Source organism: Pongo abelii, chromosome 2 (genome assembly GCF_028885655.2).
Source record: "Pongo abelii isolate AG06213 chromosome 2, NHGRI_mPonAbe1-v2.0_pri, whole genome shotgun sequence".
NCBI lineage: Eukaryota > Metazoa > Chordata > Mammalia > Primates > Hominidae > Pongo > Pongo abelii.
The window spans coordinates 8,451,585-8,566,584 of record NC_085928.1 but is presented as its reverse complement, the minus strand read 5'-3'; the positions used below and the strand labels follow the sequence as shown (position 1 = coordinate 8,566,584).

At 46.4% G+C, this 115,000-nt stretch overlaps 3 protein-coding genes across 4 annotated transcripts; 2 read left to right on the top strand and 1 right to left on the bottom strand.

Annotated features, from left to right (window-relative positions):
* The first annotated feature begins 52,671 nt into the window (after positions 1 to 52,671).
* COPG1 (COPI coat complex subunit gamma 1) lies at positions 52,672 to 80,414 on the top strand. Of its 2 annotated transcripts, none has more exons than XM_009238412.4 (24): positions 52,672 to 52,851; positions 53,784 to 53,836; positions 54,599 to 54,679; positions 54,941 to 55,012; positions 55,194 to 55,273; positions 57,025 to 57,100; positions 57,344 to 57,436; positions 58,430 to 58,516; positions 59,828 to 59,985; positions 60,085 to 60,218; positions 62,699 to 62,766; positions 62,985 to 63,173; positions 66,544 to 66,639; positions 68,191 to 68,434; positions 69,686 to 69,761; positions 70,601 to 70,704; positions 71,159 to 71,284; positions 71,596 to 71,664; positions 74,431 to 74,573; positions 74,908 to 75,079; positions 75,469 to 75,566; positions 77,490 to 77,628; positions 77,846 to 77,944; positions 79,931 to 80,414. In XM_009238412.4, exons 1-24 carry the CDS (start codon positions 52,815 to 52,817, stop codon positions 80,059 to 80,061), a joined length of 2,625 nt encoding a protein of 874 aa, XP_009236687.1. In that variant the 5' UTR covers positions 52,672 to 52,814; the 3' UTR covers positions 80,062 to 80,414.
* Positions 80,161 to 82,202, bottom strand: LOC129058224 (uncharacterized). Its single transcript, XM_054550514.2, has 3 exons — positions 82,195 to 82,202; positions 80,962 to 81,987; positions 80,161 to 80,826 (listed from the first exon to the last, which is right to left on the bottom strand). Exons 1-2 carry the CDS (start codon positions 82,200 to 82,202, stop codon positions 81,000 to 81,002), a joined length of 996 nt encoding a protein of 331 aa, XP_054406489.2. The 3' UTR covers positions 80,161 to 80,826; positions 80,962 to 80,999.
* On the top strand, positions 81,451 to 107,423 carry HMCES (5-hydroxymethylcytosine binding, ES cell specific; the record flags this gene model as incomplete). Its single annotated transcript, NM_001133598.1, is given in 7 exon segments — positions 81,451 to 81,545; positions 82,356 to 82,562; positions 90,167 to 90,310; positions 91,978 to 92,103; positions 99,638 to 99,819; positions 103,228 to 103,420; positions 105,865 to 107,423. Coding segments are annotated over 6 exon segments (1,065 nt in total). The 3' UTR covers positions 106,102 to 107,423.
* Between the last annotated feature and the right edge of the window lie 7,577 nt (positions 107,424 to 115,000).

Genomic DNA, 115,000 nt, shown 5'->3' with positions numbered 1-115,000 from the left:
AGATTCTCAAGAAATACACTATTGCCATTAAAAGTAAAACACAAGATTGTTTCCTCCCTTGAATATAGCAAGAACTCTGTAGAGTAATCAATGCTTTGGCGAGATATCCTTGAGAATTAATGTTTTTTTAGATTGCAGGGAGAAGAAAAGAGGACAGAAACAAGTTTCTGTTTCATATTCCTTCTGTGTGGGGTTAGAGCAGAAGAACCCTAGGGAGTGCAGGGCTGGGGCTTGGGACATGTGAATGTCTGCACATTGGCAGTTCAGCAAGCTTTTCCTGTTGGCCTGCTATTCCCAGGAGACTGTCTATAGGGCTGCTTGGCAGCGGGTGAGGAAGGTGTGCATGTCTGAAAAATTCAGGATAGACACAGGCAACATCCCAAGTTTTGAACAACAATCCAACTGTGTGTGTGTGTGTGTGTACGCACCCACATGTTCACAGCTGCACACAGCACCTTGCACTTCCTTTATTAATGGAAAACTGGAAGAATAATACAGCAGGATTAAGCCCCAGGGTATTGACTGGGACTCGGGGAGACCTAAGGCACAACTAAAGTGTGGAATTTTTCTTTAATTTCTGTCTCTTTTTTCACATCTCCCTTTCCCCTTCCTTCCTGTTACCTTTCCAGTACTCATAGGTTGTGGTCTCAGCTGAATAAGAACCAGTAAATAACTTCCCATTGAGAAGTTAGGGGACATTGGCCAAGGTCTTAGCATTTCCGGGGTTTCTTCCAAGGGTCTTTCTTGAAGGCCGCATTAAATCTCTTGTGGTAGATTTCCCAGAGAAGCCAAGGAGCAGTCTCCTTGAGTTTCTTCACATCAGATCTGCAGACCCTTACTCACTTTCTCCTAATACCTACTTTGATATATTTCTTTTTTTCTTTTTTCTTTTTGAGACAGGGTCTCACTTTATCACCCAGGCTGGAGTGGTACAGTGGCACGATCTTGACTCACTGCAACCTCCATCTCCTGGGTTTAAGTAATTCTCCTGCCTCAGCCTCCCAAGTAGCTGGAATTACAGGCACCCACCACCATGCCCAGCTAATTTTGTTGTTGTTGTTGTTGTTGTTTTGTTGTTGTTTTGAGATAGAGTTTCGCTCTGTCGCCCAGGCTGGAATGCAGTGGCGCGATCACAGCTCACTGCAACCTCTGCCTCCCAGGTTCAAGTGATTCTCCTGCCTCAGCCTCCTGAGTAGCTGGGACTACAGGTGCCCGCCACCACACCCAGCTAATTTTTGTACTTTTAGTAGAGGCAGGGTTTCACCATGTTGGCCAGGCTGGTCTCGAACTCCTGACCTCAAGTGATCCGCCCGCCTCGGCCTCCCAGAGTGCTGGGATTACAGGAGTGAGCCCCTGTGCCAAGCAATATATTTCTATGTGAAGGATAATACACTGGGTTGTTACACAGGGGCATAAAAGGTGAAATTATATCTTAGGATTCACAGTAGAGAGGAAAAAAAGCTAACTCTGCCAACTACAATCATAGAAGGTCTTGAAAACAAATCTCATCATTTCATTATATGTTTCTAAATTGCAGGCTGGGTGCAGTGGCTCACACCTGTAATCCCAGCACTTTGGGAGGCTGAGGTGAGATCACTTGAGGCCAGGAGTTTTGAGACCAGACTGGGCAACAAAGTGAGACCCCTGTCTCTACAAAAAAATTAAAAAATAAAAATTAGCCGAGTGTGGTGGCACATACCTAGAGTACTCTAGCCTGGGTGACAGAGCAAGACTCTGTCCCTAAAATAAAATAAATTAAGAACAGACTCTACAGGCCCAGGGTAGGCAAGGTCCTGGTATCTAACAGTGTACTTGGCACATGGGCCTTCAATGAACTATTTTTTTTTTTTTTTTTTTGAGACGGAGTCTCGCTCTGTTGCCCAGGCTGGAGCGCAGTGGTGTGATCTCGGCTCACTAAAAGCTCCGCCTCCCGGGTTCACGCCATTCTTCTGCCTCAGCCTCCCGAGTAGCTGGGACTACAGTCACCCGCTACCATGCCTGGCTAATTTTTTTTTTTTTCAGTGGAGACGGCGTTTCACCGTGTTAGCCAGGATGGTTTGGATTTCCTGACCTCGTGATCCGCCCACCTTGGCCTCCCAAAGTGCTGGGATTACAGACGTGAGCCACCTTGCCCAGCCAATGAACTATTATTGAATGAATACCTCATTTTCCCTCTTGGCATCACACCTGAGATTGCCCGATTTATATGTTGTCCTCAGAGCCAGCATTTATTACATTGCATTTGAGAGTCGCTAAGACAAGGCATTTTCCACAGGCTTTTCCTGTTTTTTAAGTACCTTCCAACCTCAATTTGCTGATAACAGCAGTTGGCTTGTGTTTTATGCTGGCCTTTGCAATAATACAGCAAATGGAATCTGGAATCTCCAGAACTGATGTCAATATGAATAGTTTCTAAATGGAACTGCCATACAATGAGGAAGTTATCACTTACCCACATGAGGTCTGTGAGTTTGGAATCAAGTATATATAAGTAGTACTTTTTACACTGTAATATGCTACTCAAATGTTTTGTTGTTATTATTATATCAGAAAACAACCCATAGGACCTTATAAGTAATAATGATTCCAGTCACGTTCATCCTATGTGACAAAGCAATGGTTCTCAACATTTTTGGTCAGTTAATCACTTTGGCAAAATATCTCAAAACTTCGTATTTCAATTACCCATACTACTCAGTCCAAGAGTTTTGCCAGAATAAATAGGAAGAGTAGAGCTACTTTTAATTTCTCGTTTCCATTAGCCTTCTGCTGGGAAAGAGAAAAGGGATAGAGTAGAAAAGAGTTTCAAGTACAAGGGTCCATGACCTCCAAAGTCAACTATGTTGAGATTCTTGATGGTGAAGCAACAAGACAAGAAGCCAGGCTAAACATTGGCGACCCAGAAAAGGAGATAGAAAGGCCAGAGAATGCGAGCCCTGCCACCCCATGCCTGCTTTCACCTCCTCATCTGTACTTGCTGGTGTTTCTTTTTTTTCTTTTTTTTTTTTTTTTGAGGCGAAGTCTCATACTGTCGCCCAGGCTGAAGTGCACTGGTGTGATCTCAGCTCACTGCAAGCTCTGCCTCCCGGGTTCACGCCATTCTCCTGCCTCAGCCTCCCAAGTAGCTGGGACTACAGGCATGAGCCACCACGCCTGGCTTATTTTTTGTATTTTTAGTAGAGACAAGGTTTCACCGTGTTAGCCAGGATGGTCTCGATCTCCTGACCTCATGATCCGCCCGCCTTGGCCTCCCAAAGTGCTGGGATTACAGGCATGAGCCACCGTTCCCAGCCACTTGCTGGTGATTCTGAAGGATCTGTCCTTTGCGGTGTCCCTCCTTGCTCTCCGGAATCTTCGTTTCAACTCCCATCTAAGATGAAAGGAGCCAACTAAGCTCACTTCAGGGCAGCTGGTCATTGCCTTTAGGGAACACGAGATTAGCGTTGCCAGATATCTGACTTTTTGGCAGAAGTTAAAATTCTTGATATTTTTGAGAATCTTCTAATTTTCAACTGTTGACAAATTATTTAAAAGATTGTTCTGGCCAAATGAAACCCATTAGCAGGATAGATTTTGCCCACAGACCGCTGGTGACTGATGACACATTTTCAAGCTTTACCCCTCACGTCTTTCTCTCTCGCTCCCTTTTTTTTTTTTTTTTTCAGATGGAGTTTCACTCTTGTTGCTCAGGCTGGAGTGCAATGGCACAATCTCAGGTCACTGCAACCTCCGCCTCCCAGGATCAAGCAATTCTCCTGCCTCAGCCTCCCAAATAGCTGGGATTACAGGCAAGCGCCACCACACCCAGCTAATTTTTTTTTTTTTTTTTTTAGTAGAGATGGGGTTTCACCATGTTGGCCAAGCTGGTTTCTAACCCCTGACCTAAGATAATCCACCTGCTTCGGCCTCCCAAAGTGCTGGGATTATAGGTGTGAGCCACCACGCCCAGCCCTCACCTCCTTTTTGAGTTTGGGACTTGTATCTTTACTTAAAATTTGGATAGATTAAGCCAGGCATTTCCACACACTGCTCAAATACAACTCATTTAAACTACAATGTACTTTACCAAACACACAAACAAGCAAACAAAACCAGCTTATCATTTTAAAGTCTCTGTTGGCCACCATTCATCTGTTAGTCCAGATTAGAAGCCTTGGAGTCATCTGTGGTCCTTCTCTCTACTTTGTCTCTCACCTGCAATTCCTTCCTTAAGCACCAAATGCCAGGTATTATTCTAAACACTGGGGATACAAAGCTTAGCCGGTGGTGGTGGTGGGTGCTTGTACTCCCAGCTTACTTAGGAGGCCAAGGCAGGAGGATTGCTTGAGCCCAACAGGTCAAGTCTGCAGTGACCCATGATCGTGCCACTGTACTCCAGCCTGGACAATAGAGTGAAACCCTGTCTCTAAAAAGTAAAATATAAAAATAAAACTAAAGTTGAAAAGACAGCCCAGGCCAGGCTCTGCAGGTGTTAATGTCTATGGGTAGAAGGCAACAAGTATTTACGAAACAATATTTACCAACTATTATAACAGACATATATAAAATGCCACATGATCTTATTTAATCCACACAATAATCTTGTGAAATAGTGTCTTTTTAATAACCGCTTTATTGAGATATAATTGACATACCATAAAAGCCACCCTTTTAAAATGTACAATTCAGTAGGTTTTAGTACAGTCACAGTGCCATGACATCAAATTAGTTGTTATCACTAATTCCAGAACATTGGGTTATTAAAAAATTTTGATAGAGATGAGGTTTCACCATGTTGCTCAGGCTGGTCTCAAACTCCTGAGCTCAAGTGATGCAAAGTGCCTCAGCCTCCCAAAGTGCTGAGATTACAGGTGTGAGCCATGGTGCCTAGCCCAGAACATTGTTTTGAGCAGTTTTAAGTTCATAGCAAAATTGAGTAGAAAGTACAGAGTTCCCATTCATCCCCTGCCCCCACACATGCATAAACAAGGATCAGCATCTCCACTAGAGTGATAGATTTGTTACAATCAATGAACTTTCACTGATTCATCATTACCCCCCAAAGTTCATAATTTACATTAGGGTTCACTCTTGGTGCCATACATTATATGGGTTTGGACAAAAGTATAACAATATGTATCTACCTTTGTATCATACAGAGTGGTTGTCACTGCCCCCAAAATCTCTGTGCTCTGCTTATTCGTCACTCTCTCCTAATCCTTGGCAACCTGAACTTCTCCGTATTTTTGCCTTTCCAGACTGTTATGTACAGTATTTGGAATCACACAGTATGTAGCCTTTTCAGATTGGCATCTTTCGCTTAGTGATACGCATTTATGGGTACTCCATGTCTTTTCATGGCTTGATAGTTCATTTTTTAGTGCTGAATGCTATTCCATTGTCTGAATGTGCTACACCCGCTGAAGGACATCTTGGTGGCTTCCAAGTTTTGACAATCATGAGTAAAGCTGGTATAAGCATCTGTGTGCAGGTTTTTTGTGGACGTATTTTCAGTTCATTTGGTTAAATAACCACAGAGCAAATTGCTGGTTCATATGGTAAGAGCATATTTAATTTTTGTAAGAAACTGCCAAATTGTCTTCCAAAGTGTCTGTACCATTTGGCCTTCCCCTGAGCAATGAATGAGAGTTCCTGTTGCTCAACATCCTTGTCAGCATTTGATATTGTCAGTGTTTTAGATTTTGGCCATTCTAATAGATGTGTAATAGTATCTCATTTTTGTTTTAATTTGCAATTCCCTAAGGGCATACGATATATAGTTTGGATATTTGTCCCCACTCAAATCTCATGTTGAAATGTAATCTCTAATGTTGGAGGTGGGGCCTGTTGGGAGGGGTTTGGATCATGGGGCAGATCCCTCATGGCTTGGTGCTGTCCTTGCAATGGTGAGTGAGTTATCATTAGACTGGTTGTTTAAGTGTGTGGCACCTTCCCCCTACACTCTCTTGCTCCTGCCTTCACCATGTGATGATGTGCCTGCTCCTGCTTCACCTTCCATCATGAGTGAAAGCTCCCTGAGGCCTCCCCAGAAGCTGATCAGATGTTGGTGCCATGCTTGTACAGCCTACAGAACTGTGAGAAATTAAACCCCTTTTCTTAATAAAATACCCAGTCTCAGGTATTTCTTTTTTTTTTTTTTTTTTTTTTGAGATGGAGTCTCACTCTGTTGCCCAGGCTGGAGTGTGGTGATGCAATATTGGCTCACTGCAACCTCCACCTCCCAGGGTCAAGTGATTCTCTTGCCTCAGCCTCCCAAGTAGCTGAGATTACAGGTGCATGCCACCATGCCCAGCTAATTTTTGTATTATTAGTAAAGACGGGGTTTCACCATGTTGGCCAGGCTGGTTTTGAACTTCTGGCCTCAAGTGATCCTCCTGTGTTGACCTCCCAAACTGCTGGGATTATAGGTGTGAGCCACCATGCCCAGCCTGGCTACTTTTAAGTTTCCGTTTCTCTACAGCAATAACTAATCTTTTCATTCATTATGTCTGTTGTAACCTTTAACATATTGATAATAGTTGCTTTATATTTAAATTTTTGTTAATTTATTTAGAGATGGGATCTTGCTCTGTTGCCCAGGCTGGAATGCAGTGGTACAGTCATGGCTCACTACAGCCTTAAACTCCAGGAGTCAGGTAATCTTCCTGACTCAGCCTCCTGAGTAGTTGGGACTACAGGCAGGAGCCACTGTGCCCAGAGTGTCCTCATACCTTAAATACACAATTTCTGTTGCTTACAGTCCAATAACCGTTACTGAGTGCTATAGAAATACCAAAAAAGCATACATTTTGAAAATAGTCAGAACAGGGTTTGAATCAGGACTTTATCTTGGAGCAAGTCCTTCAACCTCTGTGAGCTCAGTTTTCTTGTCTCCAAAACATAGATCATCTTCACATGACTTTGTGAGGCTTAAATGAAATGAGATCACATATGTAAAAGTGCCCAGCTCGAGCCTAGTATTTACTGGCCACTGAATAATTATTAGTTTCATTCCCCCGTACCTATATTATACAAAAAACAAAAGAGGCATTAAAATAGACATCATATTTCTTCATGTGAAAAGCTGTTTTATATGGTTTTATACACAGTTTGAATAGGTAGGAATAATCAATATACAAATTCTGATCAAAATCATAAAATAAAGCTAGGAAATTTTAATTAGTTGAAACTTTAGAAAAACTATGTAATTAAATAAACTAAATAACTGAATAAATTTAGAATTAAAAAGTAGATATTACCCGAATTTTGGTATGTAAATAAATGTAAAAAACATATAGCCCAAATCACATTAGCAAAAATTCTGTTTCTGCATCAGCCCTGAACCTGCATTTGCTTATAAGTAACATGGTAATTTAACAGGATTTATTTAATTCTTGGCTCCTACTAAAGAGACACTGTCCCTGCCCAGAGGCTACACTCCAGTAGAGAAGAATACAGAATCAAATGCAGTAGAACTCTGGCAAATGATTCAATAATTCATTCTTCAGTTAATAGGGTTGCAAAAAAAAAAAGTACACTCAGCAAACATTTATTGAGAACCTACTGTGTGACAGGCATGTTCCAGGCACTGCAGATGACACAGAGGATCATCTGGCTTATGGAGTTGTTATTGTTGTTGTTTTTGACACAGGGTGTCTCTCTGTTGCCCAGACTGGAGTGCAGTGGCATGATCTCGGCTCACTGCAACCTCCGCCTCCCAAGCTCAAATGATCCTCCCACCTCAGCCTCCCCAGTAGCTGGGACCACCTAATAATATACCAGCTAATTTCTGTATTTTTTGTAAAGATAGGGTCTCCCTATGTTGCCCAGGCTGATCTCGAACTCCTGGCTTCAAGCAATCCACCCACCTTGGCCTCCCAAAATGCTGGGATGATAGGTGTGAGCCACTGTGCCCAGCCTTATGGCGTTTACCAGGGCTGTGTTTAGAGAGAGCTTTGCCAAAACATAAATACACAAACACTGCCAACGGGAGAATGCCACGTAGTGAGGTAAGCAAACAATAGCAACAACAAAGTTCTCCCACTCTCAGCCAAGAAAAGCCCAACTCTATGCCTTAGCAGAATGACCAAGTAACACTGTCCTGGGCCTTCAGGGTCACCAGAGAACAGGCCAAACTAAGACTGCTTCAGCCTACAAATGACAAGAGCCTACCATACAAGCAGAGTATCCTATGACGCCAGGACACGCTAAAGCCACGTGGGCCTCTGTGGTCTAGGTTTGCCTCTCCCTGCAGCCACACGGGCTGTGGAGAGTTTTCAGGAGTTTCCTGCCTTCATGCCCTGCACATACTCTGCCTGGACCACTCTTGTGCTTGCCCTTCCTGCCAACTCCCAGGTGAACCACGCATCCCTGGGTCACGGTCTTTGCAGGCAGTGGCCCACACACCCTCAGGAGGAGATGCCCTGGCAGAGACCCGCCCCCACTCCATCAGGTATGCTATGGACTGGGCTGAAAGGGTCTACACATGGGGGCTTCCCCACCAGGATGGCTGCTTCTAGGACAGGACTGGGTCACAGTATTTTTCTGTCTCCCCAGTGCTGGCCTAGAGTAGGTGCTTACAGCCATTTGTTAAATTGAAAGGGACAAGTGTACAAAGGCAGGCTGATCCCCTCATCAGCCTGGCTACATTGTGTACGTGGCAGAATGATGGCCCTGGATACTGACCCCCTGCGCCCACTGCATCTGACACCGAGTCTGACTTAGAACTTTAATCTGGAAGGATTTTTTTTTTTTAATTTCTAAGTCTCCACCTCAACACTTTTTTTTTTTTTTTGAGACCAAGTCTCACTTTGTTGCCCAGGCTGGAGTGCAGTGGCATGATCTCAGCTCACTTCAACCTCCACCTCCTGGGTTCAAGCAATTCTCCTGCCTCAGCCTCCAGAGTAGCTGGGACTACAGGCATGTAGTCCATGCCCGACTAATTTTTGTGTTTTTGTAGAGAAGGGGTTTCACCATGTTGGCCAGGCTTGTCTTAAACTCCTGACCTCAAGTGATCCCCCAGCCTCAGCCTCCCTAAGTGCTAGGATTACAGACGTGAGCCACTGCGCCCTGCCCACCTCACTACATTTTAAGTTGATTTTTTTAAAAGGGTCAGTGTTCATTAAAGGAAGACTAAACAGATTTCTGGTTGTTTTTGTTGTTGTTGTTTTAGAAACAGGGTCTCCCTCTGTTGCCCAGGCTGGAGTGCAGTGGCACAATCCTAGCTCACTGCAACCTTGAACTCTTGGGTTCAAGCGATTCTCCCATCTCAGCTTCCCAAGTGGCTAGGACTACAGGTATATACCACCATGCTTGGTTAGCAGATTTCTGTTTTACAAGCCAAGGCCTTCTGCAGCTTTGGAGTGGATTCTCTATCTGAATGTTTTATTGTGGTAAAATATACATAATGGCCGGGCGCGGTGGCTCACGCTTGTAATCCCAGCACTTTGGGAGGCCGAGGCAGGCGGATCACAAGGTCAGGAAATCGAGACCATGGTGAAACCCCGTCTCTACTGAAAATACAAAAAAAATTAGCTGGGCATGGTGACAGGCACCTGTAGTCCCAGCTACTCGGAGAGGCTGAGGCAGGAGAATGGCGTGAACCTGGGAGGTGGAGCTTGCAGTGAGCAGAGATCGTGCCAATGTACTCCAGCCTGGGCGACAGAGTGAGACTCCATCTCAAAAAAAAAAAAAAAAAAAATATATATATATATATATATATATATATATACACACACACACACATATATACACATATATATGTATATATATATACACATATATATATACATATATATGTGTATATATATATACACATAACATAAAATTTACCACTTTAAGTGAAGAGTCCAGTGGCACTAAGTACATTCACATTGTTGGGCAACCATCACCACCATCCATCTCAGAACTTTTTTGTCTTCCTCAACTGAAACTCTGTCCCCATGAAACACTAACTCCCCATTTTCCCTCCCCCACCCCCTAGCAACTGTCATTCTGCCTTCTGTCTTTATGAATTTGACTACTCTAGGGCCCTCATGTAAGTAGAACCATACAGTATTTTCCTTTTGTGACTGGCTTATTCACTTAGCATGATGTCCTCAAGGTTCACCCATGTTGTAGCTCATGCTCAGAATTTATTTCCTTTTTAAGTCTCTAGTTGAATTCTTATCCCTTCATTTCGCTTCAAATTAAAACAACACAAGTCAGCCCTGATTTTGCAAACAAATGTGCCAAAGCGACATAAAGGCACGATGCAGCCTGAGAGGCCTGTCCACGCTGGCTGCCAGCCACTGTCTCCAGAGGCTGCCTTTGCAAGGATGGTCACTTGGACAAGGGGCTTGAAGCTCTCCCTATTGATGGTGGCTGAGAAGTAGCAGAACATTAAGTTGTCTTTGCCAAAACAGAATCTAAATTGTGCTGAATCAGAGCAACTATAAACATTGTTTGCTTTTAAATATTTTACTTTATCCAGCAGGCTTTCAGATAATCAGCCCGTGTTCTGGAACTGTCTTTCTGAGAAATAAACACAAATGAGTTGGCAGAGTCCACGTACAAAATATCTCAGGCTGTCCCAGCCTAGGACAAGCCAAGTAAATATAAATCACGGATTTTATAGCATTATATAAATCTTTATAAAAGGAATGCATTAATTGATTCAAGGACATTTGTAGTCTATATGAAACTAGCAATACATAAAATATTTTATGTTTTGTTCTTATACTTTAATATTCTACTATATATTATATATATTTATATATATATATATATATATATTTTTTTTTTTTTTTGAGATGGAGTCTCGTTCTGTTGCCCAGGCTGGATGGAGTGCAGTGGCGTGATCTCGGCTCACTGCAACCTCCGCCTTCTGGGTTCAGGCAATTATCCTGCCTCAGTCTCCCAAGTAGTTGGGACTGAAGGCGTCTGTCACCACGCTTAGCTAATTTTTTTTTTTTTTTTTGAGACGGAATCTCGCTCTGTCACCCAGGCTGGAGTGCAGTGGCGTGACCTCGGCTCACTGCAACCTCCACCTCCCGGGTCCAAGCGATTCTCCTGCCTCAGCCTCCCGAGTAGCTGGGACTACAGGCGCATGCCACCACGCCCGGCCAATTTTTGTATTTTTAGTAGAGACAAGGTTCCTCCATGTTGGCCAGGCTGGTCTCAAACTGCTGACCTCAGGTGATCTGCCCGCCTTGGCCTCCCAAAATGTTGGGATTACAGGTGTGAGCCACCGCGCCTGGTCAGCTAATTTTTGTTTTTATTTTATTTTATTTATTATTATTATTATTATTTTTTGAGATGGAGTCTCACTGTGTTGCCAGGCTGGAGTGCAGTGGCACGATCTCAGCTCACTGCAACCTCTGCCTCCCGGTTCAAGCAATTCTCCTGCCTCAGCCTCCTGAGTAGGTGGGACTACAGGCGCACGCCACCATGCCTGGCTAATTTTATTTTTTAATTTTTTTATTTTAGTAGAAACAGGGTTTCACCATGTTGCCCAGGCTGATCTCGAACTCCTGAAATCAGGCAATCTGCCCACCTCGGCCTCCCAAAATGTTAAGATTACAGGCGTGAGCCACTGTGCCCAGCCTATTTTATTTTCTTTGAGATGGAATTTCACTCTTGTCACCCAGCCTGGAGTGCATTGGCGAGATCTCTGCTCACTGCAACCTCTGCCTCCCGGGTTCAGGCAATTCTCCTGCCTCAGCCTCCCAAATAGCTGGTACTACAGGCATCCGCCACCATACCTAGCTAAGTTTTGTTTTTATTTTTATTTTATTTTATTTTATTTTGAGACAGAATTTCACTCTTGTCACCCAGGCTGGAGTGCAATGGCATGATCTCCGCTCACTGCAACCTCTGCTTCCTGGGTTCAAGCTATTCTCTTGCCTCAGCTTCCTGAGTAGCTGGGATTACAGGCACCTGTCATCACGTCTGGCTAATTTTTGTATTTTTAGTAGAGACAGGGTTTCACCACATTGTCCAGGCTGGTCTTGAACTCCTGACCTCAAATGATTGCCCACCTCAGCCTCCCAAAGTACTGGGATTACAGGTGTGAACCACCACGCCCAGCCCTCTTATATATATATATTTCATATAATATTTTCTAAGTACAGTAATTTTATCACCTCTTTTAGTCGTTAATCAAACCGAAGTCAAAGAAATAACTGCTGGTGTCTCTAGAAAACAATCCAACCAGGCCAGGCGCAGTGGCTAACTCCTGTAATCCCAACACATTGGGAGGCCGAGGCGGGTGGATCACTTGAGGTCAGGAGTTTGAGACCAGCCTGGCCAATATGGTGAAACCCCGTCTCTACTAAAATTACAAAAGTTAGCTGGGCATGGTGGTGGGTGCCTGTAATCCCAGCTACTCAAGAGGCTGAGGCAGGAGAATCGCTTGAACCTGGGAGGCAGAGGTTGCAGTAAGCCGAGATCATACCACTGCACTCCAGCCTGGGCGACAGAGCGAGACTCTCTCTCAAAAACAAAACAAAACAAAACAAAAAGTTAAACATAGACTTACCATATGACCCAGCAATTCTACTCCTAGGTGTATACCCCAAAGAATTAAACACAGGGACACAAACACCAGTGGTCATTGAAGCATTAGCATTGTTCACAACAGCCAAAAGGCAGAAACAACTCATGTTCATCAATAGATGAACAGGTACACAAAACACGGTATATACTCTTCAATGGAAGATTACTTGGCCTTAAAATGGAATGAAAATAGGAAATAACAAGTGGTGGCAAGAATGTGGAAGAATTGGAACCCTCATGCATTGCTGGTAGGTCTCTCTGGAAAACAGTTTGATGAGTCCTTAAAAATTTAAACCAAACCACCATATGATCCAGCAATTTCATTTCTAGGTATATATTGCAAGGAATCAAAAGCAAGGATTTTAACAGTTTTGTGTATACCAGTCATCATACCAGCATCATTTACAATAGCTGAAAGGCAGAAGTAGCCCAAACATCCAACAATGGATTAATGGATAAACAAAATGCAGAATGGAGTATTATTGCACACACAATGAGATATTATCCAGCCTTGAAAAGGAATGAGATTCTGACACATGCTGCAACAGGGGTAAACTTTGAGAAATGTGTGCTAAGTGAAATAAACCAACTACATATGGACAAATGAGATCCCACTTATATGAGGTATGCAGAATAGTCTAATTCCTTGAGACAGAAAGTACTGGTTGCCAGTGGCTGGGGTGAGAAAGAATGGGGAGTTAGTATTTAATGAGTACAGAGTATCAGTTTGGGAAGATGAAAAATTCCAGAAATGGAGAGTTGTGATGGCTCACAACAATGTGAATGCACTTAATGCCACTGAATTTTACATGTAAAAATGGTTAAAATGATAAATTCTAAGTTATGTATGTTTTACCACAATAAAAACAAACAAAAGCATGATATTGGCTGGCTGTGGTGGCTCACGCTTGTAATCCCAGCACTTTGGAAGGCCAAGGTGGGCGGATCAGGAGGTCAGGAGAACAAGACCATCCTGGCCAACATGGTGAAACCCCATCTCTACTAAAAATACAAAAATTAGCCGAGAGTGGTGGCACATGCCTATAGTCCCAGCTACTTCAGAGGCTGAGGCAGGAGAATCACTTGAACCCAGGAGGTAGAGGCTGCAGTGAGCCCAGATCGCGCCACTGCACTCCAGCCTGGGCGACAGAGCGAGACTCTGTCTCAAAAAAAAAAAAAAAGAAAAAAGCATGATATATTCAGCCCCACCAAAAACCAAAAGGAACGAAATTCTGATACATGGTAGGTACAACATGGATGAATCTTTTGTTTTGGCTGGAGTGCAGCAGCACAATCTCGGCTCACTGCACGCTCCGCCTGCCGGGTTCACGCCATTCTCCTGCCTTAGCCTCCCGAGTAGCTGGGACTACAGGTGCCCACCACCATGCCCGGCTAATTTTTTTGTATTTTTAGTAGAGACAGGGTTTCACCGTGTTAGCCGGGATGGTCTCGATCTCCTGAGCTTGTGATCCGCCCGCCTCAGCCTCCCAAAGTGCTGGGATTACAGGCGTGAGCCACCGCACCCAGCCAACACGGATGAATCTTAAAAACATTTCTAGGTTAAATGTGCCAGGCACAAAAGGACAAATAATGTATGATTCCAGTTATAAGAAACATCTGTAATAGGCAAAATCCAGGGAATTTGAGGCTGCAGTGAGCTATGATGGCACCACTGCATTCCAGCCTGGGTAGTCGACTAAGCAAGACCCTGTTAAAAAGATAAATAAAAGGGGACAAATTCATAGAGACAGAAAGTGGGAGTTATTGCTTAATGGGTACGGAGTTTCTATTTGTGGTGATGGAAAAGTTTTGGAAATAGTTATCAGTAATAATTGCACAATAATATAATTAATGTCACTGAATCGCTACCTAAAAATGATTAAAATGGCAAATTTTGTTATATACATTTGGCCACCAAAATAAGAAAGAAAACAAACCAACCAGCCCTTCAGTGGCTCTGTAGCTTTGCAGAATGAAAACTCCACAGCCCCATGACTGGCAGGGAGGCCCCATGCTGGCTCCACTCAGCCTCTGCAGCCCTCTCTTCCCACCAGTTGCCTCCTCAGATCCTTCCTGTGCAGCTTCTAGGCTGCTCTTGGCCTGATTCCAAAGCTGACTGGCCCTGCTCCATGAAGTCTTCCCAGGTTCCCAGTCTAAGAGCCTTTCTCCCTCTTGTGAGTAACCAGGCACTCCTGCACCACCCACTACCCCACCCTGACCCTCCTAACCCTCAGCTCTGAGTCACCTGGGCTTGCCCAGGGCTTTCTGCTCAGTCATCATAAGGACCAGGAGAGGAAGCCAAGCAGGTGGAGGCAGGGCTGGCCATGGCCAGGCCTTAGGACTCGAGTTGCACTAGTCAGGAAGGTGGTTGAGCTTAGCGTCTCTGCCTCCAGTTCATTGGTGGCCCTGGAAGAGTCCCTGTCTCCCTCTGAGTCTGCTTTCTCTTCTGCAAAATGAGAGACTGGACTGGGATTGCAAGGATGTTTTTCACTCCAGGTTTTTTTTTGTTTGTTTGTTTTTGAGACAGATTCTCGCTCTGTCGCCCAGGCTGGAGTGCAGTGGCAAGATCTTGGCTCACTGCAACCTCCATCTCCCTGGTTCAAACAATTCCCCTGCCTCAGCCTCCTGAGTAGCTGGGATTACAGGTGCATGCCACCACGCCCGGCTAATTTTTTTGTATTTTTAGTAGAGATGAGGTTTCACCATGTTGGCCAAACTGGTCTCAAACTCCTGACCTCAGGCAATCCGCCCTCCTCGGCTCCCAAAGTGCTGGGATTACAGGCGTGAGCCACCGCGCTCGGCCCGTTCCAGGGTTTTGTGACTAAAATTGGGTAGCAAAGAACTGCAGGGTAGAGGTAACCTTCTTCAGAGGAGAAAGCCTTCCTGAAATATTCAGTTGACGATTTTATTCTTATTGGGGCAGTCTTTAAAGTTTCTTGAGAGAAAAATGGAAACAAAACCTTTTTTTTTTTTTTTTTTTTTGAGACACTATGAGTCACCCAGGCTGCAGTGCAAATGGCATGATCATGGCTTATTGCTGCCTCAACCTCCCAGGAAGACCAGATCTTCTAGCTTCAGCTACCTGAGTAGCTGGGACCACAGGTGTGCACCACCACTCCTGGGTTTTTTTTTTTTTTTTCTTTTTGATAGGGGGCAGTCTCACTATGTTGCCCAGGCTAGTCTGAACTCCTGGATTCAAGGAATCCTCCTGCCTTGGCTTCCCAAAGTGCTGGGATTATAGACGTGAGCCACTGCATTCAGCTGAAAAAAATCTTTAACTCACCAAAATTAAGAGTTTCGATATTGACTTAGTCAAGAATTTTAGTGTTCGTTACATTATTAGGATTTCCACAAAATAAATTACCCAAAGGAAAATGATAGTTATTCTTGTTGGCCTTAGCTCATCAATTTAAGTCTAGGACTTTTGGTGGAATCTGGATATTAGCAACACATAGTTAAATGCAGAAGCAACTGCTGGGCTGGTGGCATGCACCTATAGTCCCAGCTACTTGGAAGGCTGAGGCATGAGGATCACTTGAGCCCAGGACTTTGAATCTGTCCTGGGCAATGTAGCGAAACTACATGTCAATTTTAATAAATTTTGTAAGCAACTAAAAGGAGGTGGTGAAACAGGTAGGGTCATGGAACGCTATACAGCAGGGAAAACAAACTAAGCACAACTGCCTGCAACAACATGAATGAATCTCACAATCATACACGCTATATGACTCCCTTTATAAAACATTTAGAAATGGGTAAATATAATCAATGATGTTTTTCCTGATTTCAATTTGGGTTAACACTTTAGTTTTTTGTTTTGTTTTGTTTTTTGAGACGACGTCTCGCTCAGTCCCCCAGGCTGGAGTGCAGTGGTGTGATCTCGGCTCACTGCAACCTCCACCTCCCAGGTTCAGGTGATTCTCCTGCCTCAGCCTCCTGAGTAGCTAGGATTACAGGCACATGCCACAATGCCCTGCTAATTTTTGTATTTTTAGTAGAGACGGGGTTTCACCATGTTGGCCAGGCTGGTCTCAAACTTCTGAGCTCAGGTGATCCACCCACCTTGGCCTCCCAAAGTGCTGGGATTACAGGCAGGAGCCACCACACCTGGCCAACACTTTGGTATTTAAAATAAAATATGAAGCTGGGCACAGTGGCTCACACCTGTAATCTCAGCACTTTGGGAGGCCGAGGTGGAAAGATCGTTTGAGCCCAGGAGGTGGAGGCTGCAATGAGCTATGATTGCACCACTATATTCCAGTCTGGATTATACAACTGAGACCCTGTCTCTAAAAAAAATAATAAAATGAAATATAATATATAACTGGGCAAATATTTAAGATATAATTTTATTTATTTATTTATTTTGAGATGTGTTCTGGTTGTGTTGCCCAGGCTGGGGTATAGTGGTGTGACCATAGCGCAGTGCAGCCTCGAGCTCCTGGGCTCAAGCTATCTTCCCACCTAGGCCTCTTGAGTAGCTGGGACTACAGGTGCAAACCACTACACCCAGCTATTTTTTTTTTTAATTTTATTGTTTTGTGGAGATAAAAACATATGTTGCCCAGGCTGGCCTCAAATTCCTGGCCTCACGTGATCCACCTGCCTTGGCCTCCCAAAGTGTTGAGATTACAGGTGTGAGCCACTGTGCCTGGCCTGGATTTTTTAATCATCTTTAAAAAGAACAAACAACCTAAATGTTTAAAGGTAAGGAATTGGTGTGTGTGTGTGTATATTTATATAAAAACTATATAATGTATATGAAATCTTGATTAATACATATATCAGTATATAAATATATCAATACATATGTCAGATATATATAAGTAATATATAACATAAATAATATTTAAACACATTTATAGTACATAAATGTATGTTTATTTATACATATGCCAGTATATCAGAACAATGAAATGCTCTACAGCCATTTAAAACTTTGGAGAAAAATATTTAAAAATACTTAATTTACTAGACCTGTATTAAGCGCTTTATAGACATTATTTTATTTAATCCTGACAATACTCCTTGTGATTAAGATACTTGTAGTTTTGGCTGGGCATGGTGGCTCACGCCTGTAATCCCAGCACTTTGGGAGGCTGAGGTGGGCGGATTGCTGGAGGTCAAGAGTTTGAGACCAGTCTGGCCAACGTGGTGAAACCCCATCTCTACTAAAAAAAATACAAAAAAAATTAGCCGGGCATGGTGGAGTGCACCTGTAATCCTAGCTACTTGGGAGGCTGAGGCAGGGGAATTGCTTGAACCAGGGAGGTGGAGGTTGCAGTGAGCCGAGATCTCGCCACTGCACTCAAGCCTGGGAGACAGAGCGAAGACTCCATCTCAAAAAAAGATACTTATATTTTTATCTTTGTAGATGATAACACTGAAGCATGGGGAAAGTAACCTACTTGAGACCACCTAATTAATCATTTCTGGGAAAACTCAGAAATATGTCCACTAATATGTGTTTATGTGAAAAATAAGGTATGCGACAGTATGCATAGTATTATCTCAATTTTATTGCTGTATTTCTTGTTTTAATTTTTTCTTTTTTCTTGAGATGAAGTCTCATTCTGTGGCCCAGGCTGGAGTGCAGTGGCACGATCTCAGCTCAATGCAACCTCCGCCTCCCAGGCTTAAGCGATTCTTCTGCCTCAGCCTCCCAAGTAGCTGGGATTACAGGCGCCTGCCACCACGCCCAGCTAATTTTTGTATTTTTAGTAGAGAAGGGGTTTCACCATGTTGCCCAGGCTGGTCTCGAACTCCTGACCTCTTGTGATCCGCCTGCCTCAGCCTCCCAAAGTGCTGGGATCACAGGCGTAAGCCCCTGCGCCTGGCCTGTTGTGATGTTTTATATGCACAGATACATATTTTGAAAAAGTTAAAACAGGCCAGGTGCGGTGGCTCACGCCTGTAATCCGAGCACTTTGGGAGGCCAAGACGGGCGAATCACCTGAGGTCAGGAGTTTGAGACCAGCCTGACCAACATTGAGAAACTTCGTCTCTACTAAAAATACAAAATTAGCTGGGTGTGGGGGCACATGCCTGTAATCCCAGCTACTCAGGTGGCTGAGGCAGGAGAATCGCTTGAACCTGGGAACCAGAGGTTGCGGTGAGCAGAGATCATGCCATTGCACGCCAACCTGGGCAACAGGCGAAACTGTGTCTAAAAAAACCAAAAAAACAGACAAAAAAATCACAACAAATGCATGAATACATAGATGTGCGTAACCTCAAAAAACTGTTAGCTAGTGGGATTATGAGAAATTACGATTTTCTTCCTGTTCATTTATGCATGTAGAGTGGGTTGTTATATGAACTATGACCCTAGGTCTCAGTTCTGGGCACATTATCAATTCCAACATATGGGGGCTGCCCTACGTGACCCAGTAAAGGTCAACATATCTTTTATCACTATCAATATACTAGGACTGCCTACTTACATATTCATAAAATCTACATCAGAGCAAGGGGTGCACTTGTCATATCTGGGACTGGCATATTAGGGTTTACTAATTTGCAGGCAGTCCATCAGAGCAGCTTATGCGAGGCAAGACCCCCAAGGAAATCAATCTTGGAAAGCCATTCCCCACTCCAGAGTGCAAGAGCCCTGAGCTGAGGGGCTGGGTGCGGTGGCTCACGCCTGTAATCCCAGCACTTTGGGAGGCGGAGGTGGGCAGACCATGAAGTCAGGAGATCGAGACCATCCTGGCTAACATGGTGAAACCCCGTCTCTACTAAAAATACAAAAAATTAGCCTGGCGTGGTGACGGGCGCCTGTAGTCCTAGCTACTCAGGAGGCTGAGGCAGGAGAATGGCGTGAACCTGGGAGACAGAGCTTGCAGTGAGCCGAGATCATGCCACTGCACTCCAGCCTGGACGACAGAGTGAGACTCTGTCTCAAAAAAAAAAAAAAAAAAAAAAGCCCTGAGCTTGCAGAGCTTGGTGGCATTTGTGCCCACCACAGCAGGAGTGGTATGCAGTCTCTCCATTATCCTAACCCTTGAAGGTGGAGAGTCTCTGGCTGAGGGTTCTGGCCCTCCCGTGATGACGGAGCTGTTGTTCTGGATCCACTCCACAGGAAGGGAGCGCCTCAGTAGCCGCAGAGAGGGAGCATCCCTAATGCGACACCCACCTAGAAGTGAAGGGACTGTCTGGCCCTACCCTGCAGCGATATGCCTGTGTGTGCTGTTGTTTTCATAGGAAACTTGTCTAGATCAGATACTTTTATATTGAACAATGTTTTGTTATGTTGAATAATTTTATAAACAATGTAAGTAGTTGTTAAAGTTGCCTCTGTTTCCACATCATTAGATCAAAGCCAGTGGAGTGACTGTAACTCACCACACTAAATAACTTTGACAATGTCTACCTTTTTCTTTTTAATTAAGAGATTGGGGTATTGGCCAGGCATGGTGGCCCACGCCTGTAATCCCAGCACTTTGGAAGGCCGAGGCGGGCGGATCACAAGGTCAGGAGATTGAGACCATCCTGACTAACGCGGTGAAACCCCGTCTCTACTAAAAATACAAAAAAATTATCCGGGCGTGGTGGCGGGTGTAGTCCCAGCTACTCTGGAGGTTGAGGCAGGAAGATAGTGTGAACCCAGGAGGTGGAGCTTGCAGTGAGCCGAGATGGCGCCACTGCATGCCAGCCTGGGTGGCAGAACGAGACTCCGTCTCAAAAAAAAAAAAGAGAGAGAGATGGGGGTCTCAGCCAGGCTTGGTGGCTCATGCCTGTAATACCAGCACTTTGGGAGGCCAAGGTGGGTGGATTGCTTGAGGCCAGGAGTTTGAGACCAGCCTAGCCAACATGGTGAAACCCTGTCTCTACTAAAAATACAAAAATTAGCTGGTGTGGTGGTATGAACCTGTAGTCCCAGCTACTCTGGAGGCTGAGGCAGGAGAATTGCTTGAACCCAGGAGGCAGTTGAACCCAGGTGGTTGCAGTGAGCCCAGATTGCGCCACTGAACTCCAGCCTGGGTGACAAAGCCAGACTCTGTCTCAAAAAAACAAAAAGAGAGAGAGAGATGGGGGTCTCACCATATTGCCCAGGCTGGAATGGTTATCTATAGGTGCTATCATGGCTCACTGCAGCCTCAAACTCCTGGGCTCGAGCCATCCTCCTGCCTCAGCTTCCCAAGTAGCTGGGACTACAGGCATGTGCCACCACACCCAGGCATGACTTATAAAGTTCTTTTTTTTTCAAATCCAAAATATGTTCACTTAGTTTGTGTCCCATGCACCTCAACTTGGGGCTCTTCTAGTGCTGCTTCCATCTGAAGGAGCATCCTTCCAGGAGCCTCACTTTCCCTCCTGTGGGCTGGCAGACAACAGTGGAGCAGCCAACACACAAAACTACAACTGGTGCATGGCCAGAGGCCGTAGTGGCTTTCCAGCATCCTGGCGTTTCACATCTATGAGGGAGGAATTGGGACTCTGCGCTAGGGACTTCTTGTGTTTCCTTATCTTTTTCCGCAGAAGGATGAGGGAGCTCCTTTTCAAGAGTCATTTTCTCCTGGGCAGGTCGTCAGTGCCAGAAAGTCTGACTTGTAAAGTTTTTTGTTTGTTTGTTTTGTTTTATTTGAGACAGAGTTTCGTTCTTGTTGCCCAGGCTGGAATGCAATGGCACAATCTCGGCTCACTGCAACCTCCGCCTCCCGGGTTCAAACGATTCTCCTGCCTCAGCCTCCTGAATAGCTGAGATTACACGCATGCGCCACAAAGCCCGGCTAATTTTTGTAGTTTTAGTAGAGACGGGATTTCTCGATGTTGGTCAGGCTGGGCTGACCCATCTCGGCCTCCCGAAATGCTAGGATTACAGGCGTGAGCCACTGCGCCCAGCCCTGACTTGTAAAGTTTTTAAGGGAGAAATCAGTCCTGAATAGCCGCAGACACCACAGTGGCCAAAAATTGTTTCAAAACCTGATGTTTCTCTGAGATCCAGACGCATCCTTTTCTTCCATCCTAGCCGCCTCTGCTAGGAACCCAGTTTCTTTTCTACCCTGAGCCAGGGGCAGCAGTGGGTTGGTTCTTTCTCTCTCTCTTTCTTCCTTCCTTCCTTTCTTCCTTTCCCTTTCTTTCTTTCCCTTTCTTCCTTTCCCTTTCTTTCTTTCCCTTTCTTTCTTTCCTTTCCTTTCCTTTCCTTTTTTTTTTTTTGAGTCTCCTTCTGTCGCCCATGCTGGAGTGCAGTGGCATGATCTCCACTCTCGGCAGCCTCCATCTCCCGGGTTCAAGCAATTCTCCATGCCTCAGCCTCCGAGTAGCTGGGATTACAGGCACCCACCACCATGCCCAGCTGATTTTTAAGTCTTTGTTTGTTTGTTTGTCAAGAGCTTTTGTATCCAGGTTGGAGTGCAATGGCACGGTCTTGGCTCACTGCAACCTCCGCCTCTTGGATTCAAGCGATTCTCCTGCCTCAACCTCTCAAGTAGCTGGGATTACAGGTGCCTGCCACCACACCCAGCTAATTTTTGTATTTTTAATAGAGACGGGGTTTTGTCAGGCCTCTGAGCCCAAGCTAAGCCATCATATCCCCAGTGACCTGCACGTATACATCCAGATGGCCTGAAGCAACTGAAGATCCACAGAAGTGAAAATAGCTTAACCGATGACACTCCACCATTGCGATGTTTCTGCCCCACCCTAACTGATCAATGTTCTTTATAATCTCCCCCACCCTTAAGAAGTTTCTTTGTAATTCTCCCCACCTTTGAGAATGCACTTTGTGGGATCCACCCCCTGCTCCCAAAACATTGCTCTTAACTCCACCACCTATCCCAAAACCTATAAGAATTAATGATAATTCCACCGCCCTGTGCTGACTCCTTTTTCGGACTCAGCCCACCTGCACCCAGGTGAAATAAACAGCCATGTTGCTCACACAAAGCCTGTTTGGTGGTCTCTTCACCTGGACATGTGAGACAGGTTTCACCATGTTGGCCAGGCTGGTCTCGAACTCCTGACAGGTGATCTGCCCACCTTGGCCTCCCAAAGTGTTGAGATTACAGGTGTGAGCCACTGCACCTGGCCTAATTTTTGTGTTTTTTATTAGAGACGGGATTTCGCCAAGTTGGCCAGGTGGGTCTTGAACTCCTGACCTCAGGCAATACACCCGCCTTGGCCTCCCAAAATGCTGGGATTACAGGCGTGAGCCACCGTACCCAGCCAGCAGTGGGTTCTAAGCACACTTGGGGTTGATGTGGTCAACCCTTGAAACTCTAGGTCTATTATAAATGTCATTTTATACTGAACTATGAAATCTTTGCTGATGTTAGGCTGGTATTTCTTTACATTACTGTCTTTAAATTACTTGTCTATTCAAAACCCAGGGCCTTACTCCTGGGAAATTATTGAAAGTAATTAATTGAATAAGTAGAAAAAGGCATGTGCACAAAGATGTTTCAATTAAAAATGAAAAATAGGCCAGGTGCGGTGGCTCACACCTGTAATCCCAGCACTTGGGGAGGCCGAAGTGGGTGGATCACAAGGTCAGGAAATTGAGACCATCCTGGCTAACATGGTGGAAACCCCGCCTCCACCAAAAATACAAAAATTAGCTGGGCGTGGTGGCCCATGCCTGTAATCCCAGCCACTGGATTACACTGGAACCCGGGAGGTGGAGGGTACAGTGAGCCGAGATTGCACCACTGCACTCCAGCCTGGGTGACAGAGCGAGACTCCATCTCAAAAAAAAAAAAAAAAAAATAGAACAACCTAAATATACAAGAGAAGACTACTTTTAATTAATTTATGGGCCACCCACTGGATGGGATATTATGTAGCCATTAAAACTTATAATTTTGGCCGGGCGCGGTGGCTCACGCCTGTAATCCCAGCACTTTGGGAGGCCGAGGCGGGCAGATCACGAGGTCAGGAGATCGAGACCATCCTGGCTAACACGGTGAAACCCCGTCTCTACTAAAAATGCAAACAAAATTAGCCGGGTGTGGTGGCGGTCGGCGCCTGTAGTCCCAGCTACTCGGGAGGCTGAGGCAGGAGAATGGCGTGAACCCGAAAGGTGGAGCTTGCAGTGAGCCGAGATCGCACCACTGTACTCCAGCCTGGGCGACAGAGCGAGACTCTGTCTCAAAACAAAAACAAAAACAAAAACAAACAAACAAACAAAAAACATAATTTTGAGAATTGCAACAAATGGGAAATATTTACATCTTACTTTTTTTTGAGACAGGGTCTCACTCTGTCATCCAGACGGGAGTGTGGTGGTATGACCATAGCTTACTGCAACCTTGAACTCCTGGGCTCCCACAACCCTCTCACCTCAGCCTCCTGAGTATCTGGGACTATAGGTACAAGCAACAAGGCCTACCTTTTTTTTTTTTTTTTTTTTTTTTGAGACAGTCTCGCTGTGTCTCCCAGGCTTGAGTGCAGTGGCGCCATCTCAGCTCACTGCAACCTCCACCTCCCGGGTTCACGCCATTCTCCTGCCTCAGCCTCCTGAGCGACTGGGACTACAGGCGTCCGCCACCATGCCCAGCTAATTTTTTTTGTATTTTTAGTAGAGATGGGGTTTCACCGTGTTAGCCAAGATGGTCTTGATCTCCTGACCTTGTGATCTGCCCACCTTGGCCTCCCAAAGTGCTGGGGTTACAGGTGTGAGCCACTGCACCCGGCCTTTTTTTTTTTTTGGAGACAGGGTCTCACTTGAGCCCAAGCTAGTCTTGAAGTCCTGGGCTGAAGTGATCCTCTGGCCCTCAGCCTCCCAAAGCACTGGGATTACAGGCGTGAGCCACTGCACCTGGCCACTTATACCTTAAAAGAAAAAACAACACAAAAGAAATAAAATGTGTGATGCTTTTCAAGGAATCCAGAAGCTATGGAAGCAAGCAAAGATATTCATATTTGACTACTTAAAATGTTTAAAGTTTTGTGACAAAAGATACTATGAAGTCAAACGAACAAAGCATAGAGCAGAAAAAAAGTTGGCCAGGCATGGTGGCTCACGCCTGTAATCCCAGCACTTTGGGAGGCCAACGCGGGTGGATCACAAGGTCAGGAGATCGAGACCACCCTGGCTAACAGGGTGAAACCCCGTCTCTACTAAAAATACAAAAAAATTAGCTGGGCGTGGTGGTGGGCGCCCGTAGTCTCAGCTGCTCAGGAGGCTGAGGCAGGAGAATGGCGTGAACCCGGAAGGTGGAGCTTGCAGTGAGCTGAGATGGCGCCACTGCACTCCAGCCTGGGCGACAGGGCAAGACTCTGTCTCAAAAAAAAAAAAGTTATAATACCTACAATAAATGTTAATATTGTTAGCATACCAAGAATTTCTACAAATTAAAATCCAATAGAAAAATGGGTAAATAATATGTGCAGATAATTCATAAAAGGAAATCCAAGAAACACAACCTCAGTCATCAAGGAAATGCAAATTCAGGTAATAATGAGATGGTAATATTCTTTCATGAGATTGGCATAAACTAAAAAGCGAAATAAAATCCAGTACTTGCAAAGATTCAGGGAAAAAAACCCAGCACTTTGAGAGGCTTAGGCAGGCGGATTACCTGAGGTCAGGAGTTTGAGACCAGCCTGGACAACATGGTGAAACCCCCTGTTTCTACTAAAAATACAAAAAAATTAGCCGGGCGTGGTGGCTTGTGCGTGTAATCCCAGCTACTCAGGAGGCTTACTCTGAGACTCCATTTCAAAAAAAAAAAAAAAGATTCAGAGAAAATGAAAGTCCCATCCATTGCTGGTAGGAATGTGACTTGCTATAACCTTTTGTGTGCGTGTGCTGGAGTCACCTGGCTCACTTTCTGTATTTTTGGTAGAGATGGGGTTTCACCATGTTGGCCAGGATGGTCTCGATCTCCTGACCTCGTGATCTGCCCACGTCGGCCTCCCAAAGTGCTGGCATTACAGGTGTGAGCCACCACGCCTGGCCTTTTTTGTTTTTTGTTTTTGTTTATGTTTTTAAAGCAAGTTGCCAAGAAATGTACATAGTCCATAGTTTTCTTTTTTTTTGGAGACAAGAGTGTTGCTCTGTCGCCTAGGCTGGAATGCAGTGGCACAATCTTGACTCACTGCAACCTCTGCCTCCTGGGTTCAACTGATCTCCTGCCTAAGCCTCCTGAGTAGCTGGGATTACTGGCGCACACTACCATCCCCAGATAATTTTTGTATTTTTTAGTAGAGAGGGGGTTTCGCTATGTTGGTCAGGCTAGTCTCAAACTCCTGACCTAGAGCAATCCACCTGCCTCAGCCTCCCAAAGTGCTGGGATTACAGGCCTGAGCCACAGCTCCCAGTCCCAGTTTTGTTTTAAGAAAAGGGTTTGTAGGCCACATGTAGTGGCTCATGCCTGTGATTCCAACACTCGTGGAGGCCAAGGTGGGCAGATTACTTGAGCTCAGGAGCTTGAGACCAACCTGGGCAACATGACGAAACACCGATTCCACAAAAAAATACAAAAAGTAGCCGGGTATGGTGGTGCACACCTATAGTCCCAGCTACTTGGGAGCCTGAGGTTGGAGGATCGCTTGAGTCCAGGTAGAGGCTATGCCAGAGTATAGCCTCTTTAGCTTAGGCACCAGAGTGAGAACCTGTCTCAAAAAAATGGGCAAGTTTGGATATTGTTCATATAGGAAAGATGGAGAAAAAAAAGATTTGGGATTATACACTTCATGTTGTTAATATTTATTACTTTAGGGGATGAAATTAGGATAAGGTGGGGCAGATATAATTTTTCTTTCACCTAATGTTGGATTTTGTGTATAACAAATAAGCATAAATCACTTTTGTAATTCTTTCAATTCTTAAAGAAAGTTTAAGGAAAAAATGACAAAGACTATAAGGAAATGCTAATTTTTTATAATATAAAATGACAACAAAAATATTAAATTGAATTCCTGCTTTATTCACAACTGTAAAAATAAAATATGCATGTGAATAGGACTGGTAAGGAGAACTTAAAAGTTTTTTAGGGTTTTTTAGAGTGCTAGGAAGTATGTAATCTTTTTTATTTTAGTTTTTTTCTGTACTACTTACAAGCTAGGATATAGTCTTTTTAAAATAAATACTTGTGAATACTTGTGGAGAATAACCATAATAGTTCTATTATGTAAAAGATGCAAACTATGGATGCAGTGGACAAAGTGTAGATACAAAATGCAAAAATTAGGCCGGGCAAGGTGGCTCACACTTGTAATCCCAGCATTTTGGGAGGCCAAGGTGGGCAGATCACAAGGTCAAGAGACAGAGACCATCCTGGCCAACATGGTGAAATGCCGTCTCTACTAAAAATACAAAAATTAGCTGGACGTGGTGGTACACACCTGTAGTCCCAGCTACTCAGGAGGCTGAGGCAGGAGAATCCGGGAAGCAGAGGTTGCAGTGAGCCGAGATCGTGCCATTGCCCTCCAGCCTGGTGGCAGAGTGAGACTCCGTCTCAAAAAAAAAAAAAAAGAATAAAAGAAAATGCAAAAATTGGCTGAGCATGGTGGCTCACGCCTATAATCCCAGCACTTTGGAGACTGAGGGGGATGGATTGCTTGAGCTCATGAGTTGGACACCAGCTTGGGCAACATGGCAAAACCCCATCTCTACAAAAAAAAAAAAAAAAAACAACAAAAAATTAGCTGGGCATGGTGGCAGGTGCCTGTAGTCCCAGCTACTCAGGAGGTTGAGGTGGGAGGATGACTTGAGGCCAGGAGGCGGAGGTTGCAGTGAGCTGAGATCAACCACTGCACTTCAGCCTGGGCAATAGATCCAAACCTTGTTTCAAAAACAAACAAACAAACAAACAAAAATGCTGTTAAGTAAGGATGACAGGCTTATGAATAATTTTTTTTTCAATTTCCTCAAACTTTATGTAATATTGCACTGCCTTTAGAATAAAAAGTAACTCCTACCCCATAAAAAGCTAGGTTTCCTTTTTGGAATTTATTACAGGAGAGAAGACAGAACAGAAATTTGTATCCTGCTACAATTACAGTGTTATCAAACTATAGTCCTATATGGATGAGGACTGAAGGAGGAATGCTGAGACTGTTGAGGGTTTTGAAATTTTTATTTCCTTTCCTGTTATATTCCAAAAAGACACACATCGAGAATGGGAGGGACGAACTTTTAATTTGTTTTCTCGGTTTCCGGATGCTCTATCTTCTTTTTCAAATTATAAAAATTCTCTTTTTTAAATACAAGCTGACTGGGGCGTCCCTGAAACACATTAGCTCAAGCTTCTGACCTTTGGAAAGCAAATCAGAGACTATGTTGCGAAAGAATTGTAATCAGCCTCGGTGACTGTGAGAGTTATTTAGGACACAGCCTCTTGCTCAGTTACAGCTCCAGCCTAGGGCCAGCAGGGCACTGGGACATGCTGGCAGCCACTGCATACTGGGCACCGGAAGGAGGATCTGCAGCAAGCTGGGACGTGGAAGGAAGCCACAGGACTTCCTCTACAAGCTCTGCCAAGCCAAACGAGTATTATCTGCCCTAGAGTTTGTTTTTGCCATGGCTAAACATGGACTGCAAGTTGAACGTAATCCAAACAGATCACTTCCCTGCAATTTTAAAAAGCAACGTAAATCCTAGACTTGACATGGTTCAAATCATCTGGAGCGGGGCATCTCAGGGGGTGAGAGAGACTTGGGCTACTTCTAATTTTGTTTATTGAATATGAAGAAATAGTAAATACAACTTAAAAATTTTGGTATGCCGTATTTTATTTATGAATTGTTTTTAGAGACAGGGTCTCAGTCTGTCTCCTGGGCTGGAGTGCAGTGGCACAATCATAGCTCACTGCAGCCTTGAACTTCTGGGCTCAAGCAATCCTCCTTCAGCCTCTCAAAGTGCTGGGATTATAGGTGTGAGCCACCGTGCCTGGCCAGGTAAGCTTATTTTAAAACAGTAATATACATTTTTTTAAACCTTTAGTCACCTTTTCAAGTAAAGCACCTCTACATTTAAAACAATGGAATTAGCCTGTCATGGTGGCTCATGTCTATAATAGCAATTTTAGGTAGGCTGAGGCAGGAGGATCAGTTGAAGCCAGGAGTTCAAGACCAGCCTTGGCAACAAAGTGATACCCCATTTCTACAAAAATTGTTTTTTTAAAAAAGTTAGCTAGGCACAGCGGTATATGTCTGTAGTCCCAGCTACTGGGGAGGCTGAGGTAGGGGGATCACTTGAGCCTATGAGCAGAGATCACACTACTGCACTCCAGTCTAGGTGACAAAATGAGACCCTCTCTTTTTTTTTTTTGAGACGGGATCTCGCTCTGTTGCCAGGCTGGAGTGCAGTGGCACAGTCTTGGCTCACTGCAACCTCTGCCTCCTGGGTTCAAGTGATTCTCCTGCCTCAGCCTCCCAAGTAGCTAGGATTACAGGCACGTGCCACCATGCCCGGCTAATTTTTGTATTTTTAGTAGAGATAGGGTTTCACCATGTTGGCCAGTCTGGTCTTGAACTCCTGACCTCGTGATCCGCCCGCCTCGGCCTCCCAAAGTGCTGGGATTACAGGCATGAGCCACCGCGCCCAGCCTGAGACCTTGTGTTAAAAATAACAACAACAAAAACCCCACAAAATACAATGGAGTCCATTGTTAATTTGAAAAAGTATAGTGAACACACAGAAACATTTTATATATATCCTATCTACGCATAGTGTATTTCAGATGTTATGGTTGGATAAAGAAAGACAAATTCAAGGTAACATGATAAGCATCTTCTTTTAATCCTGCCAGCATGTCTCTGACTCATGCACACCCTTGTATGGAGAGGAAGCTCTTGGAGAGTGCGCAGCCTGGCCACCCGCCCATGACATGCCCTGCTGTGGGAAAGCCAGAGCAGGGAGTGGATAGAGCCTGTGACTTGGAATCAAAAGACTCAGGGCAGAATTGCAGCTCTGCCATTTCTTGTGTCAACTCTGAGCCTATACCATCCATTGTAAGATGGGGATAGTAATGAAACCTTCTTCACAGAGTTATGGGGAAGATTCACCAAGATAACACATAGTTTAAAGCCCACAGCACACTTTAGCATGTAGGTTGCCCAAATGTTTGCTCCCTTTGACTGTCTCTTCCTGGCTGGATGTGAGGATTATGTTGGATGGCGTACGTGAAAACAAATGTTAGTTATACTTAGAAATGGGTAACAGGGTCCTGAATCTAATTCAAGACACCACATCTGATTGTGTGTATGTTGTGTCAGAGTGTCTACAACAGGATGTTAGTCCTCCAATGCTATAATATTTTTTAACCTCCTTCTGAGCCCCTCCCTGTCTGGCAGTCCTCAGACCTAGCTAGCTTCTCAGAATAGGTTCTGGAAATGCAGAGGAGAACATTCAGGAGGCAGGCTTACGGCCTGAAAAACAAGGGTCGCAGCTCCTGACTCAACTAATGCTTCAAGGCAGTGTCCAAAGGTCCAACAAGACCACTCACTGCATGCTCCCTCACACGTTGTCCGCAGGCTGGAGTGCAGTGGTGCGATTTCCGCTCACTGCAAGCTCTGCCTCCTGGGTTCACGCTATTCTCCTGCCTCAGCCTCCCGAGCAGCTGGGACTACAGGCGCCTGCCACCACGCCCAGCTAATTTTTGTATTTTTAGTAGAGAGGTTTCACCATGTTAGCCAGGATGGTCTCGATCTCCTGACCTCATGATTCGCCCACCTCAGCCTCCCAAAGTGCTGGGACTACAGGCATGAGCCACTGCGCCTGGCCTTTCCTCAAAGATTCGGAGATAATTTCAATTCTCCTACATCACCACCATAGCATTGTCACACCGAGGAAAATTAACTATATTTAGACAGAATCTTTGAACAAGGGTTTTGGGGAAGGAGATAACTGAGATATCTGAAATCACAAGAAACTCAGCCAGGGTGCTAGGCCAAATGTAGGGTGTGGGAAAGAAAGGGCTTTGTGCTTCTTGAAGGCCAGGACAAATGCTTGAAGTTAGCATCATTCAAAGGTGTGCTTAAAGCCATCTGTGGGAGACCTCAGCTGCCTGGATCTTGAGCATGTGTGATTAACTGCCTTGTGTATTAGCAACCCCTGGGAAGACCCCACTGATGAACAGGGTGAAATGACATGAAAAACAGACGCGAATCAGCCTTTGAGAGATGAAACAAACTATACCCACAAGTCATCCTAGCAAGCAAGGGGAAAAAGACAGAAAAGTTTCAGTGCAGACAATTTCTGCTGTGAATGAACCCAGGTCTTCCCAGGCGGAGAAATGGGTGGGGGCGATTTGATTGAGGAAGGAAATGAAGCTCCAGGGAGGAGGAAATTCTTTTTTTTTTTTTTTTTGAGACAGTCTTGCTCTCTGTCATCCAGGCTGGAGTACAATGGCTCGATCTGGGCACACTGCAACCTCCGCCTCCTGGGTTCAAGCAATTCTTCTGCCTCAGCCTGCCGAGTAGCTGGGACTACAGGCATGCAACACCACGCCCGGTGAATTTTTGTATTTTTGGTAGAGACAGAGTTTCACTATATTGGCCAGGCTGGTCTCAAACTCCTGACCTTGTGATCTGCCCACCTCGGCCTCCCAAAGTGCTGGGATTAGGTGTGAGCCACTGCGCCTGGTCTAATTTTTGTATTTTTAGTAGAGACAGGGTTTCCCCATGTTGGCTAGGCTGGTCTCGAACTCCTGACCTCAAGTGATCCACCCAGCTTCATCTCCCAAAGTGCTGGGATTACAGGCGTGAGCCACCGCGCTGCTGGCAAGAGAAAATCCTTTACTGTGTTAAGTTAGTAAAGAATGTGCTTCATGAATACCCTACTCTTCCCACCTGTAGCTCTGGCTACAGGGGATCCTTCCTGCCCTGGAAGGTTTTCACAGGACATTCTGTGCATTCTATGACTGAGTGAAGCCCACAGCTCTCCTTCTTTTCCTCCAGCCCTCTTGCTCCATTTCCATTCCCAACAGACTGTTTTTCTTTATCAGAGTCCCTAAATTTCCTCACCCATAAAACTGAGATGGTGGTGTCTGCTTGTAGGGCAGTTCTCATACAGGACTGTGTGGAATGGCAATGGTGGATGTGCCTGGCACGGTGTCAGGCACAGTGGAAAAGGCCCTAAGTGAATGTTGTGTGATAATTTCCTAGGAGTCCTCACTCTTGTGGACACTGCATTCCCAGGCTCCCTTGCCAATTGTTTTAGGCCGGGTCCAGCCGCTGGGAGATGCATGTGGGAGACTGGTGGCTTGGGGGAGGGAGAAACCAGGGTATTTCTCCCTTTCTCCCTCTGCCTGGGGTGGGATGGCAACTAATTCTCCTCTGAATACTGGTTCCCAGTAGGACAGCCCCTGTCTCTGTGGCTGCAGTGCCCACCAGGTGGCCCCCATCACGACCTTGGTTCCCACAGATGGCTCCAGCCCCTGGGCTCCACTTCCACCTGTACCTTAGAGGCAGGAGAGGCTCCCTGTCCTTCCTGTTGCTGATCTCCCAGTTCCCTCACCGCTTCCTGCTTGGTTTCTCAGCTCCTCCATTCCTGTGTAATAATTCCTTGTACTGAATTCTGTCTGCTTCTGCCTGGGCTGTGGCTGATACACACGGTAATTGTTCAGACTAAGCTATGCAGTAAAGAGGTGACTCAGCAGGCTTGCGATGCTCAAACCCTGCACATCCCAAAGACCGGCTCCTGGAAGATAACCTATAAACAGTTGAAATATTCTGCCTGATGGAGTGGCTTTGCATACCTGGGGCCTTGGGCCCTGCCAGATACTTGTGCTAAAAATGTGCTTTAGGGTGAATGTCCGTTTCTGTTTGCTTGGGGTCTTGGGCCACACTGAGTTTGACATGGTTGCAGGGTCATGCTGGAGACTAAGATCAAGCAGGTTGGTGCTCCATGGCCGTGTGACTGACCCTCAATAAAAAACCTGCACACTGAAGCTTGGGTGAGCTTCCCTGTTGTCAACACTCCCTGCATGCTGCCACACATCCTTACGGGAGAATGAAGCACGGTCCCTACAACTCTTCCGGTAAGGCCACATGGAAACTCGCACCTGCTCTCTCCCGGATTCTGCCCTAAACACGTTTTCCTGTGCTGATTTTAATCTGTATCCTTTTGCTGTAATAAACTATAACCATGAGCATAGCAGCTTTTCTGAGTTCTATGAGTCCCCCTAGCAAATCACTGAACCTGGGACCCCCACACACCAGTTAAAAAGGACACTTTTTGGGCCGGGCGCGGTGGCTCATGCCTGTAATCCCAGCACTCTGGGAGGCCGAGGTGGGCGGATCACAAGGTCAGGAGATGGATACCATCCTGGCCAATACAGTGAAACCCCGTCTCTACTAAAAATACAAAAAATAAGCTGGGCGTGGTGGCGGGTGCCTGTAGTCCCAGCTACTTGGGAGGCTGAGGCAGGAGAGTGGCGTGAACCCGGGAGGTGGAACTTGCAGTGAGTCGAGATTGTGCCACTGCACTCCAGCCTGGGTGACAGAGCAAGACTCTGTCTCAAAAAAAAAAAAGGACACTTTTTCTTTTACAGACAAAATGTCGAGAGTCCCCGGAACTTAAGTAACTTTCCTGTACTGAATGCAGGTTCTTGACTTTAAAGCCCTGTCTCTTGCTGCCCTGCCCACTGACTCTCACAAGGATAGGGTAGGCAATGAGAATGTGGAAGCAGAAAGACCACATGACTGACAGTTTAAAGTATAGTCATGTGTCACTTAATGGTGGGGATATGTTCCAAGAAATGCCTCCTTAGGCAATTCTGTTGTGTGCACATTACAGAGTACACTTACACAAACCTAGATGGAAGAGCCTACTGCACACCTAGGCTGTATGGGACCAGCCTGGCCAACATGTTGAAACCTCAACTCTACTAAAAATACAAAAATTAGCCAGGCTTGGTGGCGTGTGCCTGTAATCTCAGCTACTTGGGAGGCTGAGGCAGGAGAATCACTTGAACCTGGGCGGTGGAGCTTGCAGTGAGCCGAGATCGCGCCACTGCACTCCAGCCTGGGCGACAGAGCGAGACTGACTCAATTAAAAAAAAAAAAAAGATAAAAATGGTGCATCTCTATAGGGCACTTACCATGCCTGGAACTTGTGGGACTGAGTTGCTCTGGTGAGTCATTGAGTGAGTGGTGAGTGAATATGAAGGTCGAGGGCATGACTATGCCCTATGGCAGACTTCATAAACGTTGTATACTTAGGCTGCACAAATTTATAAAAGATATTTTTCTTTCTTCAATAGCAAATTATGCTTAGCTTATTATAACTTTTTTACTTTATAAACTTTTAAATGTTTTTAATTTTTTGACTCTTTAGACACTTAGCTTAAGACAAACACATTGTACAGCTGCACAAAATTATTTTATTTTCCTTCTTTTTTTTGTAGACATGGGGTCTCCCTATGTTGCCCAATTTATTTATGTCTTTTTTTTTTTTTTGAGACAGAGTCTCGCTCTGTCGCCCAGGCTGGAGTGCAGTGGCTCAATCTCGGCTCACTGCAATCTCTGCCTCCTGGGTTCACACCATTCTCCTGCCTCAGCCTCCCGAGTAGCTGGGACTACAGGCACCCGCCACCACGCCCGGCTAATTTTTGTATTTTTAGTAGAGACGGGGTTTCACCTTGTTAGCCAGGATGGTCTCGATCGCCTAACGTCGTGATCTGCCCACGTTGCCCTCCCAATGTGCTGGGATTACAGGCGTGAGCCACTGCACCCGGCTTTTATGTCCTTATTCTATAAGCCTTTTTCCATTAATTTTTTCCTTTTTAAACTTTTTTGTTAAAAACTAAGTTGCAACACACACAATAGCTGAGACCCACACAGTGTCAGGATCATCAATACCTCTGTCTTCCACCTTCACATCTTGTCTGACTGGAAGGTCTTCCGAGGCAGGAAGCATGGAGCTGTCCTCTCCTGTGATAACAATGCCTTCTTCTGAACACCTCCTGAAGAACCCGCCTGAGGCTGTTTTATAGTTAACTTTTGTTTTTAGTAAGTAGAAGGAAGCCAGGCATGGTGGTGCATGCCTGTAATCGCAGCATTTTGGGAGGCTGAGGCAGGCAGATCACTTGAGGCCAGAAGTTCACAACCAGGCTGAGCAACATGGCGAAACTTCATCTCTACAAAAATTACAAAAATTAGCTAGGCATGGTGGCGCGTGCCTGTAATCCCAGCTACTTAGGTGGCTGAGCCATGAGAATCGCTTGAACTCAGAAGACAGAGGTTGCAGTGAGCCAAGATCACGCCACTGTACTCCAGCCTGGGTGACAGAGTGAGACGGTCTCAAAAAAAAAAAAAAGTATGGTATTGACTGGGCATAACGGCTCATACCTGCAATCGCAGCACTTTGGGAAGATGAGGTGGGAGGATCGCTTGAGTCCAGGAGTTCAAGACCAACCTGGGCCACATATTGAGACCCCATCTTTATTATTATTATTATTAATTATTATTACTATTATTTTTGAGATGGAGTCTCACTCTGCCTCCTAGGCTGGAGTGCAGTGGCGCAATCTTGGCTTACTGCAGCCTCCGCCTCCCATGTTCAAGTGATTCTCCTGCCTCAGCCTCCTGAGTAGCTGGGATTACAGGCATGCACCACCACACCCAGCTAATTTTTGTATTTTTTTTTAGTAGAGACGGGATTTTACCATGTTGGCCTATGGTATGAGGCTACCACTTCTCCTGTTGTCCTTCTCAGTTTCTCCCCAAGCTCCCCTTTTCCCTAGTTTATAAGACAGGAGAAAAGGGAGAAAGCAAAAAGTTGGAAAGAAACAGAAGTAAGATAAATAGCTAGACGAACTTGGCACCACCACCTGTCCCTGGTGGCTAAAATAATGATAATATTAACCCCTGAGCAAAACTACTGGTGTTATCTGTAAATTCCAGACATTGTATGAGAAAGCACTGTAAAACTTTTTGTTCTGTTAGCTGATGTATGTAGCCCCCAGTCACGTTCCTCACACTTACTTAATCTATTATGACTTTTTCACGTAGACTTGTAAGCCCTTAAAAGGGCTAGGAGTTTCTTTTTCGGGGAGCTCGGCTCTTAAGACATGAGTCTGCCGACGCTCCCGGCTGAATAAAAAACCTCTTCCTTCTTTAATCTGGTGTCTGAGGAGTTTTGTCTGCGACTCATCCTGCTACAGGCCAGGCTGGTCTCCATCTCCTGACCTCGTCATCCGCCCACCTCGGCCTCCCAAAGTTCTGGGATTACAGGCATAAGCCACTGTGCCCGGCTTATATGCCCAGCTAATTTTTGTATTTTAAGTAGAGACAGAGTTTCACCATGTTGGCCAGGCTGGTCTTGAACTGCTGACCTCAGGTTATCCACCCACCTTGGCCTCCCAAAGTGTGAGACCCCATCTTTATTTTTTACATATAAAAAAGTATAGTATAGTAAATACAGGCTGGGCATGGTGGCTCATGCCTATAATCCCAGCACTTTCGGAGGCTGAGGTGGGTGGATGACTTGAGGTCTGGAGTTCAAGACCAGCCTGGCCAACATGGTGAAAACTGTCTCTACTAAAAATACAAAAATTAGCCAGCCATGGTGGTGCATGCCTGTAATCTCAGCTACTCAGGAGGCTGAGGCAGGAGAATCACTTGAACCCGGGAGGCAGAGGTTGCAGTGAGCCAAAATTGAGCCACTGCACTCCAGCCTGGGCAACTCCGTCTTAAAAACAACAAAAAAAGTAAATACATAAACCAGTAACAGTTGTTTATTGTCACTATCAAGTATTATGTACTGTACTTTTCTATGACTGGCAGCACAGTAGGTGTGTTTACACTAGTATCACCACAAAAACATGAGTAATGCATTGCACTATGACTTTAAGACAGCTACAGAATCACTAGGTAACGGGAATTTTTCAGCGCCATTGTAATCTTGTGGGCCACTGTTGCATATGCGATCCATCATTGACCAAAATGTTGTTACATGGCTCATGACTGTAGGTGGCTATTAAGGCTCCTTCTGGCTGCAACAGCCTATAAACCTGGCGGTCAATAAGCACTTGTTGAACTCTTAGACTGAGCAATTAATTGCTCACCAGGGGTGCCTGGAGGTTTGTGTGCACAAGGCCATCCTGGCTGCAGAGTGGAGGGAAGACTGGAGAGGGGTAGATGGGGTGGAGGCTGCTTCAGGAGCCCAGGGACGCACACTGGGACCAGGGTAGCACAGGGAGGGAGGGTCAGGGTGGATCCTAGTGACCGTGCAGGAAATGGGCTACGGAACACCTCTCCTGGGAAGCTTGTTCCCCCAACCTGGTGCTGTCTGAGGTTTATCCATTTCAATCAATGATGTTGGCTTATTAAAGCCAGGAACAGAGGTGTCACCTTGGATCCCTCCCACTGTCTTGCTTTACCCACCCATGTCAATTCTACTTCCAGATATATCTGACAAGGGTCCTGTTTCCTCCCTCTCCACCTGCTCCACCTTAGTCCAGACCATTTGCCACCTTTCATCTTTGCACTGGTCGATCTCCCCGCCTTCTCATTCGTCAGGTTTCATCTGCTATGTGGCCTCCTAAGAGAAGGCTTCTCTGCCCATCCCCATGACAGGAGGTCCTCTTTTGATCTCTGTCACAGCTTCCTCTTTTACCCCTTATGAGTTTGCTTACTTTCTCTAATAATAACAACTAGCATTTATTGAGCACCTACTGTGTGCCAGATGCGGTTCTAAGCACATTGCATTATAGTAACCCATTTAGTGCTCATTTACCCAACTCTGTTGTCCTATTTAAAAAAAAAATTTCTTTTTTTGAGATGGAGCCTTGCTCTGTTGCCCAGGCTGGAGTGCAGTGGCACGATCTTGGCTCACTAAAAGCTCTGCCTCCCAGGTTCACACCATTCTCCTGCCTCAGCCTCCCAAGTAGCTGGGACCACAGGCACCCGCCACCACGCCGGGCTATTTTTTTTGCGTTTTTAGTAGAGACAGTTTCACTGTGTTAGCCAGGATGGTCTTGATCTCCTGACCTCGTGATCCACCCGCCTCGGCTTCCCAAAGTGCTGGGATTACAGGCTTGAGCCACCGTGACTGGCCTCCCTATTTAAAAATTTTAAAAATTCCTCTATTTAAAGTTAATTCCAAAGCTAAGGAAACTGGTTTAAAACTATCACCTCAGCTAAACTGTGGCCATTATGCGGGTAGAGATTTTGCCTGACTTGTTTATTTTTGTTTTTTATATATATATATATATATATATATATATTTTTTTTTTTTTTTTTTTTTAAGAAGGCGTCTCACTCTGTTGCTCAGGCTGGAGTGCAGTGGCACGATCTCGGCTCAACTGCAACCTCTGCCTCCTGAGTTCAAGCAATTTTCCTGTCTCAGCCTCCCAAGTAGCCAGGACTACAGGCACACGCCACTATGCATGGCTAATTTTTGTATTTTTAGTAGAGATGGGGTTGTGCCATGTTGGCCAGGCTGGTCTCGAACTCCTGACCTCAGGTAATCCACCCACCTCAACCTCCCAAAATGCTGGGATTACAGGCGTGAGGCTCTGCACCCAGGCTTGTTTCTGTTTTTATTTTTGTTTAATTTTTTTAAAGGAATCACTTCCTGGCTGGGAATTGAACCCAGACTGCTGCAGTGAAAGAGCATAATGTTGGCTACTGGCCCACAGCATGAGACTCCCGGTCCTGTTTGTTGCTCATCCCCAGACACGCAGCCTGGTCTACAGGAAGAATTCTATGTATATTTGCTGAAGAGACAAAGAAGGATGTGGATGAATTGGATGTGGAGAATGAGAGGAAAGAAAATGTCAAGGATGGCTCTAGGTTTCTGGCTTATGCAACTGAGTGGTGCCATTGAGAGAGGTGAGCTGGTCTGCAGGGACTTGGAACAGGTTGAAGAGTCTGGTTAGGGAAACGTGGAGTTAGGAAGGGTCTTTGTCACCCAGGCTGGAGTGCAGTGGGGTGATGACGGCTCACTGTACTCTCGACCTCCCAGACTCAGGTGATCGTCCTACCTCAGCCTCTCAAAAAGCGTATTTCTTAATGAATATGAATAATATTTCTATATTTTACTCATTTGCCTTCTCTGCTTAAGATAGTTTTTTTTTAAAGCTTATAAATAGCACAAATTTATTTCTCACGGTTCTAGTGGTTGGAAGTCCGGCAGATTCAGTGTCTGGTGAGGGCCTGTTTCCTGGTTTGTAGATGGTATCTTCTTGCTGGGTCCTCACATGGTGGAAAGGCTGAGAGATTTCCAGTGATCTCTGCCTCCTAGGGTTTATGGCCTGTGTCAACTCCTCCCTTTGAAAGTGAGCTGGACCCAGTGACTTTATTCTACCCAATAGACTATGACTAAAGGTGATGGGATGCTCCTCTGTAATAAGGTTACCAAAAATTATTACTTCCCTCTGCCAGCAGACTCTCTCTCTTGCCTTCTTGGTTGGCACACTGGGGAGAAGCAAGCTGCAGCGTTGGAGAGGCCCATGTGGCAAGGGACTGAGAGCAGCCACTGGCCAACAGCCGGTAAGCAACCAGTGAGCAACCGAGGCCCTCAGTCCCACAGCACGTGAGGAACTGAGTCCTGCCAATGATCATGTGATATTGAAGGAGGGTCTTTCTTCAGCTGATCCTACAGATGAGACTCCAGCCCTTGTGCTGCCCCATGAGAGACCCTGGAGCAGAGGCCCCAGCTGAGCTATGCCTGGATTCCTACCCACAGAAACTGGAAGACAATAAAAGTGGCGTTTATGTTTTTTTTTATTCTGGTAAAAATAATATAACATGAAATTTTTCCATTCTAACCATTAAAAACATGTCTTCTTGTGTGTACGAGACAGGGTTTCGTTCTGTCACCCAGGCTAGAGTGCAGTGGTGCACTCCTACCACCTGGTCAGCCTCCCAAGTAGCTGGGACTACAGGCACGCACCACCACGCCCAGCTAATTTTTGTTTGTATTTGTAGTAGATATGGGGTTTTGCCATTTTGCCTAGGCTGGTCTCAAATTCCTGGGCTCAAGCGATCCACCCTCAAAGTGCTGGGATTACAGGCATGAGCCACTGTGCCCAGCCTTATTTTTAAAATTTTTAAAAATTTTTTTATAGAGAAGGGTCTCAATATGTTGCCCAAGCTGGTCTCAAACTCCTGGCCTCAAGCCATGTTCCCAGTCTGGCTTCCTAAAGTGCTGGGCTGTAATGGTGTGAGCCACCATGCCTGACCATTTCTTTCTTTTTTTTTTTTTTTTTTTGAGACGGAGTCTCGCTCTGTCGCCCAGGCTGGAGTGCAGTGGCGCGATCTCGGCTTACTGCAAGCTCCGCCTCCCAGGTTCAGGCCATTCTCCTGCCTCAGCCTCCTTAGTAGCTGGGACTACAGGCGCCCACCACCATGCCCGGCTAATTTTTTGTATTTTTAGTAGAGACGGGGTTTCACCGTGTTAGCCAGGATGGTCTCGATCTCCTGACCTCGTGATCCGCCTGCCTCAGCCTCCCAAAGTGCTGGGATTACAGGCGTGAGCCACTGCGCCTGGCCCATACCTGGCCATTTCTAACCATTTCTTTTTGTTTATTTGAGACAGCATCTCACTCTGTCACCCAGGCTGGAGTGCAATGGCAATATATCGGCTCACTGCAACCTCCACCTCCTGGGTTCAAGCGATTCTCCTGCCTCAGCCTCCTGAGTAGCTGGGACTACAGGCGCATGCCACCATGCCTGGCTAATGTTTTGTATTTTTAGTAGAGATGGGTTTCACCGTGTTAGCCAGGATGGTCTTGATCTCCTGACCTCGTGATCTGCTGCCTCGGCCTCCCAAAGTGCTGGGATTACAGGCGTAAGCAACTGTGCCTGGCCCATTTCTAACCATTTCTAAGAGTACAGTTAGGCCACACATGGGGGCTCATGCCTGTAATCCCAGCACTTTGGGAGGCCAAAGCAGATGGATTGCTTGAGCCCAGGAGTTCAAGACCAGACTGGGCAATATAGCAAAACCGTTTCTACAAAAAAAAAATATAAGAAAATTAGCTTCACATGGCGACCCAAACCTATAGTCCCAGCTACTCGGGAGGCTGAGGTGGAAGGATCACTTAGGCCTAGAGGCGGAGGTTGCAGTGAGCCGAGATCATGCCACTGCACTCCAACCTGGGTGACCAGAGTGAGCTTTGTCTCAAAAAAAAAAAAAAAAAGAAAAAAGTACCCTTCAGCAGCATTAGCTATGTTCACATTGTGGTATAAGAGATCTTCAGAACTTTTTCATCTTTCAAACTGAAAGTATATACTCATTGTTCAACAATTTCCATTTCCCTCCCCAAGCCCCTGGCAACTACCATTCTGCTGTTTCTTTGAGTGTGACTACTTTAGGTACTCAAATAAATGCAATCATACAGTATTTGTCTTTTTCTTTTTTTTTAGATGGAGTCTCGCTCTGTCGCCCAGGCTGGAGTGCAGTGGCACGGTCTTGGCTCACTGGACTCCGCCTCCCGGATTCATGGCATTCTCCTGCCTCAGCCTCCCGAGTAGCTGGGACTACAGGCGCCTGCCACGACGCATGGCTAATTTTTGTATTTTTTTTTTTTAGTAGAGATGGGGTTTTACCGTGTTAGCCAGGATGGTCTCGATCTCCTGACCTTGTGATCCGCCCACCTCGGCCTCCCAAAGTGCTGGGATTACAGGCATGAGCCACTGTGCCTGCCCGTATTTGTCTTTTTATGGCTGGCTTATTTACTTAACATCCTCAAGGTTCATCCATATTGTAGTATGTGAATGATTTCCTTCTTTTTAAGGCTGAATAATATTCCATCATATGCCGTATTTTTCTTATCCGTGTATCCTTCAATGGACACTTGTGTTGCTTCCACATTTTGGCTATTGTGAATAATGTAGCAATGAATGTGAGTATGCAAATATTATCACTGACATCCTGCTTTCCATTCTTTTGGGTATATATCCAGAAGTGGGATTGCTGCATTACATGATAATCCAATGTTTAATTTTTTTAGGAGCTGCCCTACAATTTTCCACAGCAGTTGTACCATTTTATATACCCTTCAACAGTGTAAAGGGAAGGCCAGGTATGGTGGCTCACACCTGTAATCCCAGCACTTTGGGAGGCCGAGGCAGGTGGATCACCTGAGGTCAGGAGTTCAAGACCAGCTTGGCCAACATGGTGAAACACCGCCTCTACTAAAATACAAAAAATTAGTCAGGCATGGTGGTGGGCACCTGTAATCCCAGCTACTCAGGAGGTTGAGGCACGAGAACCGCTTGAACCCAGGAGGTGGAGGTTGCAGTAAGCTGAGATTTCACCATTGCACTCCAGCCTGGGCAACAGAGTGAGACTCTGTCTCAAACAAAACAAAACAAAGCAAAACAAAACAAAACAGTGTAAAGGGTTCCAATGTCTCTACATCCTCACTAACAATTGCTATCTTCTGTTTTTTTGGTAGTGGCCATCCTAATGGGCACAAGGTAGCATCTCATTAAATGTGCAGGGATTTTTGTAGGGTTTGTGTGTGTGTTTTTTTTGAGGCAGGGTCTCTCTGTCTCCCAGGCTGGAGTGCAGTTGTACAATCATAGCTCACTGCAGTCTCTACCTTCTGTGCTCAAGCAGTCCTCCTGCCTCAGCTTCTCAAGTAGTTGGGACCACAGGCGTGCACCACACTGCTCAGTAATTTTTTACATTTTTTTTGTATAGATAGGGTCTCACTATGTTACCCAGCCTGCTCTCAAACTCCTGGGGTCAAGCGATTCTCCCTCTCATCTTGTCCCCACAAGCGCTGGGATTACAGGCCTGAGCAACCACACCCAGCCCCAGCTTTCTCTTTGTGATGACTCCGGTGGAACTTTGTTTCACTTCTCTTGCTCAACCTTTCAGCAACATTTGAAACCAATGACCACTCCCTTCTTGGAATTCACCAAAGGAAATGGTATGTTACTTATCTATTGCTACTTAAAAATGATCTCAAAGCTTAGCTGCTTAAAACAACACATGGTTGGGCACAGTGGCTCATGTCTGTAATCCCAGCATTTTCAGGGGCCAAGGTGGGAGGATCAATTGAGCCCAGGAATTTGTGACCAGCCTGGGCAACATAGCAAGACCCCATCTCTACAAAAAATACAAAAATTAGCCGGGTATGGTGGTGTGTGCCTGTGGTCCCAGCTACTCAGAAGGCTGGGGTGGGAGAGTGGCTTGAGCCTAGGAGTTCGAGGTTGCAGTGAAATGTGATTGAGTCACTGCACTCCAGCCTGGGTGACAGATCCAGACCTTGTCTCAGTAAATAAATAAATAAGACAAAATAAAAAAGAGAACGCTGGGGACATTGGGCAGAGCAGATCCTAGTGGAGAAGTGGGGATAGTGGCTGGCGTAGAGGAGAAGAGGCAGAGACAGGGAGTGAGCAAGGGCCACATTTTTTTAAGGAGCCATCTCTAGATTTTTATGGGTTGTCTATATTCTTTCCTGTGAAGGAGAGAGAAATGAGGAGTAGGAGATGGTGAGAGAGAGGGTTTTGTTTTCTTTTTATTTTTATGATGGGAAAGCAACACCTCTGGCAGGGCACGGACCACAGCCCAGGCTGGATGGCTCCGGAGCTTCCACGTTACCCAGGATGCACTGCTGGCTTGCCTAGTTCTGAAGCAAAATAATGACTAATATAAACCAGCAATATCCTGATATTTTTTCCTGATGACTACTTTGAGTCTTTTTTTGGGAGCAAATATCAAATATTTAATTATTTCAGGTATTCTCCCTCCCTTCCTTGCTCTCTCGTCTTGGTGCCCCTGCTTGACTGGGGTGCAAATACTTGTTTACTGCGTCTCTTGCGCAATCCAGCTCTGTGCTCTTCCTCCCCTACCCACCAACTCCTGTTTAGGGCTCTTCCAGCCAAGCTCACATATAGTAGGTCTCCAGTGACATGTTTTGCACGAGAAAACAGTCACCCAATGGCTGCACTTCCTGGGGACTTCTAAGCTCAAGGCCCTTCCCAAATTGCTCTATAAACACCCTTTAGGGAGCTGATGGAATGGGATCGGGGCAAGGCGTAGCGAAGTGGGCAGTCCTTGCACAACAAATGCACATTGCTTTATTCACACAAAGTGATTTGTGTACACTCCATGATATCAGGCAGATTTTAGCTATTATGGAAAGGCAGACTTGTTCCGGGAGATTTTGACTACAAAATGTTATGGACCCAGGTACAACCCAATGTTTACTGTGCCCATGTATGATGGTTTGAACAAGGAAGTGCCACTGATGGGTTGGGGTGGGGGGTGTAAGCCTGGAAGACCTCATCATAGACGCTCCCTTTTGCTTTTTGGACTGTCATTATTCTCAGTCTGCTGGTGGGTGGAGATGTTCCAAACCCTTCCTATTCATTGTCACCAGCTCCTGGTGAGTCACTAATAGCTATTCCACCACACCAGCCCTCCAGTCCTCCTGGAGGGTGGGGAGAGCTTGCAGACGGCTGCTTTTCCTACTCTACAGTGGCAGGAAAGCTGGCTCTTAGGAACCTGGAAGCTTTGCTACAGGCCTCTTCAGCTTACAGTCACACACTCAGAAGAGCAGGATGGTGTTAATTTCGTTGCTTCAGAACTTAGGATCCATAAGAAGCAGGGTAGGTAGAGTGCCCTCAGATCCCCAGACCAGGGCTCTTTCAACTTTATCACATGAAAAGAAACTCAACCATTTGCACACAGATATTGATTAGACTTTAGATGTTATATTATGTTTTTCTTCTTAGTAAACCTTAAGTGATCAATGTAAAGTGATCTGGGTTTTTTTTTCTTAGAAACAGGGTCTTATTTTGTTATTCAGGTTGGAGTGCAGCAGCAGGATCACAGTTTACTGCATGCTTGAATTCCTGGGCTCAAGTGGTCCTCCCACCTCAGCCTCCCAAGTAGGTGGGACTACAGGCACATGCCACCACACTTGGCTAATTTTTAAAATTTTTGTATGAATGGGTTCTTGCCATCTTGCCTAGGCTGGTCTTGAACTCCTGGGCTCAAGCGATCCTCCTGCCTTGGCCCCCCAAAGTGCTGGGATTATAGGCGTGAGGCACTGCAACCAGCCTGGAATTTTTCTTTCTTTTTGAGATGGAGTCTCGCTCTGTTGCCCAGGCTGGAGTGCAGTGGCGCGATCTCGGCTCACTGCAAGCTCTGCCTCCTGGGTTCACGCCATTCTCCTGCCTCAGTCTCCTGAGTAGCTGGGACTACAGGCACCCGCCACCATGCCCAGCTAATTTTTTTGTATTTTTAGTAGAGACGGGGTTTCACCGTGTTAGCCAGGATGGTCTCCATCTCTTGACCTCGTGATCTGCCCGCTTCGGCCTCCCAAAGTGCTGGGATTACAGGTGTGAGCCACCATGCCCGGCCCCAGCCTGGAATTTCTTATTGCAGAAAAAGAATAAACCTGGAGTTGCTCAGACTGGGGGGCTGGAATCTTGGTTCTGGTATTCATTCATTTAACTGATATGTACTGAGTACCTATTTTGTGCCATGCCCTGTGGATATGGCAGACAAGGAACTTACATTCCAAAGGTAAACAGAAGATGATAAAAAACAAACGCTGACTTTGGGAGGACAAGGCGGGTGGATCGCCTGAGGTCGGGAGTTTGAGACCAGCCTGACCAACATGGAGAAACCCCATCTCTACTAAAATTAGCTGGGCATGGTGGTGGCGCATGCCTGTAATCCCAGCTACTTGGGAAGCTGAGGCAGAATTGCTTCAACCTGGGAGGCGGAGGTTGTGGTGAGCTGAGATCGCACCATTGCACTCCAGCCTGGGCAACAAGAGAGAAACTCTGACTCAAAATAATAATAATAATAATAATAATAATTAGCGGAGCATGATGGAGCATGCTTGTAATCCTGGGGAGGCTGAGGCATGAGAATCTCTTGAACCCGGGAGGTAGAGGTTGCAGTGAGCCGAGACTGGGCCACTGCACTCCAGCCTGGGCGACAGAATGAGACACCATCTCAAAAACAAACAAACAAACAAAAAACAAGTGCAGTTAATTTTATGTGTCAACTTGACTGGGAGTCAGATGCCTAGGTATTTGATCAAACATTATTCAGGGCAGGGCATGGTGGCTCATGCCTGTAATCCCAGTGTTTTGGGATGCCAAGGCAGGAGGATGGCTTGAGGCCAGGAGTTCAAGACCATCCTGGACAACATAATGAAATCCTGTCTTTACAAAAAAATGGAAGAAAAAAACATTAGCCAGGTGTGGTGGCATGCAACTGTGGTCCTAGCTACTTTGGAGGCTGAGGTGTGAGGATTGCCTGAGCCCAGGAAGTTGAAGTTGCAGTGAGCCATGATCCTGCCACATGGACGGCACTTTAGCCTGGGCAACAGAACTAGACCCTGTCTGTAAACACACACACACACACACACACACACACACGCACAATGACAACAAAACCACACACACATTATTCTGGATATTTGTGTGAGGGTGTTTTTGGATAAGACAAACATTGAAATCAGTGGACTGAGTAAAGCAAACTGGACTTCTGTAACATGGGTGGGCTTCATCCAGTCAGTTTCAGAGAAGTATCATGATTGTCCAATAAACAGATAAAAGATTTTCAGCTTCTGGAAAAGCAAATTAGGCCCTAGTGAGATACCATTTAGATCCACTAGATTGGCAAAAAGTGAGTTCAATCATACCAAATTGGAGTGGATGTGGATCCATGGTGGGAGTATGATTGACAGAAACACTTTGGAAAACAATTGTTCATCTTGTAAAGTTGAACAGCCTAGGCATTTCCCCTCCTTGGTGTGTATCCAAGGGGCAATCCTGCATATATGCATCAGAACACAGGCACAAGAACATTCATAACAGCATTTTTTTTAGTAATAAAAAAACTAGAAACCATGTAAATGCTCAGCAATAAGAAAATTGGTAAGAACATTGTGGTATATTCACCTTAGAATATTATATAGTAGTGAAAAAGATAATGGTGATTACATCAAGTCCTAGAATACTACCTATGGTATGATACCATTTTTATAAAGCTCAGAAACTACTAAACTCATTGTTTAAGTGTGTCTATATATGTATTTTTTTTTTTCCAAAAGGGAGGGAGACAATAAGTTAAAATTTCAAGATGGTAGAGTTACCTCTGGGGTGGGCAGGGCATGATGGCATAGGGGAGAAGCTCTGGTTATTGGTAACATTCCGGATTGGCATTTGGGAGGTGAGTTCATGGGTGTTCATGGCATCATTATGGTCTAAAACTTACACATGTTGACATATATTCCTTCATTTGAATGAAGTATAAATAAAAAACGTACAAAGGAAAAAAGAATGTCTGATTTTCTGCTTGTTACTTTGCTGCATGTTCCTAAAGCTCCCTCCCCCCAAAATATGTTTTTTTTCTGATAAGAGAAAAATGAAATATATTAAGTAATCTCTTTTTTTTTTTTTTTTTTTTTTGAGACTGAGTCTCGCTATGTCACCTAGGCTGGAGTGCAATGGCGTGATCTTGGCTCACTGCAACTTCTGCCTCCCAGGTTCTAGCAATTCTCCTGCCTCAGCCTCCTGAGTAGCTGGGACTATAGGCGTGCGCCACCACGGCCAGTTAATTTTTGTATTTTTAGTAGAGACGGGGTTTCACTATGTTGCCCAGGCTGGTCTCGAACTCCTGACTGCAGGTGACTTCTTGCCTCGGCCTCTCAAAGTGCTGGGATTACAGGTGTGAGCCACTGCACCTGGCCTACATTAAGTAATCTTGGAAATGCCTCTTGCTAAATTCAGGAATCATTACCAGTAGAATTGTGTTAGCATGTTCAGAGAAATGGTGTAATAGGTTGGGCTTGGTGGCTCATGCCTGTAATTCCAACATTTTGGGAGGCTGAGCCGGGAGGATCATGTGAGCCCAGGAGTTTGATACCAGCCTGGGCAACATGGTGAGACCCTGTCTCTATTTTATTATTTTGATTTCTTTTCTTTCTTTTTTTTTTTGAGACGGAGTTTCTCTCTTGTCACCCAGGCTGGAGTGCAATGGCACAATCTCCACTCACTGCAACCTCTACCTCCCGGGTTCAAGCGATTCTCCTGCCTCAGCCCCCCGAGTAGCTGAGATCACAGGCGCTCACCACCATGCCTGGCTAATTTTTGTATTTTTAGTAGAGACAGGGTTTTACCATGTTGGCCAGGCTGGTCTGAAACTCCTGACCTCATGTGATCCACCTGCCTCGGCCTCCCGAAGTGCTGGGATACAGATGTGAGCCACCGTGCCCGGCCTGTTTCCATTTTTTTTTTGAGACAGAGTCTCACTCTGTCTCCCAGGTTGGAGTGCAGTGGTGCGATCTCCACTAACTGCAACCTCCGCCTCCTGGGTTGAAGTGATTCTCCGGTCTCAGCCTCCCGAGTAGCTGGGATTACAGGCGTGCACCACCATGCCCAGCTAATTTTTGTATTTTTAGTAGAGATGGGGTTTCACCATGTTGGTCAGGCTGGTCTCGAACTCCTAACCTCAGGTGATCCGCCTGCCCTGGTCTACCAAAGTGCTGGGATTACAGGTGTGAGCCACTGCACCCAGGCCCCTGTCTCTATTTTTAAAAATAAATAAATAAGGCTGGAAGTGGTGGCTGACACCTGTAATCCCAGCACTTTCAGAGTCAGAGGCGGGCAGATCATAACGTCAGGAGGTCAAGACCATCCTGGCCAACCAACATGGTGAAACCCTGTCTCTACTAAAAATACAAAAATCAGCTGGGTATAGTGGTGCACGCCTGTAGTCCCAGCTACTCGGGAGGCTGAGGCAGGAGAATCGCTTGAACCCAGGAAGGCGGAGGTTGCAGTGAGCCGAGATCGTGGCACTGCACTCCAGCCTGGGCGACAGAGCAAGACTCCGTCTTAAATATAACATAATAAAAATAAATAAATACATACATACATAAAAGGGGAAAAAAGAAAAATGGTGTAATGAAAACATGTTTATGAAGCTGATGGGACCCCCCAGGTTGTCTAATAACCATGTGTCCAGGTCAAACCTTGATTTCACCCCCGAGCTCTCCTTTTAGTTGATGGCTTGTGATTCAGGGTAAGTAGCAGTCTGTGGAAACCCAGGAAACTGGTTTGATTCCCAGCTGTGTCATTCAGTTGGCATGTGTCCTTTATCAATGTACATAATGTCTGAGATTCAGGTTTGTGCCAGTGAAGTCAGCATGATGTTTACTTTGAACTTTCATTAGGTGGGCTCAGGATAAAATACATGAAGTGCTTCTCGCCTGGTGAGTCCTCGATAAATGCTAGCACTTGTATTGTGGTCCTCCTGCCCCAATAATGATCACACCTTAGCACAATGTTGCCCTTCACAGTTTGCAAAGGCGGGGGCGCTTATATTCATGATCTCATCCTAAAAAAGTCTAATTTTTGTTAACAACAGCTCATATGTATAGAGTACTTGCTATTTTTACAAGTATTATGTAACAGTGGGTGCTCAACAAACGCCAAATGAGTGAGGGCATGGTTTCAAAAGTGGGTGTGGGTGGACAAGAAAACAGGTGACTTACTGGAAAACTCATTTTATGAGGCTGGAAGCTGCCTCTAAAGCAAGGGTAGTCCTGAGTCTCCCTGTTATATTGAAGGGATGCTCAGGTTAGTCCCCGGACTCTGAAACTGCCCTGGGTCACTCTAGTGGACAGACAGGGCCTGGCATGGGGGCTTCAAGCCTCTTCCAGCGGTGCCGTCGCTAAAAAACTAGAGGTAAAATTAGAGAGTTGGTGCCACCTAGAGGGCAAGAGAGTGCATCTCAGAAGAGGGCTGGGGAAATCCTTAGAATATGGAAGGCGGTGGTGGTTAGAAAGTATCATAAAAATAATCTGTATTGGCCTGGCACGGTGGCTCATGCCTGTAATCCCAACACTTTGGGAGGCCGAGGCGGGAGGGTCACTTGAGGTCAGAAGTTTGAGACCAGCCTGGCCAACATGGTGAAACCCCGTCTCCACCAAAAATACAAAAATTAGCTGAGTCTGGTGGCACACGCCTGTAGTCCCAGCTACTAGGGAGGCTGAGGCATGAGAATCGCTTGAACCTGGGAAGCAGAGGTTGCAGTGAGCTAAGATTGCACCACTGCACTCCAGCCTGGGTGACAGAGCTACACTCTGTCTAAAAAAAAAAAAAAAAAGAAGGGGTCTAGACTTAAATAACTCATACAACTCTAATAAAAAGATTAAATAATTTTAAAACGAGCAAGGGATATGAAGATATTTTTTCAAAGAAGATGTACAAATGACCAATAAGCACATGAAAAGATGCTCAACATCAGTAGCCATCAGGAAAGTGCAAATTGAAACCTCTTCACACCCACTAGCATGGCTATAATAAAAAAGACAGTAACAAGTGTTGACAAGGATGTGAAGAAATTGAAACCTGCATACACTGCTGGTGGGAATGTAAAATGGTGCAGCTGCTTTGGAAAAGCAGTTAGGCAGTTCTCAAAAAGTTAAACATAGTTACCATATGACCTAGTAATACCACTCTTAGGTATAGACCCAAGAGAAGTTAAAACATAGGGTTGCACAAAAGCTTGTACATTAATGTTCACAGCATTCACAGCTTTGTTCACAAGAGCTAGACTGGAAACAACCCAAATGTCCATCAACTGATTAACAAACAAAATATGGTAAATCCATAAAATGGAATATTATCCAGCTACAAAAGGAATGAAGTACTGATTCATGCTATAACATGTCTTGAAAACATGCTAAAGAAGCAAAACGCACAAAAGACTACATAGCATATGATTCTGTTTATATGAAATATCCAGAATATGCAAATCTATAGACAGAAAGTAGATTAGTGGTTGCCAGGGGCTGGGCAGATGGGCAAATGGGAAGTGACTGCTAATGAATAGGTTTCTTTTGGGATGATGAAAATGTTCTTCAATTAGTGCAGACAGGTGCATAAACTTTTTTTTAATATACTAAAACCCACTGAATTGTACACCTATATATATATGCATATATGTGTGTGTGTGTGTATATATATATATATATATTTTTTTTTTTTTTTTTTGAGACAGAGTCTTGCCCGTCACCCAGGCTGGAGTGCAATGGCACGATCTTGGCTCAGGGCAACCTCCACCTCCAGGGTTCAAGCAATTCTCCTGCCTCAGCCTCCCGAGTAGCTGGGATTACAGGTGTCTGCCACCATGCCCAGTGAATTTTTATATTTTTAGTAGAGACGGGGTTTCACCATGTTGGTGAGGTTGGTCTCAAACTCTTGACCTCAGGTGATTCACCCTCCTCAGCCTCCCGAGTGCTGGGATTACACGTGTGAGCCACCGCGCCTGGCCACCCCTGTGTATTTTTTGAGACAGGGTCTTGCTCTGTTGTCCACGCTGGAAGTACAGTGGCATGATCATGGCTCACTGAAGCCTTGACCTCCCAGGCTTAAGCAATCCTCCCATCTCAGACTCCTGGAGTAGCTGAGACAAGATAAAAATCAGAGTTTAGTCCTCAGATGTACCATAACTTCCTTAATCATCCCTTTATTGATAGACATTTAGGGTGTTTACAATTATTTTGCTGCAAACTGCTGCAGCAGGCAACTTCATTTTCTTTTTTCTTTTTTTTTTTTTTTGAGACAGAGTTTCGCTTTTGTTGCCCAGACTCCAGGCTGGAGTGCAATGGCGTGATCTCAGCTCACTGCAACCTCCGCCTCCCAGGTTCAAACGATTCTCCTGCCTCAGCCTCCCAAGTAGCTGGGATTACAGGTATGCACCACCACACCAGGCTAATTTTTTTTTTTTTTTGTATTTAGTAGAGACGGGGTTTCACCATGTTGGTCAGGCTGCTCTCAAACTCCTGACCTCAGGTGATCCACCTGCCTCAGCCTTCCAAAGTGCTGGGATTACAGGCTCGAGCCACTGCGCCCGGCCTCATTTTCTTCTTTTGAACAATTCCCTCCTGATTAGGGGTGGGGTTACTGATCAGACATTTTGAACATCTTTCTGACTATTGACAATTTTACATCTCACAAGATCTGTTGTCCTTGGCCTTAGCCTCTGCAAAGCCAGACCCTAAGGGCTGGCCCCTCTGACATCTCCCCTCCTCCAGCTTTGCGGTCACCCTTTTCACCTGGGGCGTCTGCCTCAGTCCCCTGCCTCTCCTCTCCACAGCCCACTCCTTCTCCTGCCCACAGGGCTGCGGGCTTCCCCTCCCCAGGCAAGCTGGGGCCGTGTCGCAGCGCCTGGCCATCACGACTTTGCCGTTGCCAATGCAGTCTGGCTCGTTGGCATGCACTGTGCTTACCTTAGCCTCAGGGTGTCCTGCATAGGTCCCCAGGAAGATAAACCCTGGGTGATGTGTCATTTTCCCCTTTCCGTTTCTTCCCACGTCCTTCCCCCCAACCTCCCTGCGTAGGCAGCGCATCTAGTTGGCACTCCATAAATATCCGAAGTATTTACAAAATAACGTTGAAGTTCTGTGCTGTTTAGTTAGATCTCTTAAGGTTGATAATGTACAAGGCAATTTGCATCAGGAGCAGAGATAGGGCCCGGCAGATATAAATTAAAAATGCAATTGCACGCATTCATTCAACGAGAACTCACTGAGCAACTACTATGTGATCACTGCAGTGAATAAAAGACAAACAAACAAACAAACAAAAAACAAAAGAGCAAGAAGGTGGCCGGTTGCGGTGGCTCACCGCTGTAATCCCCAGCACTTTGGAAGGTCGAGAAAGGAGGATCGCTTGAGCCCACGAGTTCAAGACCAGACTGGGCAACATCATAGTGAGACCTCGTCTCTACAAAAATTAAAAAATTAGTCGGGGGTGGTGCGAGGTGGGAGGATCGCTTGAGCCCGGGAACCGTAGGCTGCAGTGAGCCGGGATCGCACAACTGCACCACAGCCTGGGCAGCAGAACGAGAAATAAATAAATAAATAAAAGCCAGAAAGTAAAAATAAAGTGTTAGATGGCGATTCGAGTTGAGGAGGAAATCAGGCAGGGGAAAAAAACTGAAAGCGAGGAGTGAGTGGCTGGCAAGGCTCCTTCGGAAGGTGGCAATAACAGTCATAGACCGGTCACATCAATTGGGTGTTTACTGCGGGCCAGTGTGTGCCACCAACCTCACACCCGAAAGCCACAAAGACTCACGCCACAACGCAACGAGGCAGGGGCTCCTCCTCCTCCCTTGGTGCAAGGAAAGAAGCGTAGGGAGCAGAGTTGGGATGCTAGTCAGTACCCCCCGGCACCTAGCCCTTGCCCCTCAGTCTGGCTTTCCCCACTCCCGCTCCGGCGGAGGCAAGGTTAACATTAGACGAGGCTGTGGCAACCGGAAAGAGCGCAGGCGCAGAGCGCGGAATGCGCCTGCGCAGAGCGCAGGGCGACGTGGCCAGCCGGGGCCCGGAAGTGGTCCCTGTAGAACCACTGTGGCACCGCTACTCCGTGCCGCGCCCGTCGAGCATTGCGTTGCTGCATTGCGCCCCACCGACTCCACTATGTTGAAGAAATTCGACAAGAAGGATGAGGAGTCAGGTGAGGGGGCCAGGCCTGGGTCTGAGGGAGGCCGGATCCCCACCCGCCGAGCCTTCCTTCTGGTTCTCTGTCCTGACCCGGAGGCTGAGGCCCAGTGAGGGGCAGGGGCTTGTGCCAGGGTCCACAGCTAGTCAGTGGCAGGCCTCGGAGAGCCCGAGCATGCTCGGCTGTCGCACTCTTGTAAGCTCGGACTGCAATTTTCTGGGTGACCTTGGGCGCGTCAAACACCTCCCCCCAGGCCTCAATTTACCCATCTGTCAAAGGAGGGGACCAGGCCGAATGTTCTCTTGTTACTTTCTTCGTGCAACCTCTTGGGATTCGCCGGGGCTACTTTGGTGCTGGCGAAACTGGGGTGTAACCTGCGGAGCCAGCGTCTTGTGACTGGGAACTTTGACCCCATCATTCATTTATTCAGCAAAGTATATTGAGCATTTACTGTATGCCAGACACTGTACGGTGTCCTGGATACTGCAACAGAGCAAGTGGGACACTCAGTGCCTGAGCTGGGAATATTAGAATGGTTGCACCCACGATGGAGGAGACAGACATCAACAGATAATCACACGTGTAATTATTTGCAAATGTGTCATCTGCTATGAAGGAACTAGTTACAACGAGATGGTGGTCCCTGGCACATAGGGACTTAGTTAATTACAAGTTATATAAATGAACACAAGACATGGCACCATGAGAAGCACAGGACTGTACCAGGGCTGCTGGGAGATTGTGGGTGGTTTGGGGTAGAGTGGAGCCCACCTGCTTGCAGGAGACTAGTAGGATCCCTAGACAGATTGTAGAGGCTTGATTGCCATTCCTGAGGAGTTTGAACTTTACTAGATTTACTAGGAAGGGACATCTTCCCTTTACCTGTGTCTGGGAGAGTTTTGAAGTTCGGAGTCACAACCTACCTTCTCCATTGTCCTTGACTGTAGGTGGAGGCTCCAACCCATTCCAGCACCTTGAGAAGAGTGCCGTACTCCAGGAGGCAAGTGACATTTGCTCCCCTCTAGCTTCCATCATAAATATTCACCACCAATGCAACTGAAATACCAACACATTCAAAGTGTTGTTTTAAAGAGCAACACGGGAGAAAACTTGTGCCTGGAAGACAGGAAAACTTTGTTCCTGGAGAGAGTTAGTTATGCTTACTTCTTTTTTTTTTTTTTTTTTTGAGATGGAATCTCGCTGTTGTCAGCCTGGGGTGGAGTGCAATGGCATGATCTTGGCTCGCTGCAACCTCCGCCTCCTGGGTTCCAGCAATTCTCCTGCCTCAGCCTCCCGAGTAGCTGAGATTACAAGTGCCCACCACCATGCCTGGCTAATTTTTGTATTTTTAGCACAGACGGGGTTTCAGCATGTTGGCCAGGCTGGTCTCGAACTCCTGACCTCAGGTGATCCACCCGCCTCGGCCTCCCAAAGTGCTGGGATTACGGGCGTGAGCCACTGTGTCCAGCCGCTTCTTTATTGTTGTCTTTCTCTGTTTCTGTTTCCAGTTAGCAGATGGTTGCTAAGTATCTGCTAGTCAATAGATTAGCACATCCCTAACTAATATTTACACGAGAGTCTAAGAATAATTAGTAGTTGATTAAAGAAAAACAAACCCTTTCCTTATGAAAATAAGCTTGTTGCATACCCAGAAAGCCCTATTTAGACAAGTCAATTTACCCTGAGACTTCTCAGACATTGAATATACTTGAAGGGAAATGAACTAGGCTAGAAGGTAACATCTTTGGTCACTTCTTCTTAGGCCCGTGTATTTAATGAAACTCCCATCAACCCTCGGAAATGTGCTCACATCCTCACCAAGATTCTTTATCTCATAAACCAGGTAACAGGGTGAAGCTTGCGGGTAGGGAGAATGGTGCTGGGGGATTGGAGGGAAGTGGACAAATCATGATCACTCTTAGGCTGTTGGACAGCCTCTGTGTGGCTGTAGACAACAGCTCAGCTCTGGGTCCCCTCAGCATCCAAGTCTCATATGTTGCCTTTGAGCCTCTTTAGGGTCTGGGGATCTGGTTTGGGCTGATCCTGCAGGAATTACTGTCTGACTCTCTGTCCGAAGCTGAGACTTCTTTCTTGATTAACACAGGGGGAGCACCTGGGGACCACGGAAGCGACCGAGGCCTTCTTTGCCATGACCAAGCTCTTTCAGTCCAATGATGTAAGTGCCTTGACCCAGCTTTCCTTGAGAGGTGGCAGCTGTAACAATGTGGTGGGAGGGCCAAAGAGAGCTGGCCCCACCAGTCAGTGTGGGCTGCCTTTGTGGAGATAGGAGGTATCTTCTCCCAACCCTGGCCCTTGGTGAGCCCAGGCTGATAGGGCTTTTCCCACCTATCTCCCAGCCCACACTCCGTCGGATGTGCTACTTGACCATCAAGGAGATGTCTTGCATTGCAGAGGATGTCATCATTGTCACCAGCAGGCAAGTCATGGGGTTGTGGGTGGCTCTTCTGATGGGTTCCATTGACAGACCATTTTTTTCTTGTGTGTACCAGACAGTGAGACTTGGTTGCATATTGCCAGCTGCCCACCCCATGGCAGCTTCCCCTTGACTGCTGCCCACCCCGTGGCAGCCTCCAGGTGTGCTGTTTCTATTTTAATTCTCTGGCCTTGACTTGGACACAAATCCTTCCTTTTCTTGATTTCTCTTAGTCAAGCAAACCAGCTTAGAACTTTCCCAAGTATACTTTGGGAAAGTATATTCAGTATACTTTCTTGAGTATAAAGAGAGAACACAAGAAAAATAAACAGAGAGTACAAGTGGTATACTGCTTACTCAGTGACTGGTGTCTGCTTTAAGCTAAGTGATTCAGGGACAGATGTGACTAAAGTGTAATCACTGCCCTTAAGAACTGGGTCTCAGTTCTCTTATTTCTTCCTGCCACAGTTTAAGGTTGGGGGGTCATACATTGATTTGTAGGTTCAGTTAGAAAATATTGTCTGTCAGTCCCTGTGTGTAGCTCTGGGGATGTAGCAGCAAAAAAGATAGACATGGCTTCTGTAGCCCCAGAATTTACAGAGAAATAACCAGGCATCAGGCCATTAAGGTAGGGTGTAATATAGTTGATCACGGAAGTATTATGGGCTATGAGAGCAGACCAGGAGAGCAGACCAGAAGAGCATCCAGCTTGATTTGAATTAGGAAAGTCCTCCCAGAGGAATGATCCAAGTGGAGTCCTGGAGGATGAGTAAGAAATAGTAGGACAGGCCAGGCACAGTGGCTCATGCCTGTAATCCCAGCACTGTATCCACAGTGTAATCCACAGTGTAATGGGCGGATCACCTGAGGTCAGGAGTTTGAGACCATCCTGGCCAACATGGTGAAACCTCGTCTCTACTAAAAATACAAAAATTAGCCAGGTGTGGTGGCGCGCACCTATAATCCCAGCTACTGGGGAGGCTGAGGCAGGAGAATTGCTTGAACTGGGGAGGTGGAGGTTGCAGTGAGCTGAGATCATGCCACTACACTCCAGCCTGGGTGAGACTCCGTCTCAAAAAAAAAAAAAAAAAAGCCAGGCATGATGGCTCACGCCTGTAATCCCAGCAGTATGGTAGGCCAAGGCGAGTGGATCACAGGGTCAGGAGTTCAAGACCAGCCTGGCCAACAATAGTGAAACCCCATCTCTACTAAAAATACAAAAATTAGCCAGGTGTGGTGGCATGTGCCTGTAGTCCCAGCTACTGGGGAGGCTGAGGCAGTAGAGCCTGAGCCTGGGAGGTAGAGGTTGCAATGAGCCAAGACCGCACCCCATTGCACTCCAGCCTGGGCGATAAAGCGAGACTCTGTCTCAAAATAAATAAATAAATAAAAAGAGTAGGACAGAGTGGAGGTGAGGGGTGAGGAGTGCTGCAGGCTGAGGAAACAGCACATGCAAAGGGTGGAGAGGAGTGAGCATAGCCAGTTAGGGAAGTTCAAGGAGTTATATTCAGGTCACTGGCAGTAGGAAGCTATGGAAACTTTTTAGCAAAAGCAGGGGGATGACCTGTTTGGTTTTGAGTCTTATGAAACTCCCTCCAGCAGCTGTGTGGAGTTAGACTTGGAGGAGCAAGGATAGAGGGAGAACACTGGTTAGGAGGCTCGTCTAGTTATCTGGGCAAGGGTGGTGATGGGAGCTGGAGAGGAATAAACAGGCCCAGGCTCTCTGCATGCTGACAATGCCTTCTTCCCTGCAGCCTAACAAAAGACATGACTGGGAAAGAAGACAACTACCGGGGCCCGGCCGTGCGAGCCCTCTGCCAGATCACCGATGTGAGTCGTGCCAGTTCCTCCCTGCTTCCTGGCCTCTTGATTGAGGCCTCAGCATCATCTTTTGCATGCTTTGGGGTGTCCGCTATCTCACTGAGCCAGGTGATATGGGGTGGAGGCGGTGTGCAGGAGCACATGAGAAACGCTTACTTCCTCCTCATACTCCTTTCTGCCCCCATTCCTGCACTCCTGAGAGCTGCCAAGGACTGACTGGATCTCCTTCCACCCTGCTCCTTTTGCCCACAGAGCACCATGCTGCAGGCTATTGAGCGCTACATGAAACAAGCCATTGTGGACAAGGTGCCCAGTGTCTCCAGCTCTGCCCTCGTGTCTTCCTTGGTGTGTAGCTGCTGCTGGAGCCCTGCTGGGGGTGGGGTAGAAAATTGAAGAAAATTTCAGAGTCACATTCCAGTAGGGAAAAAGAAAGTTGTTTCTTTCTTTTTTTTTTTTTTTTGATTGAGACAGAGTCTCACTCTGTCACCCAGGCTGGAGTGCAGTGCCACGATCTCAGCTCACTGCAACCTCTGCTGCCGGGGTTCAAGTGATTCTCCTGCCTCAGCCTCTCGAGTAGCTGGGATTACAGGCGCCTGCCACTGTGCCCAGCTAATTTTTGTGTTTTTAGTAGAGACAGGGTTTCATCATCTTGGCCAGGCTGGTCTTGAACTATGGACCTCATGATCTACCCGCCTCGGCCTCCCAAAGTGTTGGGATTGCAGGCGTGAGCCACTGCGTGTGGCCTCTCTTTCTTTTTTTTTTTTTTTTTTTGAGACAGAGTCTCACTCTGTTGCCCAGGCTAGAGTGCAATGGCTCGATCTCAGCTCACTGCAACCTCTGCCTCCCTGGCTCAAGCAATTCACATGCCTCAGCCACCTGAGTAGCTGGGATTGCAGGTGTTCACCACCACGTCCGACTAATATTTGTATTTTTGGTAGAGATGTAGTTTCACCATGTTGGCCAGGCTGGTCTTGATCTCCTGACCTCAAGTGATCCACCCACCTCGGCCTCCCAAAGTGCTGGGATTACAAAGCGTGAGCCACCACACCCGGCCAAAATAAAGTATTTCTGTATCTGTAAGCCTGAGAGTCCCACCCTTCTCAGTGAAGAGAGCCATGGAACTCTGGGGTGATTGAAGAGGGTCGTGGGTGGATGGTGTTGACCCATGCCTTGGGCAGGGACAGTGAGAGTGGGAGCATCCTGAGTTTGTCCATGGTCTCTGAGGACCAGGATAGTGGCGAGCCCCTGAGCTGTGTCTGAGGGAAGACCAGAACTGGGCCCAGAATGTGTGATGGGGATACTTCCTACCTGCGCCTTAATGTGTCCTGTTGCCCACAGCACCTGCTGAAGTGCAGCTTTGACGTGGTCAAGCGCTGGGTGAATGAGGCTCAGGAGGCAGCATCCAGTGATAACATCATGGTCCAGGTGAGATGTGAGCAAGGGAGTGATATTTAAAACACTCAGGCAGGTGGTAAGGCACTGGCCATTTGGCATGGACACTTGCCACCGAGATCCTTGTGACCCCTGTCCATAGCAGGCTTTAATCCTTTCGTCATTGGATCATGGGAAGAATTAGGAGGTCCTGGGTTAGAGAATCCGGGGTACCACCTGGAGGGCTTGGGTTACAGACTGCTTACCAGCTGGTGCTGAAATATTCAAGTATTTTGATAACCAGCTGAGTATTATTTTGGAGCATATGATGTGGCAAACTTGGCCAAGGCAGGCAGAGGGCCGCCTAAATTTAGGCCTCTGCCAACCTGGCTTTGTTATGATGTGTGGAATTATCTTGATGAGGCTTTCATCTACTTTACTCTTTCTCAATGACCTAGGACAGGCATTCCTTTTATCTCTCTGGGTCTTGGTTTCCTTGTCTGTAAAATACGAATGAAGGTTACTGCCTCACAAAGCAGCAAGGTTAAGCCGAGATCATGCATGTAACATGTGACCCATCTGGGGCCTGCCTGTCGGTGCTCCCTGTGTGTTTATGTATTCCTTTTATCTCTCATCTGTCTTCTCATCCTTTGCATGATTCTTGTCTTCAGGGCCAGCTGTGGCCCCTCAAAACGCTTATGAGGGCCAGATAAGCTTCCCACATAGAAGGCATCCACAGCTGCCATATCTTTGCCCCCAAATGTCGCTCCTTTAGGAAACAAAAAAGAGTATCGAGGACAGGAAATAACTATGAGACCTCACATCTTTAGAAAGGGAGTCCCTGGGCTTCTGGCCCTCCAGGCCTGGCTTTGTCAGTACCAGCCAGGAGTCTTTGGGCAAGTCAGCAAAGATTAAACTGTCTACCTTCAGGGTTATTGTGGGTAATGCAAAATTTCATGGCTAAGGTGTCCCACACAGTGACTTACAAAACACGACCATGCTCAGGGTCTGGCTCCCACCTTCTCTCTCTAATTGTCTGATTGAAAGCACCAGGTCTCCCACATTGCTTTCATCTTTGTGCTGTTTGTTGTCCCTTTCCATATCTGTATTTATGCTGCCTGTTAGGGCTCTTGCCAAAGCAGGGGTGGGAACAAGAACCACAGATATACTTCTGTGGTTTGTGAAGCATTGTGTGGAGGGCTGTGTACACAGAGTACCTGGGGCAGTTGTCACAGCCACTCTGTGTGGTAGCTGCTACTGTGCCCATCTTAGAAATGAGAAGGCTGAAGGACCCGCCCAGGGCCACACAGCCAGTATACCCAAAAGTCATACATTTGTACTCTGTTGCTGTCTCCTGTCCTATAGTACCACGCACTAGGGCTCCTGTACCATGTGCGTAAGAATGACCGCCTAGCCGTCAATAAGATGATCAGCAAGGTCACACGGCACGGCCTTAAGTCTCCCTTTGCCTACTGCATGATGATCCGGGTGGCCAGCAAGCAGCTGGAAGAGGAGGATGGCAGGTAACGGCTCTCATCTCTCACCAGCTAGATGATACCTCACTCATCCTACCATGCTGGGCCACCCCCAACGTTTTCTTCCCGCCCTATGTTCTTTTGTAGCCGTGACAGCCCACTGTTTGACTTCATCGAGAGCTGCTTGCGCAACAAGCACGAGATGGTGGTGTATGAAGCCGCCTCGGCCATCGTCAATCTGCCAGGCTGCAGTGCCAAAGAGCTGGCCCCAGCTGTGTCAGGTTACTGGGCATCCCTTCACCCAGCCTCACATGTTTATGCTTGCCAGGAACTAAGCCTGGGTCGGGGCTGGGAGAAAGAAAGAAAATGCTCTCAAATAGGCCACACACTGGTGTTAAGGAGTCTGTACCTAGGAAGCACCTGCCCCAGACACTATGCTGAGTCCCCACTTGTATCACGTTTTGGGGTGGGCTGCTGTTAGTTCCATCTGACCACTGAAGAGGCTGAGGTAAGGCTTAGGTCCACTCTGGAGCCAGTCAGGTTGGCTGGCCACAGGAGGAGGCCTGGTGGAGGAACCCAGGATCTATGAAACTGGTGCATGTGAACTGGGGCTGCACTTTTCCAGGTGAAGGAGAGAACAGTATAGAGGGTCATTCTGAGCCTCCAGCTCCAGCACTGGAGCAGGGCAGCCTGGGTTAGAGCCCTGGCTCTGCCCCTTACCAACTGGGCAAGCCTGGCAAGGCCACCCATCCTCTCCATGCCTTCCTTTTCTTTTCTCAGATGTGGATGATAGATCATGCCTATTACATAGGGTTATATAGCCAGAAAATGTGTGATCTAGACAAATTGCTTAGAAGGCAACATGTTTGTTGTTTGCTGTTTGCTGTTTTTTGTTTTTGCTTTTTGAGATGGAGTCTCACTATGTCGCCCAGGGTGGAGTGCAGTGGCGCGATCTCACCTCACTGCAACCTCTGCCTCCCAGGTTCAAGCAATTCTCCTGCCTCAGCCTCCCGAGTAGCTGGGACTACAGGCGCCCGCCTCCATGCCTGGCTAATTTTTGTATTTTTAGTAGAGATGGGGTTTCACCATATTGGCCAGGCTGTTCTCGAACTCCTGACCTCATGATCCACCCGCCTCGGCCTCCCAAAGTGCTGGGATTAGAGGCGTAAGCCACTGCGCCCAGCCATTGTTTGCTGTTATTAGGGGGAATCCAGCAGCGTTGAGTCCTGGAGTCTTTGGTGTCTCCTCTGTGCAGAGCCCTGCTCTAGGTGTGGGAATCCCCCTGTCAGGGAGGAGAAAGCCTATGAAGAGGTGCAAAGTGGTTGGTACTGGAAAGTGGGTATGTTGCGAGGCTAGAAAAGGAGAGGCGCTCAGGGTGAGAAACCTGAATTCAAAGTGGAAGAGAAGAGGGGAGTGTTTTAAACAGGCCCATGGAAAGCAAAGATGTTGTGGCAGGAGAGTTAGATTTGCAGGTTTTGAGAAATGATTGGGCCTCCTGTTTTTCTATTATTCTCTACTATAACAGTGTAAACTTGGTCAGGCAAACAGATGGAGTTCATGTTTGGAGAGAGAGAAGTCTCCCTTCCTCCTTAGAAATGAAGAAAGAATGAACTGCTGGGCACGGTGGCTCACGCCTGTAATCCCAGCACTTTGGGAGGCCAAGGCAGGGGGATCACCAGGTCAGGAGTCCGAGGCCAGCCTGACCAACATGGTGAAACCCCATCTCTACTAAAAATACAAAAGTTAGCTGGGTGTGGTGGCGTGCATCTGTAATCGCAGCTACTCAGGAGGCTGAGGCAAGAGAATCACTTGAACCTGGGAGGCGGAGGTTGCAGTGAGCCAAGATCGCACCACTGCCCTCCAGCCTGGGCGACAGAGGGAGACTATCTCAAAAAAAAAAAAAAAGAAAGAAATGAAAAAAGAACTAATGAATTCACTCACTGATTTGGGTATTCATTCAGTCTTATTATATCCCCCATATTTCCAGAATAATGAAAGATGTAAATAAAGTAGGGTCTTCAAAATAGCATTAAGAAAAAATTTTTTTTGACTATTAGAGAATAAAAGCCAAGTTATGAAGAAAGGAACATAGATATTCCAGAAAACAGTAGTCATCTTTGCTCCTATGATTGAGTGCCAAATTTAGCTCTGAGCTTCCTGGCAGCCAGGGCAAGGGAGGGATATGGTACCCGAATGGCTCTCATCTAGTTAAAGGAAATAAACCATTTGTTTAAGAGAGGACTTTGTTCTTCAGCACTTAGTGCCGAGGTGGAAGTTCTGTTGGATCCTGTAGACACAATAGGAGAGAGGAGTGGAATATTACTTCACAGAGGTTAAGGGCTCAGGCTGCAGGTGCAGGCAGTCTTGGAATTTAATCTTGGTTCTGCCAGTTACTGGCTGCCAACCTAAAGTTTGTTTGCTTTTCCCTTTGTGCCTCAGTCTCCTTATCTGTAAAGTGGGCTAGTGGTGGCTGCAAGCTATAGCAGTGAGGCATGTCTACTGTATAGCACAGCACCTGGCACACAGCAGATGCCCAGTGAATAACAGCCCTCACTGGAACCCCTGGGTGCTCACAGACATTATGGCCTCTGTCCATGGCTCAGGTGCACAGGGTGAGGGGAGCTCTCTGTCTTGGGTTGGGATGGGGGTGTCAGCAGGGAAATGAGCTGAGCAGAGGGTTTGAGTCAGAACAGCAGACCCCGGTTTTCCCAGCTGCCCAGCAGTAAAGGCAACCTGACATGTGGCATCCATCTCCCCACAGTGCTCCAGCTTTTCTGCAGCTCACCCAAGGCTGCTCTCCGCTATGCTGCTGTTCGTACCCTCAATAAGGTAAGAGTCCAGGTTGGGGGTTGGAGGAAGCTGTCTGATCCAATTGGAGGTGTGTCCTAGCCTCTGACCTGGCTGGGAAGGATAATAGCCCTGGTCACAGTTACTTTCTTCTGGATGGTGAGATGATCTCATCCAAAGGACTTCTGACTGGGCCAAACCATCAAATGTAGTGACAGCATTGGGGTCCTGCCCTCTCTGTCACTGTCCTCCCAAAACAGGTTGCCATGAAGCATCCGTCAGCTGTGACAGCTTGTAATCTGGATCTGGAGAACCTGGTCACAGATTCAAACCGCAGCATTGCCACGCTGGCCATCACCACCCTCCTTAAGACGGGCAGCGAGAGCAGCATCGACCGCCTCATGAAGCAGATCTCCTCCTTCATGTCAGAGATCTCGGATGAATTCAAGGTACCTGCTACCCCCAGGACACCCACGGCCCCCAGAGGAAGGAGCTCTGTCCCTGCTCTCTGTGGCCACAGCCTTCCTGCCAGGACTGACCTAAGGGGCTGGTCAGCCTTGAGGACTCGGAGGAGGCCAGCACGTTGCTCTGCAGAGGCTTGGCCTTCAGAGAAATGTGCGTAGTCCTGCCTCCAGGCCTCCATCCATATCGTCCCCTTGTATTGAAAGAACAGTAGTTTCCAGGCCAGTTAAGGGTTCATTGATTTGTTGTCCAAGTATTTCTTGAGCACTTGCTGTCTGCTATGTAGAGTGACAAGAGGGGAACATAGCAGTGAACAAGGCAGGTGTCTGCCCTCCTGGAGCTTCCTTTCTAGGGATGGGAGAGGAACAGTAAACAGGTAAAGAAAGGAGTAGACGAGATCATCTCAGGCATGGGTACTGCAGTCAAGAGTGTAGAAATACAGCAGGGATGATCCTAGGAAGAGCACGGTCTGGGAAGGCCGTTCTGGAGGGTGACGTTTGAGCTCAAACCTGAATCGGTGCAAAGAACCAGGAGGAAAGGCAGGAGCAAATCAAGGAGAGAGAAGGCCAGTGGGTGGAAGAGCTGTGGGGCCAGTGCAGGTGACAAAGTCAGAATAGACAGGGCTCAATCATGTAAGGCCCATGGTCAGGTAAAGAGTTTTAATTGCAAGGAAGACATTGGAGAGGTGTTCTTTTGGGGCAGGAGGAAGGATGTGAATATTTTTTGAGCTTATATTTTGAAATAATTCATAGGAAGTTACAAAGAAATATACTGAGAGGTCCTATGCACCCCACCATCAACACTGTCCTACAGTGCCAGCATCCTACACTAGCACAGGACAATGTCAACCAGGAAAGTGACACTGGCACGACCCATAGAGCTCATTCAGATTTCACCAGCAACACAGGCAACTCCTGTGTGTATATATGTGAAGTTCTATGCAAGCTGTCACGTGGAGTCTTTCAAAATTGCCACCACAGTGAAGACACTCAACTATCCATCTCCACAAGACTCTCATGTTACCTCTTCATAGCCACGCCCATTCCTGTCTATCCCTAACCCCTGGCAGCCATTAATTTGTTCTCAATTTCTGTAATTCTGTTATTTCACAATTGTTAATTGATAGAACAATGAAGTATGTCACTGGAGAGTTTTAATCAGAGCAAACAATAATATGAATAATATATTGTGGATTATGCAAAGTAGGCAGCAGTCTACTCTGCCTGTGGGTTGCAAGAATGCTTTGCAGGCTGAAATGACACAGTGAGATTTGCATATTAGATCCTTCTGGGGCTGGGCATGGTGGCTCATGTTTGTAATCTCAGTGCTTTGGGAGGCCAAGGAGGGAGGATCACTTGAGGCCTGAATTTTGAGACCAGTCTTGGCAACGTAGCAAGACCTCATCTCTACAAATTTTTTTTTTTTTTTTTGATTCAGAGTCTCGCTCTGTTGCCCAGGCTGGAGTGCAGTGGTGTGACCTCAGCTCACTGCAAGCTCCGCCTCCCGGGTTCACGCCATTCTCCTGCCTCAGCCTCCTGAGTAGCTGAGACTACAGGCGCCTGCCACCATACCCAGCTAATTTTTTGTATTTTTTAGTAGAGACGGGGTTTCACCATGTTAGCCAGGATGGTCTCGATCTCCTGACCTCATGATCAACCCGCATTAGCCTCCCAAAGTGCTGGGATTACAGACGTGAGCCACCGCACTCGGCCTACAAAAAATTTTTTAAAAAATTAACCATGTGTGGTGATGTGCACCTGTAGTCCCAGCTACTCGGGAGGCTGAGGTGTGAGGATCACTTGAACCCAGGAGTTCGAGGCTGCAGTGAGCCATGATCATGCCACTGCACTCCAGCCTGGGTGACAGAGTGAGACCTTGTCTCAAAAAAAAAAAAATATATTGGCTGGGCGCGGTGGCTTATGCCTGTAATCACAGCACTTTGGGAGGCTGAGGTCGGCAGATCACTTGAGATCAGCAGTTTGAGATCAGCCTGGCTAACATGGTGAAACCTTGTCTCTACTAAAAAAATACAAAAATTAGCTAGTATAGTGGCTCACACCTGTAGTCCCAGCTACTCGGGAGGCTGAGGTGTGAGGATCACTTGAACCCAGGAGTTCGAGGCTGCAGTGAGCCATGATCATGCCACTGCACTCCAGCCTGGGTGACAGAGTGAGACCTTGTCTCAAAAAAAAAAAAAAATATATTGGCTGGGCGCGGTGGCTTATGCCTGTAATCACAGCACTTTGGGAGGCTGAGGTCGGCAGATCACTTGAGATCAGCAGTTTGAGATCAGCCTGGCTAACATGGTGAAACCTTGTCTCTACTAAAAAAATACAAAAATTAGCTGGTATAGTGGCTCACACCTGTAGTCCCAGCTACTCCGTAGGCTGAGGTAGGAGAGTCACTTGACCTGGCCTGGAGGTGGAGGTTGCAGTAAGCCGAGATCATGCCACTGCACTCCAGACAGAGCGAGACTCCATCTCAAAAAAAAAAAAAAGTCCTTCTGGAGCAGAGTGGAGGGGTGACTGGGTAAAGAGACTGTTGGAGTAATTCAGAAGGAGAGGATGGCACCTGAGCCGGTGGGAGTAGGAGAGGAGGGACAGTGCAAGAGCTTTTTGAGGAATAACGCCTGTTGGCAGGGTTGGTGTGAGGGTTGAGGGGTGGATGTCAACAGAGATGATGCCATTTTCTACTTTGAGCTGACAGTGGTGCTCTTGACTGGTTTGCAGGAGAAGGAAAAGATGGGGTATTGGATGAGGGAAGGGGAAGGAGATGGAGATGTTTGTGGTTGCAGACATGTGGAGTTTGAAGTGCTGTGGGTACCAGGTGGAGTTGTCTGGCAGGCAGTTGGAAATGGCAGGTCTTAAGCTCAGACAGGAGATAAATATTGGGAGTCAGTGGCATATAAGAGGTGGTTAAAGCCATGGGAGGGGATAAGATTGCCGAAGAGACTGTGAGGAGAGAAGCGGCCACGGACAGAATACCCCAGAGACAGGCTTAACCAAAGAGGAGCCAGAGGAGATGATGGGTGGGAACCGTCAGTGGGAGCCGGCGGTAGGGAGAGAAGCAGGACAGGTTGGGTGGAGGGGACTCGGAGACTTAAGAAGCCTGAGTAGAAGAGCAGAGTTTGGGGGACCCAGAGTCTGAGAGTCTGACACTGGGGCTGTTGGCACTGCCTTGGGTGGGCTCAGGGATTGTGCCCTTCAAGCGTGGAGTTGAGTTCCTCTGGTCTCCTTGCCCTTGTGTCATGTCCAAGGCCTGGCCTTACCTAAGGAAGGACTCAGTGGGCACTCAGGGAACTGAGTCACCCCATCTTGGTGGCAGGGCCTGCTGCTCATGCATGTCTGTTTCATTCAGGTGGTGGTTGTCCAGGCCATCAGTGCCCTGTGTCAGAAATATCCTCGCAAACACGCCGTCCTTATGAACTTCCTGTTCACCATGCTGCGGGAAGAGGTAAGAGTCAGGGGCATTCGGGGGATGCCAGGTCTCCTGGTGCAGGGAGTGACCTGATCACTGGCTCCATGCTCAGCTTTGTGTGTGTGCTCATGTTAGCCTGTTAACCAACTGGTTTTCATGGTGCCTGCAACCCTTTAAACTCCTTGTGGACATGTAAACACGTACCAGTTGCTAGTAATTACAGTAATAACTATGACTCACCAGCCTCACTTTAAAAACTGTATGTCCTGAGGTGATGCTTGTGCAGAAGATGGGAAAAATGCATGTTCTTTTCTGGTGGACTCTAGTGCAGAAATATTCTGGACCATTCCAGGAGCTCTAGGGGTGATTTCTTGTGAAACTGGTGCTAATAATACGACATTGGTTCTATTTCTGTTCCTGACGCGAATTACTGATTCACTTATGCCACCTTTCTTGGATGTCTCAACAAAACGGGTTAATTCTTAGGAGCAATAGCAGATGTTCATGGAGTAGATTTGTTCCTCAGATACATGGTACCCCTTTCACCCAGCCCCAGAGTGGCCCGTGGACTAGGCAGTAGAGGAGCCATTGCCTTGAGTGTCTTTGCGTTTCCCAAGAATGTTGTTATAGAAGGGCACTAATGTTTAGTGAGTCATCAGCTAATGGGCCCAGCACTTTAGTGATTGTGTTTGTTTTTTTTAAGTAGAGATGGGGTCTTGCTGGGTTGCCCAGGCTGGTCTCGAACTCCTGGCTATAAGTGATCTTCCCACCTTAGCCACCCAAGTTCTGGGATTACAGGTGTGAGCCATCATGCCTGGCCAGGCCTAGCACTTTGGAGACACTGTATGCATGATAGCAGTTTTTTTTTTTTTTCCTTTGAGTAGGAGTCTTGTTCTGCTGCCCAGGCTGGAGTGCAGTGGTGTGGTCTTGGCTCACTGCAACCTGCACCTCCCAGGTTCAAGCGATTCTCCTGCCTCAGCCTCCCGAGTACCTGGGACTACAGGTGCCCGCCACCACGCCTGGCTAACTTTTTATATTTAGTAGAGACGGGGTTTTACCATGTTTGTCAGGCTGGTCTCAAACTCTTGACCTCAGGTGATCCACCCACCTTGGCCTCCCAAAGTGCTGGGATTACAGACATGAGCCACTGCGCCCGGCCTCCATCTATCACCCAGGCTGGAGTGTGGTGGTGTGATCACGGCTCACTGCAGCCTCAACCTCCTGGGATCAAGTAATCGTCTCACCTCAGACCCCCAAGCAGCTGGAATTATAGGCATGCACCACCATGCCCAACTAATTTTTCTATTTTTTGTCGTGTTGGGGTCTCTCCATGATGCCGAGGCTGATTTCGAACTCCTGAGCTCAAGTGGTCTGCCCACCTCAGCCTCTCAAAGTGCTGGGATTATAGGTGTGAACCACTGTGCCTGACCAGCCTTTTGTTTGACAGGAAAGAGTGATGGAGGCCCAGAGAACCAAGTGCCCTGTCTCCAAGTTCTGTGTTTGGACAACTGTCCTTGGTCCAGCTCAGGTCTTCAACTCTTTTCTGGAGAGAGCAGGCTCCTTGCTTAGCTCAGCTTCTCTCTGCAGGGTGGCTTTGAGTATAAGCGCGCTATCGTGGACTGCATCATCAGCATCATTGAAGAGAACTCAGAGAGCAAGGAGACAGGGCTGTCACATCTGTGTGAGTTCATCGAGGACTGCGAGTTCACAGTGCTGGCCACCCGTATTCTACATCTCCTGGGCCAGGAGGGGCCCAAGACCACCAACCCCTCGAAGTACATCCGCTTCATCTATAACCGAGTGGTCTTGGAGCATGAGGAGGTCCGGGCAGGTAGGTCTGAGCCAGGGCTGAACTTGGAAACTTAGCTTACCCTTGAATAAATGTCCCAGCAAAGGGACCTGAGCCTCCAGTGGGGATTTGTGCACTCAGTGTTCTTGCTGCACAAGCTGAGCTGTTTTTCATAATATTGTTGGCAGGACCTTACATGTCATCTAGTTGAACGGTTCTTTGTTTTTTTTTTTTTTTTTTTTTTTGAGATGGAGTCTCGCTCTGTCACCAGGCTGGAATGCAGTGGCGCAATCTCAGCTCACCGCAACCTCCGCCTCCTGGGTTCAAGCGATTCTCCTGCCTCAGCCTCCCGAGTAGCTGGGACTACAGGTGTGCGCCATCATGCCCAGCTAATTTTTGTATTTTTAGTAGAGATGGGGTTTCACCATGTTGGCCAGGACGGTCTCAATCTCTTGACCTCATCATCTGCCCGCCTCGGCCTCCCAAAAGTGCTGAGATTACAGGTGTGAGCCACCGTGCTCAGCCATGGTTCTTAACCCCTATAATTTGTTGTGTTTTTTTTTTTTTTAAGTATTTTTTTAATTGAGACTGGGTCTTGCTATGTTGTCCAGGCTGGTCACGAACTCCTGGGCTCAAGCTGTCCTCCTGCCTCAGTCTCTGAAAGTGCTGGGATTACAGAGCCACTGTGCCTTGCCTTAAGTGATTTTTTTTTTAACTTTCACTATATGTTGATGTTTAGCTTAAAAAAAAAGCTTTGCTGAGATATAATTCACATGCCATAAAATTCACCCATTTATATAAAGTTTACAATTCAGGAAGCAACCTTCCTATTCTTTATTTTTAATTTCTTTTCATGCCCCCACTGGACAGATTTTCTTCTTTCAGCAATTAATGATCTTTAAGTAATTGTTCCCTTTCTCATTTATATTATTCTGAGCCTTAACTGCAAATTGACGCCATTTGGATATGGAAGGTGAGGAGCTTTACATTATAGCCAGCTTCTGTGACCTCATCATGGTTAATTTGAAATTAGCTCCAGGAACCTTAGAATGGGAGCTACTGATCCCATCTGGCACCCTTCTCCATTAAATAGATAAGGAAGTTGAGGCCTGGAATGGCGCCAAGATCCACCCAAAGCCACTCACTGTGTTGGTAGTGACTTTGGGCCTCCTGGCTTGAGACTTCTTGTCTCTGGGGCTCTTCTGCCTGAAGACCCATTCTGAGTGCTGGAAGTGCCCAAACAGTGAGTTGTCAGGGTGCATTGGGTAAATCACGTTCGCTTCCTAAACACAGGTGCTGTGAGTGCTCTGGCCAAGTTTGGAGCCCAGAATGAAGAGATGTTACCCAGTATCTTGGTGTTGCTGAAGAGGTGAGTCTAGGCCCAGGGGCCCTAATGGGGACAATGTTCCCTTGGACCCAAGCAGCTTTCCTTTGTCTTTATTTTTTTTTTTTACTGAAAAGGGAGAGAAAAGTTATACAGCTACTGATTGTAGAAAAAAAAGAGAAAGCATAGAAAAGCATGAAAAACAATGCTGTGCAAATCGCACCAACCAGATGTGACAATTGGTAACTTGAATTATTTTGTCCATTTTTTAAAAATAGCTCTATTGAGGCCGGGCATAGTGGCTCCCACCTGTAATCCCAGCACTTTGGGAGGCCGAGGCGGGTGGATCACAAGGTCAGGAGATTGAGACCATCCTGGCTAACACGGTGAAACCCCGTCTCTACTAAAAATACAAAAAATTAGCCAGGTGTGGTGGTGGGTGCCTGTAGTCCCAGCTACTTGGGAGGCTGAGGCAGGAGAATGGTGGGAACCTGGGAGACGGAGCTTGCAGTGAGCCGAGATCATGCCACTGCACTCCAGCCTGGGTGACAGAGTGAGACTCCAGCTCAAAAAAAAAATAGCTCTATTGAGATATAATTCACATACCATACAATTTACCCATTTAAGATATGTAGTTTGATAGGTTTAGCATATTCACAGAGTGATGGAATCATCACCACAACCTGAGTTTAAAACATTTCATCATCCCAAAAGGAACTCAGTGTTCATGAGTGTGGCCTCTCCTCACTCCCTCTACCCTCTGCCTGGGGCCACCACTAGTCTACTTGTTATCCCTATGGACTTGCCTCTAATGAAGCCCTGCAGGATCCCTCCTGCCATCCCTGCTGGGCCCCAGTCAGGACCACCTTGTGTCCTGGCTGCAGGTGTGTGATGGATGATGACAATGAAGTAAGGGACCGAGCCACCTTCTACCTAAATGTCCTGGAGCAGAAGCAGAAGGCCCTCAATGCAGGCTATATCCTAAATGGTGAGTCATTCCCTGGCTATCTTGGACTCAGCACCTTACTGGAGCTGTGGTTCTCATCACTCCCTGGGCAGGGGAAATCAGAGGCAAGATGCTCTTGGCTGGACTTGCCTGGCAACCTCATGGCATCATGGTGACCTCAGGAGGTCCTGGGTCATTCAGGTCACACCTGAATTGGGTGGAAATTGTCCAGTGAATTGAAATGCTCATCATTAATAAAAACTTTATTTTTACAGTACTTTACCCTTTACAAGTCACTTTGTATATATGTTTATTCCCCACACCTAACCTGTAAGGGAAGATGTGTCTGAGAATGCAGAGGCTTAGAGAATAAAGTGATTTTCTCAGGGTCATACCACTTAAGACTTGTAACTTTGGGACCCCAGGGCCTCCATGGTGGTCCCTGGTGCACATTTTGCTCTATTTGCCAGGCATGGTGACCTCTCTTCACCTCCAGGTCTGACTGTGTCCATCCCTGGTCTGGAGAGGGCTCTGCAGCAGTACACTCTAGAACCATCAGAAAAACCTTTTGACCTCAAGTCTGTGCCCCTGGCCACGGCGCCCATGGCAGAGCAGAGAACAGGTAACACTTATACTCCTCCCAGAGGCCATCAAGGCCAGGCCTCTGTTGGAGGGTCTGCACTGGCTGCAAAGCCACTAACCTAAGTAGGATGGGTGGGAGTTATGCTGGGAGGAGGAAATGATCTTTTTGGCCTCTGGCTCCAGAAAATAGAGACACACATATACACAGACGTGTGCTCTCTCACATGTCTTGTGCTTCCCACTCTCAGGAGGGTTAGTATTTATAATCCCTGAGTAACAGCACTGGGGTCACCACCACACTGCCCCATGACTCCAGCTGTTGGTCATCATGTGTATAATTTGCTCCTGCAGAAAGCACCCCCATCACAGCAGTCAAACAGCCTGAGAAAGTGGCAGCTACCAGGCAGGAGATCTTCCAAGGTGAGTCACAGTGGTTGGGGGGTGCTTGGGATCTGGGCTCAGTTTCCTCAGGGGGATCAAGAGTAAGAACTGTCATTTATTGGTCCCTCCTGAGTGCTAGGCCCTTGAGATGCTTTAGACCTACTATCACATTTGACCCTCAGGTGGTGGTTGTTAGGTTCCTTCAATATCTGAGTAATTGGAAGTTCAGAGAGAGAAACTGGTAGGAGGGGCTGGAATTAAGATCCAGATCAAACTGGCTCAGTGCTGCTACTGGGCCTCAATTTGGAGGGCTCGGGTCCCTGGAGCCCAGGCCAGTTAAGAATGTCTGAGAGAGCAGTGCTGGGGTTCAAAGACACTGGTGCTTTTTGTCAGGTTCCATGTGTGTTCTGTCCACATTGTCTTGTAAGGTTTTCTTCAGGTATCCATCTATCCTCTGGTGTTGCATTTTTAAGGGAAGAGGTTATGTGTCTAATTGCAGATTGTTTTATCCACTGAATTCAATGGATAAAAGCATAGACCCCTCTTCCTTCATGGGCCCTCACTTCCATCCTAGCTCTTCTGTCTTCTCTTAAACAGTCCTCTGTGCTAAATAGTTCTTCACATGTTCTGTCTTTTATTTTCTGGGTCTATCACACCACTGAGCCCAGTGCCTTCCTTCCTCACAGTAGGCTCCCAATCAATGTTGAATTAAATGAAATCCCCCCTTCCCCATTCCATTCAGAATCATGTCTTCTATCAATATAGCATGGATCTGGAGCTAATTGGGATCACTATAACATGAAACTTTTAATTTATATCAGTTTTCTATTGCTGCTGTAACACATTACTACAAACTTAGTGGCTTAACACACTTATAACCTTATAGCTCTGCGGTCAGAAGTCCAAAGTGGGTTTCATTTGTTAGCGGTGCTGAGTTCTTTCAGGAGGCTCCAGGTATTGCCCCCTTGCCTTTTCCAGCTACTAGAGGTCGCCTGTATCCTTGGCTCGTGGCCCTTTCCACCGTCTTTAAGGGCCCTTCTAGGGCAGAAGTTCAGAGTAGAGTGATTCGAAGAGGCCACACTCCTGGCCTTTTCAAATCTCTCTACTCTGACCTTCTGCCCTAGAAGGGCCCTTATGATTACACTGGCCTCCCCTGGATAGTCCAGGATAACCCCTAGCTCAAGATCCTTAATTTAATCACATCTACAAAGTCCCTTTTACCATGCAAGGTAACATAGTTGCAGGTTCTGGGAATTAGCTTGTGGGCATCTTGGGGTCATTATTCTGCCACACCTTCCAAGGAAGTCTCCTAAGCCCCTTAAAGGGTAATAATTCCATTTTTAAACAATCATCCAAAAGCCTCACATCTACTAATCACATACATGTTCAGTTCCAAGAACTTTCCTAGATCTTGACATTCATTGCCTCATTTGTCTTTACAACAATGCTGTGATCAAGATAATTATATCAGTTTTATTGATGAAGAGTCTGAAACCCTACCAACAGAATCCCCCAGGTAGTAAGTATCAGGCCCAAAACTCTGACTCCCAAGAAAATAAATATCAATAGAAAAGCACTCTTGTGGTTGGTGGTCATGGTGGCCCAAAAGTTCCTCCTAATATCTAGCCTCGATTGTTCTGGGCTTTTTATTGCCTGCATATTCATTAGATTCAGTCTTCAGGCTGCAGAGGGCTGAAGTGGTCACATAGGCTGACTTTTTGTGGAGGAAAAAAGCAAAATAATAAAAATAAGGCCTACCTTTCTCTATGTCTGAAACGTGAATTGAGCACCTTCTAAGTAAAGGGAAAAATATCAGATCCATGGCCTCAAAGCACAATTCCTGTTCTCATGGAGTTCAATTAATTGGGAAGACAAGTTGAAAATCTTAGAGCAGTGGTCTTTAAATATCAGTATATATTGGAATAATCTGAGGAAACATGTTAGAAATGCAAATTCCTTGATCCTGAAACCAGAGATTCTGATGTAGTAGATTTGGGATGGAGTCTGAGTTCTTAGCAAGCTCTACCACCAACCCCTAGTAATTCTGATACAGGTGATCCATGGTCATAGTGTGAGGAATCCTGCCATAGAATAGGTACAAGAGTAGCAGCTGTAGCCATTATAGGTGGACACCACGTGCACATATCTGCCAGATGCCTCATTCACTTGGGTTTTCCCTTTAGTCTGCAAGGAATGCCAGGACCAGCCAGGGTGGGGTCCCATGGGCCTGTGCTTGAATCCAGTGCTTGAATCTGGCCATAGGGTGTAGGAATAGGTCTTACCAGACACAGACCATTCTAAGTTGGGTTTTTTGCAACACTCTCATTCTGAAATATCTCTTTATTGGCCATTTGTCTTAACTGATAAATATATAGGACCAGTTTGTTATTTTGTCTGATTTTGTAGCTATAGCAGTATCGATCTTATTTTCCTAATTGTCACCTTCTTTTAAGAATCCTTGCTGGGGTAGGGGCTGGAAATCCTTGCTAAGCTTCTATAGCTGGGGGAGTCTCCAATTAGGTCTAGGATTTTGTGGTCTCATATCAGTTTTTTGCTTCTGAGGTCTTTCATGGTACAGACATGGGGAGAGTATTTGTGGGGGGTTGTACTACATGAGCAAAGTCAGGGAGATGAGAAAATGCATGGATATATTCAGGAAATAATGAGTAGCCAGTTGGGTAAACATATCTATCCATCTAAGGTAGGGTGGAATACCTTGAGAATGGTCATGGGAATTTATTAGAAACCATCAACAAGTTGGTTTGGGGATCGAGAAGCTGAGTGAATGTGGCCTGTGGATTTCAGAGCAGTTGGCGGCAGTGCCAGAGTTCCGGGGTCTTGGGCCCCTCTTCAAGTCCTCGCCTGAGCCCGTGGCCCTCACTGAGTCAGAGACGGAGTATGTCATCCGCTGCACCAAACACACCTTCACCAACCACATGGTTTTTCAGGTGAGCAAGGTGGGCTGAGGCCCTGCTGGGGCATGCGCCCAGGGAGTTGTCCCAGGTCTGGCAGGTCCTGTAGGATCATGGGTCCCCACACTGCATTGGTTGGGAGCCCAACTTGATGACAGAATCTGTCCCCAACAGGTCTGTCTCTCATATCTCTGGACTCAGGACCTCCGTGGCTCCTGATTGTCAGCATGTAGACAGGGAGCCTGGGGCAGGGGGACTCGGATGGGAATCACCTTGGTCAACAGGAAAGAGGCGGGACCTCCTGGCTCTTCCTCTGCAGCATGGCTCAGACCTAGTACAATGTTTAAGCTCCCCTCTCTTCCCTGTTCAGTTTGACTGCACAAACACACTTAATGACCAGACCTTGGAGAATGTCACAGTGCAGATGGAGCCCACTGAGGCCTATGAGGTGCTCTGTTACGTGCCTGCCCGGAGCCTGCCCTACAACCAGCCTGGGACCTGCTATACACTGGTGGCACTGCCCAAAGAAGACCCCACAGCTGGTGAGCCCCTCTCCAGATACCACCCTATCCTCGTGGGAGCTCATGGGCTCAGGAGGAGGTGGGTGGCTGGGCACCAGCTGTTTGCCTACTATTAGAGCTTCAGCTCCTTGATTTCAGTCCCAAGAAGAAGAATAGCTGAGTCCCAAATGCTCTTCTTTAAAAATTTTTTTTTAAAGAGACAGGATCTCACTAGAACTCATGACTTTCCTGTCCTACAAGGTGGCACCCTCTGTTCAGCTTTGTGGGATTGGATGGCTTGTTGCTGCTACTAATAACATAGCAGGGGCCTAGAAAGCAGGCTGTGACCCCTGCCTGCTTGTCCCCTGCAGGAGAAGCCCATCCCCTGCGGGCTGGGGACATCCTAACTACCCAGCCTCTCTTCCCCACAGTGGCCTGCACATTCAGCTGCATGATGAAGTTCACTGTCAAGGACTGTGATCCCACCACTGGGGAGACCGATGATGAAGGCTATGAGGATGAGTATGTGGTAAGAGCCTGGTGTCAGGAAGCTCAGTTTTGTGCTGAGGCTGCAAAGCAACTCCCTTCAGGAACTGACAGTGAGACTGGAGCTGTTTTTGGCTTTTTAGCTCTTTAAAATTTTATTTTTTTATTTTTATTTTTTGGGATGAAGTTTCTCTCTTGTTACCCAGGCTGGAGTGCAGTGGCACGATCTCGGCTCACTGCAACCTCTGTCTCCCGGGTCCAAGCGATTCTCTTGCCTCAGCCTCCCAAGTAGCTGGGATTACAGGCGCCCGCACCACGCCTGTCTAATTTTTTGTATTTTTAGTAGAGACAGGGTTTCACCATGTTGGCTAGGCTGGTCGTGAACTTCTCACCTCAGGTGATCCACCTACCTTGGGATTACAGTGTTGGGATTACAGGCGTGAGCCACCGTGCCCGGCCTAAAATAACTTTTTAAACTTATGGAAGTACATGTTCGTGTGGAAAAAGAAAACTTGGGAAATACAAAAACAAAATTCAAAGTATGAACAACAGGAAAACATTACTCATAATCCTTAGAGTTATTTTTGGGGGGCAGTGGTATAATTGAAATCATTCTTACAGTGTAGACCTTGCTACTTTAAAACCATAGTGTATTTTCCAGTGTCATTACAAATACTTCATAAACACAATTTTTTTAGTGGATTTAAAATACTGTTATATACTATGTCAAAACTTGATTGACCTTTCACTCCTTTAATGTTGGGCATTTGGGTTTCCATATTTTCACTATTTATAATGCTGCATTAAATATCCCTTTAGATACAAATTTTTATCTGCATTTTAGATTATTTCTTTAGGATAGATTCCTAGAAGGAGAATAATTGGGTCAAAGGGTAAGCATGATTTTAAGACATTTTGATTCCTCTTGTCAAATGCTTTCAGGATAAATTTGACCTGTTTGCTGTGCAGGGCAGTCCTTTCATGCACTGGAATAGCCCTTCTAAATTCTCCTATCTTAGCTCGATGGAACTAAGTACAGGATCCTTCTGAGGTCTGACTTTGGGGCAGTGGCTCAGGGCCATCTGAGTGCAGACCATTATGCTCAGCCTGTGGATGGGGACTGTTAGAACTCCTCCTGACTAGAGGGACAGTCACGGTGGAATACAACTGACATTCGCCATTGTGTCATCCTAGAGTCACAGTTGAGGATGGATGGACCTTCCTTGAGCTGGAAATGACCCCGAGGCAGGAGCTGCTCTAAGACCATGTGAGCTCCTTGAGAGAGCTGGGTCTGTTTGAGCCCATCCAGAGATGAAGAAAAAAAAAAAGGAGAGAGAGCTGGGTCTAAGTTGTATTTATATACACTGTAAACATCCACAGGAGTAGGGCCTCAGTGAAAATCTGATGGGAGAATGAATGGGGAACCTTCATGTAGACTCAGTGGGAGTATTATGTGTCAAGTTCAGGGAAAACACAGCTGAAATGGAGATAGAGATTCAGGATCTGTCAAATCCAGAGGACACAGCTGGGGTAGGAGGTTTCTGCTAGTTTCTGCTGAACTAGAAACAGCTGCTGCTCCTGAAGAGCTCATCGTCTCTTAGGAGTGACAGGCATAGGGAGCAGACCTCTGAGAATGCTATGTAATTCCCTGCATGCCAGGTCCTGCAAGCACTGACACTAGGCAGGCTTAGAAGAGATGTGATCTCACAGCAGGCGGCTCTAGAATGAATTAGTAGATTGGTACTTGGGATTAGGGCGTTTTCTGTTGAAGGGATACCACTTGCCTTTGGGCACCTCAAGGATAGGTACCTGGTCAAGTTGCTCTGTGTCCCCAGAGTCTAGCACAGTCCTCAGTGCCGAGCAAGCACCTGCGGAAAGAGTTGCAGGAAGGGATGTGTGGATGAGTTCAGAGCAGAGGCCCATAGGTGTGTGGATGGGTGCCTGATTTCTACCTCCATCTCTCCAGCTGGAAGATCTGGAAGTTACTGTAGCTGATCACATTCAAAAGGTCATGAGACTGAACTTCGAAGCAGCCTGGGATGAGGTAGGGGATGAATTTGAGAAGGAGGAAACGTTCACCTTGTCTACCATCAAGACACTTGAAGGTAAAATCCTGGGAATGCCATCTCTGGCCTACTTGCTGTTCAAGATCTTTGGCTACTGTTGAAGTGCTCATCCCTTTTCTCTCCAAGGATCCAGGGCCATGTCTGGAGCACATATGTCAAATGCCACTTCATTAAAAGCCCTTCAGAACATGGGGGAGTGGTGGTGGCACAAAGGGCAGACAAGATGGCTTAACAATATTGGGATTTCTCACTACAGAGGCTGTGGGTAATATTGTGAAGTTCTTGGGAATGCACCCTTGTGAGAGGTCAGACAAAGTGCCGGATAACAAGAACACCCACACGTTGCTCCTGGCTGGTAAGTAGCATTTCTAGATGGGGAGGGCCTGGATAGCTTCCAGCCTGGATGCCACTGGATCCTGGGCTAAGGACTCCACTGTAAATATGGGGAGTCAAAATTCACAACATTTAAAATTCACAAAGTATAAAATAATCTGCAGCAAAATGCTTCCTCCCTACCTTGGCTGCCAGCCATTCAGATTCCCTTCCAAGAAGCGACCAGTGTTACTATTACAAACAATGCTTGTATAACCTTGCAGTTATTTTATGGCTATAAAAGCTAATAGGAACGCATTTCCTTTTTTTAACTCAAATGTTTATGTACAAATGGTATATATATTGTCCTCCAATTTGCTTTTCACTTTACAATGCATCTTAGAGATCTTCCCTGCCAATATGTAGAGCTCCCTCATTCTTTTTCTTTTAATTGTGGTAAAATATACATAAAATTCACCATTTCAACCATTTTCAAGTGTATGGTTCAGCGGCATTAAGTACATTCACACTATTGTAAAACTATGACCACCATCCATCTCCAGAACTTTTTTCATCCCAAACTGAATCCTCATTTTTTTTTATAGCTGCTTAGTATTCCATTGTGTGGATGCACCACGTATTCTATGGAACAGCCACTACTGATGAACATTTAGTTTGATTTCAATCTCTTGCTATTACAGATGTTACAGTAAATAATCGTGTACACACACACACACAGTTTACTTTGCATGTGTACACTGAGAATATCTGTAGGATAAATTTTCCAAGGCATCACCAGGTCAAAGTGATTTGTGTTTCTCATCTTGATAAATAACTCCAAGTTGCCTTCCATAGAATTGTATACCTTTCTTCCTACACTGTTACCAACATAATATGTTACCACACTTTATGATCTTTGCCAGTCTGTGTGGACAATGATATCTTAGTGTAGTTTTTGTATTTTCAATGAAGTTAAGTATTTTCTCAAATGTTGAGGCATTTGTATTTCCTTTTCTGATCATTGTCTCCATATCCTTTATCTTATTTTCTACAGGGTTGGCTGAGTGTACCTACACTCATTCTCCTTCCCAGATTATTTACTAGCAAACTCCAGAAATAGCATTTTATATGTAAATCCTTCTGTATCTGTATGTTTCTCTAAGAGAGAATGACCCCTTCCCTTTTTTAAAGGACAATACAATTATCATACCTAAAACAGTTAACAAAAGGAAATGGGATGTTTTTTTTGGCTGAGTGTTTATAAACAGGGTTGAAAGAAGGCTCTGCTTCAGTACCCTGCCTACAGCTGACAGTTTGTAGCCACATTGAAACAACCCAGTCCCCTGGGTCTTGCAGACACCTGCCCTGTGGTTTTCTCGTGGTGGGGCTGTCCCCTTCATTTGTGCTCTCAGATTCAGTAAACGTGCGAGAGCCTCTGTGACATGAGATACAAGCCTTTTATGTCCATCAATTCATTTGAACTTAGCAGAAGCCTGAAATATGCTATTATCATCCCCGCCGTTTTGTAGTTGAGGATACTGAAGTCCTGAGAGACAGTGACTTTTTTTTTTTTTTTTTGAGACAGAGTCTAGCTCTGTCACCCAGGCTGGCGTGCAGTGGCACAATCCCTGCTCACTGCAACCTCCGCCTCCCAGGTTCAAGCGATCTCCTGCTTCAGCCTCCCGAGTAGCTGGGATTACAGGCACCCACCACCATGCCCAGCTAATTTTTGTATTTTTAGTAGAGATGGGGTTTCACTGTTTTGGCCAGGCTGGTCTCGAACTCCTGACCTCATGATCCGCCCACCTCAGCCTCCCAAAGTGCTGAAATTACAAGCGTGAGCCACCGCACCCGGCCAAGAGACAGTGACTTTCAGAGTGAAATCCCTCACTCAGGGATTTCAGCCCAGCTCTCCTGCCCGTTGCACTACACCAGAGCTGCCTTGATGGGTTGCTGCAAATGCCATCCTTAGCCTGCCCTGTACAGTCCCTTCTGCCGTATATACCTGTACTTCTCTCTTCCCTTCTAGGTGTGTTCCGGGGTGGTCATGACATCCTGGTGCGTTCCCGGCTGCTGCTTTTGGACACAGTGACAATGCAGGTGACAGCCAGAAGTTTGGAGGAGCTGCCAGTAGACATCATCTTGGCATCTGTGGGATAAGGGGCCAGCCTGCATAGGACCTTATACCCTTCCCCAACACTACCTGGAAGTTGTGCCTTCCTCATGAAACTGGCGGAAACCCCTTCCCAAGCTTCTGTATTGAAAAACAATTAGGAATCATTGCAGATTCTTTTTTTTTTATTCTGCCCCCACCTCCCACCCAGGACTACTTGCGGGTGACCTTTTTTTTTTTTTTTTTTAAATAGGGGATGATTTTAGCTTGTCCTAAATCTTGCTATCCTCCCTTCCAGGAAAGGGACATTGTAAATGAATAAAACATTCTCAACTCCTCTTGAATCTATCCCCCAAGAAACCATCTTATCCCTGTAATAAATCAGCATGTATTTATTGAATGATTGCTACTTCTGCAGACTCATGCTTCAGGGCTCCAACTTCCCCTTCAAGGCCTCCCCCAAGAGGCAGAACACCTGCCCTGTCCCCCTTGTACCCACAGCCCTTTGGCTGTTGTAGTCCTGTGAGGCAGGACCCTCTCCCCGTCATCGCTGTCCCAGCACCAAGCCCAGGGGTGGGAGGGGTAGAGGTTGGTTGAGTGAATCAGCTAACAGGCAGAGTTCACACTCCCTCCCATTCGTGCTTCTTCACAACGCATCCTCCTTTGATAGTCGATGAACGGAGGCTCCAAAGGGCTTAGGTCCTGTGGCTGATCGTTCCAGCATCAGGTCCTGCGTGGAGTGTGCCCTGGGGTTTCTGCTTCCTGTTCAGTTCAGCGAATCAGCATAGGCGAACAGCCCTCTAGAGCATTCTCTGTTGGTTGCAGATGGAAGAAATCTCCGGTTTAGGTCCCAAGGGGAGCAGGCTTTTAAACTCAGGCCAGGCTATTTTACCAACTTTGAGGCCAAAGTACACCCGTAAGGACTGTTTTAAAAATCTGGGCCTCACCCTTAGAGATTCAGCTGAGGGGCTGGGGCAGGAAAGGCTCATTCTAGTGCCCACCAATGTTTGAGGGCGAAGTGCGCGATTCCTGGAAGTTCTCCTGACTGCCGTTTCTTAAGTGTTCCTCCATTTTTGCCTCGCACTGTGAGGCAGCTGGCAGGACTGAAGTAAGGAGTGGAGTTTCCTGGTTTCCCGCCTTCCATGACCCTGTGCCCTAGACTCAGCGCGGCGGGAATCTTCCCCGCCAACCCCGAAGCACGCTGGGGGCGGGGAGAAAGGTTAACCCCGCTGGGGAACGGCCAATATGGAGGAAAGTGGAGTCCCGAGAAGCTTGGGGTCGATGCGTCCCCCAAGGCAGTCACTGTCTCCTGGGGAAACGAGACAAAATTCATCCCAAACCGGAGGGGAGAAAACGCCGCCTCCGGGGCCCGAGGGCGCCGCGGGAACCTTGGGCTCTTGGGGGCGGGGCCTGACGCCGGGCGCGCGGGCTGAGGCGGGGCTGACGTGAGGGGCGGTGACGCGGGTGGCCAAAGCGGAGCGGAGGGCGGGTGAAGAGAGCTGAGGGGGGTGACTCGCGCTGCCGGGGCAAGGTGAGGGGAGGGGAGGCGAGGCGACGCGTGCGGCCGGGGTGTGGTGAGGGGAGGACAGGGGAAAGGACGCGACGCGAGCTGACAAGAGGGGAGCAGAGGCCCGAGCGGACGCGAGGCGACGCGGAGAGGGCGGCCTGGGCCGAAGTGAGGCGACGTGGGGCGGCGGAGTCTGAGGGCCGGGGCGGAGGGGAGGCGACGCGGGGTGGGGCGAGGGATCGCGGCCGGTGGCTGGGGACCACCTGCTCCCCGAGAACCGGCCCCTGCTCCGGGGAGCAGAGTCCGGAGCGGGATCCGCGGCCCACAGGTTCGCAGGTCGGGCGCGGGGACGCTGCGGACTAGCGGGCAGGAGGCGGGGATTCTGCACCCCGGCCCCGGGCCGTCCAGTGGCCGCCCTCGAGGTGAGCGGGTGCTGGCCGGCGTGGGCCGCTGACCCCAGCGGGGACTGGGGGGAAGGACGGGGAGTTGGGGGCACCGAGTCACCCGGAGGAGGCGACCCCAGCTAGCTGCGCTTGCCCTGCTTGGCTGGACCGTGAAGCCCCCTCAGCTGCGGCTTTTCCTGGCCTCAGGCAGGCATTTGCAGAGCTCCTCTCGGGACTTGCCTCAGTGCCCTGCACGGAGCTGGGCAGTGGGGTCAGGGAGCAAAGCAAACGGGCACATCCTTGTCCTTGTGGGACTTCTTGGGGAAGACTTTAGACGGTGGTCACGGAGGCGCACGGCCCTGTGGGAACCGAAAGAGAAGTCGGGGACTCAAGGAATAAGACCTAATATTTGAGATACGTAAGCCTTTTTCTTACGTTTTGTAATTTAAAGGTTGCAAGGGGTAGGTGTTGAAGAATGTGTGGGCGAACATCCTGTCACTTACCTAGAGATGTTCTCACGAGAGCTTGCGCCTACCAGGATCGGCGGGGCCAGCAGCGGCTCCCGGAGTGGAGGGACCCTGATAAGTACTGCCCCTCTTACAACAAGAGTCCTCAATCCAACAGCCCAGTGCTTCTGTCTCGACTGCACTTTGTGAAGGTAACCAGCTTTGCACCATGCTAGCCCCTCGCCCAGCCTCGTGATGGTCATCTCCTATTTGGTTTGGTGTGTGCTCAGCCTCTTGGGATGACATTAAAAACCAGCCTTTACTGATATATTCTGACTTCCAGTTGAGAACCTCTCTTGGCCTCATGAAAGAAGTTTTATCAGTGGCTTCTAACACTGATAAAGACGTATTTTTCAGCATTTTTCAGGCTCAATGTAAATGCCTTTGCTATACATGGCATACTAGCCTTAATATATGCCAAATTTATATGAGCTTTATGTTTTAAAATAGCAGCTTTCACTGATCATCAGCTACTTGGGAGTCTGAGGCAGAAGGATTGCTTGAACCCGGGAGGCGAAGGTTGGGGTGAGCCAAGATTGTGCCACTGTACTCTGGCCAGGGCAACAGAGTGAGACTCCATCTCAAAAAGAAATAAAGATAACAAATAATGGCTGGGCGCAGTGGCTCATGCCTGTAATCTCAGCCCTTTGGGAGGCTGAGGCGGGGTGGGGGGATCTCTTGAGGTCAGGAGTTGGAGATCAGCCTGGCCAACATGATGAAACTCTGTCTGTACTAAAAAAAAAAAAAAAAAAAAAAAAATGTGGAGGTTGCAGTGAGTCGAGAATGTGCCACTGCACTCCAGCCTGGGTGACAGAGCAAGACTCAGTCTCCAAAAAAAAAAAAAAAAAATCGAATAATATTAATGTTCTTGGTTGAATGAAGCATTTATATGAAATAGTTATTTTTGTGTCATTTTTAGAGGATGCATACTTCCCTATTGAAACTGTTTTAAATGAGAGGGGAATCAAAATATTCTGGAGAACCTTGAAGGGGAAAAGAGAGCATAAAACATATTTCAAAGGAAAGCATAACTTAGAGTGAGAATAGAGAGCAGGATTAAGTGTATGAGCCTGGCCAGGCCTGGTGGCTCATGCCTGTAATCCTAGCACTTTGGGGGAGGCTGAGGCCAGAGGATTGCTTCAGGCCAGGATTTCAGGACACCAGCCTGAGCAAATGAGACCCTGTTTTTAACAAAAAAAAAAAAAAAAAAAAAAAAAAGCCTTAGTCATTTATATGACCTCTTAGAATTATAGAAAGTTAGCTGGAAGAAAAATTTGTTTAACAGATGTAAAGATAGAAGTATACATAGATTATGACTTGTCCTAGGTTACCTAATCAGTGAGGGACAGAACTAGAACTGAGATCCAGACCACCGTCCCCACTCCAGTGGATGCATCCTGGAACCAGGAATGGGGAAGGTGGAGCCACTAGCAAATACAGCCCTCATTTGGGTCAGTGGTATGAATTTGCTGATATAGTATTTGATTTCACATCTCTAACAAGTTTTGTTAAGATTGCTATGGTTTCTTAATTTTGATAATATTTGGTATCTCATTTTTCTCAGACCTATAAATTATAAATCAAAATTAGAACCATTTTAGCAGTTCATTCAAATCATTAACAGCCTGCATATGTATATAGATAGCAACATTTTCATTTGAAACCACAGATTTGCAAATTACTTCCTCTTTCATTTATCCACCCCAGTGCTACCAGCTGTTCTGTTCAGAAGTCCAAAAGGGTAGAGGAAAGATGACTAATATTGAGCAATGGTCTTAGTATTTTGGCTTTTCAACTACTTTCTATTTGTCATTCTCACATTTGGGTTTGGTTTACAGTTGTCAAGTGTACACTCTCAACGATGATCAGTGGAATTTGTGAGAGCAGAATTCTCAACCTTGACACTATTGACAGTTTTGGCCAGGATAATTTTTTGTCATAGGGAGCTATTCTGGGTGTTGTAGAGCGTTTAGCAACATCCTCTACCAGCTAGATGTCAGTAGCATCCTCCACAATAGCATCCCCCAGATCAGAGCAACCAAAGGTATCTCCAGATACTGCCAGAAGTCTCTGGATGGTGGGGAGGGGTGTGTCGGAGTTGTCCCATACTGAGAACCACAGATTTTTCAGTATTGTTATCTTGCAAATTTCTGATGAAAGATCGTTTAGTTGACCATTGTGTAATGTTGTCTCATACTCATTTATGCACTGAGCTGGGGGTCCTTCTGCTTGGAAGACTTTTTTTTTTTTTTTTGGAGACAAGGACTTGCTGTGTTGCCCAGGCTGGAGTGCAGTGGCGCAGTCATGGCTCACTGCAACCTTGACCTCCCAGGCTCAAGCGATCCTGCTGCCTCAGCCTCCCCAGCAGCTGGGATCACAGGCTTTTCCTTTTGACACTTTGAGGGGGAAGTTCTCACTATGTTGCTCAAACTGGTCTCAAGACTCTTGAGCTCAGGCCAGGTGCAGAGGCTCACACCTGTAATCTTATTACTTTGGGAGGCTGAGGCAGGTGGATTGCTTGCAGTTGGGAGTTGCAGACCAGCCTGACCAACATGGTGAAACCCTGTCTCTACTAAAAATACAAAATTAGTCGGGGTGTGGTGGTGCATGCCTGTAATCCCAGCTACTTGGGAGGCTGAGGCAGGAAAATTGCTTGAACCTGGGAGGCAGAGGTTGCAGTGAGCCAAGATCGTGCCATTGCACTCCAGCCTGGGCAACAAGAGCGAAACTCCATCTCAAAAAAGAAAAATCAACCTTGAGCTCAAGGGATCCTCCCCACTTGGCCTCCCAGAGTGCCAGGATTATAGGCTTGAGCTGCCAGAAGGCAAATTTGATTCTGGAAGAGAAAAAGGATTTATGAAATCTCTGTTTTCAACTGTTCTTTCTCACAAACACACACAAACAGTCCTCATTATTCTTAGATTCCATATTTCCAAATTCACCTACTCACTAAAATTTATTTGTAACCCCTAAATTCATACTCACTTTGCTTTTGCAATCATTGGTGCACATACAGAGAGCTGACAAATTTGAGTAGCTTGATGTCTCCAGCTGAGGTTGATTGAGGCAGAGCTCTGCCTTCTTGTTTCATCTCTTGTTATAAACAAGTATCTTTTTTGCAGCCAGTTTAGTGCCATGTGTGATTTCACTGTTTAAAATGACCCCAAGCATAGCGCTAAAATACTGGCTGGTATTCCCAAGCTAAAGAAGGCTGAGATATGTCTTACAGAGAAAATATATACATTGGATAAGCTTTAATCAGGCATGAGTTATAGTGCTCTTGGTCTTGAATTTAGTGTAAATGAATTAAGAGTAAGATTAAATTAGATGTCTTTAAACAAACACACATAAAAGAAGGTCATATATTGATCAGTTGATGAAAGTGTTGTCACCAGAGGCTGTTAGAAACATAACCTTGCATTTCCCTAAGAGCAGCAGTTCAGTACTCAAAGCAACTTTATGAAATCTAACTACTGCAAATAAAGGGAATCAACTGTTTGTGTGTATATATATGAAAAGAGAATTGGCCGGGCACAGTGGCTCACGCCTGTAATCCCAGCACTTTGGGAGGCTGAGGCAGGCGGATCACTTGAGTTCAGGAGTTCGAGACCAGCGTAACCAACATAGTAAAACCCTGTCTCTACTAAAAATACAAAATTAGCTGGGTGTAGTGGCCCATGCCTGTAATCTCAGCTACTTGGGAGGCGGAGGCAGGAGAATCACTTGAACCTGGGAGGCAGAGGTTGCATTGAGCTGAGATCGTGCCACTGCACTCCAGCCTGGGCAACAGAGCGAGACTCCATCTCAAAAAAAAGAGAATTAATGGATACAGCAGGCAGGATTCTGGAAGAAGCGGGACTGGATTTTAGCAGCAGCACTGTGGAGGGATTAGCTTTTAAATGAAAGGAAGCCCTTCTCCTGAGACTGCAACTACTGATGATTCCTTTCTTCAGATTCCATCCTCTCCTGACTTTCTTCATTCTACTTTTATCTTAGTAGGTACTTTTACTTGGAACTCTGCCTTTACCCTAATTTCTTTTTCTAACAAAATTTTTTGTACCCTCAGGTTAAATCCTGTACATGATATACTCTCTAAGAAACTTTACCTTCATGGCATTAATAGTCATCTTTTTATAGACAATTTTATGATTTGCTTTTAATCCTTACCTTAGAAAAATATTATACTACAATTTGAGTGCCTACTCCGTGCCACACATTTTAATTATATTATCTTTCATTCTTGAAAATTATCCTACAAGGTAATTATTGTTTGTTCTAATTTTTGGATAAGGAAAGTTGAAGGCCCAAGAAGGTGAGACTAGTCCAACCTCATAAGTAGTAGAGAAAGGATTTTTTTTTTTTTTTTTTTTTTTTTGAGATGGAGTCTTGCTCTGTCACCCAGGCTACAGTGCAGTGGCGCAAACTCGGCTCACTGCAAGCTCTGCCTCCTGGGTTCATGCCATTCTCCTGCCTCAGCCTCCTGAGTAGCTGGGACTACAGGCACCCGCCACCACGCCCGGCTAATTTTTTTGTATTTTTAGTAGAGATGGGGTTTCACCATGTTAGCCAGGATGGTCTTGATCTCCTGACCTCATGATCCACCCACCTCCCAAACTGCTAGTATTACAGGCGTGAGCCACTGCACCCGGCCCAGGATTTTTTTTTTTCTGTCAGAGTCATAGAGTGCAGTGGCACAATCTCAGCTCAATGCAACCTGCACCTCCCGAGCTCAAGCAGTTCTCATGCCTCAGCCTCCCGAGTAACTGGGGTTACAGGCACACACCACCACACCCAGCTAATTTTTGTATTTTTAGGAAAGATGGGGTTTTGCCACGTTGGCCAGGCTGGTCTCAAACTCCTGACCTGAGGTGATCCGCTCGCCTCAGCCTCCCAAAGTGCTGGGATTACAGGCGTGAGCCACCATGCCTGGCTCAGAGAAAGGATTTTTGAACCAGGATCTCCTTACAAAGACCTTGCTCTTTCCTCTATATCAGAGATTGGCAAACTACGGTCCTCAGACCAAATCTGGCCTACTGCCTGTTTGTATAAAGTCTTATTAGACCACAACTGCTATGGTTTGAATGTTTGTGTCCTTGAAAAATGCATATGTTGAAATCCTAACCCCCAAGATGATGGTATTAGGAGATAGGACCTTTGGAAATCAAAGCCCTCATGATTGGGATTAGTGCCCTTATAAAAGACACCCCAGAGATACCATGTGACAACATAGTGAGAAGGCGCCATCTGTGAACCAGAAAGTGGGCCCTCACCAGACACCAAATCTGCTGGCACCTTAATCCCAGCTTTCAGAACTATGAGATAAATTATATAGTATCACTCGTGCCACATTCTGTTGGTTACAAGCCCGTCCAGATTCAAGGGGAACGAACATAGATTCCCAATTCTCAATGGGAGGAGTGTCAGATTTTGCAACCATTTTTTGAAAACTGCCACAGACTTCTCACTAGTATCAGAAATTCAACACGTGATCTTCTTAAAACCCTTCATCAGCTGATGAAATGTTTCATCAGCATTTTTTCTTCTCTGTTCAGTAGTACCATCATTATTTCACTCTTCTGGGCTTGAAAACTTAATCATCCTTGCTTTTTTTCATCCAAATCCATTTGTACTACAATTTCTTTTCTTTTTTTTTTTTTTTTAATCTTTTGGATGTCACTGTTTTTCTCACTGCCATCACCAGATCCCTGAATCATTGTAGTAACACCCCAAAATGCACTCTCTGCTCACTGGTCTCTCCCAACCCAGAGTGTACTGTGCCATGCAGAATAATGTGTATGTGCTGCTTAATCTGTAGATTTCATCAAATTATCAAGGGGCCTATTACTTAAAAAAAGTTTGACAACGATGCGTTGGGAGTCCCCAAGACTGCCCCCATATTTAGAGATTCATTAGAAGGGCTAAGCATATAAGGCATAGTGTGTCTAAGGTTTATTAGTAAAAGGACACAGAATAGAATCAGCAAAGGAAAAAGACACTAGTAGAAATCTGGAAAAAGTCATGCACAGGTTTCCTTATGTTCTTCCTGTGGGAGGATACTCCAAGCATGTTACTTTCTCCAGCAACAAAAAATGTAGTAACGTATATGTAGTGTTTTTGTTTTTGTTTTTTTGTGGGTTTTTTTTTTTTTTTTTTTTTTGAGAGAAGGTCTTGCTCTATGGTCCAGGTTGGAGTGCAGTGGCTCAGTCACAGCTCACTAGCAGCCTCAACTTCCCAGGCTCAAGTAGTCCTCCTACCTCTGCCTTCTAAGTAGCTGGAACTACAGGTGCATGCCACCACACCAGAATAATTTTTTTTTTGGTAGAAACGGGAGTTTCCCATGTTGCCCAGGTTAGTATGTACAATGTTTATGCCCAGAGAAATACATTAGAGACTCAGGGTCCAAGGTTTTTATTGGAGGCTGATCATGTAGGCACTCTGCCTAGCAGGTACCAAAATTTCAGACTCCCAGAAGGAAAACAGGTATTGGCATAAACTTTATTGTTTACACAGACTAGGCAGAATAAACCACCCTTATGAGTTGGGGAAAAGTGGGAACACTCTGAAAATCTAGTTCTGAGATGTTGAGGGCCAACCTTGTATATAGGTTTTCCTAAAAATAGCATCCTCCAGTGCTTTGAGAGACCGAGGCAGGAAAATCACTTGAGCCTAAGAGTTTGAGACCAGGCCAGGTACAGGGGCTCATGCCTGTAATCACAGCACTTTGGGAGGCTGAGGCGGGTGGATCACAAGGTCGGGAGTTCAACACCAGCCTGGCCAGTATGGTGAAACCCCGTCTTTAGTAAAAATACAAAAATTAGCCGGCGTGGTGGTGGAAGCCTGTAGTCCCAGCTACTCGGGAGGCTGAGGTAGGAGAATCGCTTAAACCCAGGAGGCAGAGGTTGCAATGAGCTGAGATCGTGCCACTGCACTCCAGCCTGGGCAACAGAGCAAGACTCCGTCTCAAAAAAAAAAAAAAAAAAAAAAAATTCGAGACCTGCCTGAGGAACATAGTAAGACCTCATCTCTACAAAATTAGCTGGACATGATGGTGTGCACCTGTAGTCCCAGCTACTTGGGAGGCTGAAGCAGGAGGATCACCTGAGCCCAGGAATTCAATGTTGCAGTGAGCTATGATTGTGCCACTGCACTCCAGCCTGGGCAACAGAGCGAAACTGTCTCTAAAAAACAAAAAAGTTTAAAGAAACTAAACCTCTTTGCATCCCTCTACCTTATTCAAGCAGAATGTCTTATGTTCTAGTAAATATGATTGCTAAAGAACTCGTTACCTACATTATGATAAATCATTAAATTGTTTTTGGCTGGTTGTGGTGGCTCACACCCACAATCCCAACACTTTGGGAGGCTAAGGTGGGCAAATCACTTGAGCCCAGGAGTTCAAGACCAGCCTAGGCAATATAGCGAAACCCCATCTCTATAAACAATACAAAAATTAGCTGGGTATGGGGGCGTGTGTCTATAGTCCCAGCTACTTGGGAGGCTGAGGTGGGAGGATGGCTTGAGCCAGGAGGTAGAGGTTGCATTGAGCCAAAATAGCGCCACTGCACTCCAGCCTGGATGACAGAGCCAGACCTTATCTCAAAAAAAATAAAAAAATTGTTTTCAAGTAGATTCCTTGTTTAAAAATAATCTTGAATTCTTTATATTTCAATACTACTAAATAATGTAATAAATACATATGTTAAATTAGGTTAGAATTTCATTATGATCTCCTCACTAGATCTTCTCTCCGTGGCAGGATGCAGACTCATCTGAGCGTATCATTGCTCCCATGCGCTGGGGCTTGGTCCCTTCTTGGTTCAAAGAAAGTGATCCTTCCAAGCTGCAGTTCAATACTACCAACTGTCGTAATGATACCATAATGGAGAAACGGTCATTTAAGGTAGGTGGCTGGTAGCTGTTAGTGCCCTGTATACCTCAGAAATAAGGTTCCAAAGGGTGTTTCCATCCTAGCCTACAGAGGACAACCAAAAATAAATAACATAAAAAAGAATGTTCCCAGTTGTTAATGTGGAATGCTATTTTGTTACTACATAACAAACCACACCAGACTTAGTAGTGTGAAACAAAATGATAAACATTATCTCTTATATTCTCTGGGTTGACTGGGCTCATCTGGGCAGTTTTCACTTGGAAGTTCTCATGTTGCAATTAGATGGCAGCTGAGGCTGGATGTCCAAGATGACTTCTTCACCCACATCTGACACTTCAGCTGGGATGACTAGAACAACTAGAAGGCTTTCCATATGCCTAGCTCGAGGGTGTCAGGGTAGCCAGGCTTCTGTTATGGTGACTCATTTACCCCAGAGCTCATGATCCAACAGAGCAGGACAGAAGATACAAGCCTTTGTCTTACAGCATCACTTAATCTTGGCAGTCATACAGCATTACTTATGCTGTATTCTTTTATTGTTATTGCTTAATTTTTTTTTTTAAATAGAGACAAGGTCTGGCTATGTTGCCCAGGCTGGTCTCAAACTCCTGGGCTCAAGTGATCCTCCTGTCTGGGCCTCCCAAAGTGCTGGGATTATAGGTGTGAGCTACCACGCCTGGCCTACTTCTTTTGCATTCTATGGGTCACACAGAGCCAGCCCAGATTCAGTGTGGGAGGTGTCTACATAGGGTGTGAATACTGGGAAGCATGTTGGGGAGGCACCTTTGAAGACTAGCTATCACAAGTACCTATTTGTTAGAAGAGAGGTGATTGCTTTTATGTACATTATTTAATCTTTTCAACATCTGTGTGAGTTGTGATTTTCTTTATACAAAGAGAGTGGCTGGGCGTGGTGGCTCACACCTGTAATCCCAGCACTTTGGGAGGCCAAGGTGGGCGGATCACCAGGTCAGGAGATCGAGACCATCCTGGCTAACACGGTGAAACCCCGTCTCTACTAAAAATACAAAAAATTAGCCGGGTGTGGTGGCAGGCACCTGTAGTCCCAGCTACTCGGGAAGCTGAGGCAGGAGAATGGTGTAAGTAAACCCGGGAGGTGGAGCTTGCAGTGAGCCGAGATCACGCCACTGCACTCCAGCCTGGGTGACAAAGCAAGACTCCATCTCAAAAAAAAAAAAAAGAGAGGTACAGAGAAATTAAATAACTGTTTTAAGGTCATACATTGGCAGACCTCAGATTTTATGTATTTATTTATTTGTTTGTTTGTGTTATTTATTTTGAGATGGAGTCTCATACTTTTGCCCAGGCTGGAGTGCAGTGGCATGATCTTGGCTTACTACCACCTCTGCCTCCAAGTTCAAGTGATTCTCGTGCTTCAGCCTCCCAAGTAGCAGGGACTACAGGTGTGCACTACCACGCCCACCTAATTTTTATATTTTTAGTAGAGATGGGGTTTCACCTTGTTAGCCAGGCTGGTCTCAAACTCCTGACCTCAAGTGATCCTCCCATCTCGGCCTCCCAAAGTGTTGGGATTACAGCCGTGAGCCACCCGCCTGCCCCAAACCTCAGATTTTAACTCAAGTTCTCCAAGTAATGGCAGCCTGTGAAACATGATTGTATCACTAAGACCATATCTTGCTCACATTTTCCCTCAGGTGCCTCTGGGAAAGGGAAGACGCTGTGTCGTTTTAGCAGATGGATTCTATGAGTGGCAGCGATGTCAAGGAACAAACCAGAGGCAGCCATACTTCATCTATTTTCCTCAGATCAAGACAGAGAAGGTATCATTATCAGCATTCACAATATATATTTGGAAAGGCACAGGGAAACAAATTAATCCTAAGGACATTTTTTTCTTCCCCGTAGTTTTATTTATTTATTTTAAAATAACAGCTTTGGCCCAGTGTGGTGGCTCACGCCTGTGATCCCAGCACTTTGGGAGCCCAAGACGGGAAGATTGCTTGAGCCCAGGAGTTTGAGACCAGCCTGGGCAACATGGTGAAACCCCGTCTCTACAAACAATACAAAACTAGGTGGGCATGGTGGTGTGCGCCTGTAGTCCCAGCTACTCGGAAGGCTGAGGTGGGAGGATCGCTTGAACCCATGAGATAGAGGCTGCAATGAGCTATGATCACACGACTGCACTGGGCGACAGAGCAAGACTCTGCAAAATAAAATAAAGTGAAATGAAATGAGCTCATTGAGAGATAATTCACCTTAAAATTCACCTTTTTAAAATGTGCAATTCAGGAATGTTTTAGTATATTCAAAGTATGCAATTATTACCTCTATTTTTAGAATATTTTTATCACTCTAGAAGGAAACTACATATCCATTAGCAATCACTCTTCATTCTCCACTGTGCCCAGCCCCGTCAAACACGAATCTACTTTCCATCTCTATGGATTTGCCTGTTTTGGACATTTCATAAAAATGGAATCATAGAATATGTGATCTTTTGTGACTGGCTTCTTTGATTTAGCATAATGTTTTCAAGATTCACCCATGTTTGGCATGGATCAGCACTTCGTTCCTTTTTGTAAGAATAGATTACATTTTGTTAATTCATTCATCAATTGATAGACACTTGGATTGTTTCCACTTTTTGGTTATTATGAATAATGCTGCTATGAACATTCATGTACAAGTTTTGCATGGATATAGTTTCATCTCTCTTGGATAGATGCCTAGGAGTGGAATTGCTAGGTCATATTATAACTCTACATTTAACATTTCCTTCATAAAACTTTCACTGTGGCTGGGCGCAGTGATTCAGGCCAGGCATGGTGGCTCATGCCTGTATTCCCAGCACTTTGGGAGGCCAAAGCAGGTGGATTGCTTGAGCTCAGGAGTTCAAGACCAATCTGGGCAACATGGCGAAAACGCATCTCTACCAGAAATACAAAAAATTAGCTGGGTGTGGTCCCAGCTACTTGGGAGGCTGTGGTGGGAAGATGACTTGAGCCCAGGAGGTGGAGGTTGCAGTGAGCCGAGATTGTGCCACTGTACTCCAGCCTGAGTGACAGTGTGAGACCCCATCTCAAAAACGAAACAAAAACCCTTTCACTGTAAGACATAATTTGAACGGTTCATGTTAAAACATTATCAGGGGATTGAAAACAAATCTGACATGCCAACATCATGTTTTATTTTTAATTAGATTATTTAGTCTGACACTGCTAAAGCACCTGAGTTCTTAGTAGTTTGCTTGTTAAAATTGGGAATTGTTTGTTCACCTGTTATCTCATTTTGGGGACTGGAAATAGTGTTACCGAGTAAAAGGGACTTGCTACCCAATGTGCTAGAAGCCAATACTATGACACTGAGTAGCTGGTCCCAGCTACTTGGCAGGCTGAGGTGGGATGATAGCTTGAGCCTGGGGTGGGGGGTGGAGGGTGCAGTGAGCCGAGATTGCACCACTGCACTCCAGCCTGGGTAACAGGGAAAAGTTTGTGTGTGTGTGTGTGTGTGTGTGTGTGTGTGTGTGTGTGTGACAGAGTCTCTCTCTGTTGCCCAGGCTGGACTGCAGTGGCGTGATCTTGGCTCACTGCAACCTCTGCCTCCCAGGTTCAAGCGATTCTCCTGCCTCAGCCTCCCAAGTAGCTGGGACTACAGGCGTGTGCCACCAGGCCCGGCTAATTTTTTGTTATTTTTAGTAGAGACGCGGTATTAGCCAGAATGGTCTCAATCTCCTGACCTCGTGATCCACCCGCCTCGGCCTCCCAAAGTGCTGGGATTACAGGCGTGAGCCACCGCGCCTGGCCGAGAAAAGTTTTTTATTGCAAGTCGACTAACAATAAGACAGGAGTCCAGCTCAACTCTGTCTCCCTAGCTGGCATTAAGGCAGTACTTTTATTAAAAAAAGGTTTAGGGAGTGGATTCTGGGATTAGTAGGTGATTGGTGGAAGGAAAGGGGAGGCCTGGAAAGTCTTCAGGTATGTGCAGTTATCTCTTCCTGCCTCCGTATAGGTCTCATGTGCAAATTCAGGGGGAATTAATATGAAATGTGGAAATTCAGGCTGTGATATAAGCAAGCTTGTTTTGCATATACTCTAGTCAGTTATTGGTTCCAACCAATTCAGCCAGTTTTGTTATCTTATAAGCGGAGGGAGTTTCACTGTTTCAGCACGTTCTTTTCTTATGTGCTATCCTGTAAGCCCAAGAATTTAGTCATTGGTGTTTTTGTTTGTTTGTTTGTTTGTTTTTTAACTCTTTGGGGCAGTTTCAGTAGTCAAGAGAGTTTGCCTCACCCTCAGAAAATTCCCTATCAGTGATGGGTGCACGAAAATCTCAGAAATCACCACTAAAGAATTTATTCATGTAACCAGACACCACCTGTTCCCCAGAAACCTATTGAAATAAAATATAAATTAAAAAAGAAAATCCCCTGTCTAGCCAGTCTAGTAACACACAAATGATTTGGTACAAGACAAGATTAATTTATAAAAACATCTATCAATTATAATAGCAAATATTAAGCACTTACTACTAGTCAGTTACTCTTTCTAGGAACTTAATGTGTATTAGCTTAATATACATTAATTCTTTTTTTTTTTTTTTTTTTTTTTGAGACAGAGTTTCACTCTTGTTGCCCAGGATGGAGTGCAATGGTGTGGTCTTAGCTCACTGCAACCTCCACCTCCTGGGTTCAAGCAATTCTGCCTCGGCCTCCCGAATAGCTGGGATTACAGGTGCCTGCCACCATTCCTGGCTAATTTTTGTATTTTTAATAGAGACAGGGTTTCACCATGTTAGCCAGGCCGGTCTCTAACTCCTGACCTCAGGTGATCCACCTGCCTCAGCACCCGCTAAGTGCTGGGATTACAGGCATGAGCTACTGCGCCTGGACTTGAACTTAATTTTTACACTACAGATAGTTGGGTTTTCCTTTTTGATTCAGTCTGACAATCATTCTTTTAATTTGTGTTTAGAACATTTAATTTAATGTAATTATTGATGTGATTGGGTTAAAATCCATTGTTTTGCTAGTTTTCTATTTGTTCCATCAACTCTTTGTTCCTTTTCTCCTGATCTGTTTTGGGAATAATCTTTTATAATTGCATTTCATCTCCATTATTGGCTTATTATTTTTACCTCTCAAAAAATGTCTTTAGGCCGGGCGCGGTGGCTCACGACTGTAATCCCAGCACTTTGGGAGGCCGAGGCGGGTGGATCACGAGGTCAGGAGATCAAGACCATCCTGGCTAACATGGTGACACCCTGTCTCTACTAAAAATACAAAAAAAAATTATCCGGGTGCAGTGGCGGGTGCCTGTAGTCCCAGCTACTTGGGAGGCTGAGGTAGGACAATGGCGTGAACCCGGGAGGCGGAGCTTGCAGTGAGCCAAGATTGCACCACCGTGCTCCAGCCTGGGCGACAGAGCGAGACTCCGTCTCAAAAAAAAAAAAGTTTTTAGTAGTTGCCCTACAGCTTACAGCATACATTTTAAGTTAATAACATTGTCTTTATATACTACACTACTATTGAAAAGACCTTACAACAGTATTCTCCCAGTTCCTCCTGTCTTTTGGGCTACTGTTATGCATTTTATTTTTACATATACTATAAACTTACAATACATTGCTATTTTACTGTAGATGGTCAATTATATTTTAGAGTGGTAAAAAATAAGAAAAGTCTTTGTACATGTACCTTCATTTTAGCCATTTCCATGGATCTTCACTTATTTGTATAGATCCAGTTTTCTCTCTGATATTACAGTCCTTCTGCCTGAAGGACTTTAATTTTTCTTGTAGTGTGGGTCTGCTGGTAATAAATTCTGATTTTTTTTTGTCTGAAAAAGTAGCTATTTCTTTACTTAAAAAAATCATTGGGGCCGGGCGCAGTGGCTCATGCCTGTAATCCTAGCACTTTGGGAGGCCGAGGCGGGTGGATCACGAGGTCAGGAAATCGAGACCATCCTGGCTAACATGGTGAAACCCCGTCTCTACTAAAAATACAAAAAAAATTAGCCACGCGTGGTGGCGGGCGCCTATAGTCCCAGCTACTCGGGAGGCTGAGGCAGGAGAATGGCGTGAAGCCAGGAGGCAGAGCTTGCAGTGAGCCCAGATGGCGCCACTGCAGTCCAGCCTGGGCGACAGAGCGAGACTCTGTCTCAAAAAAAAAAAAAAAAAAACATGCTTTTTATTGATATATAATTCACATATAATAAAATTCACCCTTTTAAAATGTACACTGGTTTTTAGTATATTCAAAACCTTGGCCAGGTACAGTGGGTCACATCTATAAAATTAACCATGCATGGTAGCTCGCGCCTGTGGTCCCAGCTACTTGGTAGTCTGACGTGGGAAGATCACTTGAGCTTAGGAGGTCGAAGTTGCAGTCAGCTGAGATCACACCACTACACTCCAGGCTAGGTGACACAGTGAGACTCTATCAAAAAAAAAAAAAACCCACAAAATGTTGTGCAGCCATCATCACTAATTCCAGAATGCTGTTATCAACCCCAAATAAAACCATACCCATTAGTAGTCACTTTCCGTACCTCCCTGTCTTTAACCCCTGGCAACCACTGTCTTTGAGAGGTATTTTTCACTGTGTATAAGATTCTGGGTCGGTGGTGTTTTGTTTTCTTTCAGTACTTTAAAAAAATACACTTCATTGTCTCTGGCTCTCATAGTTTCTTTTGAGAAGTCTAGTGTATAACTGTCTTTTTTCTTTTGTATGTAATGCATAAATGTGTGCTGCTCTCACCACCTTCCCCTCCACCTCCCTCCACCACTGCTTTTAAGATTTTCTCTTAGGGCAGCTGTTTGAATACATTGTGTGTATGTGTTTTGGCCTATTCTCTTTGCTGCTTGGATCTGCAGTTTGATATCTTTCATAATTTATGGAAATTTCTTGGCTTTTTCCTCTTCAAATATTTCTTCTGCCCCATTTTCTCTTTCTGGGATTCTAATGACACGTGTTAGATGATTTAATTGTCCCATCGTTCTTGGATATTCTCTCCATTTTTCTTTCTTTTTTTCTTCTCTGTTTCAGTTTGGATACTTTTCACTGACCTTTTTTTTTTTTTGAGATGAAGTCTCGCTCTGTCACCCAAGCTGGAGTACAGTGGTGCAGTCTTGGCTCACTGCAACCCCTACTTCCCAGGTTCAAACAATTCTGCCTCAGCCTCCCAAACAGCTGGGATTACAGGCACGCACCACCATGCCCAGCTAATTTTTTTTGTATTTTTAATAGAGACGGGGTTTGATAATGTTGGCCAGGTGGGTCTTGAACGCCTGACCTCAAGTGATCTGCCTGCCTCGGCCTCCCAGAGGGTTGGGATTACAGGCATGAGCTACTGCGCCTGGCCATTATTGACCTATCTTTAAGTTCACTGAGTCTTTCTTATAGTTACTATCTCTCTGCTAAAATTCCTTATCTGTTCATGTATGTTGTCTACCTTTTCCACCAGAGTCTTTGACATTAATTTTACTTACTTCAAGTTCTCTAATTTCAGCATCTGGGAAATGTAATCTCTTGAATCTGGTTCTATTAATTTCTATATCTCTTGGTGGTTGATTGCTTTAGCTTTTTTTGTGTGTCTTGTAATTTTTTATTGTTGCCAGAGATGATATGTAGGACGGAGACTGAGATTAATAATATTTATGTCTGGAAATTCTTCTATTAGGCCATTAATATATGGGGTTAAGTCAGTCTTGTCAGGAATTGAACTGGGTTTGGGCTTTGTTCTCATTACAGTGCCTTTGTTTTGTTTTTGTTTTTGTTTTTGAGATGGAGTCTCCCTCTGTTGCCCAGGCTGGAGTGCAGTGGTGCGATCTCGGCTCACTGTAAGCTCCACCTCAGCCTCCCGAGTAGCTGGGACTACAGGCGCCTGCCACCACGCCCAGCTAATTTTTTGTATTTTTAATAGAGACGGGGTTTCACCGTGTTAGCCAGGATGGTCTCGATCTCCTGACCTTGTGATCCGCCCGCCTCGGCCTCCCAAAGTGCTGGGATTACAGGCATGAGCCACGGTGCCCAGCCTACAGTGCCTTTGTTTGACCACAGGCTTTCAAGTGCTCTGGTGTTATCCAGTGTTTGGGGTAAGGATTGACTTTCCAGAGGGTTTCTCAGCAGCCCTACTCTCTTCAGTTGTTGGATTTTCCTGTGAGCCTGTGCCTTAGACATGGTCTTTCTTGTGCCCTTTTCCCTCTTCCAGAAGTAGACTGCTTCTGCTTGTCACTTAATGTTTGTCGTCTAAACAGGGGTGGAGGCAGTTCTCCGTTCAGTCTGTCTTAAGCAGATGTGGCTCTCTGACTCAGTCTTCCCCAGGGCGTAGGGGGCTTTTTCTTTTTCTCCTTCCCCAGCCTCCTTGGGTCTTTACCTGATTCCTAGGCGTGAAAGGGATTATTATTATTACCCTTTCCCTGGCAGCTTAAGACTTTTGCTCCTTAGGGGAAAAGTGATTAGGTGAGGCAGAGGAGCTTGCCTTTAAGGTATGCAACAGTGAGAATGGCTTCCTCCAGGCTCCTGCCCACTCCCCAGTCTTTTTCGAGCACTGGCAAAGTCCAAGGAGAAGAGCCTATGAGCTGGTGCAAACTCCTCTGAGGTTTGCAGCTCCTAGGGATTCTGTACTATCCTGCTAGCCCGTACGCTGCTTGTAGAAATGTGATAATAACATTATCTGAATTCTTAACCTGGTTGTATGAAGGCTTGTGTCTTCCTCCTGTTGCTGCCAATAAGCCAGTACTTGTGTCCCATTGCCCCTTGGAGGACCTTGTCTTTTCTTAAATTTCAGGGAAATTGATCAACCTTACCTCTCTGATGAATTTAAGAAAAGTTATAATTTTGCATATTATCCAGCTTTTTTCTTATTGTTAGAATAGAAGTGATGTTCTTTCCAGCTTTCTACATTTTAGGCCTTGAATTGAATTTTGAATGGCAAGTAGGAATTGGCATGAAATTCAATTCAATTAAGAAAGGGTGGGAAGGACATTTTGGGCAGAGGAAGGTTGCTTCAGCAAGACACAGGAGCATGAAATTGCATGAGAGCTTCATTTACCAACAGCTGGTTTGGGTTCAAATTAACAATGTAAGTAATAGCTAGAATGGTGGGCCAGTTCACAGAAGGCCTAAATGTCCAGTGAAGGTGTTAAATTCTGAAAGTATTAAGGAGCCATGAATCTATAGCTTCAGTTGGCATTTGCCACCAACCTTCTTTCCTTTGGTGACAGAGGGGTTAATAAGACATGGGCTGAATTACTTTTAAAATGATTTCCATGCTCTTGAGTCTGAAGTAGTACCTAACCTGCATGTAGAAAAAGTCTGCTGAGTGCATCTAATCTGCCCATATATTTTGCTTCCAGTCAGGTAGCATTGGTGCTGCAGATAGTCCTGAAAACTGGGGGAAAGTCTGGGACAACTGGAGGCTGCTGACAATGGCTGGGATCTTTGACTGCTGGGAGCCCCCAGAGGGAGGAGATGTCCTGTATTCCTATACCATCATCACAGTGGATTCCTGCAAAGGCTTGAGTGACATCCACCACAGGCAAGTCATACTTCTTACCCCTGGATCCAAAAGGATCCAAAAGATGGTTTGTCCTCTGCTTTTAGGTAGCTTTAGAGAGTAGGAAACCAAGTCACTTTACAAGGTAAAGTTACAATCAGTTTGACTCGAACATGACATACATTCCTAAAAATCACTGTACTATGCAAAAGGATAGAATAAAAACCAAGTAACTTAGGGGAAAAGTGGGGTTTAAGGAGACAACACTTAAAATGTTGTCAGTGACACATTAAAAAAATAATGGAAACCTAGTAAAACAGTAGCACTGTTTTATTCATGTTAGGTGGTTAAGAAATAAATAAATACTACAGGCTGAGCACGGTGGCTCATGCCTGTAAATCCCAGCACTTTGGGAGGCTGAGGTGGCGGATCACGAGGTCAGGAGATCGAGACCATCCTGGCTAACACGGTGAAACCCCGTTTCTACTAAAAATACAACAACTAAATTAGCCGGGCGTGGTGGTGGGCACCTGTAGTCCCAGCTACACGGGAGGCTGAGGCGAGAGAATGGCGTGAACCTGGGAGGTGGAGCTTGCAGTGAGCCAAGATCGCGCCACTGCACCCCAGCCTGGGCAACAGAGTGAGATTCCATCTCAATAAATAAATACATACATACATACATACTACAATAAATATGGCACTTTACCTCGACAAGACCTGAAGTTTGCTTGTTGCTTGTGGAAGTGGGTGTTGGAAGAAATACATCTCATGAGTTATTGTGAAGTTGTGGAAGGAAGGTTATGTAAAATTTTTTATCTTTTGCAGTCTTAAATCCTGGGGCACAGTTTTCCTCTTATGAACGTATTTCCTTTGAGGCATGCATTTGTAATAGATGCTATTTAATTAAAATTGAATATTTGATTGAATGGATAGCCTTCTCCTCCAATTAACTTCTGTATCACTGCTAGAAATTCTTTAGCGCATTTTCATCTGTACTTGTGGCTTCTCCCAATAGCAGAAAGCTTTGAAAATTGTAGCCATGTTCGAAACCAGTAAACTAACCACTACTAGCACTAAAAGGAGCCACTTGTGGTATTTAAGATTTTATTTATATATAGGCCTTATTTATATATTTTTTGTATGAACCTTACAGGTGCTTCTTTTTTTTTTTTTGAGACAGAGTCTCACTCTGTCGCCCAGGCTGGAGTGCAGTGGTGTGATCTCGGCTCACTGCAAGCTCCGCCTCCTGGGTTCACGCCATTCTCCTGCCTCAGCCTCCTGAGTAGCTGGGACTACAGGCGCACGATGCCACACCCAGCTAACAGGGTTTCAAACATGTTACCCAGGATGGTCTTGATCTCCTGACCTTGTGATCCACCTGCCTCGGCCTCCCAAAGTGCTGGGATTACAGGTGTGAGCCACCGTGCCTGGCAGGAGTACTTGAAGTTGTTCCAGCCATGGTCATTTTTTTTTTTGTAGCATCATCACTGATGTGGACTCCTTGATATCCTTTGCTCAGGAAATAATCACATGTTCTCATTTTTCTTCCAGGATCCTTTACTATTTCAAGCTTCTTTTCAATATTCAAAATGTTTGCATTCACATGCATTGCCTACCATGTTTTGAGCCAGGAAGCTTAGACATGTTTGAGATGTTAAGTGTGTATCTTTTTATATATATAGAAAAGTTCAGAAAGGCAAAAGAAGAGCAAAACACAATTTTGTAAAATAGTATGCAGTGAGCCAAAGTAGCAGTCAGTATTTGAGATGGGTGCATTTTGTGGCTCAGTTCATCTGGGTGCAGTTTTCTGTGTTCACCTCGTGTTTCTCACAGATGAAACTGTGCATAAGCAAACACAAAATTTGCATTGTGCTCCAGTTGCTCTCTACTATATCAGTGGCATTGGAACAGATTTGCGTTTTAAACATAAGCATTGGCAGAACTGACTATACTTGTATTCTACCTTTATAATTTCTGCCAGAGCAGAGTACTCCCTGAAGTGATTTTTTGGAGTTCTCCTGAAAAGAATGCAGTGTGACACCTGTCAGGATTACCTGCTTTAGCCTTGTCCTAGGCTATATCTGTGAAAATATGCTTTCATGTGGCCGGGTGCAGTGGCTCAAGCCTGTAATCCCAGCACTTTGGGAGGCTGAGGTGGGTGGATCACGAGGTCAGGAGATCAAGGCCATCCTGGCGATCACTGTGAAACCCCGTCTCTACTAAAAATACAAAAAAATGGCCAGGTGCGGTGGCTCACGCCTGTAATCCCAGCACTTTGGGAGGCTGAGGCGGGCGGATCATGAGGTCAGGAGATCGAGACCATCCTGGCTAACACGGTGAAACTCTGTCTCTACTAAAAAATACAAAAAATTAGCCAGACGTGGTGGCGGCCGCCTGTAGTCCCAGCTACTTGGGAGGCTGAGGCAGGAGAATGGCGTGAACCCGGGAGGTGGAGCTTGCAATGAGCCGAGATCGTGCCATTGAACTCCAGCCTGGGCGACAGAGTGAGACTCCATCTCAAAAAAAATAAAAGTAAAAAAAATAATTAGCCAGGCATGGTGGCGGGCGCCTGTAGTCCCAGCTACTCAGGAGGCTGAGGCAGGAGAATGGCATGAACCCGGGGGGTGGAGCTTGCAGTGAGCGGAGATCGCGCCACTGCACTCCAGCCTGGGCAACACAGCGAGACTCTGTCTCAAAAAAAAAAAGAAGAGAAAAAACAAAATATGCTTTCATGTGATGTAGTTCTCTTTTAGTAATTAACCTTTAAAAATTATATTTCATTTAATCTAAATCACCATTCATTTAAAAATGTACCATTATTTTATACATTACAGTATTTAACATTATTTTATATGTTATGTATATATTTAGGAGACAAATGAACATTTGTCTGTATCTGAATCAACTGTACCACCCAAAAAGTATGTGCCACACTTTGCATTGGCCTGGGACATAAAACTGGAAGCTAAACCTAGTATATTTTCCTTACATCCTCTGGGTACCAGGAGTCATGTTTGACAGCTTCTCTGCTTTTCTGACGCATGGCTTCCTTTTGTTCACAGTTTTCTTACTGTAAGTCTTTCAGAGGTGGTGAGGCTTGAGATTGCTGTTGATAGACAAGTTTTCAAGATCTGTTTTCCCTTCATTCTAGGCTGGGGTGTCATAGAAAGTTTACCAATTTACTAGAGTGGACACTGGAGTACACTAGACCAGTTAGTACTCTTCACTGTCTTTGCCATGAAACTTTATAACATGGCTCTCCAGGTGTTGAATCTGGTGCCCTGTCACCCTGTGCTCAGGGAACACATGGCAGCAATCAGCATGTGAGGGGCAGAGGGAGGGCAAGCTCCCCTTGTGATATTTGAGGTATCAGCTGACTCAAGTCTCTCTCCCTTCTCTGCTTATTCTCATGCTACCTCTCCCAACCATTGTCTTGACTTCCCTGGCCAGGATGCCTGCCATATTAGATGGAGAGGAGGCAGTTTCTAAATGGCTTGACTTTGGTAAAGTCTCAACTCAGGAAGCTCTGAAATTAATCCACCCGACAGAGAACATCACCTTCCATGCAGTCTCTTCTGTGGTGAACAACTCGCGAAACAACACTCCTGAGTGTCTGGCTCCTGTCGACTTGGTGGTCAAAAAGGTAGGGGCCTGTGACTGGTACAGTCCGTTTTGAGCTTTCTGTCTTCTGTCAGTGTTCCCTTTCTTTTAGGATGTGGCCTTTTATGATCAGCCCTTTAATTTGGACCATCAAAAGCTCTCATACTCCTTGTACACAGCAAGGTAGTGTAGAGCAGCAATTCTCAAACCTGGCTGTGACTCAGGGTCCCCAGGAGAAGAACTCTTTCAAAATGTAAATGCTAGACCCTATCCAGGCATCCTGAATCAACATTTAGAGCTAGGCTTGGGCTTTTGTATAATTAAGAAGCTTCAGGCTGGGCGCGGTGGCTCACGCCTGTAATCCCAGCACTTTGGGAGGCCGAGGCAAATGGATCACGAGATCAAGAGATCGAGACCATCCTGGCCAATATGGTGAAACCCCGTCTCTACTAAAAATACAAAAATTAGCTGGGTGTGGTGGCCCGTGCCTGTAATCCCAGCTACTTGGGAGGCTGAGGCAGGAGAATCACTTGAACCTGGGAGGTGGAGGTTGTAGTGAGCCGAGATCAGGCCACTGCACTCCAGCTTGGTGACAGGGTGAGACTGCGTTTCAAAAAAAAGAAGCTTCAGCTGGGTGCAGTGGCTCATGCCTGTAATCCCAGCACTTAGAAGGCAGAGGTGGGAGGGTAGCTTTACCTGAGGAGTTCCAGACCTGCCTGGGCAATATAGTGAGACCCTGTTCTCCACAAAAAGGAAAAGAAAAAAGCTTCTTTGATGAGTCTGATAAACCACATTTGAGGACTCCTAATCTAGACAGTGATGGTGAGAAAGACAAAGGAGCCCTTGACCATATTGTTTCTCCATCCCTAACTGTGATTTTTGGTGTCTCTTTTCTGTATCTTTGCTTTCCGAAATACAAGTTGCAGGAGCTCCAGTCCTTAGTCTCCTTCAGGAGGATTTGAGAGCATTCCTACCATGAACCTTAACTTCTTAGAATCAGCAAGGATCCAGAGGGTGTGTTTTAGGAAGGGAAGGCAAACAAGCAGAAGGCCTGCAGTGGGGAGAGAGGTTCCAGAGCAAAAAGCTGGCCCCCACTGACATTTGGGGGTAAGGATTTAGGAGTAGTGATTGTTTTTAGGCGGCATGGAGGGACTTAAAATAGGACATACTTGGAATGTTCCAAGAATAGACATTTTAGAATGCCGTGTTAAGGATGATTGTAAGAACAGCCGTCTCCCTCTCTATTTTTCTTAAAGTTTTTTCCATACCCACAGTCAGTGTCATCTTTTTTTTTCTTTTGTCTTGATTCTGATAAACTCCTGCAACCGTGGCACTTTTTAAAAATTAGATAACTCTAAAACTAATCCTATATACAGGTTGAATATCCCTATCCAAAATGCTTGGGAACAGAAGTGTTTTGGGTTTTGAATTTTTTCAAATTTTGGAATCTTTGCATTATATACTTCCTAGCCGAATATCCTAAATCTGAAATGTACCAACAAGCATTTCCTTTCAAAGTTATGTAAGCACTTAAAAAGTTTAGGATTTTGGAGCATTTTGGATCTTGGATTTTCAGGGTTAGAATGCTCAACCTGTATTCATTTTGGACTAGACGCTGCCCATTTCTGCCATGGTCTTTTTTTTTTTCCTTTTTCTTTTTTAGAGACGGGGTCATGCTCTGTTGCCCAGGTTAGACTGCAGTGGCATGATCATAGTTCACTGCAGCCTTGAACTCCTGGGCTCAAATGATCCTCCCACCTCAGCCTCCCAGGTAGCTGGGACTACAAGTGTACACCACCATGCCTGGCTCATTTATTTTATTTTTTTTAGAGATGGGGTCTTCCTATGTTTCCTAGGCTGGTCTCAAACTCCTGGGCTCAAGCGATCTTCCCACCCAGGCCTCCCAAAGTGCTGGGATTACAGGCATGCACCACTGTACCTAGCCCTGCCATGGTGTTTACTCCAAAAGATGTCACATTCTGGAGAGGTGGCATTGTGCTAATTCAGAACCTTTCAGTTCAGGGTTGGGGTGTGATGTGAAGGAAGCAGAAGGGAGTAGTGACAGTCAAGAAAAGGTTGTACAGATTGTCTGCACAAAGAGGAAACAATTTAGCCTTATCACAGTGGCTGTTAGAAATTCTTCTGTATCTCTCCAGTCTCATTTTCCAACACTCCCCCCGGGTCATGCTGAATTACATTATTTTCCCTGAGAATGCTTCATTCTCTGCACATTTGGAATGCATTTCAGCTCTCTTCTCTGGCTGGTCCCACATAATCCTCTGTGAAACCTTCTCTAAGAGCTACTTTCCTGCCCCTTAGAGCACACTCCTCTCTTTCCACTCTTGACTGGTGGGCCCCAGCTGGCCCTTAGTAACATTTTCCAAGCCTGGGTAATTACCTAATGCCTCTTCCCGTTTCTTCCCTTGGAGTTGGCCTTTTCCCAAAAGCTTGAGCTGTATGGTTTGAGCTTTTTCCTGTTTCTCATAGGAGCTCAAGGCAAGTGGCAGTAGCCAGAGGATGTTGCAGTGGCTGGCCACAAAGTCACCCAAAAAGGAAGACTCAAAAACACCTCAAAAGGAAGAGTCAGATGTTCCCCAGTGGTCCAGTCAGTTCCTGCAGAAGAGTCCACTCCCCACCAAGAGAGGCACTGCAGGACTCCTAGAGCAATGGCTGAAGCGGGAGAAGGAGGAGGAACCTGTGGCCAAGCGTCCTTACAGCCAGTGACACAGGACTTTCAGAGACCAAGGCCAGGGTCTGCTGCACTGCTGTTCTGATAATAGGTTCTTACATTGTATGTATGTGTGTTTGCTTTGGGAGGAGGTGGCACTGTGTTAGTTGACAGTTGTGGGCTCATGGGGAAGTAGTCTTTTTCACCATGAGTAGGAGCCCCTAGTGGGGCTGGTGGACAGCTTTGGAAGAGGTGTCCTGCTGCTGTCACCAGCCATGTGGGCCCCATAGGGGCACTGTGCCTGCTGCCCTTTCCTGGCAGGGCTGGTGGAGTCTTCCCTCAAAGCATGCCTTACCCAGCTGGGAATTCTCTGCCCTGATCTGGTACTCCTCATAGTAAGCTGTTTTCTGCTCAGCCACTGGGCTCTTTCAGTTTTTTAGAATAAGTTCTTAAAATTTATTTTTTTCCTGAATAAATTATATTTGGTAAACTTCTGCCTACATTTTGGAAAATGATGCTGGTGGGGAAAGTTCTAGATCTTACTTGGTTTCTTCTAGAATCAGTCCTCAGGAATGGATTTTGTCACAAATGGGGCATGGGGGCTTTCTGAGGAAATAACTACAAGTCTTGGTGGTGGGCTCCTTATTATGTTTCTTTTTCTTTCATTCTTGATACTTGGAAGTTGTCTGAATCCTTTAGCTTCAAACCAGCCTGAGTTTGAGTGCTTGCCATAGCAGAACCTATCCTTACCACAGGTGGGAAGGAAAGGACCAGTTTCTAGCAGTGTCGGGCCACTCCTCTTTCGAACATCCAGAAGGGAGGCATTCACAAAAGCTGTCCCAAGCAGCTGGAAGAAAACAGCTTCCGAGATGACCAGGAGGACTGGGCGGCACCGAGCCCAGAACGCTCCTGGCGCAGCACCGTTAGCACCGATTGCTTCTGGTGGGGGGCGGGGGTGCAGGCTCCAGTCTCTATGCAAATCAGGGATCAGAAGATCGGCATTTCCACCAATCAGCGGGAAGCCTCGGCCCTGTAACTGCTAATGGGTTGCAGCAGCGCCACGCCACAGGCTTTTCCCCTGGTTTCGGGAGGGGTGGGGAGCCAGGTGGGCTCCCGCCCCTACCCTTTACTGAGGCCCGCCCTCTCCGCCTTTTCTCTAAATTCCTCTTTTGAGTTCCCTCCCTTCCGGTTGAGAGGCGGGGGTTGGCCGGTAGTTGTACACTCAGTCACCCTGCACTGTGAAGGCGGGGGCCTCCCTTGTGGACTGATTTGCGTGGGATTTGGTTGTTTTATTAAGAGATTTAAAAAATTCAGATGACTTACTAGTATGACTGTTTTGTCATATTTGCTTCCAGGTTAATAAATGACAAAAATGAAATTCCCTTTGTTTTTCATTATCATCTCCCCACTGTTTCTCATGGTTGCAAATTAGTTTGGTGAGGTCTTTTCGTTTTAACATGAAAGAATATAATGCCTGCAGGGGCTTGTTTCCTTTTCATTCAGGTTTTTATACTTTCGTATAAATGTGATGTTAGAAGCAAATCCTGGCCGGGCGAGGTGGCTCACTCCTGTAATCCTAGCACTTTGGGAGGCCAAGGCAGGTGGATCACCTGAGGCCAGGAGTTCAAGGCCAGCCTGGCCAACATGGTGAAACCCTATCTCTACTAAAATACAAAAATTAGCCGGGCATGACGGCAGGTGCCTGTAATCCCAGCTACTTGGGAGACTGAGATAAGAGAATCGCTTGAACCCGGGAGACGGTGGTTGTAGTGAGCCAAGATCACACCACTGCACTTCAGCCTGGGCAGCTGAGTGAGACTCTGTCTCAGAAAAAAAAAAGCAAATCCTTATGTCTAAGAGCATACAGTATCATTTTATGAGTTTCAGGTTTACATAAATGGTATCATCTTGGGCATTCTGCAACTTCTTTTTCTCTAAGTCATCAGCTTTACTAGGTATTGCCAAATTGCTCTCCAAATTTTCACATATTTCAGGGGCATAAGAATCTTCATTTTCCCACCTTGCCAACATTTAATCCTGCTTACTAGAGCAATGGAGCATCTTCCCCTGTCTTTTGTTCTTAGTCAAATCTGGACCAAACAGGGTAGCTCCCACCTGCCTGTCTGGGTGTGGCCAGGTGGAGCCAGGCCCTCTACCATTCTCTGGAGCAGGTTGGGGCAGGCCTAGGATGTGGCCATCTGGCCCCTCTCTTGGCTCCCAGATAGCAGTCCTTCCCACCTCCCTCCCTTTCACCCTCTAGCAGTGACCAGGCTTGGCTCTAAGTCTTAAGGGTATGCTTCCCTGCACTGTAGCCTTAGAGGAGGCAGAGGGTCCCTGGGATTTCTGGTCCTGATGGATACAGGTGCCTGCCCCTCAGTCCTGTCTGCAGTCCATCTTGATCCATTGTCTCATGCAAAGCTTGTATGCCTAAAGCTGAACGCTACTTTGTATAGAGGTGGAAGCAGACCCAGGCAAGCACATATGGCTTGACATAGGTAAGTTAAGGACAAGTCCACAGGACTCCTGGCTTGGGAGGAGTGTATCAGCTTGGGGAAGTTGGATGAGATCTTGCTTGTTGCCAAGAAGAGTCTGGAGGGTGGGTGTCATTGGGAGAACCAGAGGCAGTAAGGGAGGCCTCAGACTCCTAGATTCCTACCTGGGCCTGTAGGAGCTCCTTATTCTTACCTGGGCCTCTTTCTTCTCAACCAGAGTGAGGAACAAGTGATGGGAAGGGTTGAACCTCATTCCCTGGGGATAGGAGCTTTGGCTTAGGCTCCTCTGAGGACTGCCTGAGAGGGTCCTCAGTACGTACAGAACTTTTTTTTTTTTTTTTTTCCGAGACAGGGTCTCACTCTGTCACCCAGGCTAGAGTGCAGTGGCGCGATCTTGGCTCACTGCAACCTCTGCCTCCTGGGCTCAAGTGATTCTCCCATCTCAGCCTCCCAAGTAGCTAGGAATACAGACACATGCCACCACACCTAGCTAATTTTCATGTTTTTTGTAGAGATGGGAGTCTCACTATGTTGCCCCGGCTGATCTCAGACTCCTGGGCTCAAGCGATCCTCCCGCCTTGGCTTCCCAAAGTGCTGGGATTAAAGGTGTGAAGCACCGCACCACCCAACCCCCTGTCCTACCACAGAAAGTTGTAAAAGGCAGAGTCTTTCACAGTCCCTAACCAAGACAGCCAGAAGAAGGATAGGGGTTGGGAGAGCCAAGAAGAGGTGAGCAAGAAAAGGAGCCTGTGGGAGGGCATATTTGTAAGGTGCACTGGGCAAGGCTCTGGGGTCCTAATGACAATCCTCTATGGAGAGGTTGTTACCCAGGTGTAGACGCTCGGCACTGGCAGATAGGTCTTTGGCTTTCACCAGCATATGGCTACCTTTGGTTGAGTCTCCTTCAGGACATCATCATTTGGGGCTTCTTGTCTTGTGAAGTGGCCAGAAGTGCCCTCATAGAAGATCCAGTTGAGAAATCTCAAAGTTGGGGAACTTCAGGCCACATTTAGCTCACACAGTGATTTTGTTTGGCCCATACAATATATATTTATTTTTTAATTCTGGTAAAATGCATGTGACATAAAATCTGCCATCTTAGCCTTTTTTTTTTTTTTTTTTTTTTGAGACAGAGGTCCTGCTCTGCCCCCAAGGCTGGAGTGCAGTGGCAAGATCTTGGCTCACTGCAACCTCCGCCTCCCGAGTTCAAGTGATTCTTCTGCCTCAGCCTCCCGAGTAGCTGGGGCTACAGGTGCCCACCACCATGCCCAGATAATTTTTGTATTTTTAGTAGAGATGGGGTTTTGCTATGTTGGCCAGGCTGGTCTCAAACTCCTGAGCTCAGGTGATCCACCGACCTCGGCCTCCCAAAGTACTGGGATTACAGGCGTGAGCCACTGTGCCCAGCCAAACATTTTAAAATATACATTCAATACTGTTAATTGTATTCACATTGTTATGCAACCAATCTCTGAAACTTTTTCATCTTGCAAAACTGAAAGTTAAACAACTCCCCATGTTTCCCTCCCCTCAGCCCTTGATAACCACCATTCTACTTTCTATCTCTGAATTTGACTACTCTAGATACCTCATTTAAGTGGAATCATGCAGTGTTTGTCTTTTTGTCACTGGCTATTTTCACTCGGCATAATGTTCTCAAGATTCATCCATGTTGTAGCATGGGTCAGAATTTCCTTCCTTTTTAAGGCCAAATAATATTCCATTGTATGGGTAGATCACATATTTAAAAATCTACTTATCTGTCAATGGACCCTTGGGCTGCTTCTACCTCTTGGCTATTGTGAATAGTGCTACTATGAACATGGTTGTGCTCTTCTCATCACTACTTTCCATTCTTTGGGGCATTTACCCACAAGTGGAATTGCTGGATTGCATAGTAATTATATTTAATTTTTTGAGAAATTGCCATACTGTTTTCCATATCAGTTGGACCATTTTACATTCCTTCTTCCAACAGTGCACAAGTGTTCCAGTTTCCCCACATCCTTGCCAACACTTGCTATGTTCTGTGTTTTTATTGTTTGTTTGTTTGCTTGTTTTTGTTTTTTGAGACAGGGTCTGGCTCTGTTGCCCGGGCTGGAGTGCAGTGGCTCGATCTTGGCTCACTGCAGTCTCCACCTCCTGGGCTCAAGCGATTCTCCCACCTCAGCCTCCTGAGTAGCTGGGATTAAAGGCGCACACCACCATGCCTGGCTAATTTTTGTATTTTTTGTAGAGACGGGAGTCTCGTTATATTACCTAGGCTGGTCTTGAACTCCTGGGCTCTAGTGATCCTCCCACCTTGGCCTCCCAAAGTGCTGGGATTATAGGTGTAAGTCACAACGCCCAGCCCTGTTTTTTGATAGTAGCCATTCTAATGCGTATGGGGTATTTGTTTTTTAAGCCCATATTTTAAAATAATGGGAAATTTCAGAAAATAATTTAGTTTCCACTTTGAAAAATTTTGAGGAGGTGCCTCCGACAACCAGGACCCATGTAGGACCACTGCTGCACTGAGGTACCCTACCCCATTCCTCCCTGGATGGCCAGACCACTCCCAGCCTCCAGAGAGGGACTTGGAAACTTTCAGGAGGTGCTTCTTCTAACATTATTTGGAAAACTGGGAAGCTCTGAAAATAGTAAGAGCTGGGTAGTCACTGCCCCTCTTCAGGTGGAGTCTGTGTCTTCCAGTTGGCCAGAATGCTCTACCTGGTCTGGAAGCCCTCCTCACCACCCCCCACGCCCAGTTTTAACTGTGGAATTGGGAGGGCTTTGTAACATGCCAACTTGGCCTGGCTGAACCATATTTTCCAGAACTCCCTGACTAGTATATTTTCCATTAGGGTGAGCCAGGAGGCAGATTCTCACCAGATTTGGAAGGAAGCAACCATTTGGATTGCTGATCTGCTGACTCACCTGATTGGTATGAAGCAGCACCTGGACCTGCAATTGCTGTGCTTTTCCCAGACTCTCCTTCAGTTTTTTCTGACTCCTGGGGCAGGTATGTGCACATCTAGCTCTGTGGCTAAGGGTCCCAGCTTCTACCTTCATCAGTGAGGTCAGAGACAACAAGAATAGACACAGGTTTCAGTGTGTTGTCACGGGTCCTCCCTGTGCTAGTGGGGTTTCAGTATGCTCATGTGCTCATGGTGTTCCCCTCCTGACCATCTGCCTGTGGACTTCAAGCTCCGTCAGTCTTGGAAATACAGCCTTACAGAAACTACTTAATCAGCCCCTACATTGTGCAAGCCAGTTCCCTGGTTTTCCTTCTCCATTGAGTTGACATGGGAACCTGAAGCCCTGCTGACTTCTCCGGCCTCGTGCCCTGTCACATCTTCCCCACTGCTTTTACCACTACACCTTTCACCATTCCCCAAACCCAGCAGCCTGCGCTACTGTGGGGCTTCCAGTCTGGAATGTCCCTACCAGGAACTTTCCGGTTTATCTGTTCTCCTGCAAGTGACTGAGTCCCATCGCTGCCTCTGCTCCCATTCACCCCCAGCTTGGCACAGTCCAAGAGAAGGGGCCCAATCCAGTAGGTGTTGAACGAATGACTGGACTAACCCCTTGGCATATGAGATGTTTTGTTCTCCCATACCTCTGCAAGTATCACCGCCCCCAGCTTGCAAGTGTAAGTAGCCCTAACAGCAGTTGCTATGGGAAGAACCAGGACTTCTTTGCCTCCTCATAACTGGTGGAGCTGCTGAAAGAGCTAATATGCCCTGGTCCACATCACCCAAGATCTGATGACTGGGACAGTGAGATCCAGCACCCCTTGTGCTAGGAGCTCAGACCCTTCCCAACAGGCCCTGTGCTCACCTCCAAGCCCTGCCCTGGTAGACAGACAGCTTTAGACCAGGTTGGTCTAGGGACATTGACTGAGTGGAGATCCCCTTCTACCAGTCACTAAGGCTACACACCCTGGGATGGGGCCTTTGCAGTGTCTGCAGAGCTGTCCTGGGGCCAGGGAGAAGGCAGATTGGGGAACCCAGAAGGCAGAGGTGAGATGTTGAGGCTCACAGGGAGGAGGCAACATCGCAAGCAGAGTAGCCCTGGTGACAGACAGGTAGGGTGCTAACCCCAGGGGGATTCAAGGGATTGGGGGTGCAGAGGCTGGAGGTCTTGGCCAGAGACAGTGTGATCAGACTCTGCCTAGTTAGCAGATGAGTGATTTTTAAGTCTTTCTTAGCACCATTTACGTATGAGGAAACTGAGACTTGGGGAGAACAATCTTGCTTGCCCCAGATCCAAAGATCATAGTGGAGATAGGCCCACTATGGTAGCTTCTAGCAGGGGCCTGCTCCCACCTGCCCCTTCCTGATATTTAATACTAATCCACACTGGGCTGCAGAGGAGAGCTCAAGCCTGGGCTGTCTTGCACACAAGTCCTTTGCCTCCTTGCTGTACCAGGGTCACCTTCTCTAGAAAGCCCTTCTCCTTAGCCTCACAGTGTCAAGTGCCTTCAATGTTCAGCTGGAATTGAGGCTTCTTGAAGCCAAGTCCAGGAGACATAGTAAATAAATGGTGGATCCTGGACTCCCCAGCCCACTGTAGGAGCTGAGCATCAGGGCAGAAAAATACAGGCTTTGGAGCTACATACAGCAGGTTTGATTCTTGACCTGGCTGTGTGGCCTCCCAGAGTCTCAGCAACTGCATCAGTAAATTTGGGTCTTGAACACCCTTTTTCAAGATTGGGGTTGTCTTGAGGCTGAGATCAGGCCTGTGAGTCCTCAGAGCACCAGACACAGTGAGTACTCAGGTATGGTTGGTTGTGGTCATATGGCATCAACTTAGGGCACCTCTCAGGGATGTGGGACCTACTCTGTGAACCCCACAGTAGCACAGGTCCCATAAAGTCAGAAAGCCACCCAGCTGAAGGGGCCAAGTGAGCAAGCTGGGAAAAAGGGAGGGGAGGGGCCTATGGGCAGAGAATGGGACACTAGAAGGGTGGTTCAGAGGAAGAGCAATTTGAAAGGATGACAAGGTCCAGGATGGGCATGTGGGGAGGGTTAGGTGAGTCACTCCTTTGAGTGAGAGACCAGGATGCAAGCAACAGAAAACCCCAAACTAATGTATGCAAAAAGCAATGTATAGGCTCACAGGATAGTCAGGGCTATCCAAGCTTCAGGCATGGCTTGATCCAGAAGCTCCATTAATGTCATTAAGCACCTGTCCATTTGCTGGCTCCAATTTTCTCTATCTTGGCTCCTTATTCAGGGGGGCTCTCCCTATATGTTGACAAAGAGTCACTGGCAACTCTGGACCCACGTCCCTAACATTTAGTGATCCCAGCAAAAGAGCACCTGTTTCTCAGCAGTTCCAGGGAATTCCGTCCCAGGACTGACTTGCATTGAATTCACTGGATCAAGAACCCATTTCTGACCTAATCATTGTGGCCAAGTGAATAACTGACTGAACACTTATTGGCCAGGTCTTGAGTCATGTGACCACCCTGGGGCTGGGTTCCCAAGGGAAGCTCACAATATTATCAGCAAAGTGGATGGCCTGTCTCACTGAGGGCTAGTCTACTGGGTGCTTAAGTGCTCTTGGAGGGTGCAAGCCTCAGGGTGGGGAAGACAGCAAGCTGGGGCCCATGCCAAGGAATGAAGAGTGGGTGACAAGAGGCAGGGGTGGGAGGTAGCACCAGAGGAGGCAGCCACTAGTGGAGGCAGGTGGTGTGAACAGCAAAGGGTAGATTTTGGTGAGAAATATGGAAAGGCAATGAGGAATAAGGACAGCCCAAAGCACACTTTGGGGCACTGGATTTAGCTGGCCAGCAGCATCTCTTTAGAATCCTGGGTATGCCAAGGCCTCTCCTGGACCCTTGCTGCTGGTGGCCTATTGGCTGGCCCTGCAAGGAGCATGGGACAGGCCTGGGCGTGCACTTGGACATGAGATGGCCTCAAAGGACAGATGGTCAGCAAGGTGGAGGCCTTGGTTAGGGAGAAAGGTTCAGGGAGGGATGAAACTCAGTGTTCATGGAGCACTTGAACAGGCAGGCAGGAAGGAGCAGTGTCCACAGAGGACAAATGTCTGAGGCCTTGGTGCCCATGGCCCCTGCTGCAGCCCTTCTCAGCCCTCTCTGAACCCCAGAACCACCTGGGGATCTGGTCAGAAGGCTGATTCCCAGGCCTAGCCCCAGAGATTCAGATTTGGACAACTGGGACATGATCTGGCAGCAGGGGTGGAGCTGCCAGCCTAGGCCTACCTGCCTCCTAGGTGCCCACAGGCCCCCAGACCCCAAACAGCCACAGCTGTCTGTGTCCTGATGATAGTACCTCTGCCCTCGTCATTCACCATCTCCACACTAGCCAGGGAGCTTAGGCAGGGCAGGCACCTGGACTGGTTTTGTCTACTGCTGTGTCCTCAGCGCTTGGCCCAGGACAGGGCAGGTAGGACTTCCACTGGCACCTGGCTCTGCAGTTCAGTGAGGCAGGAAGCAGCAGGGAGGAGGCCACAATGG

Bases quoted from the DNA above. Each gene is read 5' to 3' on its own strand.
- COPG1 (XM_009238412.4), top strand. From the start codon at position 52,815: ATGTTGAAGAAATTCGACAAGAAGGATGAGGAGTCAG. The intron at 75,080-75,468 runs GTGAGCCCCTCT...TCTTCCCCACAG, and splicing joins CAAAGAAGACCCCACAGCTG to TGGCCTGCACATTCAGCTGC. The intron at 75,567-77,489 runs GTAAGAGCCTGG...CCATCTCTCCAG, and splicing joins GCTATGAGGATGAGTATGTG to CTGGAAGATCTGGAAGTTAC.